Source organism: Pleurodeles waltl, chromosome 1_2, assembly GCF_031143425.1.
Source record: "Pleurodeles waltl isolate 20211129_DDA chromosome 1_2, aPleWal1.hap1.20221129, whole genome shotgun sequence".
In the NCBI taxonomy this organism is placed as follows: Eukaryota; Metazoa; Chordata; class Amphibia; order Caudata; family Salamandridae; genus Pleurodeles; species Pleurodeles waltl.
The window spans coordinates 675,849,022-675,993,200 of NC_090437.1; positions in this window are offsets into that span (position 1 = coordinate 675,849,022).

The following is a 144,179-nucleotide window of genomic DNA, read 5'->3' on the forward strand; positions in this document are numbered from 1 at the left end:
TTTAGGCCATTTCTGCCCCCCTTGGGGGCAGATTGGCCTATTTTTATGAGGCCGATCTGCCCCCAAGGGGGACAGAAACCACTAGACACCAGGGAGTTTTTTTTTCTTCATGAATTTCACGCAACGGGAGCGACCCCCTAGGCAAGGGTCGTTCCCCTGGGGGGCAAATTTATTTTAGGCCATTTCTGCCCCCCTGGGGGGAAGATCAGCCTATTTTAATTAGGCCGATCTGCCCCCAAGGGGGGCAGAAACCACTAGGCACCGGGGATTTTTTTTCTTTTTTTGTTTTACAGATGGTGAGCGACCCCTTAGGCAAGGGTCGCTCCCCTGGAGGGGCAAATTGTATTTAGGCCATTTCTGCCGCCTTTGGGGGCAGATTGGCCGATTTTAGGTCAATCTGCCCCCAAAGGGGGCAGAAACCACTAGGCACCGGGGATTTTTTTTTGCGCCAATGTCACGCAAGGGGAGCGACCCCGTAGGCAAGGGACGCTCCCGGGGGGGGGGGGGGGCTAGGGGAGTGAGGGGGGAAATTTATTTTAGGCCATTTCTGCCCCCCCTGGGGCCAGATCGGGCGATTTTAGGTCAATCTGCCCCCAAGGGGGGCAGAAACCACTAGGCACCGGGGATTTTTTTTCGCGCCAATGTTACGCAAGGGGAGCGACCCCGTAGGCAAGGGTCGCTCCCGGAGGGGCTTGGGGGGGTGGGGTCGGGCAAATTTATTTTAGGCCATTTCTATCAGCCTATAGTTATTAGGCCGATTTGCCTCCAGGGGGGCAGAAACCTCTAGGTGCCAGGGTAAATTCTTTTTTGTTTGTTTGTTTTTTTAGAGATGGAGAGCGACCCATTAGGCAAGGGTCGCTCCCCTAGGGGGCAAATTGTATTTAGACCATGGGGCAAATCGGACGATTTTAGGTCAATCTGCCCCCAAGTGGGGCAGAAACAACTAGGCACCGGGGATCTATTTTTTGGCGCCAATAGGCAAGGGTCGCTTCCCGGGGGTTGGGGGGCATATTTATTTTAGGCCATTTCTGCCCCTCCTGGGGCCGGCTGAGCTAGAGGCCAAAATCCACAGGTAGGCACTTTGTAAAAAACACCTCTGTTTTCTGTGAAAAAATGTGATATGCCCACGTTGTGTTTTGGGCCATTTCCTTTCGTGGGCGCTAGGCCTACCCACACAAGTGAGGTATCATTTTTATCGGGAGACTTGGGGGAACGCTGGGTGGAAGGAAATTTGTGGCTCATCTCAGATTCCAGAACTTTCTGTCACAGAAATATGAGGAAAAAGTGTTTTCTTAGCCAAATTTTGAGGTTTGCAAAGGATTCTGGGTAACAGAACCTGGTCAGAGCCCCACAAGTCACCCCATCTTGGATTCCCCTAGGTCTCTAGTTTTCAAAAATACACAGGTTTGGTAGGTTTCCCTAGGTGCCAGCTGAGCTAGAGGCCAAAATCTACAGGTAGGCACTTTGCAAAAAACACCTCTGTTTTCTGTCAAAAAATGTGATGTGTCCACGTTGTGTTTTGGGGCATTTCCTGTCGCGGGCGCTAGGCCTACCCACACAAGTGAGGTATCATTTTTATCGGGAGACTTGGGGGAACGCTGGGTGGAAGGAAATTTGTGGCTCCTCTCAGATTCCAGAACTTTCTGTCACCGAAATGTGAGGAAAATGTGTTTTTTAGCCAAATTTTGAGGTTTGCAAAGGATTCTGGGTAACAGAACCTGGTCAGAGCCCCACAAGTCACCCCATCTTGGATTCCCCAAGGTCTCTAGTTTTGATAAATGCACAGGTTTGGTAGGTTTCCCTAGGTGCCGGCTGAGCTAGAGGCCAAAATCTACAGACAGACACTTTGCAAAAAATACCTCTGTTTTCTGTCAAAAAATGTGATGTGTCCACGTTGTGTTTTGGGGCATTTCCTGTCGCGGGCGCTAGGCCTACCCACACAAGTGAGGTATCATTTTTATCGGGAGACTTGGGGGAACATAGAATAGCAAAACAAGTGTTATTGCCCCTTTTCTTTCTCTACATTTCTTCCTTCCAAATATAAGAGAGTGTGTAAAAAAGACGTCTATTTGAGAAATGCCCTGAAATTCACATGCTAGTATGGGCAAACCGGAATTCAGAGATGTGCAAATAACCACTGCTCCTCAACACCTTATCTTGTGCTCATTTTGGAAATACAAAGGTTTTCTTGATAGCTATTTTTCACTCTTTATATTTCAGCAAATGAATTGCTGTATGCCCGGTATAGAATGAAAACCCACTGCAGGGTCCAGCTCATTTATTGGCTCTGGGTACCTAGGGTTCTTGATGAACCTACAAGCCCTATATATCCCCGCAACCATAAGAGTCCAGCAGACGTAACAGTATATTGCTTTCAAAAATCTGACATTGCAGGAAAAAGTTACAGAGTAAAATGTAGAGAAAAATTGCTGTTCTTTTCACCTCAATTTCAATATTATTTTTTTTCAGTTATTATTTTCTGTAGGAAACCCTTGTAGGATCTACACAAATTACCCCTTGCTGAATTCAGAATTTTGTCTACTTATCACAAATGTTTCGGTTTCTGGGATCCAGCATTGGTTTCACGCCCATTTCTGTCACTGACTGGAAGGAGGGTGAAAGCACAAAAAATCGTAAAAATGGGATATGTCCCAGTAAAATGCCAAAATTGTGTTGAAAAATTGGGTTTTCTAATTCAAGTCTGCCTGTTCCTGAAAGCTGGGAAGCTGGTGATTTTAGCACCATAAATCCTTTGTTGATGCCATTTTCAGGGGAAAAACCACAAGCCTTCTTCTGCAGCCCCTTTTTCCCATTTCTTTGTAAAAAACAAAATTTTTACTGTATTTTGGCTAATTTCTTGGCCTCCTTCAGGGGAACCCACAAAGTCTGGGTACCTCTAGAATCCCTAGGATGTTGGAAAAAAAGGACGCAAATTTGGCTTGGCTAGCTTATGTGGACAAAAAGTTATGAGGGCCTAAGCGCGAACTGCCCCAAATAGCCAAAAAAAGGCCTGGCACAGGATGGGGAAAAGGCCTGGCAGCGAAGGGGTTAAAACACCTTGAGCTCAACATAAGACCTCAGGGTCTCAGAAGAGCTATAGGAAAATGATGAAGAAATAGAGGGAAACAACTATTATAAATAAAGGACAGCACCAAAATGATAAGATACATCAAACAAAAATACCAGGAAAAGGGAGATAAAGCAAATGAAATTCTGACTTATAAACTTAGACACAAACAAATAAGAAATCACATAATAGAAATGAAAGATCGAAACTGGGTGATACAAACACAAACAGGTGAAATTCTTCGCACTTTCTATAGTTTTCACTCGACTCACCACTAGCCATTATTAATGATTTACAATACTAGTTCCTATGTGATCTTTCCTTCCTGCACCACGGCTGTCTAATAATAATGGAATAAAAAAAAAAAAACATTAAACCTGAGTAAGTAGAAATCACAATAATCAGTGTCTTGAATAACAAATCCTTGTTCCAGATAGTTTTAGGTAGCCTTCTACAAAGCATATTATGACCTGTTGATTGGTTCACTTTCAAAAGTGTTTAATACATTTCCAACCTCACACATGAGAAAACCTGATCACAAACTGAATTATGAATCCACGGTGACCCTCCTACTCAAACTGGAAAAAAGACCCTTGGACTGAAAATCATATAGACTGATGGCATTTGTAAATGTTGATGTAAACAAATTCACATCTATGATAGGAGACAGATTAAAAAACATACAGCTTTCACGAGTGTCAGAATGTTTTTGTAAGAAACAAGCAAACAAGTGATACCATCAGATTTGTGGTCAGTTTGATAGACATAGCAGAACAAAAGAAGATTGAGACAGTCCTACCTTTGCTAGATACAGAAAAGGCATTTTATAGGGTTGATTGCCAGTACCTAGCTACAATTGTGGCCACAAGCAGCATGAATCCAAATATGGTTTCAGTTGTAATAGCAAATTACTCATCCACTACTGCTAGAATTAAGGTCACTGGTGAGTTAACTGCATTGATTACCCTGTTGAGGAGAACAGAACAATGCAATGATGTCTCTTAGCCACTTTGGTTTTCACTTTAACAATGGAGCCCCAACCCAATAAACTAAACTAGCACTTTTCTTGGGTTGCATGCTCTACTTTATAAAAGATCCCGATAGAGCAGTCCTGCCCTCATAAAGGAATTAGGCAGATTAAGGAGTTACAGGTGTCCAAATATATAAAGTGAAATCACAAGGAATGGGAGTATATAATTGGAAAATCCAATCCCTCATACAGCTGTAGAAGCGTTCTCATGAAGCACGGACTGATATAGACCAGTAAAATATTTAGGCTTTATCTGCTCAAATGTGGTAAAAGACCCATACAAATGCAACATTCTCCCCTTTATTGGACACCTTATATAAAGATCTCTGTAGATGGGGCAAATTAGAGATATTTTGGCTAGGAAGAATAGTAAGTGTGAAAATTACCTTTATGTCCAGGTTGTACTTTGTAGCACAGACTATACTTCTATAAGAGTGATATTACAAATACAACGCAAAATATTAAAATTAATTTGGACCAACAAAGCTCCAAGAGTTTCTAAGGTAACAATGTACAGCAGACCGAGTAAAGGAGAGATAGGCCTTCCAAACATGAAACATTACATTTATGCAACACAGACATCCCCCGCGCTAGACTGGCATTGTTTCACATACACCAAGCCGTGGGTGATCTTAGAACAGGATTGCTCTGGGTTCCTTAAATAATACAGTTTCCACCAAAAAACTAATTCCAAAAACCACTGTGCTCTATCCTACGATTATGAAACCACTGGCATGTTCTCACCAAGAAACTAAATACAAGTGCATTCCCTTCTTACATGACGTAAATCAACTTAAGGCCTGGAATGGAAGATCACGGCTTTGGAAGATGGTGATCCAGTGTTGGGAGATTTTTATGAAAGTGGTGAAACACTAGACAGGGTAGTTTCTGTTGAGTAATTTTAATTTGTCACATTGGGAAGGGCTCAGACATAATCAGCTTTTAGACTGGGCAAACTCACTTGGAACATAAGAAGGAGGAAGTCAAGATAAGACAGCACTAGAAGTGATGTTTGCCTGAACTATGAAAAAGAGGGTAATATTCTGCCTATACACAACTCTGTACAACAAATGACCAATCACTAAACACAGCTACATTACAAAGTCTGGGGGGGGGGGGGCTGGAGACTGAAATTCAAGAAGAAAAACAGATAAAAATATGGGCAACGACCACCACAATACAAAGTTAACTTGTAGCAAATTCACCTTTTTTGCATTGTCACAGCAGATTTTTTGTCTTTTTCTGAAGCCTATTATTGCTAGCTGTAGGAATCTGCACATTATCACTGCAAGTAAAATGCAAGAAATTCACTTCTAAATCATGTGCTGCACATTGGATCTTCACTTTTTAGTCTCTTTCACTTCCCCTAAGTCCACTGTAAATGGTGCACCTATGGCATAAAAAGTAAATGTCATATGTGGGCTGCAGTGTGTATTTACACCACCTCTAGCTGGGATGCAGTGTAAATGCACTGCATTTAAACATGGCAGGGAAAAATACATTTTCTATGTGGGACAAGCCTACTTTTATGTGTTCAAAGGTGACCCCTAAAAAGGTAACTTTTATGCCTACATGAAAGGTTGCTAATATATAAAGGTATGGCATACTACATACTTGAGATATTGTGCCCTGAAAGTGAAATAAAACTGAAAAGCTGTTTCACTTTGTAGGTCTGACCTGGCCTTTTCCTAATTGGCCTAGGTGGGTTTAGTAGAGGGCCCGAAAAATACTTCAAAGTTATTCCCTACCCAGCTTTTAAAATCTGACTTCAAGTTTTTGATAATTAAAGCAGAAAAGTAACTTTCTAAAAATGTCCTTTATGCTTCCTGAGCCATAACTGTCTCACAACCAGTTCTGCCAATAATTCTACCTCCAGAGCACGAATACACATCCTTGGTTGGGAGGCTTAATGACACTGGCTCGGAGAACAATGGATTGGCTTTGAGTCTAGGAAAGTCAAAGTGGTGTTAACTGCTGACAATTTAGCAGGGATTAGCTATCTGAGAGTGCACAGGAACATTCATGCACTATTAATTTCCACTTGCCGCCCTCAGGACAGTTTAGATATTTATTCAGTAATAAAGATGTTGAAGTCTTTATTGTGTTCATGTTACGGCGAGAATTGTTAAAACAGTTGTGTCCCAATAGACAACTTGAACAGAAATTCCCTTACTATGTATTCACATGTTTATTTATTTATTACTCTAGTCCTACAGTACTAGAGAAAAATTACATTAAATTAAATCCATAAACAAAAATCAAATTATAAATGAGTAAATTAAAGTAAAAATAATAATAATGAATAAATGTAAATAAAAATTATGATTAAAAATGTGTATATACATTTATAATTAAAATTATAAATACATAAAAATAATAGAAATTTACTTTCTTGTAGGCTTTACTTTGTCTACTCACTCTACTACTTTCATTTCCAAAATAAACTTGCCTAAGCTCTTCCCCCCCTTCCACATCTAGCTCACCCCAAACCTTGCTTTACTACCATCATCTCCCAAACAACCCTACTAAACTCTCCCTCATTTATCTCACCTTTGACTCATCCAGAACCCCTCCTGCTACTATGATCTCCCTAACTCTTTCCACAGACTCTTCCCTCCTCCATCTCTCCTTTACTCATCCCAAGTCTCATCCTATTACTATAAACTCCCAATTAACACTTCTGGATTCTTCCCTCCTCTATCCCTTCATTACTCTAGTCAATCCAACTAACAAACTTACATGTCCTCTGCTCAAATTAACTCATAATAATACTAAAACTGTACTCATATTTCCCTATACTAATCCACCAGTAATTCTTCTTGGGTTCCGGAGTAGCGTTCTACTCGACGAAAAGTGCTTCAATGCCTCATCAGGGGTAGTAAGTGCTATATAAATACTATTACAATTACAATTACAATTTGGTGGAAGAAAGGGCAGCTTTAGCACCACCTCTTTCGACTTGGAGTTGTCAAGGAGCTTCTCTTATATTCATCCCCAGGCTCTCGTAGACAGTTAGGCTCCAGCCACAGTAGGAGGGAAACCCAGTTTTGACCTTGTTTTGGCCATGTACTGGCACACCATCCTTGGCACCAAAGCACACTTTTTTTGCCAGATGTGTATGTGTTTGGGAAAAATGCTACACTAACAGCGCAAGGCAGCCATTGGAAGAATTGGGCTTTCCCATTAGTCCATGCTGTATGCTGCATCAGACAGAAGCAAAATATAAATGACTATTGAACAAGTGGATGAAAAGAGCTGGCCCAAAGCACCTCCATGAATGTGCATATTTGTGTTTTTTTATTTTTTTTATTCATGAATTGTTTTAATTATGTGGCAGTGGCAAATCAGCTAAAACTGTCTCTAGGTCACGTCTATTGATGGGTTTGAAAAAAAAAAAGTCACCTGTATGCTTTTCATGCCTCATAGTTGATCTTAAATGAAAACACGTTAAGAATGATAAGGAATAAATTGTCAGTAAAATTGTTATATTCAACATATGGACCTTATCGATTAATACAAGGGGCATGACCACTATTTCTTTTAATTTCTTGCCTGTCAATCTCCCTGTAATTTATCAATACATTTTCTCTTTGAGCGACACACTAGGCTTCAGTGACTTCAATTACTGTGCTGTCATCAAAATTAAGGTCATGAGACATCACTTCCTGGGATCCAGAGTCAAAGGTCAAATATCACGTTCTGTGATGTAACTGAGGTTAAACAGTGTGTGATGTCACTTCCACTACCCCAGGCATTTTGATGAATTGATGTCTATGGGGTTCAGAGAATGCGAACCCCACCCCAATTTGCAATGAGGTTATGCTACACCTAGTAATTTTTCCTATCCATTTAGCTTTCCCTGACTGTCCAGGAAAAGCAAGCGGAGTATCACCAGCCTTCAATCTGGCATGCCTGTGTGCTTTAGAAATGGGGTCTCTAGTTGGCAGACAGTTTACATCCTGTCCAAGTAGGGGCCCACACTCTAGTCAGGGTAAGGGAGCCATACTCCTAAAATAATCCCTGCTCACCCCCTTGGTAGCTTGAAATGAGCAGTCAGGCTTATCTCAGAGGCAATGTGTTAAGTATTTCTACACACACACACACACACACACAGTAACACAATGAAACACTACAAATGGACACCACACCAGTTTAGAAAAATAGCCACTATTTATCTAATCAAACAAGACCAAAATGACAAAAATCCAACATGCATAAGCAAAGAAATGTTTTCTTTTAAAAATTACATCCTAGTAAAGCGCTTAGAAACACAATAGCTCCAACTAGGGCTATCATGACGTCATTGACAGTCGTTCCCAAAAGTACAACACCACTCGCGGGGGAGTGCGGCACCGGTCACGGAGCCGCATGGACTCCAGGTACAGTACCTTTGAAATTGATGAAACAAAGACGATGTATGGAGTCAGGGAGGTGAGGCATTATTGGAGCCCGTGTGTCTTTGGTTCCTTACTGATACCGGGGAGGTGAGGCGTCAGTTCCTTACTGCAAGGCAGGGGAGGTGAGGCGTTAGTTCCTTACGGTTGCAGGGTAGGTGATGCGGCGTCATTGGTGTGGCGTTGGTTCATTACAATCCAATGGGTTCGATGAATCAATGGGGGGGACCGCTCTGAGTTGCAGTCAAACCATGGGATCACAGGCACCGTGGTGGAGTCAGGTGTCACAAACGTCAGTGACACGGCACTCGGGACTCATGATGTCGCAGGTCTTCGGGCCAGCAGCACCAGGTCTCCACCACCGTCATGGTTGTTGCACTTCAGTGGGGACCACAGCTTCGGATACAGGCAGCGACGCGGAGTCTGGCAGCGATGCCGGTTCTGGAGTTATCTGCAGTCGATGTCCCTGGTTCTTCTTGTTTCTCAGCCAGCTTTCACTCCCAAGGGCCCAGGAACTGGAGTGGGCATGACCTGGTGAGTCAGGGACCTCAGCGCGAGAACCCAGAGGCTGGTAAGGGAAGTCTTTGCTGTCCCTGAGACTTCTTAGCAGGATGCAAGCTCAGTCCAAGCCCTTGGTAAAACTTCACAAGCAGGATACACAGCAAAGTCCAGTCTTTGTTGTCTCCATAGCAGAAGCAGCAACTGCAAGCCAACCCAGCAAAGCACACACAGCAAAGGGGTAGTACTCCTCTTCATAGCTCTTCAGCTCTTCTTGATCCAGAAGTGTTCTAAAGTTGTGGGGTCAGCATTCCGATACTTATACTCATTTCTGCCTTTGACGTAGGCAAACTTCAAAGAAAAGTCTTTCCTGCCCTGCCCTGCCTTTCCTGCCCTGGTCCCAGACACACTCTGGGGGTTGTAAACTGCATTGTCTAAGGACAAGCACAGCCATAGTCAGGTGTAAGTGTCAGCTCCTTCCATCACTCTAGCCCAGGAAGACCCATCAGAATATGCAGGGCACAACTCAGCTCCTTTTGAGTTACTGTCTAGAGAGAATTCACAAACAGCCCAACTATCAGTCTTACCCAGACGTGTATTCCACAGCCAGGCAGAGGCATAGAATGGTTAAGCAAGAAAATGCCCACTTTCTAAAAGTGGCATTTTCAAACATACAATCCATAATCCAACTTTACCAAAATATGTGCTTTTAAATTGTGAGTTTAGAGACCCCAGACTCCATATCTCTATCTGCTTCCAATGGGAAATTACACTTAAAAGATATTGCAAGCCAATCCCTGTGTTAATCTGTGGGAGAGATAGGCCTTGCAATAGTGAAAAACAAATTTAGCAGTATTTCACTATTAGGACATGTAAATCAACCAGTACATGCCCTAGCTTTTAAATATACTGCACCCTGCACATGGGGCTACCTTGGGCCTACCTGAGGGGGACCTTACATGTTTTGGGCCTGGCAAGTGGGTGCACTTGCCAGGTCGATATGGCAGTTTAAAACTCAACCCACAGACACTGCAATGGCAGGTCTGAGACATGTTTACAGGCCTATTCATGTGGGTGGCACAATCAGAGCTCCTGGCCCACTAGTAGCATTTGAAATACAGACCCTGGGCAAACATGGTGCACTATACTAGGGACTTACTTATAAATCAATTATGGCAATCATGGATATACAATCATAATCACAATTTTACACAGGAAGCACTTGCACTTTAGCACTGATCAGCAGTGGCAAAGTGCCCAGAGTACCAAAACCAGCTAAAACTAAATCCAGCACACAGTCACAAATACAGGACGCAGGGGCAAAAAGACAGGGGAAACCAGCCAAGGATGCCAGGTCTAACTGTGTGTATGTGCGTGCGTGCATTTGTGGCGGGAAGACCTCCATATTCGACCTGGAGGAAACATAAGATATAAGTTAAGTACTCACCTTATAGACAGTTTCCACTCCTCTTCCCATCATGGAGTCCCTCTTCAAGGTCCTCCCTTTGCTGCAGACACTTGCTAAGAAAGAAAATCCACACAGTTGGCATCAACTCCTACGTTAAGCCACTCGTACATTTCTTCACTGTTACAATGGCAGTGGACCCATGGTGTTGTGCAAGGTATTTGTGTATTTTCAGACTTCCTTAGCAATGTGGAACAAAACCTACAAAAAGTGAATTTCCTAGCACAATGGTCCATATCCGTCAGAAGACCGTTGCCACAAGACCGCCAGCACAACAGAAACATCATAATATGGTGGGAAGAAGATCACTACCTCAGTGTTCTTCTCGGGACCACCGCCACAGCGGTACGGCGGTTAGGCCGCCAAACTCTTAATCAGGCTCCTAGTCATAAGATAGCCCGAGACAATACTTAGAATGTCGTGGGTGGAAACAGAAAATATTTTGAGAAATGATAGGCAATGTAACTTTGTCTGCTCAGATTTCCTCAAATGTCTGAAATACATCAATCTCTACACCATACGACTAGTGGCTATGTGGTTGAAAACTCCATTGCTCCAAAACCATTTTTTTTCAGTGTTTTCTGTAAGGGTTTTGGTGCTTTGCACCAAAGAAACTTAATAGACCGGCAAATAAAGAAAATCTTCACAAGACAGTATTCAAAGTAAAAACCATAAAGGCTTGTACAAAATTCAAGAATCAGCACGGAAAGCAAAATGATGAGTTAGTCAGGCAAATCAATAATTCATAGCAGGCAAGAGGAAACTTAAAGTCAACCTCCAACAAAATTCTAAGTAGAGCAAATGGCAATCCAACAAATAGACTGCCCAATATGGAAGCAAAAAGTCTGTAAAAAATCTGAATACAAAGGGCCTGATTTAGAGCGTACTCCATCACAAACGTGACGGATATCCTGTATGGCTTATTACAAGTACCTTATGATATAATGCACTTGTAATACAGCAGACCGGGTAACCATCATATTTGTGTGGAAGTATCCCATCCTCCAAACTCTAAATTAGGCCCAAAGTCAGCAAGAGGTTTGAAATGAAGTCTACATTTGAAGAATAGTGAAAACGTTCTAAGTATAATTCAAATAACAGACTGTCATAGAATCTGCCTCTTAGAAACAAGCAAAAGGTATGGCACATATTCTAAATAAGACACATTTTATAAGCATGTAGAAAATCATACATACATAGGGGGTCATTACAACATTGGCGGTAAAAGCCGCTTACCGCCGTGCAGAAGACCGCCAATACACCGCTGCGGCCGCGGAATTCCGCCACAGCTATTATGACACACATCTCGGAATCCGCCGAAATACAGACACCCACACAAGTCCGCCACACCAAAGGTCAGTGATAAACTGGCGAAAACAAATCCTCCACCGTCACGCCAACAGAAACACGCCCATGCTATCACGACACACGAATCCACACGGCGGTCTTTCAACCGCGGTATTCCATTGGCGGTACACACCGCCGCGCTCAAAATACACACACATCTCCAAAACACCGCCACATTGGACAATTACAAATACACACACCTGATACAAATACAAACACCACACACCCAACACAATATAAAACACACACCCACATCACCCACAAACCCCTACGACCAGAAATTTTGAGGAAGCCGAGAGACAAAGAGCACAGCAATTGAGAACCCCACCACACAGAGGCACACAACACCATCACCCATACAACAGTCCACGCACAAAACACCACACACCACTACACAGCACCACACACATCAACACATACACCACCCCACACATCACCCACATCACCCCATGTCACGCCAAAGACACCCCAGGTTTTCTGAGGAGGAGCTCAGGGTCATAGTGGAGGAAATCCTCCGGGTAGAGCCATAGCTATTTGGCGCACAGGTGCAGCACACCTCCATAGCCAGGAAGCTGGAGCTATGGCGCAGAATCGTGGACAGGGTCAACGCTGTGGGACAGCATCCAAGAAATCGGGAGGACATCAGGAAGAGGTGGAACGACCTACGGGGAAGGTGCGTTCTGTGGTCTCCAGGCACAACATCGCAGTACAGAGGACTGGCGGCGGACCCCCACCTCCTCCCCCACAACTAACAACATGGGAGGAGCAAGTCTTGACCATCATGCATCCAGAGGGCCTCGGAGGAGTCGGTGGAGGAATGGACACTGGTAAGTCAAATCTTAACTATCATATCCCCCACCCTACCTGCATGCTATCACACACCCCCTCCCCTATCACTCCAACTCCTCACTAATGTACTAATAACACAAACCACCCATCCCAACACCAAGCCCTGCATGACACAACTAAGCATGGTCACCCATCACTAAAGCATGCTCACTGCACATACCCATAACAACCACCTAACCATCATGACACAAACCCCCACACAGGAATGCTTGCACTGGGGTACACGCACACCCACCCATTGCACACCATGACACACACACATGCAATAATCATGCTCTTATACCCCTGCAGGACCACTACGGAACGTCACCACACAGGAGGGTCCAGACATCTCCACTCCACCCACAGAAGAGGCCCACAGTGACGACAGCAGCTCTGGCCAACTGGATCCAGATGACCAGCCCGGACCATCGTGGGCCTCGGGACAGTCGGTTCCAATCGCACAGGCACAGCCCAACATTGACCAACCACCCTCTGGTAACACCAGCACAGCACCAACCCAGCGGGCCCATCCCTCAGTACCCAGGACACGTCAATCAGCTGTGTGTACACCACTACAGGGAACCCAGGATAACCCACCACCCCAACAACAACAGGGACCTGGGGGCATTGGTAGTGGGCACACGGTCCAGGGGACGGAGGACCAGGAACACAGGGGAACTGGGAGGGCTGCTGTGCGACAGGGGGCGGACAGGCCAAGGGAACCCACCCTCCACGAGGCCCTCTCCTCCATCATGGAGACGATGGCGACAGTCCTGGCCAAGTTTCAGGAGACCCAGCGCATGCAGAAGGAGCAGTATTTGGGGTTCAGGGAGGAGCTCAGAACCATCAGCTCCACCCTGGGCACCATCGTAGGGGTGCTGAAGGACATACAAAAGACCATGAGGGACACCGTGGCACTCCAAGGGGCCCCTGACACTAGCATGGACGATGAACTGCCCACCACCTCCGCCGGCGCTAGTGGACAGGACGCCCCGCCACAGGACCACCACACCAGCACCCCACCCCCTGCAGACGGAGAACCACCCCGCAAGCGGTCCCTGAGATCCAGGAACAGGACAGAGCAAGATGGCAAGACCCCCGCCAGGAAATGAGACCACCCTGATTGTCCTCCCACTGCCCCACTTTGTTACCCTGTCCAGATTGGAACTGCCCCAGCTCCACTTCCTATGCCCATATGGGCAAAGCACCTGTGAGACGAATAGACTGGACTCTGCCATGGACATTCCTCCACCATCCCACATCACCATTTTACAACCCCCCTCCATTTTTGAGCCCTTAAATAAACACCCTTGAAGCACAAAACAATCTGGAGTGAGTCTGTGATTTGGTAAATTTGTATTATCAATGACAGTGTCAAAATGCGTTTTCTATTGTAATGCCAACATACCTATGTCACACATCACAAGTCCATGAAGGATGCAAGCAGATGACACACGTTGGTAACCACACCTGTGAAACCGTAATGGAAAGGTTCAACTCAGTTACCAAATACTGCTACTAAATGACAGACAGGGTAGAGGTAGAAGTGTGAAAGTGAATGTAATAGTGAAAAAAAAAATTCTCACCTGTGTGTCACTGGAAATATTGCTGTATGACTGACTCCCTGTTGTCTATGTCTTCTTCCTCAGCTTCCTCCTCATCACTGTCCACAGGCTCCACAGGCTCCACAGCTGCCACAACACCGCCATCTGGACCATCCTCCTGCAGAAAAGGCACCTGGCGTCGCAAAGCAAGATTGTGAAGCATTGAGCAGGCGATGATGATCTGGCACACCTTCTTTGGTGAGTAGAATAGGGAACCACCTGTCATATGGAGGCACCTGAACCTGGCCTTCAGGAGGCCGAAGGTGCGTTCGATCACCCTCCTAGTCCGCCCATGGGCCTCATTGTAGCGTTCCTCTGCCCTGGTCCTGGGATTCCTCACTGGGGTCAATAGCCATGACAGGTTGGGGTAACCAGAGTCCCCTAATAGCCACACCCGGTGCCTCTGGAGTTGACCCATCACATACGGGATACTGCTATTACGCAGGATGTAGGCGTCATGCACTGAGCCAGGGAACATAGCATTTACCTGGGAGATGTACTGGTCTGCCAAACATACCATCTGTACATTCATGGAATGATAACTCTTCCGGTTCCTGTACACCTGTTCACTCCTGTGGGAGGGGACCAGAGCTACATGGGTCCCATCAATAGCACCTATGATGTTGGGGATATGTCCCAGGGCATAGAAGTCACCTTTAACTGTAGCCAAATCCTCCACCTGAGGGAAAACGATGTAGCTCCTCACGTGTTTCAGCAGGGCAGACAACACTCTGGACAATACATTGGAAAACATAGGCTGGGACATCCCTGATGCCATGGCCACTGTTGTCTGAAAAGACCGACTTGCAAGGAAATGGAGCACTGATAGCACCTGCACTTGAGGGGGGATTCCTATGGGATGGGGGATTGGTGAGATCAGGTCTGGCTCCAACTGGGTACACAGTTCCTGGATAGTGGCACGGTCAAACCTGTAGGTGATGATTAAATGTTGCTCCTCCATTGTCAACAGGTCCACCAGCGGTCGGTACACCGGAGGATTCCGCCATCTCCTCACATGTCCCAGCTGACGGTGCCTAGGAAGGAAAACAGCGACTACAGAGTCAACAAATTCCCAGGTATGGACCCACAGCTACACAGAACACGACACCAAATACAAAACTCTTCCTGTATGTGTGTTGAGTGTAGGCCTAGGTATGTGTGACGCAGTAGTAAATGAAGCCATGTGGGCCCCTGAAATGGCGGCTGCCTGACCTCTAAACTGGGACAATGGGATGTGAGGTATCTGTGCTGGCGTTGTACACCATCACGGTAGGCTGTCGTAGACCGCGGCGCAATGCTGCATTGGTTAACATTGGACCCTATGGGTCCCAGGAGCCAATGATGAAGTGCGCTGGCGGTGATGAGACGCACTGCCGCGGACGTCACCGCAGCGGACGTGACCGCCATTTTCTATCTGTTAAGTCACTCGATACCTGATCTACGACAGGAGAGGACCTACACTGCAAGTGCTGCTGTGACCTCGGTCTGGAAGGGACAATGGCTGCTGCATCTGGGGAAAGAGCCCCTGCCTTCACTGCTCAGGAGTTGGAGAAGCTCGTGAAAGGGGTCCTCCCCCAGTACACGCTACTCTACGGTCCTCCAGACCAACAGGTAAGTACACAGGGAGCACGTTGTATGGGCTATGCCTGGGTGGAGAGGGCTGGATGTCAGTAGGAAGGGGGCAGAGGTCAGGGAACATGAAGGACTGTGAATGCATGTGCCACATGGCAAGGGTAGGGATGGGGGCCACCCACTTCGACGGTGCTGTTGTTAATTACTTCTCTTCTTCCCCTGTACATGTCATGTAGGTCAGCGCCCACCAGAAGAAGGACATTTGGCGTGCCATCGCCAAGGACGTCCGGACCCTGGGGGTCCACCAGAGACGGGGCACCCACTGCCGGAAAAGATGGGAGGACATTCGCCGCTGGATCAAGAAGACGGCGGAGGCTCAGCTGGGGATGGCCTCCCAACGTGGGAGGGGTGCCCGTCGAACCATGACCCCCCTGATGTTCCGGATCCTGGCGGTGGCCTACCCTGAGTTGGATGGGAGCTTGAGGGCATCACAGCAGACACAAGGGGGTGAGTACACACTCATTCTGCTGACTTTGCGTGCAGTGGAGGGGTCTGGGTGAGGGAGGATGGCTGTGGGTCTCCCTAGGCCAGGGCGAGTTCCGTAGGCTAGGCCCCTCCGTAATGCAGGCCATGTGGCACTCCACCCCACCTCTGTAGAGTGCCAAGTACAGGTATACATGCCCCTGTGTCATCTATGTGTGCAGATGACCACCATAGCCATGTAGGGCAGATCCCAGGAATTGCATCTGTAGAGGCCAAGAGCACGGTGTAGTGCAGGGGGCTGCTGTGTCTGTATTGTCCGCCAACGGTAGCGGTAAGCCATGCACTCAACCTGTTTTTCTTCTGTCGTTCCCCCCCCTTTTGTGCTCTCCCTGTTCTTGTGTCCATCAGCATCATCAGGCGGAGGTACAGTGGCACCGGAGCACGAGGGAGCTGCATCCCACATGGCCATGGAGGGCCACACCACAGACTCTGAATACACCAGTGGGACGGAGGGCGAGGGGAGCTTCACGTCGGTCACCGGATCACCAATCAGCGACACGGACTAGTCCACCGATGGGAGCTCCCTTGTGGTGGCGGTACCATCTGTGCCCCCCACTTCTACAGGTACAGCCGCCACCCCCCCTACCAGCACCGCCCTCCCAGCAGCCCCTCAGCCTTCGCTCCGTGCCCGCTCACCCAGGAGGGTGGGCATCACCTTCGCCCCAGGCACCTCAGCCCCTGCCCCTGTCACCCCTGCTGCCCTCAGTGAGGAGGCCATTGACCTCCTCAGGTCACTCACTGTTGGGCAGTCTACCATTGTGAATGCCATCCAGGGTGTAGAAAGGGAGTTGCAACACGGTAATGCATTCCTGGAGGGCATTTATTCTGGTCAGGCTGCCCTTCATCGAACCCTGCAATCTCTGGCCTCAGCACTGATGGCAGCCATTGTCCCTGTGTCTAGCCTCCCCCCTCCAACTCCCTCCACCCAGACCCAATCCCCTGTACCCCAGCCTATCCCAAGCACACCATCAGACAAGCATGCATACACCTCAACACACAAAAGTAGCTCAGGCAAACATAAGCACCACACAACCCACAGGCACTCAAACAAGCATCACCCACATACAGACACAACAACATCCACTGCCTCCACTGTGTCCCCCTCCTCGTCGTCTCCCTCCTCCCTCCTAGTGTCGCCTACACTCTCACCTGCATGCACTACATCTAGCACTAGGACTCGCACCAGAACACCCAGCACCACACCCCGCTCACCTGCACTCACCACCCCCACTACCATTTACACGTCCCCTGTGTCCACTCCCAGTGTGTCTGTGACGCCCCCTCCCAAAGTACACAAACGCGGTCACCCACACACCCAACATCCATCCACCTCACGACAGCCTCCAGTACCTGCACCCAAATCACCTAAAGTTACACCTCCTACAACCACCTCTTCTTCCTCCACTCCCAGACCCCCTCCAGCTACCCATCCCAGTCTTCGTCAGCAACTCTTCCTCAGCAACGTGGACCTCTTTGCCACCACCCCCACCCCTCCAATTTATAGGTCCTGTAGTAGCACCTCAGCCAAAAAAAGTCCAGTACCAGTGGTGCGTGTTCAAGGTGTGTGGAGTGCACCGGCCACCAGGGCAGCCAGTGTGACACGGAGCCAAAGCACTGCCAGTCCACCCCCTGTAAAGCACCTAAAGTTGGAAAGTGGCCGACGGGACAGGGTGAAGACTCCTGGCGGCAAAACTGCTCACAAGGCTCACAAGGGTCCCAGGGGGAGTGCCGAGTCAGCTGTGACTCCTCCAAAGGTGGTGAAGGGCCAGAAGAAGTCTGCACAGTCTGGGAAGAGCAGCACGCCGGACAAGGGCGCCATCCTCCCCGGCGGCCGGGACGCCACCGCCAGCACTGTCGTCACAGGTCCGGAGACCACAGCCAGAGTCATTGCCAAGGAGGGCAGCACTGTTGTCACAGGTCCGGAGACCACCGCCAGAGTCAGTGCCCAGGAGGGCAGCACTGTCGTCACTGGTCCGGAGACCACCGCCAGAGTCATTGCCCAGGAGGGCAGCACTGTCGTCACTGGTCCGGAGACCACCGTCAGAGTCAGTGCCCAGGAGGGCAGCACAGTCGTCACTGGTCCGGAGACCACCGCCAGAGTCAGTGCCCAGGAGGGCAGGACTGTCGTCACTGGTCCGGAGACCACCGCCAGAGTCAGTGCCCAGGAGGGCAGCACAATCGTCACTGGTCCGGAGACCACCGCCAGAGTCAGTGCCCAGGAGGGCAGCACTGTCGTCACTGGTCCGGAGACCACCGCCAGAGTCAGTGCCCAGGAGTGCAGCATAATCGTCTCTGGTCCGGAGACCACCGCCAGAGTCAGTGCCCAGGAGGGCAGCACTGTCGTCACTGGTCCGGAGACCACCGCCAGAGTCATTGCCCAGGAGGGCAGCACAATCGTCACTGGTCCGGAGAGCACCGCCTGCGTCAGTGCCCTGGAGGGCCCCGGCAGCCACAGCCTCGCTGGGCAATGAGGGACCGTCATGCCACACACCAATGCACAGGTCAGAAACTGCAAAGTAAAGCACCGCTGAACAGGTCAGAAACTGCAAAGTCAAGCACCGCTGAACAGGGCACAGACCGCCATGGCAAAGCACCGCTGAACAGGGAAAAGACCGCCATGGTGAAGACCGCTGAACAGGGCAAAGCACCGCTGAACAGGTCAGAAACTGCAAAGTCAAGCACCGCTGAACAGGGCACAGACCGCCATGGCAAAGCACCGCTGAACAGGGAAAAGACCGCCATGGTGAAGACCGCTGAACAGGGCAAAGCACCGCTGAACAGGTCAGAAACTGCAAAGTCAAGCACCGCTGAACAGGGCACAGACCGCCATGGCAAAGCACCACTGAACAGGGAAAAGACCGACATGGCAAAGCACCGCTGAACAGGGAAAAGACCGCCAAATCAAGCATCGTTAGCCCATGTGCAGCTGGGACAGTGACGGAACAGGAACTGTCACGGGGAGCCTGATGCAGTCTGGGCACCAGTCCCCCTCCAGAACCAGTGGAGACTGTTATCCACTTGAGAGACTGTGGCTTTGCACTCCCCAGGATGGAACAGTGGGCAACCCACCCACTGTAGAGACTTGAGAGACTGTGGCTTTGCACTCCCCAGGATGGTACAGTGGGCAAACCACCCACTGTAGAAACTTGAGAGACTGTGGCTTTGCACTCCCCAGGATAATGCAGTGGGCAAACCACCCACTGTATAGACTTGAGAGACTGTGGCTTTGCACTCCCCAGGATATGGCAGTGGGCAAACCACCCACTGTAGAGACTTGAGAGACTGTGGCTTTGCACTCCCCAGGATAATGCAGTGGGCAAACCACCCACTGTATAGACTTGAGAGACTGTGGCTTTCCACTCCCCAGGATGGTACAGTGGGCAAGCCACCCACTGTAGAGACTTGAGAGACTGTGGCTTTGCACTCCCCAGGATGGTACAGTGGGCAACCCACCCACTGTAGAGACTTGAGAGACTGTGGCTTTGCACTCCCCAGGATACATCAATGGGCATGGAGCCCCGTCGTGGATCTGGTGTGGTGCTGTAATCTGGCTGAGGTGCCCCCCCCTTCCCTTCCCCCTGAGGTGCCTGATGTATTTCTATCTGATGCCCCTGCAGTGTTCTCTCCGTTTGTGGACAGGTATCTAGTGTGGGTCTCGCCCTTGCATTTTGGGCCCAGTGGTGCACAGACATTGATATGTGCATACCTGCACTACTAATCGTAATGTATCAATTCTGGAATGTGTATATATATCTGTATATATTAGCTTACTGTATTTTGATACATTACAAAGTTTGAACTGATTTCCTTTTGTCTTTGCATTCTTCCGGGGGGGTTGGGGGTTGTTACTGTGCTGTTTGGACATGCATTGGTGTGTGTGTTGTAGTGGGTGAGGGTGGGGTTGGGGGTGGGGGTGTTGCGTGTGTGTCCCCCTGACTTTTGCCTCCCCCCTCCCCTATGTCATTGGTGCGGTACTCACCGTTGTCTTCGGCGCCTTCGTAGATGGTGATCGTAGAGGAGCAGAAAGACAAGCGCAGGGAGTATTTGTAATTCGGGCTCCATGGTGGCCTCCTTCCTCGTGGAGTGTGTTCAGGTGAGCGTTTTCCCATTGCAAAAGCTGTTTCTGCTGTGTTTTTATCCACGGTGAATCCGCCCCGGAAAAGGTGGCGGATTGGCGGGTTGTGATACTGTGGGCGGTACTTTGTCTCCTGCCTGTCTGTTGGCGGTGACCGCCGCGCTGCTTGTCTGTACCGCCGTGGCGGTCGGAGTGTTAAAGTGGCTGTCTATGTTGGCGGTTTCCACCACGGTTATAATTCCCTTATTTTTTCCGCCGGCCTGTTTGCGGTATTACCGCAGCTTTAACACCGTCCGCCAGGGTTGTAATGAACACCATAATGTGAGGTGGTAACATGGGGATTAACTAATGAGGTTACATGACTGTTTTACATACAGTAGGCTACTTTAAAGACCACTCATATATTAATACTCCTCAGTCTTCTTTAATCTACAGACGAGGGTGGTAGAAATTGGGTCTCTAATTGGAAGATGTATACTCCCTTGTCCAAGTAGGGACCACAATCCTAGTAAGGGTAAGTCACAAAACAACCCAAATTATCCTGTGCTCACCCTCTAGTAGCTTGGCACAGAGCAAGCAGGCTTAACTTTGAAGGCAATGTGTAAAGTATTTCTGCAATAACTCATAGATATAGTAATACTGTGGAAACACCACAAAAATACACCACACAGGTTTAGAAAAATAGATATTTATTTGAATAAAATGAGGTAAAAATGACAAAAAACAAATAAGCATAAATCGAAATATAACTTTTAAAGGTTTAAAAGAATCTCAACTTTTAGGAATCAATGGTTGCATCTTTGTATCACACAGTACCTGGCATGCATCAAAACTAATGACGCACAGGAGCCGCAGAGGGGATGCATGAAAAAATAAGGTGTTGCTTCAGATTTTCTGGTGTGGCACAAACAATGCGTTGTTTCTTTCGATGCTACAGGTGATACATCGAATTTCAGGAATGCAGCCATGGTTCCTTACTGCGACGCAGTGATATTTTGATGCCCCGGGACGATGTGTTGAAAATCCTTGACATACAGGTAGAAGGAGCAGGCCCTGCGTCCATCCCTCAGGTGATGCAGCAAAACGTCAGCCGCGAGGTGGGCACTGCTTTAATTTCCGGTTGTGGGTCTGCATCCTTCTGGTGAGCAGTGCGGTGATTTTTGCAGCCATGAGGCAGGCGTTGTCGATTTCTGCAGGCGTTGCGTTGCTTTTCCGACACACAAGGTTTTCCTGAAGGGGTGAAATCTTTGTTGGCCCTGATACTTCAGAAACAGGAGACAAGCTTAATCCAATCCATTGGAGAGCCCTTTAGGAGGAAGGCAGAATCCTTCCAGCAGAGTCAGGAGCACCAGGCAGCAGGACAACAAGCAGGAAAGCAGTCCTTCAGCAAAGCAGTCCAGATGAGTCCTTTGGGCAGCCAGGCGGTCTCTCTGACTGAGTCCAGGTGTAGGTCCAGAAGTGTCTGACTTGGTGAGGTTAGAGACCCAGTTTATAAACCCAAAAATGCCTTTTAAGTGGTGGAAGCTTCAAAGAGTGGTTTTAAAGTGCGCAAATTTCCCTTTGAGCTCAGTCCTGTCTGCCAGGGTCCCTGTGGTAGGTTATCAGTCCTTTATGTGAGAGTAGGCCACTGGCCTTTGAAATGTAAGAGAGCGCCTCTCCACCCTTCCTGCCCAGGGTGACCCATTCAATATGGAGATGAATGCAGATGTGACTGAGTGTCCTGTGTTTATGGTTGTCTGGGTGGAATGCACAAGGGGAGATCTCATCCAGCACAGACCAGACATGGATAGGAGTCAGGGCATCAGGAGCAGATTTCAGTAAGTGCTGAAAAAGGCCCACTTTCTAAAAGTGGCATTTCTAAAAGAGTAAATCCAACTTCACCAGTAAGCTGGATTTTCTATTACCCTTCTGGAAATACTAAACATGGCCGGGATACTCCTTCCAGATGGAAATCTACCACTTAAAAGTATATGAGGGCAGTTTGTCCTAATGCTAGTCTATGAGAGGAGCAGGTCTCAGAGTAGCATGTGAAAACGAATTTATGAGTTTTTCACTACCAGGACATGTAAAACACATATGTACATGTCCTGCCTTTTACTGACATTGCGCCCTGCCCTATGGGTTACCCAGGGCCTACCTTCGGGGTGACTTAACTGTGGAAAAAGGGGAGATTAAGGCTTGGCAAGTAGTTTTAAATGCCAAGTCAAAGTGGCAGTGAAAATGCACACACAGGCCTTGCAATGGCAGGCCTGAGACATGGTTAAGAGGCTACTTACGTGGGTGGCACAATCAGTGCTGCAGGTCCACTAGCAGCATTTAATTTAGAGGCCCTGGGCACCCCAGTGCACTTTACTGTGGACTTACAAGTAAATTAAATATGCTATCTGAGTAGGGACCAATGTTACAATTTTTAAGGGAGCACATGGACTTTAGCACTGGTCAGTAGTGATAAAGTGTGCAGAATCCTAAAACCAGCAAAAACGGGGTCAGAAAAATGGATGGACGCAGGCAAAATGTTGGGGGATGACCACTCTAAGGCTGTCAGGTCTAACAAAGGGGAAATGGAATAGTGCAATTGAAAAATAAACCATTTATAAATGTTGTGGCTGCGGGCAACAGCAGCCTTGATTATTTGGCTTCCTTCAAAGCACAACAGTTGCTACAATACGAGAAGCTTCACCGTAAACAGATTACATTTGATCTGTTTTATAAAAAAAGGAAAAACACAGAAAGAGAAAGAAATCGTATGTATAGTGCATCTTTTAATAGCCACGTTTCTTACCTGTCAGTGCAAACTTACAAAAAAGCACAATAAATTAGTTTTTTTCGGCCTATGTGCTAACTTAAACACATGTAAATAAACATTATTTTTATTAATAAATCTGCACTAACAATAGCGAGTCTTAAACATATTGGAATATTTGTTGAGTATTCCTTCAAAAACTTTATAACTTTATGTTTTTGCCACATTTTACCAAATTCTATTATAAAATGCACATTTTGCCATTTTGAAAATCAAGTTATCACGGAGAAACTTCTGGAACCTCTTAATGAAGGTAGGGCGGATTCACTTTGCTCTCTCACTTCTATTCCAACAAGGTTTTTAAGCTGACCACTTTCAAAGTGCATCTGACACCACCATTTTAATACACTTAAAGTACATGGAATCAGTACCTTGATTGCAAAAGCTAACGATTTCTCAAATACATTTTCTGGAATAGGAGCACCATGACTAACCATAGGCTTCGTTGCAGCCCACTGATGTTTTTTTTTCTTCATCGTAGCAAACGCACTACAACCATATATACTGGAAAGTGTTCCTTAATGCTTCCTTTATTGTATTTCTCAGTGGGTTTATGCATTGTGCTAAAAATCTAAGCGTGTGCCACGGGGCCTTTTTCCTGCATATAATAATGTTTATTTTACTAATAGGAAGAAACATCTCAATTACGGGCACTGTAGCCTGTTGAGTTAATCTATAGCCCACTTGTTGAGAAAATTTTGTTAAGACACGGAACTATTTTTTAAAAATCTTTCTCCACACTTTGATGTGTTGTTTTTTGTTTTCCTTGCGTCCCTATTGGGATAGCATCTGAATAATCCCGCACTATGGCATTATGAGGTTATCTTTGCATTTTAATAGTAGTCTGGAGATAGTCCCCCACTCCCCCCCCCCAGTGAAATATCAGTATTAATAACAGGATTGGAGGCAAATGCAATAAATCTGCTCTAAGAACATAGCGAGAAAGTCTCCGAGAGACTGATTAACACTGAGACACTACACAGGTTTCCTCAATAATTAGAGGATGTGCTTGCGTGAAACCATGACTGCTCTGGCCTTGATATCATGTCCCAGGATGGACAGCAATTATTACAGCCTACATTTCCGACATACTCTAGAAGATCTTCTCAGCGGGAAAGGCCGATTAATTTCACACACCCTTCTTATCAAGTTGGATTACGAACACGTACTGTGTGTGCTGCATCCATTTCTCAGTTGTATAAAAAAGATGCAAGAACTCTGTCTGGCACGCAGCATACTATATTTTAAGAACAGCCTAAGAATTTTTTTTTTTTAAATGCATAGGCCATTATTAGAAAAAGTTATTTGTAAGACCAAAAATTGCTAATTATCAGTTTCGGGTTACTCTTCATTACATATTTTTTTAATTGTGTACCCTTTTTGGGGACTACTTTGAGGCCAGCTTTGGTTCACCGGGGGTCATGTACAGCTATACAATCTAGCAGAACATTGGCAAAAAGAGGCCTGCAAACCACTACTCACAAAATGCTAACTCTATCACTGCACATGGACGTCAAATCACCCGAATGCTTGGGATAGTATAAGTGACATCGCGTAGCCTCTGACCACGATGACCTCACCAGAGTAATCCTTTATCCCACCTTTCGCCTCGCAAAAGCCTACTGTTTGCTGCTAGCTAGTCGAGGGATAGAAACAACAGAGGCGCAAAAGAGCTATAAAGCCGTGGTTATTACTTTGTGTTACTGCCACTACTGTCAACACCTCTAAGATCAAGGGATAATAAAGCCAGTGCCGGAAATACAGAACTGACTGCGAGATGTAGTAGTTGCTACACCTGGTTACCCCCAAATGATGTCCGAATTCTTCCCCAGTACGTTTGTAGTCGTGCACGGAGAGGTCCATTTGACCTTTAGTGCTTTGGACCTGCATCTGGAGATGTGTATCATCACCAACGTCAAAATATCACATGAAATTGGCTCAACATCTGGGCACCAAAGAAATAGTGCTGACACGTTGCACTCTCATTTTCAGTTCCCAGGGGTCTCAGGAAAGTGGGATACAATGCATCTCCGCTACGGCGAATTCTCTCTTTCCACATATACCTCAACTGCGTCATTATATTTTACACTTAAGAATCTGTAAAGAGTTTCCTGCTACCCTAATGGAGTGGTGGCTCATGAGTTTTCAATTAGGCAGAGTTTAAAAACTCGCCCTGCAACACACCAGTTGAGCATGCAAGCAAGAGCAGGTCTGAAATCTCTCGACAACCAGAGATTATGGAGGGCTCCCTACAGTAGTCCATTTACCAGCGCACTTTTCCAATAAAAATTTCTAAATCCCCATAAATTTTAAAGCAGTTTAAATAATCTAGGTATGCAGTTTGACATGGGCTTCTATTATTAGGTCTCAGTTACCCTAGCAGACTTATTGTTTCCAATGCATAACATATACTTAGAGTGGGCTTTGGGTTAGTGTCGGACTGATAATTGGATGGCTTGGCTGTCTAGCTCATGCCTTCTTTCCTATTCTTGTGTTTGTGCCACCCAGGATAATTTTGGTCTCACAGTGTTCCGAAGGGATGAGTTGCATCCTTCCAGTAGTGACTTGAAGGAACTATTTTTTCTTTGCTTTTGTGCATTCCATGGTAGTGCGTGTGTTTCTTGAATATCCCACCGCATGTTACTTCTAACGTTACAGCACCGTGGCCTCCGTGCTGTCTGTATTGACTCTATGCAACTCATTCAAGAGCGTGAGCGAAATCGCAGAGCGGGTCTGAACTTGCAAGATCAGATGAATGTCGAACACATCACTGAGCCCGAAAGTGGCTGGTTGCACATGTGCTTTCACTTGCAGCTGATCAGCGCTGCTCCTGTGTCCCACAGTGCCCTCCCTCTGCTGCTTACTACCTCCATGCAAAGCAGAGCAGGTTTGCTGAATCACTGGTGCCCAGTGCCTGCTAAACTCCGACCTTCAGTTGAGGTGACTTGTGAAAGTGAAAGACCACAGCAGTGCCACTGTGGGCGCTGATAAATGGCGGAAAAAACTTTGACCTGTGACGACTGTGAAGGGTTTGTGAGGGCCGGTGGGGGCATTGAGTATTAGTCGAAAGCTGGAGCTTCAGTCCAGCCTCAGCTTCAGTCCCACTGTAATTTCCATTCAATCAAGCTCTACCCTTATACTCATTCTACGCCTACCTCCCCTGGGAGCCTGTTAGCAATACTCCACAAAGGACCAACCACTTTCTTCACACTTGAGGTGTTGTGGGCAGAGGATTACTGGAGGTACAATACTGGAATATAAGGGGACATTGCTAGTTAAGCTGCATTTATTGGTAGTGTGGACTGCCAGGCTCAAGGCGATAGGCCCTAGCTTCCTAGCAACATCAGGAGACAGACCCTAGCTTCCCAGTCACATACCACCCACAAACCCATCCAGTTTTGTTACTCTATAGCTCTGGCAATCCTTTCAGGACCAGTAACATTGTCAGTATCAACAATAGCTACGAAGCAAGTGTTGTGTCGTCTGTGGGCAGGCAAGCGATACCCAGTTGTGAAAAGTGAATACCAAAGTACTCATCTAATCTCAGGAGAAATTATGTGTAACTACCCCAGCATAGCTGGCTTCAGTCAACAATAGCGCAAACCTCATTACAAGCCTAGCTCAGCTAAAGGAAAAGCACATACAAACATACAATCTAAAATATTTAGTGGTTTAAGAAGCATTGCATGACAAAAGAAAGGGTACCAAACTAGACGGTGTTGGACCTGGCATCCTTAGGGTTGTCTTTCCCCAGACGTTTTGCCTTTACCTCCAATTTTGCCGCTTTAACTTTTTGTTGGCCTTAGGACTCGGAGTACTTTACCACTCCTAACCAGTGCTAAAGTACATGTGCTTTTCCCCTAAACATGGTAACATTGGTGTATCCACAATTGGCATTTTTAATTTACCTGTAAGTCCCCTGTAACGTGGTCTACCCTTTAACCAGTGCCTGTAAATTAAATGCTACTAGTGGGCCTGCAGCACTGATTGTGCCACACACTTAGCCTGGTAAAACATGTCTTAGGCCTGCCACTGCTGAGCCTGTGTGTGCAGTCTCACTGCCACCACGACTTGGCATTTAGAACCTCTTGCCAAGCCTTAAACCCCCTTTCCTTGCACATAACTCACCTATAAAGTAGGCCTAGGTAGCCCACAGGGAAGGATACCATGTGTGTGAAAGGCACAACGTGTACGTAGATGTCTTTCATGTCCTGGTAATGAAAAACTCCCATAGGCCAGCATTGGGAATTCCTTATAATACTTATAAGCTGTAATTCCTGATCAGAGAGGAGTAGCTGTATCCTGTTTAGTGTCACTGGAATGGTAAGAATAAATCCTCTTTACTAGTAAAGTCGGATTATTATTACTATTTTAAAAATGCCACTTTTAGAAAGTGTCAATTTCTCTGCCTTCACTGTCCTGTGTGTCTACAGCTTATCTCCAATACATATCTGTCCTGGGATAAGTGACAGCTACACGTGTGCATTCCCTTCAGAAACCCACAACACAGGATACTCAGTTGCATCTGCAGTGATCTGCATGCTGATGGGTCTTCCTGGGGAGGCAGTTGGAAAGGGCTCCCACTTACACCACAAAGGGGCTGATTAGCCTCTACTGATCATCTGGAGCCAGGGCTGGACTGAAAGGGGGACCTGTGCACTTGCCAGAAGCCTTTTGAAGTCGTCCTCCACATCAAAGGCACTCTTTAGTATAAGTACAGGGCCTCTGATCCACTAAAAGTAATGCACTTCTGGACTCAAGGAAACGCTGCTGGATGGGATGGGGCTGTTGGAAGTTGTGCCCGTCGGTGAGGGCGAGGACCAGAGGACCGGAGCAAGGACCAGAGGCGGTAGGTGGGCGGGCGTAGTGGGAGCAGCAGGACACGGATCACAGTCACTGGCTGATGCAGTTTTACACAGTCTACGAGTGCCGTCTGCCCCGCCTGCCCAGCCACAAGTCAAGGACTACGGCTGCCCGCTCGCCAGCCTGCAGGTTGACGACAGCCAAGCCACAGCTGAGCCACCATGTCATGAATGAACACAAGGGGTGCTGACACTCAGTTTATGGTACTCAGCGGGCACAGCATACCAAGGATCACTGCGGACTATCCAGTATGGGTGAGTGATCTGCCTCATCTGCCTTACCTGCCTTTTTGCCTCATTCCTGCAGAACATTGTGGCAACAGTTTTTCTTTCCTTGCTTTCCTTCCACAATATCCCCATCCGCCTCCTAGACTACTCAGCTGCTGCCGCACCCACAGATACAGACAGATGGAGCCTCTGTGATTAGTGTGGATATTTGCTCTCTATCATCTCTCCCCTGCACTAATTTACTAACTTAACCTGCCATTACGGGTATGCAGTGGACTTCAGTAGCTAATTGTTAGCTGTACTTTGTAGACTCCGGCAGGCCTGGAAGGACTCAGCAGGCTTCTGCAAGCAGTAAATAGCAATCCTTCCCCTAGTAGCAGCCAGCTAAAACATAAAAAAGCTGCTAAGAAACGGACCTAGTAGCAGCAAGTTAAAATATTAAAATAAGGCTGCTAATAAACAGACCCAGTCTTGAAAGCTGCTTAAAAAATGCTCTAAACCACATGCTTGTGTCCCTCCATACCCCCTGAGAGGTGGCGCCGAAGACTGGACAAAGCAGATAAGAAGGCGCAAAGCAGAGACCTGAGGAAAATTATCTCACACTACAACAAAGGGACAACAAAGATGCACAAAGCAGACAACAATCCGGGAAAGGGAGCACCACCCGAGTAAGTAGGGGCATTAAACTTCTCCACCTACGGACCAAGCTCCAGGCTGCATGCTCCCCCATGCAATGAAATAGAACAGGCGGAGGCATGGCAAAGCAGGCAAGTAACAGGATTCAGCACACAGAATTAACACCAAATGAATTGAGTCACTTGGAAGTGCGCTTCAGCAGAGAGATGATGAAACCAAAATATGCCACATGCCAGAATGGTCTGGGAGGCAATTCGACCTCGCAAATTACACATGAGGAGGCATGCCCGCTATCGCTCTCAATAGCCAGTGCGGGCTACGGCCACAGTGAGACAAGTCAGAGTGGTGGTCTTTCATTCACACAGGATTCCCCTCAAGGAATAAACTCAATAGAACGGTTCTTTCGTAAACCCATAGAACTGCTTACAGTGAGTGTACAAGAAGGGATACAAGGTGTGGGTGCCTAAAAAATCGAACAGGCTTCTTAGCACCTAGCTTGTTTAACGATTCTGTGCACACCACACTTGAAGTGGCAGTCCCAGGGGTCCCTAGACCATTTTGTGTCCCAGCTGCATTGCAAGACATCATGAACCAGAGATAATCAGAGAGGTTACAACACAATCATGACTGACATCCCCCGTTCATTCTATTAGAGCTGATGGCACAATTGAAGACATAAATTAGCCAGTATTCCATCTCACTTGCAGCTCGTCCGCTCTCATCGGGGCTTGAAAATAGGAGAAATTTGACGATGATCACCGGCCAAGTGATTCGTGCATTGGAGTGGACCCCAGAGCTAAGGAATTCATCGCCAGAGAGCAAATATGCACAGCCACCTGATGGCCTGGCATTAGACACAGGAACCTTGCCCATCAATTCAAGAAGGGTGAGTTTCACTGACCAGGAGCTGGGGGTGTGGTCAGAACGCTTCCTTAACAAAATAGAGGCACAAATTGAGGAAACAGTGAGACCCTGACAGTAGGGAGGGGTAAAGAAGAAAAGGGAGCTGTGCAAGAGCTGGCTGTGATTAGAGCCTTGTAGAACACTATTGCAAGGGCTCTTCTTTGGAAGTCAAACAAAATGGAGCTGCAGCTTGATCTGATACAGTCACCTGCCACGCATTTAGCTGAACTTGGGTCAAAGCTAAATCATTTGAAGGGCCAGCTTAAAGCAACTGAGAGGATCATTCAGGTCCAGTGCACTCCAATTCTGGAAAAGATAAGCTCCCTACCTGAGATATTGGGCAAACTAGATGGTGAAGTCAAGGCAACAACAATGTGGGCAGAGACCTCCGCAGTGACAATGATCTCCCCCCTTCATGCGGGCCACGAGGGGCATGGCCCAACCATCGTAGATGGGGAGAGGCTGCAAACAACCATAGAAGAATCATCAGTAAAAGATGCTGGCAACCAGTTTTCCAAGGTCTCCCAAGCTGCAACAACTGGCCTATCTCAAAGAGTGAAGAAGCTAAAAAAATACCAAGAAGCAGAGACGCCTAAGCAGAGCGATTACAAGGTACACAATGACCAACACTCCAGAAGCACAGGAAGACAACAGCCCAGTTAAGCTATTTTCAATTTTCCTGCCCGAGCCAGTTAAAAAATCCCAGTCTCAAATTTGCACCGAGGGTCCATTGTTAGCCTCCCCAAGGGGGGCAGTGGCAGTCGAAGCCACTCATCAAGTATTACGACCTGATATTGATACATGGGACACAGTAACTGCAACAGAGACTTGGGACCTCAAAGAGTTCTTCTGAACCTGGGAACACAAGCTGAATGGAACCTTTCGGAAGCACAACATGTGACACAATGGAGCACTTAAGACCAGGCAGTGGTCATGTAGTTCAGCCCTCTGAACACAGTGATCCATGCAGTACGCGAATACAACAGCTTGCAGAAGCCCCAGGACTACACTTCAATATGAGCAGCAGAGAGGTGCCCAATGGGCTAGCAATGAGTCTAGAGCACACAGGACCCTCCAGGATGGATCCCCCACTTACATGTTAGAGCTCCCAGTAGAGACCCTCACACCAGCCTGCTAGGGACTCAGCAGGTCAGATCTCCTGGCAGAGGCTCCACCACTAGTCATCTAGGGGCCAGCTGACTTCGTCACCCATTAGCCATGAATCAACTGATACAGCCAGACAGGATGCCATGGATCTATTTTTTATACCATGATATACACCAAAAAGCCTCTTGAACACCTTAAACAGAGGGAACCTATTATGGCTCTTAAGTCATGTCCCAGCACTTAAGCATATATCCCCAAAAGACATTGATTGGGTCAGGTTTGAGTCGCCCTTTTCAAATTCAACTGGAGAAGTTACAAAAACAATCTGGAAAAGTGCCTCACAGACAGCTGCTGTATGGGCTGAAAGAGTGACCTTCACGGATTGGGGCAGTGATTTACGAATTCCTCCTCCTGTAAAATGCCCACACATTCTACTAAACATAAGTTCCAAGGAAACCCTTTGAAAGCGTTCTCAGGAGTTCAAGCGGGGGCAGCCATGGTTAAACCTCCAAACCAGCTGGCTCGCAAACCTTAACCATTGTTTGAGCACATAATGAGAGAGTGGTGCATTCGGACACACAAAAAGGTGCACATAGCCTGTGGAGGGAACACAAGTCTTACACATCCGAGGAACAGAGACATAGCTCCTATCCAGGCGAGGGGTTCTCCCTATCAGTTCCCGCAATCAACTAAATCACTGTCAATACTGTTGTGGAACATGGCAGGCCTTAGGAGCATCATAAAGTGCAGGGAAGCATGGGCCTACTTGGACTCAAATGACATTCTTTGTTTTCAGGAAGCCTGGAAACTTGCTCCTTCTTTGTTGCCAGGTTTTTATGAGATCTTCTTGCCAGCAACACACCCAAGCATTTTAGGCTGCTCATTTGGTGGACTATTTATCTTCATTAAGCACTCCACCAATTTAGTGACCACCAACCTCCCAAGTGACAGTGGAGTGGCCCAAGCATTCACTATCAGAGGCTTGAAAACTGATTGTACAAAAAGTAGATTTGCTACTGTTCAACTGCTACAAAAATGCTCCATAGAAATCAAAGCCTGCGATAATCCAGGGCTTGCTGGAGAGCCTGGAATCTCTTATGCTTGACCCCCTGGCTATGAAACTATAATGTTGGAAGATATTAATGTCAGTGGCCTATGGGGCTTATTGGATGTTGCCTCCCAAGATAGAGGGCGGCAGTTCATTCAGGACTTCCTGTCATTTTATAATTTAACCTCTGCACAACAGGAGACTTTGGTAAAACAGAAATTCCTTCCTACCTTTAAAGGAGGCTCAACTGTTGACTATATGTTTCTGTCAAGTAGTCTATCCATGTACCTGATTCATTTTGAAGTCACAGAAAGGATGGAGGGTGATCATAACCTGTTAAAATGAATCATGTTCAATCCCCTGAACAGAGCATTCCAGTGGTTGCTTCAACTGGTACAGAGAAGGTACATTTAGTCAGAAGAATCAAATGGAGACCAGAATATTCTTCTTGTATAGTATCCTGGCTAAACCACCAGTCCCTTGAAACAAGTTCGGTCTTTAAGTGGTGGGAGAAGATTGTAGATGATCTCACATCACTCCTACAAGGGAAAGTTCCCTGCCCTCACCCCACTAGAACTGGGTCGGACAGAAGAACTGTTTCATATTTTGACAAAGCAGTTATTAGGGCAAGACGGGCACTATGCACAGCGCAAGGTGAGCAAAAACCAACAACTTACACAGCGGCCCAGATAAAAAAATAACAGACGTACTCTTAAGAAAATTATTTTAGTTATTTTGCTGTTTTGTGGACTACAGTTTAGCATTTGACACAGTCGACCAAGCAATATTATGGTGGAATCTGGTGTCTGGGGAATCCCTGCACTGCTCCTAAGCCCAGTCATTTCACTGTACTCGGACACATCCGCTGAGTCGCTACAGGTGTGACGCTGCGCACTACTGCAGCCTCTATTTTTCGGGCTGCGGTCGGGCCGGCGGTCCGTGTTTCGGGTCGCCGGCACCGCCGCGGCCCTTTTCTCTGTCTACATATTTCTGTGATGCGGCCCAGGAGGCACATTTCGTGCTCTGGGTCGCGCCGCAGCCCCTGCCAGCCTTCCTGAATTTTTCTATACTTACCTCCTTGGGTTTTTCCCTCTTCTTTTCTCCTTTTCTGCTTCTTTTTTCTTCCATCTTCATTTCTTCTTTTTTCTTGGTGTCCATGTTGACTTCCTCCTTGGTGTTCTTCTTCCCAGCATGCCTTTTCCTTTTCTACTTGGACTTTTTTCCTATTCTTTTCTATATAGTCTTTCCCAATCCAAGACGTTGTTTCTTCCTGGTGTGTCACTTCCTGTTTTCTGATATATACGCACTTCAGTTCTTTTCTTCCTTGCTTTGCTAACACTTCCGCTCTGGTGGTGATCCTCGCTCCTGTTTTTCCGTGTTGTCAACGTTACTGTTTTTTCCTGCAAGATTTATTCTATTTTTTCCTTGTTTTCATTGTCTCCTTTTCCTCTTTTTCAGGAGTTCCTGTGATAGAGTTTGTTACCCAAATTTTGGGGTTTTTCCTCTGGGACTCCTTCTGGAGGGTACGGTCTGCCTTGGCGTCTTTTCCAGTCAGCAGCACCGTGGCTACTAGAAAGGGTCACCCCTATCTTGGCCAGTGCAGAACCAGTAGAAGACAGGGTGTTCCTTCAAGTTCTTCAGCCAACGGTGGTAAGAGACGTGCAGACCGTGACAACAGGTCTTGGTACGGCGACTTGAAGAATTGAAACCAACAGGGGAGAAAGCAAGAGTGCGTCCTAGCCCCTCTATTGTTCAACCCGTATACAGCCAATCTAGTAGAAAGCCTGGAGGCCAGCGGTCTGGTCCTGCTGAAGATTGGCTCCACTAAACTTCAAGTTACCCAGTATGCTGATGAAATTGTGATAATAGATTGTACAAGAATTGACTTACAGTGGGCATTAGATGCCCTGAATGCATTTAACATCGCCAATCAGCTTCAAGTGAACCAAGAAAAAACAAAGGTTCTCATATTTGAAAACATAAAAATAAAAAGTACACCTCCTGGTGACTGGGAAGGGTGCCTATTGGCACAGCCAGAAAGTACCACTATCTTGCGTGTGCTTCAGTGAAAACAACTTGGCAGGATCACAGACAAATGCAATTAAAAACAAAGCAGCTGCAATTACATATGGGATCGTACAAATAAACAAACAACTGAGAAGCGCATCGGCAGCCCCAATGCTGAGGGTAGTAAAGGTGACTCTCCTTCCTGCCTTGCAATATGGCCACTTGGAATATCCTGGATCTTTAGACGCAGCATTTGAACAAACGCACTACAGGGCGTACAAGAAAAGTTTACAACAACCAAGAAACGTCTGATACTCCAGTCTATGATTAGAGTTTGGTTTAGTTTCACAGAGACTAGACTACCAAGCATCCATATTGAAGTATTATATAGGGATTAGGAAGGCAGACACACCATCGTCAAATGATACCTGAAATTTATCTTTGACAATGCAGGCAACCCCGAGGAGAAAGTGCTCCTTATAACTCCTGGAAAAAATCAATTAACAGATGATTAAAGAAACCTTGAGAGAACAAGACTTATCGATCATCAAAATCTCATCTGTAGTGCAGCCTTTAAATGACTCCTATCTGGTTGGGATTCCATAGCCATATTTATTGGAGTCAACAAACGCAGAAACCCGTTGGCAGATTCTCTATATGCAAATACTGGCCCTGCCAATTAAGGACTTTAACCCTTCTTGGCCCACTCTCAGTGACAAAAGAGGATGCAGGGTCTGTTCTTATCAACATGGATCATAGCTACAGCTTCTTTGTGGCTGCCTCTCTATAGATTCTCAGAGGAGACAGTTAATCAAACCAGTAACCTTGGCCTTGGGGGTGTGTTGGTGCCTGGAAGCATCTAACATCTGCTTCTCTCATTCAGCTGCCTGGGTCCTGGCCATGTGCGTTAAACATGTCACCCCATTAAGGCGGCTGCTCTCCTTGTCCGCAGGAGTTGTTAGCTTGGAGAAAGGAGGGCCACTAGCTGATAATTTAGAAGGTGGGGTAGATTCTCTTTAATAGTGTCATGGTGGGTTTGGAAAGTATGGGCATCATACATTTTTGTATATAAGTTTTAATATCGTCCCTCCTGCTCGGCTACACATTAAATAACACCTAGAAGCAAAGTATTGCCTGATTGTCAACACCATTAAATTGCACTGGCCTCTCTGGCAAAGGGCTGAATTACTGACAAATCTTAATTGTACGTGTCTTACACAATCACTTTAGGCTCTTGCCTTAGAGGCCGTCTTAGTTTGGTATTTAAGTCTTTTTTAGATAGTGGTATTTATATTCTTCTCTTATAATGTATTGTTTTACTGTTGATACACATTTTCCTTTTAAAGTATATGTGCTTACTAAGAATTTTGTTCTAGACAATTGCTTATTGTTGATTTTTACATTGTAATGGTTTTAATTAACTAAGTAATTAAAAGTTGATTGATTGATTGATCGCTGCTGGAGTGAAGACTGCTGTGTGCCAGGATTGCCACTTTGCCTGGATTGACTGTTCCCAGCTGCCTGCTAACCCATGCCCAGTAGCCCAGGGTTCATCCACTACCCTCAAAGTGGCTCAGAGGGCTTGCTGACTTGCCTCTGGTTCTTTTCATGGTCAGGGACATCAAAGACCCACTTTGCTGTTCTTCACCGCCCGCTATCATCGACTACCCCAAGTGGCTTTGCTGTGCTTTGCCGCCCCTTCCATAAAAGACCGAGTGGCTTTGTTGCACTCTACTGCCTGCTTCAACCTTCACGGCCCGTGGCCACTGCAGTGTTTGCCCTTTGTTCTGCTGGACCCCATCTTGCAATTCACCCACAGTCCCACCAGGATCCTTGTGACCGTGCAGGGGTTAAACCTTAATCTCAAACTTAACACTCAGCCGCTTTCCAAGAAGAGCACACCCTGGACATTACCGTAGTCTGTGGAGACAACACGCATTCATGCGGGGGAGTGCCCAGCACCACCTCTTTATCCCATAATCTCTTGTCAGCCTTGTTATGCTTAACCCTAAAAATTGAATATCTAATAATTAACTAATTGGATTTTTGTCATATTGATCTTGGCTTATGCAAATAAACATGCTTTATTTTTCTACACCTGTGTGGAGTCCTTTTGTGGTGTACCTCCTGTGAATACTGCATAAATACTTTAAACATTGCCTTCTAACATAAGCCTGCATGATCTGCACCAAGCTACCAGACGGTAAGCACATGTTAATTTAGGTCTTGTATTTTACCTTGCCCTGATTCGGAATGTTGTTCCTCACATGGACAGGGTGCATACCGCTACCAACTAGAAACCCAATTTCTAACAAATGGTCAGCTGCAGGACAATTACGTCTGAAGACTTCAACATGGACAAAAGAATTTTCTTAAGTCATGTTGTAGGAATTGTGTTACTGGTTGAGGGGGGTTTGAGCAGAAACCACAATCCTTGTCAGGGTGAAGTCACAAGCAAACCTCATAATTAACCTGTGCTCAAACCTCTGGTAGCGTGGCACCATGCCGTCAGGTCTAACCTAGAGGCAACGTGTAAAGTCTTTATGCAGCACATCAAACACTAATGATTTACCTGAAACACAACACATGAAAAATACCTCAACAATTTAGAAGAATAGAGTAAAATTGAATACATAATTTAAGACCAAAATGACAAAAATCAATCAGTAGAACTGGAGATATACAATTTTGAAGATTTAAGGGAAAATAGCACCAAAAAACACAAAGCAGGGTTAGAATGGGACAAAGTCATTCCAACTGGATACAGGGACCCAGTTATGGACACTTAACATGAGTATCTTGAATCGTGGTAGCTAAGAGCTACGGAGTCCTGTGCCGAGGATGTGTTGTGCAGCCAAAGAGATGCAAAGTCCTGGTCACAGATGCATTCACAGTGTCGGTTCTGATGAGCTGCGAGGCTGAAATGTGAGGTCCAGCATTGTTGTTGAGGATGTTGTTTGATGAAGAGGCTTGCAAGGCGAAGTCCTTTGTATGAGGAAGCATTGCACACTGACTGGTTGCAAGGAGGCTTTAGGGCTTACAATGTGGAGTCCTGTGCCGTCGTCAAGAATGCCATAGTTGAGACGCGTATGATGCGAGGGCCTGTAGCAGGGATGTGTCATGCAACAGCAGTTCCGATGATGCTGCAAAGGTGATGCAAACCCTTGCATATGGAAAGTCCACACAGCAGAGGCGATGCATTGGTTCTGCTCAGGGTTGCACCATGAAGCAGAGGAGATGCATCGGTTTTGCTGGGTCCACTAATGAATGGGCTGACAGAGCACCTTCAGGCCCACTTCCAAGGGTCCAGACCTGAGGTTGCACAACTTGGCAGGGTAGGGCTCAAAGTTGTTGGAAGCCTGCTATGTCCCTGAGATATCTGATCAGTAGGTCAGTCAACTAGCCTTTGTAGTCATTCTGGGGTAACGGGCTTGGAAATAAAGGTCCAGTCCTTCTCACCCAGGCAAGAGGGCAGCAAAGCAGTAGGTCAGAATTGTAGGGCAGCAGTCCTTCAAAGCAACAGTCCAGCAGAGTGGCAATCCTTTCAGAATCACAACAGACATTCTTCCTGGCAGAGTCCACAGGTCCTGAAGTGTACTGAAGAGGTGGTGTCTGAGGTCCAATATCTATACCTGATGCCCAACTTGAAGTGGAAGAAGCTTCCAGAGGATTCCACTCCATCTCCAAGAGGTTCTTGGAGTATCCTGCCTCCTAGCCCTGGCACCAGAATGCCTGGGGTCTCAATAGACTTGTGACGTCATGAAGACTGGCGGCGCCTCACTTACAGGCCGCGGTCAGATAGGCTGTACGTGTTTCGGGTGGCCGTTTCTGCTGCAGTCTGCTTTTTGGCTAAACTTTCCCTTTGGGCACTGTTTACACTGCCCTCGCTCTTGCCCTCTTTAGTTGCTTACCTGTTCTTGCTGTTTTCCTCTTTTCTTCTTTTTCTTCCTTTTTTCTTTTCCTTGCCTTAGCCATGTTTCTTCTTCCCAAGAGTCTGTGTTCCTTTCCCTGCGTGCTTTGCTCACTGCCTTTCTATACTATGGCTATTTTTCCATTCACCTGAATGTGGTCTTTCCCAATCCAAGATGGGGTCTTCAATATTTCCTGTATGTCACTTCCTGTTTTTCAGTATATAAGCACAAGTTGGTTTTTCTGTTCCTTGCGTTGCAAACACTTCCTTCGTGGTTGTTCTCCTCGCACCCGTATCCTGTGATTTTGGATTTCCCCTGTTCTTTTTCCACCTTCTTTTTGTGCTTTTGTTCTTCTTTTTCCAGGAGTCCTTAATTCTGAGGTTTTTCCCATGTTGGGTTTTTTCCTCTGGGGCTCCTTCTGGAAGTTACGGCCTGCTTGGTGTTTTATTATCAGCAGAACCGTGGATACTGGAAAGGGTCGCCCCTACCTTGGTCAATCCAGAACAAGCAAGAAACCAAGTGGTGCCCAGAGACTGGCTGATTATAGCAGTAAGAAGCACTCAAGTTGTGACAAGACTAGTGTCAAACCCCTTTGTGGGAGTGCTCGGGCAGGGCTTTTGTGATGTGCAAGTGTGTAGGTTACAGATCCTCCCCCTTGTGAACTTAAACTGGTCCATCGTGCCACCACCAAGCTTCCCTTTCTTTTATTGTCTGGGAGCAATACACAAAGACCAGCTGTCAACTTCACCTAGTCATGTGACCCAGGAGACAGGCAGAGGTACCAAATGGTTGGGACAAGAAAGTGCAGTCTTTCTAAAAGGGACATTTTCAGGATTGTGATTACAAATCCATTAAAGAGGGATTTTAATTACAATTCTTTACACATCAAACTCAACCTGTAAGGTACCTTTAAGGTAACTCTAATGTTATCCTATGGAAACTGTGGGCCTTGCAATACTGAAAAAACAAATGTAGGATTTTTCCACTACCAGGACATGTAGAGCATAAAAGTAAATGTCCAACTCTTTAAATACACTGCACCCTGCCCACTAGGCTGTGTAAGGCTTACCTTTGATGTGACATATATTTTAAAAAGGAATGTTCATGCCTAGCTAGAGGGTTTATCTTGCAAGGTCGAAGTGGCAGTTTACAACTGCACATAGAGGTTGCAATGGAAAGCATGAGACATGTTTAGAAGGTCAATTAAATGGCAGGCACAATAAGTGCAGCTGGCCCTTGAGCAGCATTTAATTTACAGGCTGTGGATGCATGTGCTATCATCCTACTGAGGACTTAGAAGTAAATTAAATATGCCATTTGAGTGTAAGCCAATTTTATTATGTTTTAAGGAGAGAGCACAATCACTTTAACACTGGTTATCAACTGTAAATTGTGCAGAGTCCTGAGGCCAGCACAAATGAGATCAGCAAAAATAGGAAGGCTGAAGGCAAAATGTCTGAGGGAAGACCACTGTAAGGCTGACAGGTCAAACATATGTAAAATCACATTAGGCAAAATTAGATCAGGGAAAGTAGAAAGAAACCAGCAGAGAAACCAGAGGAGACGAAAGAAACAACTTGTGGTCAGTCCACCAGCATGTAAAACAAAACCAATGAAGGATGGCAAGAACTCTTCCTTCTCTCTTGTGCATGTGTTAAAAAAACACAGAGCCTGCTGAACTTTAAATTCTTTCCTGATCCTAGCTTGCATTGTTCTAAAAGGACAACTGAAGTCATGGGGCTGCAACCCTCAGAGTCCCCTTCAATAACTGGCAGCACCTGCAGAGATAATGAGGACATTAAAAACTGCTTGATAGGAAGCAATATCAACTTATGTCCACCAATGACCAGATTCTGGTCATCATTGGTAAGTCCATCCGATGTACACAATGCTCCAACTCCAATCCAGATAATGCAGGATTTTTCTGACCACCGAAGAAAGAATGCTTATGGACCTTGTGGATCATAGTATGATTGATGACTACCTCTCTGCAACATCTCATGAGTGTCCACTCACAACTACTGGACCAAAACATGTTGGAGAAAGGGGGAAACCTTGCTGATGATCTTGCAACCCTCAACATGCCACCCACTTAAGAGTCCACAGGAACACTCCTCCTACAAGTAACGGCAAAAGCGAGCAACATCTACCAGACGAGCCAAACAGCTAACAAACTCAAATGCACACTCACACTGCCATGTTTTGACAGCTGCTGGTACTGCTTTCATTACAAATGATCTGACTTTTCTGGCAGCCCCATAGCAATTCCAAACAATTGCAACTACTGTACACCAATGCCCCTGGTTATTATTTCTGGGGCACCTTTACACAAGCAGCCAACTCAGTACAGCGGATCATTTGGATTTGGAACAGTTTTAATAAGGATGCAGCAGAAATGATACATATTTGGATGGAATGTATGAAAATGAGGAAATAACTGGTAGATACGATCTGGTGGTGCCCTACAGATTCCATCGTCCAACCTAGAAAGGAGCAGCAACCTGCCAAAACATCCTCAGTTACAACAGCATAATAGATTAAGAAACCAATTGTCCTCTATCTGACACTTGGGCAATACTATTAAGAATCTTTCAGTCGACACATTGAATTACCGATGAAACAAACGTGAAACAACCATTACAACAGAGTTGTTTCCCCTACTAGCCTTTACCACGTATGCGTTACAATGCATGCATCCCTACCACAAATAGCCTTTACCACGCATGCCATTACAATAAATTATCTTGTAATGGTATGCATGATAAGGGCTATGCGTGGTAATGATTGTGAAGGCTATCATCGTTGTTAGAGGAAAGGGATCCTTCAGTTTCCTCAAAATGACCTCCGCCGCACCTCAGAGGAGCTGACTCTTTGTTTCATGAATGAGGTAAGGGGGATTGGGTGGGGGGGCCTGTTTTAGTTCTTGTGAGGTGGGGAATACTACTTTGGGTCGGGCGATGATTTCAGGGCTCAGGGCAGGGGGTAGGAGGGTACTGGTTTAGGGCTCAGGGTTCAATGTGGGGAGAGGGGGAGGTTTAGGGTTTGGAGCGGGAGGCTACTGTTTTGGGGCGGCAGATGGTTTTATGGCTTGGTGTGGAGGGCAGAGGGATGATTTTAGGTTTCAGGGGTACGGGGACCTGGTTTAGGGTTCAGGGCAAGGGATGGGTATTTTTTAGAAGGTTGGGTGCCGGTGGGGGGTTGCGTTGGGATCTGGTTTTAGGGATTAGGGCAGGGGTCCGGTAGTTTTTAGAAGGTTGGGGGCTGGGGGTCATGCTGGGGTCCAGTTTTAAGGCAGGGTTGGGTAGTTTTTAGATGGGTCGGGACCATGGGTCATGCTGGGGTCTGGTTTTAGGGCTTAAGGCAGGGATAGGATATTTCTAAAAGGGTGGGGGATTTGGGGGGGGGTCACGCTGGGGTCCGGTTTTAGGGCTTAGGGTTCAGGTTGTGTGGCTTTTAGAAGGGTGGGAGTGGGGGGATTGCACTGGGGTCCGGTATTAGGGCTTGGGGCAGGTGTAGGGTAGTTTCTAGAAGGGTGAGGGCCACGGGGGTTTGTGTCGGAACCTTATTTAGGAGTCAAGGCAGGGGTTGCGGGCAAGCGTTACCATGCATGTGTCTTTAACATGCATGCTTCTACAACGTAAAGGCATGCGCTATAAAGGTTATGCGTGGTAATGGCATTCTCGTTGTAACGCACATGTGGTAACGACATGCAACGGAATGCATTGTTCTGACGTACAACCAGAGAAAAATGTATATCCAGTTAGATATCATAAATATGTGTTGGAATTTATCTCCAGGATTGATACGAAAGTAGTTGACCTAAACAATCTTATAAAGCGGTCAGAGAAGGAGATCAAAATCCACACAAAACAGTGTTCATGCTCACCGATGATAAACAAGATAAAGATAAACAAGCTAAGTACTCTTCCAACTATTCTGAACTCACTAATCGCTGAAATAAAAACTAATTTGTATAACGTGCTTCAAGAGTACAGGAATCCTGACCCTAATAATGACCCTCCCAATGTTCCTTTGATAAACATCACAAACACCTAAATAGACGAGTCAAGCAAACTAAATAACACAAATCCATTAAATGAGCCAAAGGGAAATAATATAAATCGCATTATAACATCAAATCAGTCATTATATAAATTGGAACTTCATGCAGGGGAGGAAAGCCAAAACCTGCAATTGGAAATACACCAGCTAGGAAATGACTAAGCTCTCCTGGACTTGAAAACCCCATATAACACACTCAGTTACACTGAATCAGATGACATTTGCTCTTAAGTTCCAAATGTCATGACAAAAAGACAGAGAAACAAAAGGAAATGAAAGCCAGCAACAAGAAAGTCAACAAGGAAGTATCAATCTCAACACAACTTTTTGTACCTCTGGCCCTTAAATCTTTTACACCAGCACTACTGATACATCTTCCCTGCTGCTATATACTCTACCTGCACTCCCCAATCATCCAGGTCTGCAACCTTTAGACACCACAGGGCTATGAAGACCTCTCAAAGAAGGGGGAAGCCCAAGAGCCACTCTTCCATCTGATTTTTCCAAATTTTTGGTGGTTCTTTTGACCACATTTATAAGGGCTATAGCTTTGAAGAAAAAAAAAAAGGACCATCTAAGAAGGGGAATTCAGAAAGAAAAGTGTCCTCTCCTGCTTCTGAGTTGAAAAAGGCACCTGGGGTGGTGGTGTTTAAATGTCAGACTCTACTCCAGTCTTCTGCAAAATTAGGTATGTCAATTGGCACAAAGAACAATGAGGCCAGCTGATGTCACAACTCCACCCGGAGAGGGCCTGGCTTGTTGGTAAGAAACATCTGTCCTGATTTCATGTGTACAATGTCAGGTGCTATAATCATGAAATGTGTGACTCATTGTCACATTTATGTCTCATTACAAAACAGGAGACTCAGCATATCTCAACCGTCCTTAGTTGTTAACACCACAGAGGGAGCCAACTATGCCAGTGGAAGTCTGCATCAATGAGGCCCATGGAAAAACACGGCGGCCAGTGCAGAGGGCTTTTGGCTCCTGAAGGAAAGATTTTGCTGACTGGACAAGATTGGGGGAGCCCTCCTCTAATAAACCGGGAAGGTGTGTCAAATCACTGTGGCCTGCTGCATGCTCCATAATATTGTTCTGCGTAGGAACATCCCTTACATCACAGAGGAGGGAGAGCCTAAGGTGCCACCGGGTTAGAATCTTGAAATGTCAAATGATGATGATAGTGGTGAAGAGGAAGAAACTGACTTGCAACAAGACATCATCAACAGCTTCTTCTCATTAGTGTAAGTATGTCATGAGATATCCTGACTTTGACTGTACAATGAATTCTTGTGATGATGAGAGCAGTATATTTGTTGAAGCTTTTAGGAAGCAGAAGCTCTGGGAAAGGGTGTTTGAGCAAGCTTTTGACTTTCACATTTTGTTAATGTTGCTTTGTTTATGTCAGAGTTTTGTCATGGACTGAGTTCTCCAGACATTTGGTATGTGAATTGTCATATTTATAGTTTCATAACTATACTGTTTATTTTTGTGTTTGTTTAAATACCTTCATCATTAGAACATTTCAGAGTTGTGACATTGGTAGGTATATGATGCTGTTGGGACATACTAAGTGGACATGGATTGTCCCTGGGAATGTATGTCACAGACTTTGCGTGTACAAGACCTGTGCCAAGACAGCTTTCACAGTGATAGGATGGAAGTCAAGGAAACTCCATTGGACTTGTTCCTTGTTGTGTGGTGGCTATGATGCAGTATGTGTGACATCATGTGGTCAGAAAATATGTAGCTGTAGGCAGAATTCATGTTAGTTTAACTTCACATTGGCTAAACACTATTTTTGTATGAACTGTATGTAGCTGTTGAAGTGTTTCATCATTGTAGGCCAAAGCCCCTGTGGCACATCACTGACATTTGTTTGTTAAATACCAGCAGATGCAGAAGCACTGGATTGTAATGACCCTGTGATTAAGAACTGTTGTACTGCTGTTGGAGTGTAGTAATTATAATCGAAAATTAACATGAAATGTTTGCAAATTAATGTATAATGATGCCGCATAGAAATTGTATTAATATGCTTTTAACACCTGCGTATAAAATGTGCCCACGGGGAGTGGCCACCAATGTATACGATGATAAATGAAGTTGACTAATAATGAATTATTGATGTACTAATGTATGATTTTGTATTAGTGTTAAGAGTTATATGTTAAGATGTTGCTAAAATTAATAACTAGGCCTTAGTTAGCGTGAGTGGGGGCCTAGCTGCCAGTCTCATATTAAATGTGTTTTTCTAACGTGCAATGTGCTGACTTGCTGAAGGACATGTAGCCGTACTTTTCCAGAAGCTAGAAGATGTGTGTAACTGTAGTAAATTCTTTCTCATGAGACCCGACTTGCTCTAGGAGACATTCTTGATGAATGTAACAGTGTAAACTTGCAACAGGTACAAGGTCTCCTGAACTGGTAAAGACAATGGGACTTCTGACTGAGCCTGCGAGAATAAAAGTTTGTACCTGACATTCTACCCATTGGAGACGTCAATTACAGGAGCCAATGAACTACGTGAGAACTGTTTTAAAGTGAAAACCCTAATGAGGTGACAACCAAATTATTGGTTGGAGATAATGATACACCAAAATTTGCCCAATTGGAAATTAGGAGACTGTACAACAAGATTAATATAACCCTGTGTCACAAGGAAAAATCAGCCATTCCAAGCCATTGTTTTGCCATTGCCATTACGTGCCATTCTTTGCTAGCACCTAGCCACTTTGTCATTCTGTCTTAAAGACTTTGCTGTTCGACTTTCCAAACCATCCTTACCCTTGCCATACTTTTCCTCCTTATGAGGGAAGTGTTCTTTATTACCTGTCTTGCTGAACTTTGCTGAGTTTCCTGGCTGATGGCGAATCAACCGATGTCCTGAGGATGAAGACTGACTCTGTATGCTGACCCATAATGGAGGGTAACTATATGATAATGAAATTGTAATTGTCTGTTTGCCTTTTCTTTCTAGGTACCAACTGCTTCTTTTGATAGAGACCATAGATAGATGTTTTCTAAATTTGTGTTGCTAAATTGTTTTGCATGAAGCCCAACATGCTAATGCTAATTTGAGCTAGTTAAGGGGTTCACTAAACTGACGCAAATGGACAAATGACTGAATCGATGCTTTGCTGAATAATACACTAATAACACTCTGCTGAAGTAATCCATGTTGACGTTGTGCTTTGTTCTAATGTTTATGATCTTTGCTTTGATGAAATCTTATTCGAGTTCCTATATTGTGACAGTGCTAATGTGTTTTCTGGTATTGAGACTAATAAACTTGCTAGTAGAGTGTAATCAATAGGGAATAAATATCATAAATCTTACTAAATTATGTGTGGTTATTCATGACTGAAAGGTCATGGGGTGTCTTGTTTTTCATTAATGTCACTAACCAATTTGATTGATCTACTATTGTGAATAATTGATGAGGTTATCGATCTATTGATTGATATGCTGATTAGTTATCTCATCTTAAGGTGTCTCCAATCATGGTCAAAAGATTCATTGGCCTAAAACGAGTCCCAGACTAAGTAAATTATCTAGGGTGGGACGCGTTAACACTGCCATCTGTCTGAATCTTACATTATATGATGTCGGATTCCTTTTGTGAGGTTGGTGATATAGCTCCAGCTGATGACATCATTCAAATTCATTTTTGCATGTTCTACAGGACGATGTCTGATATACCCCTACCCTCCATGAGCTGGAGGTCTGTACCTGCAAATTTCATCACTTACACAGTATAATTCAAATACATATGATTTTCTATGTTTCTGACATATTGACAGCCTATGGTTTGAACAATGTAATAATAATCTCCTTAGGGTCTGATTACAAGTTTGGCGGTCGGAAAATTCGACCGCCAGACCCGTGGTGAGGAGACCGCCGGGGAAGTTGGTGGTCTCCCTCACCTGCCCTATTAGAGCTGCCCGGAGGGAACCAAGGTTTCTTCCACTGGGTTTCTGCCAGTCAGCCCAGTGAAAAATGTGCAGCGGCATTGGACTTGGATCTACATCGAGGCGAGTCTAATGACGTAGCAAAGAGGGCCTCCCTAGCACCCTCGGAATGTGCACGGACTGCTGAGCAGACAGTGCGCATTCCAATTGCGCTGGGGAGGGGGGGCTCCTGCACTGCCCATGGCATTGTTGTGGGCATTGCAGGGGCTCCTCTGTGGACCCCAGCACTTGTTCACTGCCAGCTTTTTCATGGTGATTGAACCACCATGAAAAGGTTTGTGGAGAACATGTTTGTAATCAGCAGAGCAGCTCAGACTTGAGCGCATCCCTGGCTGATCACAACCAAGATCGCCGTCAGCTCGTTGGAGATCAGAGACCCTGGCAGAGACAGTGGTCTTTTGGTGGTCCGACCATCAGGGTTGTAATGAGGCGGTCGTACCGCGACAGCCGCAGAAGTCCGATCACCATCGCAAGTTTGGCGATCTTGAGACCTCCAGACTTGTAATCTGGCCCTAAGACAAGACACTTGTATATATTTGTTGGTGTGGCATGGTTGTGATCCTGAGATAAACATTGTGTACATGCAACATAACCATGCTTACACAAGTAACATGTTTTGTCATTGTATAGTTCACATGGTATTACACATCTACATTACTAAATGTGAAATTTACTACTGCAGACTTGTGAATTTATTACAGTGGTAAAGGTGAAGACATACTTGGTGCAAAAACAAACATAAATGAAAAGTGAAGTAATGTTGAATGAAACCATAGATGTAGCGGCCAAATCATTTGAATTCCATAAATAGAATAGTCTCCAGAATCAGTCCATAGTGAATGTATGACACACAAAGGAAGACATTAAGGTTGAAGTTTCTTGCTGGCGGTGGTGGGTGTCTTGACACCTGTACTTCCTGGATATTTGCATGGATGTCCCCACTTGTGAGGGTGGAGTGGTTCAGCTGCTGCAGAGGCAGGGGTGTCTGATGGCATTTGGTCCTCAGGCAGGACCTCCCTTCCTGTGGCTGCCACAGATATAGATGGGCTTGATGTAGTTGCACCACAGGAAGGGGTAGATAGTGGTGGAAAGGTTATGGGTCTCCATCTGTTGGTGCATGTCCCTCTGTGGCTGCTTAATTTTCTGGAGGTCAGTAACTACCTGGCCCATCACACCTTGGGACTCCTGATAGACCCCCAAGACTTGGCTGATGGTGTCCTGGTCGTGGGTGACTCCAGTGGCCTCACTCTGCTGGCCCACAGCATCCCTCCCACTGACCCTTCTGCCATGAGCCTTTGGCCTTGGCCCACGGTGCCCTCTCCAACTTGGTCCTGTTTTCTCTGTGTCAGGGGTGGTGATTTACGCTTCAGGATCCAGGACTGGGGGGGGGCACAAGATTGTATTAACAGTGTTAGGGACATAGGTTGGGGGGTATGTTGTTGGCTGAGATGTTGTAGCAGCTGGGGTGGGAGATGTTGGTGTGGGCACAGTGAGACCTGCTGTTGCTGTCTGACCAGGCTGACCAGATGTGCCAGGTCAGTCATCCATGTCCAAGTGTCCAAGAGTGTTGTCATCCCTGAGTGCTTCATCTGAGGGTGGGTTGGAAGTTTGTTCAGTGGACAATCTCTGCCCAGGTGCTGTGCCAGTTTATCTGTTGTGAAATAGAGTACCTTGTTATTGGTTGAAGTGTAGAATCTACATCCAAATGTTTTATGTCACAGTAAGTAGAGATGTAGGAAAATGTTAATAGGTAGGGTTTCCTATTGTGATATATTTTCATGGTATTGATGTTGTTGACAAGACATTTTTGGAGATTACAAAAACTTTTAGAATTGTGCAGCTAATTAGATGAGCTAAAAAGTTGCATTTTAGTTAAAGAAATGAACATGACATCTAACAAACAGTTAAGCCAACACGTTGGATAAGTAGCATATTTATTTTACCATTCCAAGGCCTAGTTGTGTCAGATACAGCCGAACATGGTTGTAGATGTAGCAGTAGACATCATTTGAGCAGTGCAGAGTCATTGGATTACCTGCCACTTCCAATCGGCTGAAGCAGCTTAATGCCTTACAAATACTTGATGTACACACTTGGTAAGGTGTCATTCAACATCAATAGTTTCATTTGGGGATACCAGGACAACACCAAGTGAGGTAGACAGACATGTCTCTGAGTTAAGCATCATATGTAGATTGTTCAGTCCATGATGAGTGAACGTCAGTTGTGTCATGGCAAACATGGGCAAGAGAACAATGGCCTCTTGTTGTGAGTTACAGGGCCTCATGTTAGTTGTAGTTATGTCACTTTCTAACTCCCAAAACTAGACAAATGGTAAACTCCATGATGAGTGAACCTCAGTTGTGACATGGAAAAAAGGTGTATTTGGGCAATAGCACAATGGCCTCTTGTTTTGTGTTACAGAAACAGGGCCTCATGGTAGTTGTAGTCATGTCACTCTCTCTGCTTCCCAACACCTGACAAATGTTTAATCTTACATACCTGTTGCTCACTGCAGTTAGGTTGAACCTTACATTTACATATTAACTCATGGGGCTTAGGATGAACTTTTGATATAAAAAAACTCTTACAGACCCCTTTCCAACATATGGCATGTAATTGAGATTGATATATGTGATGATATGTACGCCGATACGCATTGACAATCTAACGTCTCTGATACTTTGGGTATTGCGGGTTAGGAAAGTAGATGAACAACACAGTGCCAAAAGCTGAGATGTGAGCATACAGGACATTGAAGGTTTGTGATAGTTTTTGTGATGTAACATACAAGACTCTGCTCCCCCAGCTGCTCCTGTCAAGCCCTCAGGATGCAGGATGGCCAAGACCTTCTCCTTCCAGGGAAAGAGCTGTAATGGGGTACTGAGAGGACAACCACACACCATCTGGGACTCCATGTGTTGCCTGGAGGCCAGGGAATGCACCTTCCCCCTCAGGCTGTTTCACCTCTTCCTAATATCCTTCTTTGTGCGCATGGTGGTGCCTAGAGAATTCACTGTGTTGACTATCATTTTCCACATTTTCATCTTCCTATTGAGAAGAATATATTGTACTTAGGCTCTAAATAATTGTGGCTCTACTCTATGATTTCATCCACCATGACTCTCAACTCATCCTCTGAAAAACATGGATTTTTGGAACGTGACTGTAAATTAAAGGGGTGACAAGGACTAACTAAACATGATAAGTGATATTGGGGGGAAAAATTAGAAGAACTGTGTGCCTAACTCACAATAATGAAAAAATTATGTGCGGTCTCTCTCTTGCTGTGCTGCAGTGGAGAGGCAAAGGATCATAGTCTAGGATGAGTTGTATTTTATAGTGTATTTGCAGGTGTGTCCACTTGGACAATGGATGTCAGTTGTGTTGTGTTTGAATCCACCCAATGGGCACTTTTCTGGTGTTTTGCTGAAAGCATACCACAATGGCCGACTGCAGTCAGCTAACCGCTGCAACAGGGCCACCATGTCAACAGTGCTTTTGTAATAGGCTTGGCGTTTGGCAGCTGCCATGACGGTGACGGAGTACACACCAACAACATTGCAGCCTGCCTCACCGCTGGCAGGCAGCAATATGTTTACGCGGTCGACGGATTATCATAATATAGTGGGCGCGAGACCGCCGGCGCAGCAGTCTTCTTGGGACTGCCACTGAGGTGGACTAGCGGTCTGACCGACAAACTCATAACCGCCCCCTCAGTCAAGGAAGAAGCATCATTGACCTATGCTGCTCAATTTGGTGTAGTGTGTATGAAAGAGCCCTGGGGCAAGAAGTTGCCCCATTTGTTAGGTTTTAGGGGGTGTTCTATTAATGTCATTATTGGGAAAGGCAGAAGCAGGCAAAATCAGGTTTGGTCATCTATGTGACAAATTTGCTTACAGCATCTGTTAAAGAAATTCCAACTTCTAATAGTTATGTACAGATAGTTCAGATTTCCAGGAAGATCACCAGGAACAATATCGGCGACTTCCTCACACAATGTATTTATCCTCAAGCTCTGTTATGATGCCACTTTCTGTATGATTGCAAAAGGCACTGTTACAAATTGATTTAATTGTCAGGACTGATTGCTCATTGTTAAATGATTTTAATGTAAATTTAGCCCATAATTTAGGGAAGAGGACAACAGGCTGGAGGAGTGCTTGGGTGTAGCATTCCAAGATTTTCCACGCCTGCACAAAAGTAGCTGCTAAATGGTGACAATTTTGAAAATGCTGCAGTGCATTAATTTATGTGGGCTTAAATGTCGGATTCATTTTTGTATGTCACTTAAATACTTAAGTGATAAATAATTATGTAAATTATTTGATTGATTCATTTGTATGTTAATTATTTCAGTGCAGTTTGTGATTTTTAATATTTAATTTAGATTTTCCACAGTTTAATTAACAATTTCTAATTTAGCAGTGGGGTATTGAGTTTGTTGGGAAATAGGATGTTAAGCTATTTCAATTCTAAATGATTGTTTTGATTTTCATTTGTTTTACTAATTTAATGTTTAAATGGCAATTGAACATGGCAACTACATAATTAGTTTATGGGTATTTTAATTATTACATTTATTGTGTGTTTTTTAATATGTAAATTACATTTTTAAAAGTTTGATTACTGATTTAGCAGTTAGCAGTGGGCTGTTGGGTTTGTAGTAGATAAGGTGGGGATTTATTGAAAATATGAATTATTGTTTGTTTTTTATTTGTAATGAGTTAGGTTTAGGTTAATTAAAAGATTACTTGATAATTAGGTCTGCAAATATTTAATTGATTATTTATGTCTATTATTTTTTTATTTTATTTAATTGTGACCTCATTGAGAAATGTATCTAGTAATCATTTTTTAAAGTGGATTTTAAAATGTATTATTTGTTGTCATTTTGTTTTATTTAATTATGATTTTCATGGTATTATTGCCTAATTTGTTTTATTGTTTTTATTTTAAATGTATTCATTTTGTTTTATATGTGGTAATTGTTTTTGTATCATTACATTGTATGATTTTGTATTATATATATAATTTTATGTATACAAAAATGCATTTATTTTTAATTTTTTAATTTTTTAATATTTTTATATTGTCAGGTGTTTGTATTTTGTTTTACATGATTACGAATGGGAATAGTATAATTATCCCCACAAATGGCCAACACTTTTCTTGCTTTTGCTTACATTGGAATAGGAATAGTAAATCTAACCCCTCCAAAGTCCAACACTTTCTCTACTTTTGCTGAAATTGAAACAAGACTACTAAAATCTAACTTCTTAAAAATCCAGGACTTCTGCTATTGTTGTTTGTTTCCGATTGTTGTTATTCACCTTAATATCCTGTATTATTTGTATAAAAGAATTGTATTTTGATTTACATTTTATTTTTTAATTATGTATGATGTAATATTTAATAAAATATTTGTATTAATTATTTTATTTCTAAGTTATGGTTAATATTTTTACGTATTTAAAAAACAAATTAAGTATTTTTTATAGTTTAGTGTATATGTTTATATAATTTATAAGTTTCACTCAAAATAATAACATAACATAAAATGTATATTACTTTAAAAAAATATATATTTTAGGATATATTTTTCCTATATCTATTTATATATATCACAAAAACAGAGTGCTCCTTCTGGGCTTGTGCGGCCTGTGAGGGGTAGTGCGTAAAATGGTAGAGCAGACCGGTATTAGAATTCAAACAGAAGTACAGAGTAAAACGCACACACGGTACGTCAAGGATAATGCATGAAAGTGGCAAGTTTAATCTGAAACACAACGCGTTTCAGCTGACACTGCAACCTTGATCATGTGCCAATCCAGATAACATAAATACTCCAAGGTTCAGTCGCATAGAAACAGGAGAGGGGAAAGAAACTATTATCGTAATTCAGTACAAAACAATGTTAATAATAATATAAATTCAGTTGACCGTGTCTGGATGATTCAAAACCAGGTAATTGGTCTCTACCTTAAAATTTCTCATAGGAAAAAACAGTAACTGATCTGGTACGAGTTATCTTTACCAGGCCAATAGAACATATATATTAATTTCACCATTTCCTAGTAAAATGTCAACTCGACACCGATAATTAGATCATACTACAAAATAACATTTGAATGTATAAATATACTTCAGTTAATAATACCAGCATTTTCCGTATATCATAAATATGAAAATAATGCCCAAGTGGGAAATAACATGCTTAACTATAAATAGTATAAGAATGCAACAGAAGGTAAGTGCGAAAAGTCCTTATCTGTGAATCACTACACCCATGCAGCACGTATCATATCAGAAAAGAAGGAGTTGTGACAAAGAAAATCCATATCATTATCCATCAGGCCCCCTTCTTCCTGTAAAAGACAAAATGCATATATATATATATATATATATATATATATATATATATATATATATATAAACAATCATATAAAGATGACAAAAGACTCTCAAATCACATTACAAATGTGTGGCAGATGCATTAAATTGTGAAAACTATCAATGACTCACCTCAAAGAGGTGAATATTTATTTCCTCATCTATATTTAACCCCTTTGGTATTTTAGTTTCTAAATCCAGTATACACTTGGATTCCTTTTTTCTTTATAGTAGCACTCTATCACCACCCCTCTGATTGGATGACACATGTTCTATTCCAAGATAGGAGAGCAAGGAGTTGTGTTTCTCCTGAAAATGTCTAGCTACCGGGTATGGGGATCCTTATATGTAATAGCTCTCATATGTTCTAAAATTTGCTTCTTGACCATGTGTTTTGTACTTCCCACATTTCATCGGTGACATGGACATTCTAGCACATAAATAGTGAATGGAGTACTACATGTGAGAAATTGTTTGATCTGTCTTAATTCACCTGGTTTGCATGTGAGGAATTCCTTTCACATAATACTATTATGGCAAGCTTTACAGTGCCCACATGGGAAAATCCCTGCAAATTATGTTTTTAGATTCAGCAAGCAGTGGTAATATCATTTAATCTCAAAATGTCATGTAAACTGCGCCCCCTTTTGTAAGTAATTTGAGAGTCTTCTTTAATTGTGGAGCCAATAATAGGATCACTTCTCACAATGTCCCAATTCTTAGAAATAACCTTCCTGATGTGTGCTGCACCTTCATTGTATGTCATAATGATTTTACTCTCATTTTCAACTGTCAACTGTTTTCTTCAAAACTTTATCAAAAAGGGTCTGTGTTCTCTCTATCCCTTTAACTTGATTGCTGTCGTTCTTAATGTCCCAATCAGGGTAACCGCTTTCTTTAAATCTGATATTCATATTCTTGTGTTCTTTCTCAAAGGCTGCCTTGGTATTGCAATTACACTTGGCCCTCTACAACTCACCATAGGAGATGCTCCACTTCAAATTATCAGGATGACCACTCAACGCGTGAAGAAAACTTTTCCCTGCAGTGGCTTCCTGAAATAGTTCCGTATTTCTCATATTATTATTGATCTGTATCTTAACATCTAGAAACTCAATAGAGGATTTGCTCATGTTAAATGTCAAAACAATGTTGTGGTTGTTATAACTAAGATTCTCAATAAATCTTTTAGCTTCTCATTCTGTATCTTTCCAGATGATAAACAAATCATCTATATATCGGAGCCACAATATAGCTTGTTCAACTTCAGGAAACCTCTCCTCATCCTTGAATATATCTTCCTCCTACCATCCTGGGAACAAAGTTAGCAAAACTTGGAGCAAAACTAGTTCCCATTGCAGTTCCAAGTATTTGTTTATACAAAATTCCTTCAAGTAGAAATTTTGTATTTGTCAAGCAATATCTGATCATTTCGATAATCATGTCAGTATGTGTCAAGTACTTGATCGGTCTTGCTCTTAAAAAATGTCTACATGTTTTAATACCCTTCTCATGATCATTGATCATCTATAGGGAGTTGACATCTAAAGTTGTCAGTATGAAATCATCTTCCCATGTGACACCTTCAGGTTTACCTAGAAAAGCCTTAGTGTCACGTACATAGGATGGCAAACTCTAAACAAACTCCCTAAGATAAAAATCAACATATTTGGATACATTTTCCAAAGCACTATCACATGAAGACACTATAGCTCGACCAGGAGGATGTTCTCTATCTTTATGGATCTTTGGAAGGAGAAAAAGTACCGGTAACCTGGGAAAATCTTTCTTAAGGAAACAATTTTCCTCCCATTCTGTAAGATATTGCCAGATTCCTATAATACTCCTCATATAGCTTTCATTTGTGACAATGGTGTAAAAATATCTATCATTTAGCTGACACATGGCTTCCTCAATATACATTTCTCTACCCACAAGCACAATATTACTACCTTAGTCAGCCAGGCAGATGATGATAGTATTTACATAATCCGTCAATGATCTTATAAATGTTCTTTGTTGAAGGGTAAAAATTTTATTTTGTCACGCTTTAGACCATGTCTTATGTCAAAATTGTATAAGATTCTGTACCACTACATTATGATAGGTGTCAAAATTATCATGATTCATATTAGTAAGGAATGTGGACACCGGCTGTAAGTGGACATGTGATACAGGGGTGATATAAAGTTTCAAAAAAATCTTTGGAACCTTCCTGATCACCTCATTATTTTCTAACTCAAAAAGGGTTACAAGGGTGTCCACATCACTGATACTTAACACAGACTGAGTCTCATGTTAACCTAGGCATCCACTACCAATAGTCCCCTGGTTTTTAAGTTTGTACCATTTCTTAAGTTTTAATTTTCTAATGAGTTTAAATAAGTCAATTGAAGTCTCTGCATAATTGAAATGTTCAGTAGGACAAACGGATAAACCTAGGCACAAGGTTGATTTATCATTATTTGTCAATATATGATTGGATAGGTTAATGATCGTTCTATTCAACATTTCTTTATCCATCATACTTCCACATTGGAGCTTCTTGTTGTTCTCTTATGTGTCCCTGATTTGTTGTTATTTTTACTCCTGTTTCTAAGTCTTTTTTGCCTCTTGTAACTCCTCTCTATCCTCTACCTATTCGGCCTGTTGCTCGACCTCTGTACTTCTGTACTTCTCCCTTTCAATTTTTGGCAATCTGCCTGCCTTTGCGAAGCAGGCGGTATTCGGCTAAAAAAAGTTGCCAACTTGCCACCCAGTTCAATACTTGATGTGTCATTATCCGTTGTATTTCAGGTATCAATCTCCCACTCACTTCCTTGTTCACTTTCTGAAGTTGATGGTTCAACACCTTTGTCTAAACTGGTATTCACTGATTTATGCAAATAATAATATTTTCTACTAAAGATCAGAGTTCTACCACTCTCATAATCTCCTATATCTCTGTGTAGTTTCTGTTGTTTTCTTGTCTTAATATCATCTTCATATTTTCTCAGCAGTATATTCATTGCCTAAAGAATTTGGTGATAATCTCTTTATCTGATCTCGAATTCAAAGCTTCTTTTAATTTCTTAATGTCTTGTAGCATTGCTTCCCTATCACTCCAAGCATACTTTATTAATATTTAAGGCATGCGTCTAGAGCTAGCAGCCAAGTTATCAGTCCATTCTTTCAGCATCTCAGGATTAGGCAATTCAGATGATGGAATGCTATAAATTTGTAAACCTCTCGGGACCATCTCTTGATCAACATAATTCTGTAGAGATGTTTCTTATCACCATTTCAAAGTCTCCGATTCCCGAATTTGAACAAGCTATATTGTATAGCTCTGATATATAGATGATTTGTTTATCATCTGGAAAGGTACAGAATGGGAAGCTAAAATATTTATTAAGAATCTCACTAATAACAACCACAACATTGTTTTGACATCTAACATGAGCAAATCCTCTATTGAGTTTCTAGAAGTTAAGATACAGATCAATAATAATATGATAAATACTGATCTATTTTGGAAAGCCACTGCAGGGAACAATTTACTTCACACGTTGAGTGGTCATCCTGATAATATGAAGTGCAACATCCCCTATGGTGAGTTGTTGAGGGCCAAACGTAATTGCAATACCGAGGCAGCATTTGAGAAAGAACAAAAGAATGTGAATATCAGATTTAAGGAAAGGGGTTACCCTGATTTGATCATTAAGAAAGCCAGCAATAAAGTTAAAGGGATATAGAGAGCACAGACCCTTTTTGATAAAGTATTGAAGAAAACAGTTGGTGAAAATGAGTAGAATCATTATGACATACAATGATGATTCAGCACACATCAGGAAGATTATTTCTAAGAATTGGGACATCGTGAGAAATGATCCTGTTATTGACTCCACAATTTAAAGAAGACCCCTAATTACTTACAAAAGGGGGTGGAATCTATGTGAAATCTTGAGATTAAATGACATTACCACTGCTCGCTGAATCTAAAAACATACTTTGCATGGATTTTTCCCATGTGGGTACTGTAAAGCTTACCGTAATATTATTATGTGAAAGGAATTCCCCACATGCAAACCAGGTGAATAAGACAGATCAAACCACTTCTCACATGAGGTACTCCATTCACTATTTTTGTGCTAGGATGTCCATGTCACCGATGGTATGTGGGAAGTACCAAACACATGGCCAAGAAGCGAATTTTAGAACATATGCGAGCTATTACATTGAAGGATCCCTATACCCGGTAGCTAGACATTTTCAGGAGAAACACAGCTCTGATAATTCCTTGCTCTCCTATTTTGGGATGGAACATGTGCCATCCAATCATAGGGGTGGTGCTAGAGTGCTATTATTAGGAAAAAAGGAATCCAAGTATATACTGGATTTAGAAACTGTTGGACCTGGCCCTTTTGGCAGGTTCATCCCCTGACTTTTTGCCTACTTCCTCCTATTTTTTCTGACCTCTCGCTGTTGGCTCTAGGACTCTGAGCACTTTATCACTACTGAAAGTTTGTATGATTGGCTTATACCTAATTGGCATATTTAACTTACCTATAAGTCCCTTGTACAGTGGTATCTCTATACCCAGAGCCTGTAAATTAAATGCTACAAGTGGACCTGCAGTGCTGCTTGCACCACCCACTGAAGTAGCCTTTCAAACCTATCTCCGGCCTGCTACGCAGGGCCTGCAAGCACAGTTTTCTGCCACAGGGACCTGGCATCTAAATTTACTTTACTTGCCAGGCCCAGAACTCCCCTTTCACTACATGCAAGTCACCCCTAATATAGGCCCTAGCTAGCCCTATGGGTAGGGTGCTATGTATATAGAAGGCAGTATATGTGCCTGGTTGTGTGGCCTGTCCTGGTGGATACCAACAGCCTATTTGATTTCTCACTGCTGTGAGTGCTGCCTTCTCATAGGATTGCATTGGAAGGGGGTATTGTCTGATTTATGAGGGGTAATGTAGGCATGTTTGGTATAGTTGTAATGGTAGTGAGCAATGCTGCTTACTGGTGTAAGTAGATTTTGTACTACTATTACAGAAATGCCACTTCTAGAAAGTGAGCATTTCTCTGTGCGTATGACTCTGGTGTTTTGCAGCTTGACTCTAATCCACCTCTTGGCAGAGTGATAATTGGGCCTTGTGTATACTTTTCACACAGCTGGTACATAGGGAGGGTGGAGGTGTCACAGAGGTGCATCTGCATTCTGAATAGTCTTCCTGAGCTGAGAGAAGGGAGAGTTGTGGCACACCTGCATTTGTAAAGGCCTCACACAAAAGGGTCGTTTACCCCCAGCTGCTGTTTTGAGCCTGTGCTGGAGGATAGATGGGGCTCTCCCACAACCAGTTGTAACTGGTTGGAACCTCCTCTCCCCTTTCTTTGTGAACACACTGTAAAACTGAGTATAAGTACAGGGGAGTTTTCCCCACAATTTGGTGACAATTTGGACCTGGACACAATGCTGCTGAAAAGACTCACCAGGAGCCACCATGGACTGCTGCTGCTGTGCTGACCTGTGACCTGCTTGGTCACTGTGGGGAACTGCCACTTGCCTGCATCCACTTTGTACTGCCCTGCTGCTGGGCCCTGCCACCCTGTGCTCCATGGACCTTTGTCCTTCAGTGGCATGGTGCCGTGGCCCCTAACCCCTGCAACTGAATAAGCACGAGGATATTGAGCGCTTTGAGAGCGCTTGGTGTAATTAGCCCCAGCTCTTTCCTCATGTATCTTTAGCGCTTTCCAAGTGCTCTGCCGCCATGGGAATCACCACCACAGTCCGAGTGAGTTGTTTCTGTCCAGCATGAATGAAACAGGCTGTCCGGTGCCCTTGAGGCACAAAGAAGAGGAAGTTGGAGCAAGTGTGCTCCTATCGGTGCCCTTGGGGCGAGGTATGCTCCGAGGATCGCCCCCAGGGCACCAGAAGGCCCTTACTTGGGCCCGATCACCGCTGCAGCCCGGGCGAACTCTATTTCTGCTCTGAAGGGAGACGGATGGGGAAGGAAGCCTCATTGGAGGCTCCCCGCCCCAGCGGGCCCCCTTTGCTGCTGCAGGACGGGCAGGGGGAAGGAAGCCTCATCAAGGCTCCCCCACCCACCCCACCGTAGCCCCTGATTTTGCCAAGGATGGGCAGGGGGGGAAGGAAGCCTCATCAGAGGCTCCTCCTGCCCCACTGGAGCCACTAGTTGATCTTGTGAGACCACAGGGGCAGAAACCTCACCAGTCGCCCTCTGCAATGCCGGTTCCTGTGGTTGCCACCCAATTGTTGTTCGCTTTGGGCCCCCCCGATGGCCAGTTGAGGCCCAGGGGGGGCCCTCTGAGATCACGGGCCCCTGGAGGGGCCTGATATTAAAGCAGGAGGGGGAGTGTGCTGGCCCCTCCCCACAGAATTACCAGAAGGCCCCCATTTGGTGCAGAGGAGCGCCGGGGGCCCCCTTTTTGTTCTCCTGGGCACTGGAAGTGTCTTTCATCATAAACCCATGTACTTTTTTTATGTTCCTGGTATGGACATTAATGACATATATGTTAACCTGCTTATGTTATGATCTGGTCCATATATGTGCAGATGTTCCTTTTATGGGCATGACATGCTTTGCTATGTTTTTATGACTTGCCATATGTTTTATAATGTCTTGGTATAGGCATTTATGATACTTTAATGACAAGTGCATTCCTTTTGTAATGCGATTCCTGATTACTGTTTATGTTGCAGAATAATAAGTAACCTGTGTGTTATGTGTGACTACTGCTGGTTCTGCTGAGTAACTATTGTATAATGTTTTGACAACTGCTTGGGTAGCAGGTTATTACTGACATATTGTGTTTGGTCTAATAATTGTGTTGTGTACAATACAGTTTATTTTTATATAGCTTGGAATTGTGTTTCCTTTGTGGTGGGGATAGTGTGTTGTGTGTGTTGTGCAATCACTTTACACATTGCCTCTGGGATAGGCCTGACTGCTCCTGCCAAGCTACCAAGGGGGTAAGCAGGGGTTATCTTGGATGTGTAACTCCCTTGCCCTGACTAGAGTGGGTGGGTTCTGCCTGGCTTAGGTGCATACCCTAGCCTGCCAGAAGTCCCAATTCTAACAGAAACTAAAATATCAAAGGGGTTAAATACAGATGATGAACTGAATATTCACCTCTATGAGGGTTGAGTCATTGATAGTTTTCGCAATTTAACATATCAGTCACACATTTTGTAATGTGATTTTGGAGTCTTTTGTCAGATTTTTATGTAAAAATGTTCATTCTTGGTGCTGAATTCTCTCTTAGGTATTATTTATTTTTTCGTTTTCTTTTGAGTGTATCTTTATATGATTGTTTATATATATATATTTGTGCATATATATATATACATATATATGTATATATATATATATATACATTTTGTCTCTTACAGGAAGAAGGAGGCCTGATGGATAATGATATGGATTTTCTTTGTCACTTCTTCTTTTCTGCACATTATGATATGTTCTGTACGGGTGTAGTGATTCACAGATAAGGACTTTTTGCACTTACCTCCCACTGCATGCTTATACTATTCATAGTTCAGCATGTTTCTGCCCACTTGGCCATTATTTTCATATTTATGATAACTTATGATATACAGAACAGGCTGGTATTTTTAATTGAAGTATATTTATACATTCTAATGTTATTTTGAAATATGATATAACAATCAGGTGTCGAGTTGACATTTTATTAGGAAATGGTGAAATTAATGTATATGTTCTATTGACCTGGTAAAGACACTTTGTGCTAGATCAGTTACTATTTTTTCCTATGAGAAATTTTAAGGTAGAGACGAATTACCTGCTTTTGAATCGTCCAGACACGGTCAACTGAATTTATATTATTATTAAATTTTTTTTGTATTTTTTGGATTGAATTACGATAATCATTTCTTTCCCCTATCCAGATTCTATGCGATTGAACCTTGGAGTATTTATGTAATCTGGATTGGCTATTAAGTGTACGTGATCAAGGCTGTCATGTCAGCCGAAACGCGTTATGTTTGGGATTAAACTTGCCCCTTTCATGCATTATCCTTGACGTACTGAGTGTGCGTTTTACTCTGTACTTGTGTTTGGATATATATATATATATATATATATATATATATATATATATATATATATATATATATATATGTAGATATATATATATATATATATGTAGATATATATATATATATATGTGTGTGTGTTTGTTAATCTTGACTATTTAGTTACTGTTAATATTACTAATGTAATTTATTTTAAATTGTTTGTTTTGCTTTTTCATTTTTTAAATATAAACATATATATTACATTTTCAATACTGATTAAAACTATTTGTTTTGCATATATTATTATTTTATATTTTAACATTTTAAATAAAGTAAATATAATGGTGTATATTTCAATGTACTTACCTTTTGTTTGACTATTTTTGATTCCACAATATTTTTTTTCGTAGTTTACACACAAAGGGCATCATTACGATCCTAACGGCATTGCCACAGAGACTGCCAATACGGCAGGCGGGAGGCTGCTGTCAAGCCGGCGGCCTCACCCCTGTAATATATCACGATGTTTCCACCAAGCTGACTGGCAGAAACATCAAATTATGACGTTTCTGCCAGTCAGCCCGGTGGAAACAGTTTGGTAGCATTGGCCTTGGCTTATGCCGTCACACACAAACACTCTTGAAATACGCACTGTCTGCAATAGCAAACAGTGTGCATTCCAGGGGTGCTGGCACCATCAGAATGCGTACCTTCTGCTTGCGGAAAAGGGGAGTTGTAGCTGACCACCACTCAGACTGCTGCCAACCCGCTGGTGGTGGTCTTTTGGCTGTCCGAATGCCAGGATCATAATCTGGGGTCGGGCCACCAGGTGGGGTCCCCGCTGGCAGAAAGAGGGGTTGTCGCACCTCCATGGCTGGTTAGAAGCCCAACCGTCGGCACCCTGTCAGGATCTTTTATTCTGGTGGGGATGGCAGTCTTTAGGAGGGTCTACCCGCCAATTTCATAATGTGGTGGTTGGACCACAACAGCAGGGCTGGCAGTCCTACTGTGGACCTCCAGCCTTGTAATGAAGCCAACAGTTTGTCTTATTTTTTCAAAAGGATTTTTTTTCTTTAAAAATATGTTCGGGTTCATCCTTCATACATATTTCACATGGCCAACTCGTGGTTTATAGTTAATTTTGTGGATTACTTATTCGAGTTGGTAAGACAAATAATTTCTATCCGTAATAATGTTAAGCCTGATGTGTTGTTGTGAGGGAATACATTTTATGTGTGTTACATAGGGCAGTGCTGGCAGTCTCCCCACCCGGCCCATTACAAGGTTTCCACTGGAGTGATCGTGGGGAGCCTCTGTATTAGTAAGTTCCCGCCAGTCAGCCCATTAGAAACTGTGCAGCGGCATTGGACTTGGCTCCAGCAGACAGTGCACATTTTAATGGTGCTGGGCAGGGAGATCCCTGCACTCCCCCTGCTCTGGGCATCGGCAGTGCAGGGGCTCCCGTGTGGCCCCAGGAGACCCTTACCACCAGCTAAAAGGTTGGCAGTACGGTGAGTTGTAATCAGCCAGGTGGCGCTGAGTTCGGCGCTGCCCTGGCTGAGTACTACATAGACTGCCGTCAGCCCATCTGGAACAATGTTCCTGGCAGGAATGGCGGTCTCCTGGATGGTCCGCCCGCCAGAGTTGTAATGTGGTGGTCAGATCACCACAGTTGTGGCGGTCCACCAGCCACTGCGATGCTGGTGGTCCGACTGCCACCGCAAGGCTCGCGGTCCTTGGACCACCAGCTTGTAAAGAGGCCCATAGTTAGTAATTTTAAAAGTATGCATTGTTTTCCAAGTAGTGTATTCCCCCAAACCTTCCAGATTGTTGCTTTATAAAGAGGAGTCATTCATTCATTTCTTTAGTTCTTTTAGTTAGTCGTGTTGTATGAATTTCCATGAAATTAAACAATGTGGGGGGGGATGTTCCAATAGAACTGGAAAAAGAGTTGTGCCATCCCTCAATGACAATGTTAGTTTTTGCATCTCCTTCTAAACAGGTCACACTATGGAAGTCATCTGCAACATGACCTGGTTAGATGGGCAATTCGTGTTTGTTTAAAACAATTTAGGAAAGGTGCCAATTTTTCTTCTTTTTGGGAAATATATGCAGGTTGTATAATTGCTGTATAGAAACTGTATATGTGTTCAGGGACTGCACAAGCTAATACTGTCAATTATTGAAGCTCAAGCTGGAGTTTACTGCTGGAAATGTAATGTGTTACTTTTATAAAGCTTGCATTTTCTTGTCTTAACTATTTGGTGCCTGCGACCAGTATCCTGGATCATGTGACGGTGAATAGCTCAGCTGTTGGGCTTCTGTTTTCCAACAGACAGTGAGACAAAAGGGGACTAGGGGCCTCATTACGAGTCTGGCGGTCTCAAAACCGTCAGCCTCGCAATGGCGGTCAGGACCGCCGCTGCTGTGGCGGTCAGACCACCACATTGAGTTCCTGGCAGTCAGACCGCCAGAGTTCCGCCATCTCCGCAGGGATCGTTGATCCCGAGGGTTGTCTGCGGGTGGAGGTTGCAATCCTCCAAGGCACCGCTGCATGCAGAGCTGCTCTGGAGATTACGACCTTGTTCTCCGCAGTTTCACCACCATGAAAAGGCTGGCGGATAACTGGAGTAGTGGACCACAGAGGGGCACATGCACTGCCCATGCACGTGACATGGGCATTGCATGGGTCCCCCTGCCCAGCACAATCGCAATGTTCACTGTGTCAATTTCGAGCTGGAGGTACTGCTGCTGCCTGTTTGCTATTGCTGCTGCCTTTTTGCTATTAGGCTGAAGGGGCGAAAACCTGGGTTTCCACCAGTCAGCTTAGCGGGAAACACCTAATAGGTCCGGTGGGGTGGTCTCCAAGACGGCAGCAGCCACCCTGTTGGGAGTTTGGCGGACGGGCTATCTCATCCGCCTAACTCAAAATGATGCACAAGGTGTTGGAAGAATGGGTCAACCTGCCGGGATGGCTGTTGGCGAATCTGTTTTGTGCCCCACTTAAACTTCAAAGGGCTACCTTCAGTACACAAATGAATAAACCTGGTGCTAGACCTTTGTCACTCCAAACCTCTTGGAATCTTGGTAGGGGAAGGTAAGAACTTTCCAGAAACAATAGTGGGGGGTAGCCTAAAGGATTTTTCCACTTCAAAGGCTGGCACCAGGTATAAACACTTGAACTTCAGTACACCTCTTCAGAACACTCCTGGAACTATGGCATACTTCAGAAGGACAAGCTGTGACCCCCAGAGGACTGCCCTGCTGCTTAAGGCTGACCCTGACCCACCCCCAGGACTGCCCTGTTGCCTGACTCCTGCCATGCATCTTGAACCCACGACTACCAGAGTGAGTCCAAGGGCTGTTTGTCTGGGCTCTTTTGTAAGCTACAGTGGAGTACCAAGCTAGAACCCTACACCTGGGCCTCTCCTGGAGTGAGTCCTAACCCCCCAAGTCACTTGGGGGTTAGGGGTTGGTTGTGGTCTTAAAGAAGGTGCTGCTCCTACCTAACCCGAAATCTGATACTTAGGGGAAATTTCACTAAAAAGTGATCAGAGCCAATTACCAGCACCTAATTTCTCACCATTTCACCCAATGTGCATCACCAGTCGACTTGACTCCACAGGAGCTCCCATTACATTCTTCTCTGCAGCAGCCAATCCCATCAAGTGGCTTCCCGATGACGATGCCTCCTGCCAGCTGCCTTGTCCCACTGAACTTTACCTTCTCAGGAACTTTTCTTCAAAATGTCTTCTTTAGGCATGCAGAGACAGGCCCAATCAACTTTGTGTATCTGATTAGCACTCCAATGTGACCAGTCTTAACTTTTGAGTTTGCTCTGGTCTTGTGCGACCAAATACCCACAGCTGGCACTTGGATCTTTTAGGTGCTATTTTACACAAACAACTTATAAAAATAATAACTCTGGTTCTACTGGTTGGATTTAGTCAGCTTGGATGTCATTTTATTCGTTAAAATTTGTCTTATTTTGCTCAATTGATTAGAGATTTTTTTGTGATGTGTTTTCACTTTATGACTGTGTGCTGCAAAAATACTTTACACACTGCTTATAAGTTAAGCTTGACTGTTTTTGTGGCCAGTTACCAGAAGGTTGCAAACAGGTTCACTTAGTGATTTTTGTGTTTCACCCTGACAAGGATTGTCGTTGTTGCTTGAGTAGGGTATACCAAGATTACATCAAAAATATACACAACAAGAAGGACAAACAAATTAAACTTGTAACACAAAAAACACACATTCAGTCATTGAAAACCACATTTTGTAATATTTATTTGATGGAACATTTTTCTTTTAAACATTTTAAAACCTTAAAAATAATCTGTTTAGAGACATCCAACATTTTGTGACTGCTTCTGAGTAGTGTACCCAACATTATGGTACCTCACATAATAGTGTCATTTACAATCTAAAAAAATGTAAGAAAACCAGTGTGTACTACGAGAAAAAACATTGTATATTATAAAAGGTGTCCTACATTGTAGGTAATAATCCAATTTAGAAAATACTTACACTTTCTGTTTAATCTTTCTAGAGATTTAAATCCACACATTCATCCTTAAATGGATTTTTTTAACATACTTCATTCGCGATATTGAACAAAACTGTTACTTGACTGCTGATGTTATACTAATAATAAACAAACATAAGCCATGTTCCCCATCTATCACTAAAATTAAAAAGCATTAACATACATAAACATACATTTCAACATATTCAACATATTCTCAAACATACTTTACTGAAGAAAACATCATACAGCCATTTTGTGGTAAGGAGACTACCACATGCATTTCAAAAACAACAATACAACCTTGAACTAAAGGTGAATATTCAAAGCATTCCTTCACCATTAACCAACACAAATTTGTTTCCCCTGACAGTATTAAAAACTTAACTATGTGTTTCTTCCACATGTATGATAACCAAACAAAGTAATAACAATCATGTACAGAGCAATATTGAAATTTTTTAATTGGCTGACATTAAACCATTTTAAAATACACATGACTAATTCTTTGCTTTTTTCCCGCAATTCATAACAATACAAACCCTCTTGTGTATGGATTACTATCAGACAAAAAATCTCCTAGATACTATGAGTTTCTATCAGTAACTAAAAACAAAACAATAAAAAAGTGAAAACTATAGCTGACTTTGAAATTGTAATAATATGCTATAGTAAAACAATAATCTGGCTTAGTATTTGAAGGATGTTTTTCATAGCCTATATCACACAAAATACAAAAAACATCCCTAGATGGACATTACATTTCACTGTGCCACTGGATTCAAGCTAGCCTGGCTAATGAAGGGTAATACCCTGAAACCGGTCCCAGGATGCTTGTTTCTGGTTCAGGGAGAACCTTGTCTGGAAGTCAGGCTGGACCGTTCCCATAGGGAACAGGGTCAAGACTGATTTGCATATGGCTGGGTCCAAACTGGATCGGCATGGCAAACAAATAAAATGATGGTTTAAACCCAGATCTGTGACTGGGGGTGAATGTTTGATTTGCTCTGCATTCCGTCCATCTTCTGTTGTTTTAGATTTATAAAAGTTGCATTTTAACAATTATGACTTAAAATCTGACTTTACTATTAAAGAGGATTTTAAATTGCAATTCATTTGAGTCCAAACGTGAAATATCCCTCTGTTTCCAATCAAGTGTTAGCACAGGTTAGCACTTATTAAATGTAAAGGGGTAACCCAATGTTATCCAGTGGGAGGGATAGGCCTTAAAATAGTGAAAAACAAATGTAGGAGTTTTTCACTTCCAGCACATTTAAAACATGTCCTCCTTTTCAAATCCAATGCACCCTGCTGTATGGGCTATTTAAGGCCTACCTTGGGGGTGTCCCTTCTGCATTAAAATGGAAGGTTTGAGTCTGGCAAAAAGTTTTTTTTGACAGGTCAAATTGGCAGTTCAGAGCTACACTACCAGCTGCAGTGGCAGGCATGAGACATGTTTTAAGTTGCTACTTGTTGAGTGGCTCAATGAGTCATGCAGGCCCACTAGTAGCATTTAAGTTATAGGCTCTGGGTGCATGTAGTACAAAATGCTAGGGACTGAGTAGCAAATTAACTGTGCCATTCAGGTGTAGGCCACTTTTACCACGTTTTAGGGAGAGACTTTAGCACAGGTTAGCATTAGAAAAGTGCAGAGTCTGTCTTAAAAGTCACCACAAACACATTCAGCAGTGTAAGGGAGTGAAGACAAAAGGTTTTTGGTGACCCTGCAGAAAGGGCCACATCCAAAAGCTGACAAGAAAGTGACAATGCGCTGCAGTGCACAACATTGCACTTGATGGATTTTTTAATCAAGGTTTTGGCCTTTACATGACATAGAGAGATTTTTTCCATCTGAGAGTAATTGGTATCATGCATGGAAAGGGAGTCACTTAGCACACTGACCTTGTTACATTTGCCAATGTGAGAAGGAACGCACCAGACCTACCTATAAGCTACTCTACCCCTACCATTGTTTCCTATGTGTATGACCCAAAATATTGTGACCAAGTTATAGCCTGACAGAAATATTGTGAAATAAATATTCTTATCCAAAATATGACAGCTTTAAGTTAATAAATCATAATCTAAAGCCAGTGGGAGGATAGGTTTGCAAATTATACTTACAGCACCATATTTGTGCTAGACAATATGTTTGCAACAATATTATTGCAATCTTTTTTGTCTCAAAGTCCCCTGTATTTCTCCTTCGCAGGCTGAGTTTAAAAGGCTTCTATTCCCAAATGTGAATGATATTCCTTGGTGTACCCTAGCACAGAGCAGAAATTAAACTAGTATTCCAACCCTAGGTATAACTCAACTATATCACATGACAAAAATATTATTTCCACTACACTGACTGAACCACTATATCAGAAGGTAATTCTAAAAATGGAGATGTGGAGGTAAGAATAGTAATTATAAAATTAACTTTGACACTTTTTTGTTGGGCAGTGGTGTGGATGTGATATTTTTGTTGATCAATATTATTGACCCTGCTTATGTTATACAATCCTACTACCTAGTCTTCGGGTGTACCCCTGTCCAACCTGCTACCAATGTGGTAGAGTTTTTGTGGTGTTTGGGTGCAGTAACTGCACCTAGGTATAATGCCTACAGGCACCTCTGTGCCAATGCAGTCCATTGGAGCTTGGTAAATGGGACCTATTTGGGGTTTTGTTGTTTAGTAAAGGTTAATTTTCAAGATCATTTTACAGGTTCTGTTTTAAAAAATCACTACAAACACTTGAACGATTACAGACAGCAGAGTGATCCTACTCACTAACATTTATATATTGAAGGTGAATGGAAAGCAGAGAATGGCTGCAGCTCACAGAGGAAAATCAAGGCCAACTCATCCACCACTTTTTTCTCCTCTCACTTATGACTTTGTTTACAAAACCCATTTGTAGGTATTGCTAACAGTTTCCCATCACAGCTGATCCCTGAAGATGGTACATGCCTGAAGGAATTAAAGTACCAGCTCTCACAATACATTCTGGGAGCAGGATTTACTCAATCAAGCATTCCTCCTGAAAAGAGGGAAATCTGCCCCAAACTAACAGGCTGGATATTTGAATACTTAGAATAGTGACCAGAGATGCAGACATGCTGCATCAAGAAGCATTCTCCGCCAATCACCAAATACTGGAGAAGGGCTGGCCAAGATAAGCCTAGAAATGCCAGTCATCTCAGTAATGACTCCGAGGGTCATACAGGGATCTCACATATATGCACTGTGCTGTACTTGTTGTAACCTGACATATGGCCAGGTAGAATTGTTACTCCTAATCTGGTGGCCAGGTCAGTGTCCACATGACATTGTGCAGCTGTCTGTGGACTCAATAGTGAAGTACTTCTAACTGAGAGGTACCATTAAACAAATAAAGCTACACAGCTGCCAAGTTTTGAATCAATGAAAAGACATCCAACTGCCAAGATACTCTGATATCCTGTAGCAGGGTGACTTAAATAGGAATTGCTTTTCCCCTATATATCAAGTCTCCATTATTGAAAGTAGGTGTTACTGTCATATGAGGGGATCAAGCAAAGCCAATCTATACATGACCCAAAGCATATCTAACTGTCAAATTTTATACCACTTGTTACAAGACAATCTGTGTCTGTCTGTTCCACATCTTTAACAGGTCTACTTGTCACTGGGACCATGGAGAGCATACCTGAGACAGCCACATCCCCCCTAGATGAAGCCCTCAGTGATGAGAACACTCCAGGATGTGTGGACAATGAGGACGGTATCGCCCATCAGGGCTACCCGGTCAGACCACAACTGTCAGCCTCACCCTGCCTCACAGCCCTGTTGCATCATCTACATCCTGGGCAACTATTCGCCCTAAACCTGTGTTCCAAGGACAGTTACAACCATCATGAGCCCCACAGTATAGGCACCGGAGTCAAAACTCAAAAACAATGACAATGAAGGATCTGGGGGGGCAGAGTTTGCCCGGCCAATATGTTGGCTGCTTAGTGCTGGAGCTCAAGGCCGGCCCGCAGATAATCCTGTCTTTTTCAACTGACAAGGGGGGGACCCTAGTGGCACAGAAGTGAGACTAGGGCTCGCCCGAACAGTGTCCTCCAGGCAAGGAGGTATGGAGGTGCCAGATGACGCTGGCAGCCTCTTTGAGCTGCTGAATGAACCGGCTGGTCAAAGGGGAGAGGCCTGTCCCCACCTGCTGCGCCGGCCGTCAGCACTGAGAGCAGCTGGTGTGGGAGAGGCACCTACTGCGAGGGTGCAAGGTCAGAGGCCCAGCAGCCAGTAGATTGCCTGGGATGTGTGCGGGAGTGTGCTGAGACCACCTATGCGATCGGCCGGTGTGGGCCAGTGCTCTGGAAAGAAGCGCGGCCCAGCCTAGAGGAGGACAGGAGGTGGGCAGATGCCTAGCCCTGCCCGCTGCTCCGAGTGGCAAAGTTGAGGAGCCCCAGCTGAGGAGTGATTTCACTGATCTGAGAGAGGGGATCGGGGAGACCGAAGAACTAACCAGCGGTGGAAAGGCGAGAGGTGCTGGGAGGCGGACTGGACCCCCTCTGGATTGGCGTAGGGGACCCTGGCTCGGTGGTGACTTGCCAGGGCCTCCTGGGAGGGGCAGCCCTGTGAGGGGGCCTGCACAGAAGAGCGAGTAGTGGATTGTACCCTCTTGCCCCACCCCTGGCATTGACTGGGAGTGCCATTGTGGGGGTGCCTGAGCTGGATTCCTGCGCTGCGGGTGCCCAATAACCCCCTGCTCGGATAGTCAGGGAAAGTGAGCAGTGACAGGGGGTGGACTTTGCTGGACGAATTGGAGTCTGATGCCGCCTCAGTGAGAGTGGTGTAATTGAGGGCTCCCTCGCATTTTGGTCTCATTGGTGGAACATTGGACCATGGTTGACTCCTGAATGGTGGACCTGCAGGTTGTACTTGGAGTGATTGTGGAGATGGAACAGTGCTAGAGACCTGATGGGGCCTCATAGAGCATAGGATGTGACATTGCGACAGCATGGGCTTGGAGGCTAGCATAAACACAAGATTGGCTCCCTTCCACTGAGCCTAATTGGAGAGCTCTCTCACTGCACCGGAGGCCCACAGGACAGGCACCTGCTGGAGCCCTGCGCTGGGGGGTCACCCCACCCAGTTGGTCGCTAGACGTGGGGGCGATACCTGCGAGCTCCAACTATTTACTGATATACGCTGATTATGGGGAAACCCAGACCTAAATCGCAGAGGGTGCCCCTGACAGCTCTGGCGTCTGATCGCCATTGACAAACAATGATGCTGGGAAGAAATTGATGCCTACCACTGTGCAAGGTACCCTGAACAGGATCCTCGGGTTGATTGAGGATACTAAATTGACTTTGAGCCAAGAGATTGGAAAGGTTTCTTCTGAACTAAGTCACCTGCGTACAGACCATCACAAACTGGCTGATAGGGTGAAAGTTACTGAAACGACCCTTGAGGATCTGCAACCTGGGCACCAGGCCATTAGGACCAAGGTTACCCACCTCTCTGAACGGATCCAGAGACTCAAGCGTCGTGCTGAGGATGCAGAGGGCTGCAGTCAGCGCAATAATGTGCGAATAGTTGAATTGCCGGAGAGCACAAAGGGCCCTGATGCGGTGACCTATCTGGAGTCTTGGCTGCACACCCTTATGGGCGAGTGACACTTCACTGTGTTCTTTGCATTGGAAAGAGCACATCGAGTCCCAGCTCGTAGACCAGCCGGGAAGGCCGCCCCGACCAATAGCAGCAAAACTCCTATATTACTGGGACCGAGATCTGCTGTTGCAAAGAGCCCGCAAAGCGGGCCCATTCCAGGTGGAGGGCAGCCGGGACACCATATTTTCAATCTTCATGATAGCGGTCCAATCTAGACAAGCCACCTTCGTGGGGGTAAAATGAGATCTGTGGAAGGAGTGGCTCAGGTACTCTCTGTTGGTCCCCTCTAGAATGAAGATTATGCTAGATGACACCACCCACTTTTTTCTGGAACCTGATGAAACATGGACCTGGCTCGAAACGTACAGCGTAGGTAGATTGGGTGGCAAGCACACAGAACACAGACCACCCCGACAATGTGACACGAGAAGACATACACGAGATTCCACAAGCAGCTAACAAGTGACAAAGCCCACATGGCAACAGGGTCACCAAGGGAAGAAGGCAGCACTCCAAGCAGCGGCCTCCCTGATGGAGGCACGAAGCTCAGATGGAGACCAAGGGTCAGGACCTGAACCCTTGGATAGAGAGGACTTCTCAGATGTAGATTCTGCAGTCAGTGTAATGGAGGAGCTCCCCCACGTGACACCCCAGATGTCGGATGACATTGTTTGAGTCCACAGGGCCCTACCTTCAGCTGTGATCGGTTTATGAACTGTTGATACGAGCTGACCAGGGCTCTGACAATTTGCCCTTATGCTCTTGGTGTTGGCCCACAGATCAACCACTGGATAATCCAGTTGGATGATGATACAACATGTTTATAAAATGGTTTCTATGGTTTGGGCAGTCAGCGGTTGCTTGTCTGCTCTTGGGATGGGGAGTTCGGGGTTGTTTGGATTACTTGTTTTAGCCCGTGGTCACTTAGGAATACATAATGCACTCTTGGAGTGCCCTGTGGGGAATTGTAGAGGAGTGAGGACCATGTTCCCTGATAATTTTCCTCCCTTTTAAAATAATGTCTTGGAATATTCGGGGCATGAAACGCAGGGGGATACATATTGTCATGTTGCAGGAATCACACCTCACTCAGGTAGAAGCAGACCGGCTCCTCAGGCGTTGGCGAGGACAATTGTTTGCAACTTCATATTCAGTCTTTGCAAGGGGGGGCAGCAATATGGATAAAAGGGGGGTACTCTTTGAGGCTTCTGCCATTGACGTGGATAAGGAGGGCTGCTGTGTATTAGTAGAGGGACTTCTGTATGGAAAACCATTGGTTCTGGGAAGTGTTTATGCCCCAATCGCATTTGGAAGATGACCTGCACTGACATGATAAAGACCTTAATGGTGCCACAGAAACACAAGCAAAATTACTGGAGACCAGAGAGAAATATAAGGTTGCGCTAGATTGTCTTAGATGTCATGACTACAAGACATATATAGCCAAAGTACATGAGGAAGAAGGAAAGGCAGGGAGGCTACTGGCATGGCTGGTTCACCCAAAGGCTGGGGGTACACTGACCACTCGGCTGACGACAAGGGAGGGTGATACCAGATATACACCTATCCATATAAACGATGTGTTCACAGCCTATTATAAGTCTTTGTACGGTCCCCTACAGGTGGACACGTCCGACAAAAGGGAGGAATTTTTGTCTGTACTACCTCAGAGTGCTCTCCCTGATATGGGCAGAGATGCACTAGATGCCCGAATATCAATGAAAGAGGTCAAGGAAGCTATTAAAATGTTAGCAACGGGTAACACCTCGGGCGCTGACGGCTCTCAATCAGAGTTCTATAAATTGGGCTGCGGAGTCCTGGCACCGAGGCTGGTGGAGATGTACACCGAAGCCTATGAAACCATGATGTTGCCGGCCACGACCAGGGAAGCCATGATGATCCCCTTACCTAAATCTAAGCAAGTCGACAGGAGGGTTACCGATTTCCAGCCCTTGTTCATATTTAACACAAATTTTAAAATTCTCAGCAAGACACTCACCATGAGATTGCTACCACATATGAATAACCTCATACACGAAGATCAGAATTGGTTAATTCCCACCAGTAGCACCTCCAACAACATCCGTAAATAGTAGTACCTGCTTTACGATGATTTTCACCCTCCAGATCCGGCAGCAATGATTGTGTCGGTGGATCTTGAGAAAGCCTTCAACACTGAGCTTGGATTTCCTAGGGGCTACCATGTCAAGGATGGGAATGGGCAATGCCTGGGGCGATTGGGTTAGGTTACTTTACACAAACCTCACTGCACGTGTTGAGACAGGATGGATGACCTCTTGTAGCTATAACATATATAGAGGGACCCGGCAGGGGTGCCCTTTGTCGCAGTTGTTGTTTGCCATCGCCATAGAACCACTAGCGGCGAGACTCAAGGACATGGCCCAAGAATGGGGACTGTGCAGGCGCAGGCAGTTTCCCATAATCTCCCTATACGCTGATGACCTCCTTATTTATCTTAAAAATGGTCCAGCAATGCTGCCACAGGTGTTTAAATTGCTGGACGAATTTGGTGTCTGCTCCGGTCTCCGGTAAAAAAGAAGAAAGACTTGTGCCTTCCCGATGATTCGTGGGGTGAATCGCCCAGATTCTTGCCCCGAAGAGGTGACGTGGGATTCACTTACATTCGGCTATCTGGGTATCCAGATCCATCATAAATTGCAGGATATCAGGAAGGGCAACCTGGGGAGAGCGCTGCAAACATTGCGATCCACTGTCACTTTCTGGCGCTCCCTCTGTTTGCTTACTATGGCGCGCGTCTCTCTAGGTAAAATGGTGATGCTTCCCAGGCTGCTTTATACCTTTACTAACCTACCCATTACACTGCCAGCCTCTTGGTTTCTTTCATTAGACGCTCTACTCAGGGAATTACTGTGGGATGGTGGATGTCAGCGGGCGGCCCTTGCCATTCTTCGCGTACCTCCTGAGGCTGCAGGGCTTGGAGTCCCGGATTTCAAGCTTTATTTCTTAGCAGCTTAGTTACAATGGCCTGCGCATTGGCTCGGGGGGGTACTTATGGAATTAACTGCTTATGGGGGGGGACCCCAGTCGCAGTAGACTCTTAGCCGGGATGCTTACTTCTAAATCGCGGGGTTTCAGGTGGGGTGTATTACTAGCAACAGCCCTGACCAATTGGCAGAGAGTTCTTAGGAAAACAAAAACTGAGGTACCCTTTGTGCCAGCTACACCACTGGTGTTGATCTCTCACAGTGATCCACCATCCTGCTTTAGAAAAAGACAGCTTAACTGCTGGACAGCTGTAGAAATACATACACTAGGCGCGATGTATTGCCAAGACATGCTGATCCTGTTTGAGGACCTCGTGGACAAGACTGGACTGCCTTGGGAGCAGTTTCTGACTTAGGAGGTGGTGGTGGGGCTATCAGAGACCTCTGGAGCGAAGTGGAGGGTTAGCCACCAAAATACGGAGTTCTACAAACTATGCTGTCCATTGGAGAGGGGTCACATTTGGTCTCCTTACTACTATATACTACTATATAAGGCGCTACTTGGAATGGTCGATAGGCCACTGGACGCTCTCCGGGCCAAGTGTGCGGTAGACTTAAACTGTCCCCTCACCAATGCAGATTGGAGTAGAGTTTTGAAGTATGCACCCTCGATCTCCAGAAACACCTGCCTAAAATACAGACAGTATATACACACACAGGACTTACCTTACCCCACATCGACTAAGGCTCATATATGAGGGGGATGAGATAGGTTGCCCACAATGCCTTTTGCCTTATGTAAGATTCGACCATATGACATGGGGATGTCCACAGCTGCAAGAATTCTGGGAGGGGGTTATACAAAAAATTACCCACATGCTGAGTAGACGACTGGAGAACACAACAGAGACATGCCTGCTAGGGTTGTATACCAGACCACGCCCCAAGAATATTGGTAGCAGATTTGTGGACCTGGCTCTGATACTGGCTAAGCATAGAGTGTTGATGGCATGGAAACAGAATAAGAGGCCCAGCTCGCTAGCCTTGACATTGGATGTAACGAGATGGGGTAGAGCAGAGGAGAGAGTTCTGAGAAGAGAAGAAAGTAGAGGGATGAGGTGCATGCTGATATCCCCGCTGTGGACAGAGGTCATTGATAGTTGGGAAAACACTACCAAAAGAGTAGAATCAGATTCTGTGAGTGACATAGGGAGTACTGTGACAACTCGATAGGAGTGATCAGATAGAAGAGTGCTCTTAGAACAGCTAAAAGAATTAGAGGAGATTGGAGCATGGCCGGACCAACATCTCCCCCACACTCTCTTAGGGAAACATCCCCATGGAACACTTAAACAATGCTACATAAATGATGTAACATAATTTTGATGCTGTCAACCTGGATGTCTGCACAAATGTATATACCACGGGCAAGTTACAAGTTTCTTATTTCTTTCGTTTCTTCTGTGGTTTCTTTTGTCTAAAACGGAGAAGTTGATAAGTAATCCTTGGATGCCATATATTAACCAGATGAAAAACTGTACACTGGTCATGTACTACATTCTCACTTATATCTTAATCCTCTTCCAACCATAGTTTCTAACTTGTTCTCCTGAATATCTTACCTACACCAAATACCTTATTGGAGGAGTGGTACTATAAAAAGATAATGTGAATGCAATAAGCAATACATTTTGTAAAAAAAATTCTAAGTCATGCATGTAATTGCTTACATTAATGTCAAATATGTTTGTTGGTTAAATAAGATAAATTATACTCTGCTCGCATAAGGTGAAATGGCAATAAAATAAAAGTGTTATTAAAAAAAAAGACAATGAAGGACCTGGCACTAGTTGCAGTGGCAAACTGTGCCAAGGGCGCAGGCACGTGGGGGTAGGGTGCGTGGGAAGGATGGTGTGGGCCAGCGGCTTGAGGCTGCCAGGGATACTTCTGGCCAGGACACTATCTCCCAAGTCTTGGGAGCCTACCAACAATCCCAAGTACTTGCCATGATGGGGGAGATCAACCAGGTGCAGAGGGACAACCACCAGGAAATCATACAACAGTAGGAGGCCCTCAGTGAAAACATGGTCTCCCTAACAGGGGTGCTGAGAGACATCAACACCACCCTGAGCAGGGTTTGTCCACAACACCAGACCCCTTCCATTGGCCAAGTAACACCAGTCTCTTCAACATCAGTGACAGCCAGTGGAATGAAGGCTCTGCCAGGGGAAGGACTTGCTTCAGACATTCCTGCCTCTGTAGCTGAAGAGCCCCCCGCAAGTGTGGATGTCCACCCAAACAACCAGGAGGTGCAGATGTAAAGCCAGCAACCACTGCCAGGAAGTGATCCTCAAATGATTGCTTCCCTTTTTTGCCACAGATGCACCCTCTTGACTCTTCTACAACCACTGTCCAATTTACAAGGATAGTAGGACACTGGACTTGGGAATTCTAATGATGTGGCAGCTACCCTAATGAGAACATCTACCATGACCGAAACCTTCACTGTTTGACCCTTATTTCTTTGCCCATATCCATCCTAATGTCCTGTGCATGTGTAAATAAACACAACTAAAACACAAAGGGCCTCATTCTGACCCTGGCGGTCTATGACCGCCAGGGTGGAGGCCGGCTGAAGCACCGCCAACAGGCTGGCGGGGCTTCATTTAGTATTCCGACCGCGGCTTTGAAGCTGCGGTCGCCCAGACGGGTCCGGCGGTTTCCGCCGGATTTCCCCCGGCTGGGGGAATCCTCCATGGCGGTGCTGCTTGCAGCGCCGCCATGGGGATTCCGACCCCCTTCCCGCCAGCCTGTTTCTGGCGGTTTTCACCGCCAGAAACAGGATGGCGGGAACGGGTGTCGTGGGGCCCCTGGGGGCCCCTGCACTGCCCATGCCACTGGCATGGGCAGTACAGGGGCCCCCTAACAGGGCCCCATAAAGATTTTCACTGTCTGCTTAGCAGACAGTGAAAATCGCGTCGGGTGCAACTGCACCCGTCGCACCCCTGCAATTCCGCCGGCTCCATTCGGAGCCGGCTTCGTTGTTGCAGGGCCTTTCCCGCTGGGCCGGCGGGCGCTCTTTTGGCGGTCACCCGCCGGCCCAGCGGGAAAGCCAGAATGGCATCCGCGTTCTTCTGACCGCGGAGCGGCCATTTGGCGGTTCCGGTCAGAATGACCCTCAAAATATGTTTGAGAGTCATTTGTCATCTATGTTGAACAGTTAACTCCTAAATATTTTGCATGCACATGAATGACTCATATGAAGGAAATGTGAGAAGGGACATGTCACAGATACTGTCATGCCTGGGTTCAATACAAACACTATGACACAAGTGGATAATTTTCAAACACCATTTATTGCACCGTGCTGCACATAGGCTGCGCAAATATCAGGGATCTCATAGTAAAGTAAGTCTTTAAACTTTTTTGCATCTGCATAGGTGTCAGTAACTAACATCCCATAGACCATTGAAGTAAGGGACATGTCAGACTTTGTCCATCCGAAGAGGCAAAAAGATTGGTGGGAATTGTCATCAACTAATCCCTTATCACATACCTATACCAAGCCTACCAAATGAACATGCCTAATAATACAGAAATAGGTCAGTACAACTGTGCATAGACAGGGAACCTTCCGCTTACTATGGTCAGGTATCTGTAGGCATGCTACTCACCCATGTCAGTCTTGACACACATGCATAGTGGCCTGCAGTGACAGCTACATAGCAGTCAAATAGTATCATTATCAAAACAATGAGAAGGTTGAGTGAATGGATTGCACAGGAAGACATGTTTCAAAGACACATGATCACACACATGACACCATTGGATCCAGATAACATGGCAAACAGGTCTATTGTGTACAACTCAACCTTGCCATCCCACTATCCTGACAGCCTGAGCATGGGGCTCATATACCACAGGAACTATGTTTATTATCCTTCTATGGTGAATCTGGGCAGAGCATTGAGGGTGACGAGCAGTGAGGGGAGTGCCCTAAGCACTCTCCTCAGAGTGCATGTGTGTGTGGCCAGCCGTCCCTGTTTGGCCAAACACACATGCACAGTGTGCTCTCTCACTGTGTTGCCGGGCTGGAGAGAGCCTGCACTGGCTCCCAGTCTGCCTGGGAGCACCTAGGCTAGGTGCTCCCAGCCAATCCTAACGCTGCTTTGAGCAGCATCAGGATTGGCCGCAGGGCAGGCTGGGAGCCTGGGCCTGCAGCCTGGAGCAACGACGAGGTAAAGTGGAGCGGTACGGCGGCAACAGAATTTTTTATTACATAGATATTTTTTAATTAAATGTTACCCCAAACCCCACAAGCCGCACCCACCCTGCCCCTTTAGTGGTCAGTGAGCCGCGACTGTCCACTTCACATGTCAGACCAGTTAAACCTACCTGCCAGTGACATAATTAAAATATTTCCACATGAGGAAGAGATCTGGAATAAATAGTGATGAACAAGGGGTTTAGGCAGATAAAGGCAAAAATGACCTAGAAATACAATGGTTTCCCAGAATGTGCATTTTGACTGACCCTAACAAAGGAGATTATCACGAGAGTCCATATCCTAATTTGCCTCAAAACATGAGATATATACTGCTAATCAACAAATAACCTGTCTGATGGTCACACAAAGACACTTCTCAAACATTCCTGACCCCCACACCACCCCCACTGAGCCAGTCACATAACAGACCATCATATACTTACAGTCAGATAAAGTACTGATTGATGAGATCTCTCTGCATGTCTCCACCTTCATCCTCATCATTGTCATCCTCACTTGGCATTTCTGCATTCTCACTCAGTGGAAATGCTGGCTCCCCCTCATCTGAGATGTAAGGAATCTGATGCCTCCGGGTGAGGCTATGGAGCATGCAGCAGGCCACAATGATCTCACACACTTTGACGGGTGAGTAGAGGAGGGCCTCACCAGTCTTATCAATGCTGTGGAATCTTGCCTTCAGAAGCCCAAAAGTCAGCTCCACGACATGCTGTGTCCTTCCATGGACCTTGTTGAAGCGGACTTGTTGATGTGTCCTCAACTACTGTGAGATAGTGCTGTTCCACATGATGAAGGCATCTTGGGCTGAACCTGGGAACCATGCACATACTTGGTAAATGTAGAGGTCCGTCAAACTGACTACTTGGACACTTATGGAGTGGAAGGTCTTCCTGTTCTGATAGACCTGTTCATTGTCATGAGGGGGAACCAAGACTACATGGGTACCATCAATGGCTCCCACTACATGTGAGATGTGTGCAAAACCATGAAAATCTGCCTTCTCATGGCCCAAATCCTCACATTGTGGAAATCGTATGTAGCTGTCCAGTACAGCCTTCAAGATCTGACTGAACATAGGCAGGACATCCCTGCAGTTAAGGCCACTGTATTTTGGAAGAAGACTGTGGCCAGGAATGTCCAAACTGACATGACTTATACAATGGGTGGTATGACATTAGGATAAGGAATGGCAGCATCAGATCTGGCTCCAACTGATGACAGAGATTCATGATTGTCTGCCTATCCAGGCGGTAGATCTGAATCACATGTCCATCCTCCATGGTCAGCAGGTCTGCTAGTGGAGGGTACACTGGATTTTGTCTGACCATTCTCATTCCAGGGTAACTATGTGAGAGAAAATAAGAAGGTATTTCTATCACTCATTGTGGCCCTTGTAAGCGTCAATACATAATTTAATGATGACATGCCATATGATACCGCTGAAACACGTACACAGCACATACCAAAGGTAATAATTGCATATCAGTGATATGTCATCCCCATGCCTCAATTATGACATGGAAATGTAAACGGGTGCTTCAGCGAGTCTCTGTGATACCGACATCTATCTAGGCATTTCATTACAAAGCCACAAAAACTATCTTGCCCATTGCCAAGAGGCACTGACTGTGCCACCAAAGACTCCTGAATTTTAGCTAGACAACATAGCAACATGTCCCTTCATTCTGGACAATCATACACGTTTGGTCAATGCCAGCACTGGATATAATGCGATAGATATTTTTCCCAACTTGTGGTGCATCACGAAATTTACTTTTCCAACCATCTAAGGGCTTTAAAATGGCGACTGCCTGACCTACCACTGGACAATAGGAAACTACAGCGAGGGTTGGTGGAAGTCGGCATGGCGGTAGGCAGATGCTACCATGCAGACATTGCCATTGGAACACATTGCTGCCTGTGGCAGTCTTTACCCACTGGTAGTGTCCGCCGGCGGTGACGGTCATGTACGTGGTGGACGTGACCACCATCTGTAGATTAATCTCTCACTTGACTCCTGACGCTGCTGTCAGCAAGACCTCCACAACTTGAGCTGCTGTGTTGCCTCTGGGAGCAATCATGCCACATCCTAGAGGTGACAGGGCACCTGCCTTCTCACCAGAATAGCTAGAGAAGCTTGTGGAGGAGGTCCTATCCCTGTATGGACAGCTCTATGGTGCACAAAAAGAGCAGGTAAGAGTACCATTTACACATATGCTGCTGTAGCTTAACTAAGCTTTGATTTGTTTAGCCTAGGCTAACGGGCAATATGTGAGAATGAGTCCTTAAAGCCCTTTAGGTACTTTCCGTGTGCTAAAATGATTGAGTTCCTAGGCATCTCCATATTTGAAGTGACAAGTGTAGAGTTCTGAGACATTGTAGAGAGTGTGCACTGAGTATTCCCTGGCCCACTTTGTGACTGTTGCACATGTTAGCTGAGGTGTAGTGCCAGCCATCACCAGGTAAATCCCTTCATCAGATGTGCTTGATGTGTGGACATATGTGCTAAAATGATAGCAGGAGGTGTTGATGCATGTTGGTTGCTGGTTTCTCACCATACTTGTGCCCTCACTGTGTCTGCACATACATCTGTGGCCATATCTGACATTGTTGTAGTGTTGTACAGAAGCCAATTGATGACACACTATGGTCCTAAGCTCTGCACAGTGACAGCCCTTGCCAATTGGCTATGGGATACATTAAGTATTTGGATGCATCTAACTTTTTGGGACATGGTAGTTTGTGTTGATTTGTGTGCTCGGCCTGCATAGAAAGTTGGCTTTCAATTGCCACTTTCTGGAAATATTGCCATGTGGACTACTTCAGCACTGCAAGTGTGAGCCTGTAGCCACACCCTGTGTCCATATACAGCCTGTGATGGTTAACAATCATGCCTCACTAGAGAGGTTCCTCGACTTCACCCTATGCTCAGTGTTTACCATTGGTGTGGCATTGGGGGCATGGTGGAGAAATGTGACAGGTGTGCTCATAAAAACCCTGACCATTTGTGTTACATATCCTTGACAGGTCTCATGACACTGCCATGTTGGCTCCTTAATCCAAGCTTCATGTGTACTGTGCATGCTCCTAGTTTATTGGGCATTGAACTCCTGTAAACAGTGTGTTGTGTGCTGATGTACCATGACGTCTGACCCTTTGTTTTGGACATGATGTGGTACATGTCAAATGCAAGGCTCCGTGTATCTTTCTTAGACATATTTTTTATGTGCTCACATGTTTTGGAAGTCTACTGCAAATTGTTTGAAATGCCACAAAGACTCCCACTTCCTGAAGTAGCATGTGGGTACATGTGTATGTGCATAGGTGCACACATGTAGAGGTTTGCATGTTTGTGTGCACAACATGTAACTCCCTTGTATGTTGCCCTGGCAATATGGTTCTTTATGCAACCTGGCTGCGTCATGTGGGGACCATATGCAGCTTGGGGTTATCAGGGTCTATGGATGTATGTGTGCAATGTTTGCTATTTTGTGTAGCTGTCACCTGCCAGTTTCTATCATATGGTATATCGTGTTCTGGTCTATGTCATGTGAATTGGTCATGTCATACAAAACACACTGGTCTCGTACCTGCTCAGTGCAGGGGCTGAACTGGTGGTTGTGATGGGTACCCTTGTGGGGAGTGTTGGCAGTAGTGTCCTCCTATCCAATGTCTGTTATGTGCCATAGGTGGGCAGGATGGGCAAGACAGTTTGTCATTGATTTGTTGGACTGACTTGTAGTTATCTCTGCCTGTTCTTCTGTGGCACTTGTGAACATGATATACATTCTTCTATTTTGCATCCATGCAGGCCAACGCTTATCAGAAGAAGGGGATTTTGTGTTCCATCGCCAAGAAGATGTGGACCATGGGGGTCCACAGCTGGAGAAGCGCCCACTGTTGGAAGAAGTGGGAGGACCTGAGACGCTGGGCCTGGAAGACCTGGGGATGTCCTCCCAATGAGGACGCGGTGCCCGTCAGACCATGACCCCCTAATGGCCCGCATTTTGGTGGTGGTTTACCCTGAGTTGGATGGGCGTTTGAGGGCAGCACAGCAGCCACAAGGGTGTAAGTACATACCAAATACATGTTTGCCTCTTTAACAGGTGATTGAGTGAGAGACAGGATGTTAACTCTGTCAATGTGGTAAATGTTAGCTCTGACAATGTGGTAAGTGTAATGTGCTCCGGAAGGTCTGTGATCACATTGATGTACACAAATCATGTATTGGCAACAGGGGTGCACATTCATTTTCTTTTGAGACATGGTACTCAACTATGGGTGGGGCTCAGTCCTATAGCACAGACTGGAGTACATATGACAGTGTTGTTTGGGTTCCAGTGATCAGCTTTTACTACCCTAGTGTGTGTTAGTTCCCACCAACTGATCACTCCTCCCTAATGCTATGGTAGAAAGCTGGATCCGTTCTTGCTCTCTGTCCTCTGCTATGTATCAGAGGGGTATGTCTGTGTGTGAAATTAAGTCAGGTAGGGACAAGGCATCTCCATTGTGTAATGTTTTCTGGTGTGTCACAGCAATGTGTGATGCAGTGGTGTCCATCAGGCATGTCACATGACATACACATCTAAGATCTTCACACCTGTTGCAAGGTGCTTCCCCTTGGTGAGGAATGTACTATGACATGTGTGATGTCCCATCAGAGTTGACAATATGCATGTTGGCTATCAGTGTGCATATGCTACATTTCCACACAGACATATATGTTAGTATCAGGTGTGAGAATGTGATTGCCATACTGATGTCCTGATAGCAGACACTTGACACATAGCTTGTCCATGATATACTTGTGTAGATTTGATACATTGGCAATGGTTGTCCACTCATAGCAATGGCCCAGACAGTACTGTGTCAACATCAAGTGTAATTTTGTAGACAAATGTCATGCCTCACTGTTGCATATTATCATGTGTACTTGCTGTAGCTATGTATATATAACAAATGAGGCCAGGATGTTTGGGAACATCCTGTTTGACAAGAAACATATGTGGTGCAGTTGTGGTATTTGTGATACATGTGTGAATGTTGGTAAGTGTGACCTGACTGTTGGTTTGCATCATGGTTGTTGTACCAGTTATGCTAGCCTCACTTATGCTTTTCTCTGGGAATCCACCACAGACAGATTGCCATGTCTGAAATGTGGGTAGTGATGTTGCTTGCTTCTCATTCTGTAACAAAATGGTTTACTCATATTGTTGTTAGCATGGTCTGTTTACCTCCTTCCTGTACAGCACAGTAGTCTATTTGAGACATACACAATATAGTAAACTGTTAATTGTGTGTGAGACATTGGTGTGCGCTTACTTGGTCCTTACATGACCATTATTGTTTGTCTCCTGGAGACATTTGTTATACACTGCTTGGGCCTGAGCCCATTGTCATTCCGTGCTACGCCACGATTGGTGTATGTGTGTGTAAGACATGTGTACTACCTCTTTGACCAACATTTGGCAGGTGTGACATACTGATATGTCATATGATGGTATGCGTCCATTGTGATTTGGTTGAATCTATGTCACTTGATATAGGTATGGTTTATATGAACCAGACTTGCCTGTCTTTACTTGTCAACATATGTTATTGCCTAGTACATGACAACTGGGCAATGTATTTGTGTAGTAAGGAGTGGGTCTGTATAATTGGTAAGCTACCTTACAGTGGGAATTCATTGCTTGTCTACTGGTTGAGTATGTTGTTGTGATTAGGGCACTTGTATTAAGGAAATATTCACCTAGTCATGGTATGGTCAATGTGATTTTTCTACTTCATTCATGGTATTGTAGCTTTCAGTTACCTTGCTTTGCTGGTGTGTGACAGTTGAGAAATTGAGGAAGATGCATAGTATTGTCTTGTTACATAATGTTGGCACTTTACTGGAACTTCCTGCGGGGGTTCAGTGGACATAATGATATGCAATTTCAGCCTGATTTGTAATGTGAGTGTTACCATGTGTATGTGATGACCCTACTTTACCATCTATTTTTAGCATCAGCACTGCCAGGCAAAGAAGACGGGGCACAGCCGAGTGGGGAATCTTCTGGCCATGGGACCTCCAGTCACGACGCCACAGATACCAAGGGACCCAGTGGCCTGGATGGTGAGGGCAATGCCACGGGGAAGACCGGATCTGCAACATCTTCATCTGAGTACTCCTTTGGTGGCCACTCCCTGTTGGTAGTGGACCCAATAAGAATCACTCCTGTACCATCTCGGTCTGCCACCCCCAGTTCTATCACCATGCTCCCTGTAGCTCCCCACCCAGTTGGCTGTGCCTGCTCATCCAAGAGGGTGAGCATCTCCTTTGCTACAGGCACCTCTGCCCCAGCCCCTGTTCCCCCTGCTGCCCTCAGTGAGGAAGCTATTGACCTCCTTAAGTCTAACTCAGACAGCCATCGTAAACGCCATCCAGGGACTGGCAAGCCAGAACCAACAGAGCAATGTGTTCCTGGAGGGCATTCATGGTGCAATTTCTGGCCCACAGAGATCATTTCAGGCTCTGGCCTCCACACTGACGACATCCAATCATCCTTTGTCTTTTGTTCCCCCCTCCACCTTCCTCCACCCCCCTTCCTCGACCCAGCCAAAGCACACAAACAGACAGGCATGGATCCACCTCAACATCCAAGGGTAGCGCAGACAAACATAAGCACCACAAGACACACCACCAGCACCACACACCAACATCCACCTGCAGACACAGGAATAGTCACAATTTGCCCTGACACCCCCACTATCCCCAGCCTCACAGATACAACACCTGGCACACCTGCAGACACCACAACAATATTCACTGATCCAGCCACCACACCTATCCAAGCCACAGACAGCACTCCAGTAGAACCTCACACATCCACCCCAGTCACCACACCCACAGACACCACAACCACTGACATGCTTACATGCAGCACATCCACCATACCTGCAGTCCACCACCCCAACAGACAGGCACCGATCCATCATGGCATCCCCTGCACCTCTACTTCCCCTTAGCCCAAGACACATAAATGTCCTCACTCACCCACCCAACAGACACCCACCACACACAAACACACCTCCCACAAACATGCATCCAAGACATCCACTCTTAAATGTCATACAACCACTCCCTCACCGTCCAAACCCAAACCCCCTTCTAATGACCGTCCCCCTGTGTCAAAAAAGTGTTCCTTTTCAACCTTGACCTTTTCCCTACTCTTCACCCACACCCCCTAAATAACTGTTTCCCTCCCCAAGGCCATCCCGTCCACCTCCAAGACCTCCCCTAACCCCCTACCAGCTCAAATGACCCTCCCCCAGCCAAGAAGTCCACCCCTCCGAAGAAGGTGTACCCCCTCCCAATCCAAAGCCAACCCCCCCTGCCAAGCTCAAGACCAACACCCCCTTTCACCCACCACCACCAACAATCCCTGAGGTGCCTGCCTTCCCCCTTGATGCCCATACCTGTGGAGGTTACATGGCAGTCAGAAGTCAAGTTGGGGCACCGTTTTGTGCCTTTGGTGCAAATATTGTATATATTGTAAATATGGACTGGCCAATGGCCTTGGACTTCTTTTAAAAAAAAATAATATATCATAACCAACCAGATGTTGGTTTTCTGGTTACATTGTTGTCCTGCATTTCCTTTCCTAGGTTTGAGTTGTTCGTGCCTGACAATGGTTGTGTGGCAGTAGTTTGTTGTGTATGCAGCTTGATGCTTTAAGTATCATTTGAGCAGTATGTGAGGTTGTGTGCAGTACTGTTGTCCACCAGGGGTAGAGTGTGTGTTGTGTGATAGGTATGTGTATTTAGCTGAAATGTTAGAGCCATGGCACTGTGCTGTGGTTGTCATGATATGTGTTGTTGTGCTGTGTTGCTTTGTGTGTGTTTGACTGTCTGTATCTGCGTGTATTGTGCATGGCATGATAGGTTTGATGTACTGTGTGTGTGATGTGTGTATCAATTGCTAGGTTGTATGATGGTGTTGTGTGTGTTCCATCACTCATGTTTGTACATTGTGTTGTACGTGTGTCGAGTCCCTGGCCAGTGTTGGTGGTGAGTGTGTGACATGTGTTTTTATTTGTGCAGTTGTGTCGTTGTTACGAGTTAGCATGTTGAATGGGGATCTGTGAGGCTGGACCTGTGTTGTGTTGGTGTGGGTAAGTGTGTGGTATTGATGTGTGATGTATGTGCATGCTGCAGTGTGCGTGATATGTATGTGTGGGTGTCCTTGATGAAGTATGTGAGTGTGTGCCACTATGCTGTTACGTCTGAGTGCAGCCCTTTTCAACCCCCTCCCTATGGTATGTAATGTAACTGAACAAATTTGAACATTTCACATATGTAACAGGTGAGTGTGTATACTCACGGTTGTTATCGTCCTCGTCAGCAATGTCTACATTGTCTTTCGGCGAGCAGGAGCATCGGGATGATGTCTTGTTGTGGTTCCATGCCGGCTCTGGACTTGCGTGACTTCCTGGAGGTCAGGGTCTCCTTTTATACTGCTCTTTTCTGCCTGGTGCTCCGTGGTAGTTCAACCGCGGAGGTCACATTGGCGGTGCGCAACCTCCTAATAGGTCCGGTGGAAACATGGTCTGTGCTAGACTGTTTGTGCCTCCATTCGACAACAGCGGTCTGTCCTGCCTGGCGGTGCCGAGGGACAGTTGGAGGTCTTCTGTTTGCACTACTGTCAAACTCATAATTTGGAGGTCCGCACCACCAGCCCGTTGGAGGTCGGACCACCAACATGGCAGTCAAGGGACCGCCAAACTCGTAATGAGGCCCACTGTCTGGAGCGGAGACCCCCCTCCCTGTACCAAAGTGACTTTGGTTATTCTCCTTTGTGGGTCCCCCCATTCCATGCCCTGTGCCTGATATAGTATTAAAGCATTGCTCACATTGCCTACTTTCCAGATTAAATTGCTTCAGTCTGCACTTGGATGTGCTATTGCTAGATGCTGAAGCTTCAAGAGATCCTGAATACTTCTTGTGAATGGTGTTTGTGCCTATGGCCTCTAATCCCAATTTCTCTCAATGATTCAAGGATCTCTCAATGAGCAGCCATTGACTCAGTGCTTCTAATAGATATTTAACTTTAAAGTTATTGACCAATCCTAAGCCTTAACAAGAAGACAAAGAAGGGGTTAATACCCTTTTTTTTATTTCAGGAACTGAGACATTTGCTTTTCCTGTCTAACAACCTTGTTTCCTTTCCCCCACATGCTGCATATCTGTATGTTGAGTAGATGTTTTTATCGGGTAGTCATAAACCTCATAGCAGTAAATGTAGTTTTGATATGTAATCTGTATATCAACACTCTACTGTTTTCCATCAAACAGTGATCGTGAACAGTATACATATATTGAGAGTAATGTGGAAACCCACTGTTAGAATTCGATTTGAACTGTGATTTTATGTGATTTCCATTGTTTTGTTTCCGTATTACTGACCATTCAGCTATATATTGAAGGTGTTATATATTTCTTTTAATGCAAACTAACAACTCTGGATGTACATAACTTAACATAATGTACATTTGTAAAGCCCATGTTCACCCAAAAAGTTATGTATCTTGGCTCTGAAATAACAGTGTTAGGAAAAACTGTTGAGGAAAAAATATTATGTGGACCAAATAGTATGTCAAGAACATCAAGGACAAAAATATTGTGATGGCATGTTTCTATGGGAAAGCAAATTTTTACCATACTTAACACCACATCTACGTACCTTAAAGATATATAGAGCTCCTGGGTTTATGGCATTTATTTTTTACATTTCCATCTGAATTCATCCACATTTATTTTTTAGCCATTTTATCGGTATTTATCCATATTTAATTTATGTTTTGTGAATAAATGGAGTGATAAAATGGTATATTTCCACATTAATTTAATTGGTAAATATGCGCAAATAATTTGATGCCTGTTGTGTTTTTTTAGCATATTAAGCAGCCGAATGTAATAAAACACTTCACCAGCAGGTACATATTAGCATTATATACAAACATATATTAACAAATGCTTGTATTTAAGGGAATGTCATCCTGTTTTTTTGTGCAGTTGGTCTGGAATTCATGAAGGACAACAAGGAGAGTCACTCATGAGAATCACACTTTTCTGTGTTTTTCTGCTTTTTTTAAATAAATGGGTTGTTTTCTGTCTATATTTATCTGTAAAAATCAGTAGAAATGGAAAACTGAAAGCCTCAAAGATATATACATCTTCAAAGTACGCAGATGTGGAGTTAAGAATAGTTAATATATACTTATTTGCACTTACCTTCTCAATATTTTGGTCCTCAATATTTTTGCAATTGATATTCTATCAGAAATCTAAAATAACTGACATTTATTTCTTAACCAATTCAATGATACTTATTTTATTGACCTCAGAAGGATGAAAGGATGGTTGGACCTACATAGATACACTGGAACAGATGCATTAGTCCACTGAGCCACCAACTCAACACTAAGGGCCTGATTACAAGGCTGACGGGGTTACATCTCGGAACCACAAGTGCCTACACCCGTGACTCAACAAGGAGGTCGGAACAACGACCTCATTCTAACCACTAATGCCTTTACCACAAATGCGTTTACAACGATTTGACCATTGTAAACGCATTCCTGGTAAAGGCATTAGCAATCAGCATGCACGACCCAGCATGCTTCCACCCCAGGCCCCCACCCCACTCCTTAAACCTAAACTGTGACCTCCCTCTTGCCCCCCCAAACCCTAATCACCTCCAGCTCCCCACCCCACCCCAAAAAACTAAAAATACCCTGAGTCCCCACCCCGCCCCTAAAACCCTAAACCCTAAAACCTAAACACCCTAATCACCCCGAGCCCCCCCAAAAACAGCCCCAGTCCCAGCCTAACTTACCTCCTCCTTCACCTTGTCCACTCCGTCTCCCTTCTTCTGTACCTTAACCACACATGTACATTGTTCAGACATGCGTGGTTAAGGTACCAAAACCAGAAAGTCGTGGAAAACAAAAGCGTTGTTTTGCTTTCGTTTTTCACAATCTCGTGGTTCCAGACTTGTTCTTACGGGTGTTTCCCGGCTGATGGTCCTAGGACTGCCAGACTTGCGGCAGTGGACAGACCACAGTGGCTTTTGGGTCCGACCGACAAATTGCGATGTTAGCAGGCAGATCCGCCAACCTACTGCTGTCATGGCCAGGATCTAAAAACCCAAGAGCATGACAGTGGTCCTGGTTGAAATCAGTCAGGGCAGCGCTGAACTCAGCACCGCCCTACTGATTACAACCTTGTTCTCCACCAGCCTTTTCATGGCGGTCCCACTACCATGAAAATGCTGGTGGAGAACAAGTGCAGAGGTACACGGGGGCCCCTGCACTGCCCATGCCCATGGCATCCTTGAAATGCACCCCTGCTCAGCTCCCTTGACATGCCCGCTGTCTGCTGTGTAGACAGTGTGCATTTCAAGGGTGCTGGTGCACCCTGCGTGCAGCAGCATTGCCACCTGCTCAATTATTAAAAAATTGAGCCAAGAACAATGCTACTGCAAATTTTCCACTAGGCTGACTGGACAAAACCTTAGTTTTAGCCAGTCAGCCCAGTGGGAACGTTGTAATGAGGCCCGTGGGGAGACCACCAGCACCGCAGTGGTGTCCTCGTCTGCAGTTTGGCGGATGGATGTTTCCCTCCGCCAGACTCCTAATGACCCCCTAAAAGTATTTCTCTAGTTGAACTGTGATAACAATTTGAGATTGTATCAAATCTCAACCTTCACATCACCTCCTCTGAATTGGGTGTGTCACGGGAAGTCAAGCAGGCATGAGAAGCCAACTTTTCGTCACAGAGTAAGAGCACAGAAAGCTATACCTTAAGCATTGGTTGATAACTTGTATTTTAAATAGTGAGTTCAGGAGGGAGAAGCAGTGGCGGCTGGTGAAATTTGAAAGTGGTGGGGTGTAAAAGTCTAGGTATGACTTTTATGTAGCGAGTGAAGCGAGCAAGTTCAATGGAGAGACATGGGGACCAGGGTGGGTCCTCTTCCCAAGAAACAATTGAAAATAGATTGACAAATGGTGCATGTGGAAAGAAATAAATTTGGTAACAAAGCAAGTTTTATAAAGCAATGGGAACATATAGCCTTGAAATATTAAACACAATAAAAACTGCCCCATATCTTACTGCATTATGTTCACCCTTGACTGTAAATTGTACACTGCAATAATTTCAGGCCCTTTAAAGTGTGTGCTCACCCAGTGTCTTGCACTGCATGTGGCATCAACTTTGGAAGAAAAATGCTCTAACCAGGCATCAGAAAGCACCCACAGCTGCTGGCTGCAATGAGTCATACTGAAATATGTGCAGACAGGTCTTTGAGTAGGATGAAAAAAGTGGGGGCTCTCTAAAAGGGAACATGCAAAATAAATTTCTGTGATTCTTATAGTGTGCCACCTGGCCTGTATTTTGGTTTCTCTCAGAGACGTTATTGCATCCAGAAATGTAACACAACAACTGACATACACCTAAAACATGTCAGTACTGTTGGCTTTGTCAGTAGATGTTAGCTCTTTAAGATAAATTACTAACAAAAATGATTAATTTTAAATATTTAACATTAGAAATGTTTCAAATTTGAAATTGTGAGACTGTAAATTAAATAATATTGAGGCCTGTGGAAGGAGTAGGGCTTTCAATTATGTGTACTTTATATCAGATATGTTTGCCCTTTTTTCTCTTCACAGCTCAGTCATCTGCACATTTTCAAACTCCTCTTTCCTCTTCAGCGCCCTCTTTTCACTCCCTCCTGCATGCACTTCCTCGCATCTCCCTCATTTTACCACCCCAAAGATACACTGCACTCATTCACATTTAAGCATGTTATTTCCTTTTGCTTTTGCCCTCTAAATATTTTGATCTCTGTGCACCCTCTTCACACACACTTACACTGAATTTCAATTGTAACTTGCATCCATGACCATTGCTCTGTGTGCTCTGCAGCGGCACCAACACACTGACAGGCACTTTGCTTTACCTTCAGGCTCAGCGCTCTCAATCAAGGCCCCTCATAAACACCTGGCACGAGCCAAGGTGTGCACTATGCAAGAGTAATACAATGCACAAAAAATACAGAAACCAAGCATGTCTTGGAGAATGCAACATTAAGTAAAATGTGAAATAAGAGAGGAACTAAATCACTTTTTAACCTTCATTGTTTGCATATCAATACGTGTTTTTGGCATTACTGCTAAGGGCATGACGATCGGGCCAGTTTTGAAGCCAAACAGCAGATAAGTGCATTTTATGTTAGCACATATTCCTCCCTTTGCGCTTGAGTCTGATATTTAGATCAGTTTCACCAGGGAACAAGAACCCTGATTGTCTTTTGGATCAATTTTGTGAAGGAACAAATACAGCAGCTCCACTTCTAAAGGAGCCAGCGATCTGCAGCTAGAGCCTGGGGTGTCACTGTGGGGTAGGTTAGCATGACAAGTGGTCTCTTTACAATAAAAGTAACTCAAGATCAGCATTATAACTGTAACTGAAGCTAAGGCACTAAAACACAAATGCTTGCATCCACTCCTACTGCGTGATGAGTGGGGAAAGCGTGGGATCTATGCCTGTGAATAGGTGGCTGCCCTCATGCAGGGATGAAGACTCCAACGCCCTAAAGTATGATGCTAAAAGCGTCACTGGCCTATGGTGGACACTGCCATAGACCACAATGGAAAAGAAGGGCTTTGGAGCAGTCAGCCCTGTGTTATGTGTTACAGTGTAGAAAGTTCATTTACTGCCTGACTTGCATCTCCTCTTTTAAGGCAAGGCGGGCCAGGCAGCATGGGACAGACAGCCCAGATTTAAATGCATTGATTTGTTTGGAGTTACAATCACATCTCTGAACAAATCCATCTATTTATTATTTTTTGCTATAAATGTGTAGGAAGTTCAGAGGGGCACAGCCCCTCAGCCCTAAAGGAGAGACCGCCCCAGGGCAGAAGGGGATTAAATGGGTTTGTCAGTGGTGGTCAAGTTAAATACTTTATTGTGTCAGTTTTATCCAGTATGACAAATGTGTTGAAATGATCCAGATGTACGGATCTTTTGCAATTGCAATCAGTGAACATTTTTAAGAACAGGCCTGTGTTCTGAAACATGGCTCCTAAAATCCAAATTATAGTGGGTCACAATCCAACCTGCATCATGAATATTAAAGAGGTAGGTTGCATACTGCGGCTCCTTCTGATTGGAGGCCATCACAAGTATGGAGGCCTGCTGGGTGCCAGCAGGCCACCATGTCTGTGGATGCATTTCAATAAAATATTTTTTTCACATGCACATTGTTTTCCTTAATGGAATCAGGACTGTGTTTAAAAATAATAGTTTCCTTTTTTGTTTAAGAGTTGCCTGTGGTCCTGTTGGCCACTGTCTACTCAACAACAAACTTTTTTTTTCACATTCACAAAGGGGAGCAGGTCCCAAGGGGGCCCCTTCTCTTTTGCGAATGCATTACCGCCTCCTTTGAGGTGTTGGTAAAATATAAATTTTTTGCATTACATACTGATTGGGTACATGGAAGGGACGCCTACATCACATCCCTTCCAGATACCAAATCTGTACGGATTTGTAATCCCATTTCAGGTGTCAGAAAAGCATATTGAGATATACAATGTTATAACTTTTATTCTGGAAGGCATATTTTAACAAAAGTCATGCCTTTTGGGGCTAAAGAAAAATCCATATCCTTGTAGGGATTTAAGGCCTCATTAAGAGTTTGGCGGTCAGGCCGCCAGACGATCATGGTGGCAGTGTTTCAAACTGCGCCAGGCAGACAGTCCCAAAACCGCCGGATTACAAGTTTACCACAGGGCTGGATTGCTGGCGCGGTGAGACAGTATAATGGAGCTACTGCAGGGCATGCATTCCTACCCTTCGGCACCACAGGCGGACTGTGCCCATGCACCACGTCGTGCATGTGACATATTGCGCTCCGGAGCCCCACATTTTTTTGGGTGCCCACATTGGCCCCCACCTCCCCCTCCAATTCAATGTGATTTGAATAAAATGTGCACTCTTAGTTAGAGCATCAACAACAACCAAAAGGCCTGAGATAGCCTTCTAAGGAGGCACGTCTATAATAAAGTCTATAGAGATTTAGGACAGAGGCTGTTGAGGTGGGGCAAAGGGTGTAATAAGCCCACATTTTTCATTTGGGCATTTTAGCTTGGGCACATACTGCACACTGTTTTACATATTGATCTATGTCTTTTCTCATTTGTGGCCATTTTTCCATGTTCATATCCATGTCGTTAAGTAGCCTGGTGATGGAACCTGGAGAAACAAAAGACCATCTAATGTGTCTGGGGTTCATACATTTCATGGAGTTCAAATATCTCAAGTTCTTATGATCCATCCTGACGCTGATAACATGTTTGGCCCCACTCAAATAAGCTATACAATATATCAAAGCCTCTTTGTATTCCTACAACTCTTTGTAAAAGATGGAATAATTTATATAAAGAGGACAGTGTCCATGAATAATAGGCAACTGAAGGGATGCTGGTAGTCTTTGGATCTTTTTTTTAATAACATGGCCCTGATAGCAAATAAAGAGGTATCTGTTTCCACAATGGAGAGAAAAGTGCAATCCGGATGTTTTAAAATATGTGTAGTACTTAGGGCATTTTTTTTTAACTTTGAAAGGGTGCTTCCTGTGTCCAAGTCCCGTAAAACTAGATGCCTTTTTATTTCTAAGTTGAACAATGTATAAAGCACATGGTCAGTGTAAGGTCTCATGGCGCATGGAGCCTGTTAGGCAGCAGCCATCTCATAAAACCGAAAGGTTTCCACTTTTTTAAATCCATGTTTAAAGTGACCGATCTAAGAAACAAAGGAAGGGAATCCAATGCGTTCACAGCCCTTTAGGAGAAGGATTAGCCTCCCATCATATCTTTTTTCGAATTCACAGGAGTGAAGTCGATCTAATAGACAATGAGGGTGAGAATTGTAATATTTTGAAGTACTAAGCTTAGGATTTTAAATTGAATTCTTTATTTTATAGGACGGCAATGAAGACAATGTAATGGAGCTATTGCTCTTAGAAAGCAGGAAGCATGAAGGTCTAATGAGGAAACCTGGTTTTAGACACAGTGCAAGCTATGAATTAAGGAACTATTTATATTAGTATGAAGTGAACTACAATAATCAAGTTTCTTCACAGTTAAAATAGAATGCAGTATGACGGGCATCAATGGAGAGAAGAGGCATCAGCTTACGTAGTCTCAATAGATAAGTACAGACAGTACCAACTGCAGATACTTGTTGACTCATCTCAAGTTTATTATCTAGTTTGACTTCTAGGTTTTTCACTTTTGAGCAGCCACTAGGACAGGGACCAGCTCTATTGGCCAGAGAATCCTTGTTCTTAGAGAGAATATATTATCTGTTGTCAGAACCTCTGTTTTGTCAGCATTCAGAATGAAAAAGATTTTACTCATCCAGTGTTTTATGGGAGGAAGCATTGTCTACATTTCTCAGCCGGCCTTGGCAGGCTATTTGGATTTAAGATTGGGCGAGTATTATCTACATAAGTGTAAAATTACAGACCAGCTATTTAAATCAGGGTAACCAAGGGTTGAACAATGTAGATGTTTAACATGTATGGTAATAAAGAAGATCCCTGAGGGACCCCACAAAAGCCTTAGATGAGAAATTATCCTCTGAAACTTTATATAAGCGTTGTTCCAAGGTGAAGGCAAACTATTTCAGCACCTGGCCAGATACGTTATATTATGTGTTGTGTTATGTCATGTTGTGCTGTGCAGTGTGGAGCTGTGCTGTGTTGTGTTGTGTTGTGCTGTGCTGTGCTGGGTTGTGTTGTGTTGTGTTATGGTATAGTATGTTATTCAGATTTGCAGACTGCACTATCACCTAAGAGGGTATCCTGGCACTGAGCAGGTGTGAGTCTAGCCAAACCTAGTGCCTAGTGAGACTACTTGAAAAGCTAGGTCTTCATCCTCATGTGGAACTCAAGAAGTGAGGCGGAATCTCTTATGTGTAGCAGTAGGTTGTTACACATATTAGGAGCAATGTAGGAGAAAGCTAGACTGCTAAATCTGTTTTTCCGCATGCGCGAGACGTGTGCAAGTGGGATACCAGATTAACAGAGATGTCTGGAATGTTCGTAAAAGCAGATGCGATTGTTGAGGTGTGCTGGGGCATTGTTTGCAGTACCTTAAAAGTGTAGTTGAGGATGTGCTTGTTTGTGTATGGGGAGCCAGTGAAGCTCTTTCAGGTGTGGTATGATGTGAGTGTGGCATGGAACATTGAGAGTGATTCTGACTGTTGAGTTCTGAATGGTCTGCAGCTTTCTGGTGAGTTGTTTGTTGATCCTAGCATATAGGGTGCTCCTGTGATCCAGCTTGCTTGTGACAAGGGTGTGCGTGATGGTTCTCCAGGTGCTGATTGGGAGCCATTTAAAAACCTTCCCCAGTGTTGGGTTTATGTTGGAATGTTGTGGATGTAATGTTGCTTGGCAACGTAGTGGGATGGAAGGGAATGTTAAGGGGCTGTTCCCTGGCAGTGGTCGTTGGTATCTGCCAGGGTTGGTAGTACTTTACTTGTCTGGAATAAAATCGAGAAAAAGAAGATTTGAGTGGCGTCTTTTCAGTGGCGACGAGGATGGGATGCCACGAGTGACCAACCCTGGTGGAGCGACATCCCTACATCACGAAGAACAGGGCATCCAGGTGTGGCTGGTGAGAAACTTGCATAACGTCAGGTGATATTCGACCTGAAAAGATTCTAGAAGATGATCGGCGATTCGGGATGGAGAAGTGTGCGCTGATGTCAAGGTTTGCCGTATAATTGAGGTACGGCTAATTGGCATCGTGTTTGTGCAACCTATCGAATTGAGCGTTGTACGGAGATTGTGCTCGTCATTCATCTGCCGAAGTTACTCACCTATGTGAGCACCTCACGCTGGATTGTTATTTTTGGAGGCTGGATTGTTATTTTTGGAGGCCTGTTGTTGGGTGCTGGTGCGCGCTGGAGTGAATCTGCTCGCGCTTACAGAGGAGCGACGATGGCGCAGCAACGGTGCTAGCGCGCGCAGAGACTTGTGTGTTTTCAAAGGCTGCTACCGCTCGTGCCAGCGCGAGCCGAGGTGGGTGTGGTCGCGCTCTGGTGTCTTCGCGTGTGTGTTGCCATTGGCGTTTCCTAGGCGACACGTTCCACGTTCGATAACAAGGAGAAGGGAAAAAAAAAAAAAAAAGTCGATGCTCAGGTTGCTGTTGTGTAGTCCTTCGATAAGAGGAGGACTTTTGCCTGGACCAAAAAGGGTTTGAAAGTGAAAAGGAACATTCAGACTACAGAAGAAGAAGAGCAGTAGTCTAATAAAAATAGTAAAAGAAAAGCGTGTGTTTTGGTGAGTCAGCTGAAAGGAAAAGAATCTAAGGCGAAATACATCATATACTATGCAGTCCATAGCGCCACCACCTGCATTTTTACCGCTCCCTGGTGACCCCCTTGTGCCATGGGAAGATTGGCAGGAGACCTTTGAAACATATTTGGAGGCATTAGGAGGAGCTATTTTCACAGCAAAAAGGAAATTAGCCTTGTTGAAACATAATTTAGGTATTGAAGGCAGGAAAGTATTGAAAACTTTGCCATACAATGCTGTTGTTGTGAATGATGAAGGATCCGATGAAGAAGGGGAAGGTGACGATGTATACGTGAGAGCTATACAAGCGTTAGAAGGTCATTTTAGCAGGAAAGTGAGTATCGTGGTGGAACGCCACAAGTTTTTTTCCAGGGCACAAGCGCATGGTGAATCGATTGACCAATTTGTAAGTGCATTAAGAACTTTGGCTGGTAGCTGCAAATTTAGGGACCTGCATGAGGAAATAATCAGAGACCAATTAATTAATCGCACGAGGAATTTGAAAATCCAGGAAAAACTTTTAAGTTTAAAGGATCCATCCTTGGATGAAGCAATACTTATTGCACGGCGTATCGAAGACACGTCACGTTATATAAAAGAATTGAGTAAAAACACGGCAGAGAATGTGACTGTGCGAGAAGTTGACAGAGTTAAAAGCACCAGTAATGACAATAAGTTGGAAGAGAAAAAGAAAAAGTGTTATAGATGTGGTAGTATGAAACATCTAGCATTTTCTGGGATTTGTCCAGCAACTAATGTTAAATGTTTTAATTGTAACAGAATTGGTCATTTTGCTAAAGTGTGTAACCAAAAGAAAGGTGTAACGGCAATGAAAAAAAAAAGTGTGAATTGTTTACAAGGCGACTGTAAAAAGGTGGAGAGAACGTCTTCTGATGATGAAGAAGACCACATACAAATATTGATGTTAAGAGATGCCCTTACGGGAGAAACGACAGTTGCGGACAGGGTGATGCAAATAGGGAGTGAGTGTTACAAGCCTCCAAAATGTAGTGTGAGCTTGAATGGTGTGGTAATAGATATGTGGGCAGATTCGTGTTCTCCTCATACACTTATTGACAGTGACACGTGGCACAAGATAGGAAAATTGGAGTTATTTAAATCTAAGATTGATCTAGTGGGTTATGGCGGTACCAAAATACCTGTGGTCGGATGTTTTCAAGGGAAGATTGTTTTCAAACGGAGAGAGACTATTGGGTGTGTGTACGTTGTGGAAAAAGGAAGATGCTTGTTGGGTTGGAGTGAGCAGAGAGCATTAGGTATAGTGTTGAACCCAAATTCAGAGGAACAGGTGCTGACTGTGGTACATGAGGATCCTATGATAGAGAAGTGGAGATCCAAGTTTCCGTTGTTGTTTGGGGAAAAGTTGGGTTGTCTTAAGAAATTTCAACATAGGATCATTTTAAGGGACGGTGCGATACCCAAAGTGCACAAAGTGAGGGCAGTACCATTAGCATTAAGGGATGCATTAAAGGTGGAATTAGCAAGGTTGTTGCAATTGGGCGTAATAGAAGAAGTAGAGTCTTCGGAGTGGTTGAGCCCAGTGGTGTTGGCTCGGAAGTCTAATGGTAAAATTAGAATGTGCATAGACTTGAGAGACTTAAACGAGAATATATGGATAGACAGACATCCCATACCGAATATAAATGAGTTGCTGGCCAGTATTCATGGGGGAAAGGTGTTTTCCACTCTTGATTTGTCTAATGCATATCACCAGATTTTATTACACCCGGACTCTAAACATCTCACCTCGTTTATCACGCCTGAGGGTGCGTATAGATTTGTGCGAATGCCATTTGGCCTGGCATCTGCTTCTGCAGTTTTCCAAAGAGTGATGCAGTGCTTGTTGGGCAAGGTTAAGAATGTAACGTGTTTCCAGGATGATGTGTTGGTGTGGGCAGAAAATAGTGTGGAACATGATAAGGTGCTGAATAGGGTGTGTTCGATTTTGGAAAGGGCAGGTTTGAGTGTTGAGATGAAAAGTGCAAATTTGAATGCCAGAGTGTGGAATATTTGGGTCATACGGTGTCTGGGAATGGAATAAAACCCAGGGTAGGATTGATGGAAGCGATTGAGAAAGCGCCTAATCCACGGGATAAGGATCAACTAAGATCATTCTTGGGTTTAGCGGAGTACTATGCGAAATTTGTGAGAAATTTTGCGGACATAGCTCATCCTCTACGCGCATTAATGAAGAAAAAGCAGGCGTTTGAGTGGTCGGAGGCATGCCAACAAGCATTTATTGAACTAAAAAAGAACATTATAAATGCTGTGGAACTTAAGCCTTTTGTGACAAGTGATCATACCGTTATTTATACTGATGCTAGCATGTACTGTTTGGGGGCGGTTTTGGTACAAGTGAGGAAGGGCAAGGAAAATGTAATTGCCTTTTCCTCAAGAACACTTAGGGGGGCGGAAACGACCTACTCGGCTATTGAGAAAGAAGCTCTTGCTTGTTGGTGGGGGGTGCAACATTTAAGGAATTATGTATGGGGGAGAAAATTTGACTTGCGGACGGACCACAAGCCATTGGTGGATATTTTTACAACCAAGGGAGCCAGCCGTGCATCACCTCGGATAGCAAAATGGTTGTATAGACTTCAGGAATATAATTTTGCTGTTGAATATGTTCCGGGTGTGGCAAACGTGAACGCTGATTGTTTGTCGAGATTACCAATGGAGGGTGTAAAATATGAAGAGGATGGAGATTGGGTTGTAGCTGATATTCACGCAATTGAGACAAAGGCTATAAAGGAGGAGGTGTGGAAGACAGAAATGTTGGAGGATGTAGTGATGCAAACGATATTAACCAATTTGAATAAACATTGGGGGGAATTGGGAGACGATGTGCTGGAGATGTTATCGAATTTTAAATGTGTGTGGTCGGAGTTATCTGAGCAGGGAGGAGTGTTAAGAAGGGGCAACAAAGTGCTTGTGCCGCACAAGCTGAGAGAAAATATTTTGGGAATGCTGCATGAGGGCCATGGGGGTATGTCAGGTATGAAAAGGAAGGCGAGGGAGGATTTTTGGTGGCCGGGTATGGATCGGGATGTGGAGAAGTTTGTTAGAAACTGTTTGTGTTGTGCATGCAGTGATAAAACGCATATTGGCAAGAGTACTTCTGTAGTTCCCATTCCTTTTCCACATAAACCATGGGAAAGGGTAGGTATGGATGTGTGTGGTCCATTTAATTTGGAGGGTGAAGGGAAAACTTTTGCCATTGTGATGATGGATTATCACTCGAAATGGCCTGAGGTCAGTTTAGTCCGTGACGTCAGATCAAGTGTGATCATTGAGTTGTGTGAAGAAATATGGAGGCGTGAAGGTTATCCTGAGGTTTTAGTAACTGACAATGGTCCACAATTCACGTCTAGCGAGTTTGAAAATTATTTAGAGTGTTGTGGGGTTAAACATATTAAGACGGCTATTGCACATCCCAGGGAGAATGGATTGGTAGAGAGATTTAACAGAGTGTTAGGAGAAAATATTCAGTTAGCATTGCAAAGTGGGTTGAATTGGAGAAATAAGATCAAAGATATGTTGTGGAGCTACCGCACCACCCCACATTCCCTTACGATGGAGACCCCTTTCATGTTGTTAAAAGGTAGGAAACCTTGTACCAGAGCAGTTCCAGGTTGGATGGGCAAGGCAGGTTGGAAAAGAGTGGATGAGGGAGGCTTAATTGGTTGTGTGATGGATATGCAGGGAAAGTACGAAGGTAAGGCTATGGGACGTGTGATGGAGCGAGAGTTAGCAGTTGGTGATTGGGTGCGAACGAAGGTGTGGGACAAAACTAAGAAAGGCGGTTCCAAGTGGTCTATCCCTAAACGTATTGTGAAAGTGAGGAGATATAGTGTGGAACTGGAGGATGGAAGGAGGTGGAATGTGGAAAGTGTGGTAAACTGCAATGAGTTAGAGTTGAGGAAATGGAAAAGTGAAATAGAGGATGGTGGTCGGGAAGAGAGCCATGTGGGATTGAGGGGAAGAGAAAAAAGAGTAGTGAAGAGTCCAGAGTATCTTAAAGATTATGTAATTTAAGTGACAATGTGTGATCTGGATTTAGGTATTTACTGAATAGTGTGTAATAGTATCTTAATCTTTACATGGTATAAATGTAGATGTTGTAGTTTATATTTAGGTAAGTTATTAAGTTGTTGTTGGTTATTTTGCAATGTTCATGCTAGAAACTTTTTGTTAGTTTGGGAGGGAGATATGTTGGGTTTATGTTGAAATGTTGTGGATGTAATGTTGCTTGGCAACGTAGTGGGATGGAAGGGAATGTTAAGGGGCTGTTGCCCTGGCAGTGGTCGTTGGTATCTGCCAGGGTTGGTAGTACTTTACTTGTCTGGAATAAAATCGAGAAAAAGAAGATTTGAGTGGCGTCTTTTCACCCAGCATCCTCAGCATGTTGAAGCATGAGGCGTTGACGGCGTTGACTTGGGCGGTCATGTTGAGTTTGCTAGTGATGATGATCCTGAGGTTCTTGTCTTGGGTGGTGGTGCCAGGTGTTAGTTGGAGCAATGTTGGATACCAGGTGAAGTGCTCTTCCTGAAGATCAGCATTTTGGTCTTGTTGGTGCCCAGCTTCAAACAGATGATTTTCATCCAGTGGGTAATTTCAGTCAAGAAAGCATTAAACTTGATCCAGGCACTGAGGCCCTCATTCCAACCCTGGCGGTCATACACCGCCAGGGTGGCTGTCAACGGAAGCACCGCCAACAGGCTGGCGGTGCTCCGCGGCCGCCCAGCCGGGTCCGGCGGTTTCCCGCCGCATTAGCCCCGGCTGGGAGAATCCTCCATGGAGGCGCTGCAAGCAGCGCCGCCATGGGGATTCCGACCCCCTTCCCGCCAGCCTGTTTCTGGCAGTTTTCACCGCCAGAAACAGGATGGTGGGAACGGGTGTCCTGGGGCCCCTGGGGGCCCCTGCACTGCCCATGCCACTGGCATGGGCAGTGCAGGGGCCCCCTAACAGGGCCCCAGCATGATTTTCACTGTCTGCAGACAGTGAAAATCGCGACGGGTGCAACTGCACCCGTCGCACCCCTGCAACACCGCCGGCTCCATTCGGAGCCGGCTTCTGTGTTGCAGGGCCTTTCCCGCTGGGCCGGCGGGCGCTCCCTTGGCGGGCACCCGCCAGCCCAGTGGGAAAGTCTGAATGGCCCCCGCGGTCTTTTGACCGCAGAGCGGTCATTCGGCGGCGTAAGTCGCCGCCCGCCAAACTTAGAATGACCCCCTGAGTGTCTTGTCGGTAAGTCAAGAATGAGTCAGGTATTTGTGTAGGAGAGGACATTGATGAGTGGATGATACTAGCTAGAGGGATCATGTATGCATTCAAAAGAGTCAGGCTTAGGGAGGATCCTTGGGAACTCCAAAGATGAGGTTGATGGCATCTGAGGTGTACAATGCTAGGCTGACTGGCTTGGTCTTTCCAGTCAGGAAGGAGCAAATGTATCAGAGTGCCTGTCCTGGAATTCTGATGTTGTGTTTCAGTTGATGAAGATGGGGTGGGAGACTGTGCAAAACTCTGTGGAGAGAGCCACTGTGTCTCCTCTGTCCAGAGTTATATGGATATCATCCGTGGTGGCGATATGGGGAGTTTCCATGCTGTGATTGTGTCTGAAACCAGACTGAGTGGGGTTGAGAAACTGGTGGTTGTTGAGGTGTTCGGTTGAGGCATCTGTTTATAGATTTTCTCTAAGACCCTGGCCGGGAATGGTAGCAGGGAGATTGGTCCATTATTGGTGAGCACTGAAGGCTCTTCAGGGGGTTTCTTCAGCAATGGAAGGGCAGTTGTGTGTTTCCAAGCATCTGGGAAGGTCATGAAAGAGATGGAAGCATTCAGAATCAGTGTGAGCATGGAGCTGATGGGTGACCATCCTCTGGAGCAGGCATGGTTAAGTCCATTGGGGCCCCTAAGTGGATAGACTTCATGCTGGCAATGGTTTTTTTGTGGTGATAATGGCCCATGTGGCGAGCATTGGTTCTTTGAATGAGATCAAGAGGTCCTTGGCGAGGTCTTTCGGTTCCGGTTGCGGGTTGAAATTGCTGTACATTACAGTGATTTTGTTGCTGAAGAATGGAGAGGGATTGTTGCAGATGTCCTGCAATCGAGTGATCAAGTTAAAGGCCTGTCTTGTGAGGACAGTCTTGTCAATAGAGTAGGATGATCAGCAGTATTAAATATTGCTGATAGGTCTAATAATATCAGTGCATGCACTGAAACACCATCAGCAGCAATATGCAAATATATGTGGTAGCCATCTCTGCCAGTTCAGTGCCCTGGCCAGGGAGGAAGCCCATCTGAGCTTTGCCTAGGATGTTGTTCTTCTCGGTATGTTATGTTGATGAGTCCATCATTTTCTGGCAAAGATGGGTCAAGGTTTGATTTTTTAAGGAGCAATTTAACAATTCCTTCTTTAAGAGCATGTGAACCCGGGGCTTGAGCCAATGATGTATTAATAACAGAAGAAAGAGTATTAGCAAGTAACAGTGCAGCTAGCAGAAAAATTGTTTTAGGAAGCAGAGGGGGGTAGCCGGATTTACTTTGCATCGTAAGATGTGCTGTCAGAGACAGGGATACATTAGTCCCAGCTCTTGATAGCGGGTTTAGACTAAAGGTCAAAGTGTGCTGTGAAAAGTTCATATGTTTCATTGTTGTGATTTTGTCTTCCTAAAAATAGGCAATTTTAGGCATTGTTTTGGCGTTTTGTCCTGCTGCTTAGGTGCAGTTACCAATTGCTGTTCAATGATACTCTTTTGGAAATTGGTTTACCCTTATGGGTTCCACTAATAAGTTGGTGTGGGAGCCCCTCACCACACTCATCAACACAGTGGCCTCTATCCCCCATTGCCTGGAAGTTGCATTGCCTACAATGAGTCTTCCGTATTCTGAGACAGATTTGTGTGCAAAACCCTCCCAAACCTGGTTTCTCCCTGGGAGCGTAGAGATAGGGAAATCTGCCTCTTTGAAAAATTCTTTAGATTTTCCTCACGTCACCAACTTGTTTACCGACCAATCGTTATTCCACCCTGTGGGCATCAGACAATAGTTTTGCCTTTGAGGTTTTCATGAACTCTGCTCAGGTAACCATCTAAATTTTATGTAAGTATGTATGCAGACATGTATATTCCTAAAAGGCAAACACAGTTTTAAAGCAACATAGTTCTCAACGTATTTACTCAATTAATGTGATAAATTCGATTTTCCCTTTTGTTGTAAGTATACTGTTAACTCATACCCACCTGGCTAACGCTTCATTATGCAGCAATATAAACACTGTTCACCAAACATTAATATAAATGGCATGATACGCATGGCAATAATCAGCTCTATAATACGACAGTAACAAAAGTACATCTTGTGTACATCTACACTGCACTGTATTGCAATGGCAACTGAGCTACTGACCCTTCATCTGCACTTATATTACATAAGTGCAAGACGACGTGCAAGAAAATGGGCAGCTACAGGAGCCCTGCTGTAAAACCCAATGGATATGCTCTCTGCTTGCAAGTATGACACCCAAAGATACGTGCATTATGTGTCGGACTATTGCAAGCCAGGTCCATGTGGAGAGGCAAAGAAGAACCCTATATACTTATCAGCCCAGCAAAACCAATCGTGGATGGCGTGTGTAAAAACAAGTAGGATACCAGGAGAAATCACAGTAATGCACATTATTTTCGCTAGCAAAAGATGTAGAATGCTAGATTTAATGAGCTGCGTTCAGTAAACTCTTAAATTAAACTTGTCTCTGGATGGAGCTGTGTATGTGTATATGTATATGTTTTTGTGTGCGTGCCTGTGCGTGTTTATACGTATAAAACAAGAAACATCTAAAATACTAGCATGTCACTGAATGCATAATTGTTTCACAAAAGACAAACTGCAGGCTTTCGATATCATCTACTATAATAGATTTATACTGTAGATGTTTGCTATTGCGCTGAATCGTAAACTGCGGTGTCGTGATGATCATGATAATGTGCAACATCTGTATTTCCAAACACAGGAATGCACTCTAATTATATTTATCACTAAAACATGTGCAACAAATCTCAATCTATGAATTCGTTCCGGGTCAGTCAATCGCCCAGATTTGTTTGTTGAGCAAATTGTTTTGAAATTAGTCCAATAAAATGAGGTGGAATGGTAGGCTATAGCCACATTTGCAGACAGAATACCATGTCATCAACTTCACTCCAGCACGAAAAGCGTGGCATGCCACAATACATGTCAGAATATAACAAGAACAATGCATATTTTTCTCCTTTATAGCGACACTTGGAGTCTCTCTGCTTTTTAAAATATGTCAATCACTCAAGCATTTATTATTTGGCCCTACATAAATACTGACAGCCTGGCTGTCTGTCTATTCTATGAAGGGAGACACTCTTCGTGAGAGTGAAGTTACATATACAACATGCAGAGAATATCCTGTAGTAAATTTAAGGTCCCAAAGTAACCACTAGCGGTTTCCACATGGGAACTATAGATGGAACCCCCCCCCCCACTTTATTTGTTGATAAGGGTTTACTTGGTATGAACAAACACATACCAGTTTCCTGTTGAAGTGTCATCTCGGGATAGCTAAATCCAGTAATGAAGTAGTTGGACTTCCAGGGCCAATGCACATTTCCTGACAGTACAAAGATCTGTCCCACCCTTTGCAATGGATATGTGGACTTTGGTACTCGATCCAATAAAGAAATGTACTATTTCCCTAGCATAGTGCGCGCTGAAGTTATTACTAATAAACATTTAATGTATTCTGTATTTTAAATCTGCATAGAAAATGAATTAACATAGGAAATAATGTGCAACTCAAAAATGTGCCCAATTGAATGGCCGTCACCTAATATGTAATGTTTTACTAAAAAGCATATTAATGTTTATTCAGAACATATATGAATGTAAAATTTGAAGTAGTGTGTTATACTTACGATTAAATGCTATGTATCTGTTTAAATTAACTGTAGGTCTCAAGTTAGCAGGGTCTAGGCCTTAGTAATGCACTGCCTTACATTAGAAATGCAATGTCAGAATAAAATATGATCTCATGTTTCATGACTAGTAAAGATGTATTGTTCTAACTGAAGGTTGACCAAATCATAGTAGTAGCAAAATGTTTTTTCGTGAGGAAATGTGTGTAGGAAACCTGAATGTTCTAAACTGTTACAAATGTTAACTCTGTGAGAAAGCGATGTTCCCAGGAACTAACAATTGATGTATTGACGGAAGGATATTAAAATTGGTTCTTGACGAGTCGAACGATGTGCGCAGAACTACAGGAGCCAATCATCAAAGTGTGAAAGACTGTTTAGTTATATCTTAGATTTTAAATACTCATTTTATTGGACCAATGGCTATCACATGATTCTTTGACCAATGGCAATGTGGAACCATTTTAACCTAACCACACTGCACTAAGGGTTCTTGTTTTTTTTTTCCTGCTCTCAATGCTCAATGCTGGTAGTCACCTTTGCACTTGTTGCACCTTTAAATCTCTTATTAAGAGCATTTTGATCTTTAAATCTAATTTGCTTAGACTTCCGATGATGCTAAATGCTGCCTACCTTAGACATTTCTTTCTAATGGTTTGGAGAGCTTAGAGTTCCTAGTTCTGAACCATTACCCTTTCACATGTCCCGTTGCCGATGCTGATTGAACTGATGTCCGCCTAACAAAGATTATCACAGCTTGCTGATCCATAGGGAAAGGTATAATCAAATTACTAATGTCTTTATTGTTGATTTGTCTCTTGTTTCTAGGTACCAACTGCTGCTTTTGATAGAGCCACAGTTAGATGTTTTCCAAATTCATGTTGACTAAATCTTTTTGCATGAAGCCCAAACATGTTGATGTCAATCTGAAGTTAGTGAGGTTTCCTCCATCCAACTAAATTGCTACTTGATGTTACTGAATTGCTGAATTCAAATGTATATCATCTCCAATGCGCAATTACTTGTGTTCTTGGTTTGTACTTTGGCTTTAGAGGGATTAGTTATCAATGCTTTAGTCAAGTTGAAATTCTTTAGAAGATTTGGTCAACCAGCATCGTTTTTATACTTATATTATGTGGTTTTTAGATTAATTTACGTGATAGTAGCATTGTTAATCCAGGGAAATAAACATCCTAACTTATATAAAAGGTGTGGTTATTCGTGACCTAATGGGTCATGGTGTGTGAAAGTTACTGACTCCAAAGAATTTTATTGTTGGGATTGATGATATTTATGACATGCATGGACTTAGGGTGTGAACATCTTAAACGACTCAAAAGGTCTATCAAACCTCTAACGCGTCCCCTTATCAACTAACATTAGAAAAAAATAAGGTCTTACGCACCAGCAGCATAACATCACCCCTTATTCCATTGTGCCCTAGGAATACCTGGATAACTAAGGAATAAAAATCCATAGGCAGCTTCAAGAAAGTTATTGGAACAACCCAGGACATAGGTGGATTTGCAGAAGATGAAATCCCTAAACCCTTTGAAACATATCAGTGTATTAATTGTTAGATTTTGATATGTAATGTGAATGTCAGTTCACAAGTATATCCTTCCATGGGCAAATCATTTATCTGGGCGTTTATATAACATTTGGTGAGCTGCCATGTGGTGTATTGATTTGCTTTTAACTAGTTAGTGGTATGAATGTTATTTATATACAATGTCTGAGGCACGCAGGGTTTTTTGTTTTGTGACATTGTTCAGATCACTGATTTTCTACAAATGGAACAGGTGGGTTACTCTTGCTGCACTTCGGCATATAATTGAGCCCTAGACTGCAAAGCATAACCGATTCTGACTGATAGAGAGTACCATCCGAGCCATAGCATACTTTAGTTATTCTGTAGCATGTTTTGTAGTGTAAAGGAGTCCTAAATCATTGATTCAAACAGTTGCAGGCCCTTGGTTGGGTAATGACTCCTTCATTCATAGGCAGGAATATTGTTCCTACTGCTGATGTGATTGAGCATAGTGCAAGCATTATGCATATACACATGCTACGTGCTCACTAGCTTTTCACCCCCATTGCTGTATCTGTTCTACAAGTCTTACAAACATGCATCCCTGATGCAGATAAATACATTATTTACATGTGTGTTTTTGGCCTTTGTGTGAGGTGGCACAGATCACAATGACACACAGCATGCCTGGGCCTTGTCTATTTATAGGGGGCACTGCCCTTGTTTGCACCATGGTCAATTTGAGCAGGTGTGCCAGGCACAAGCAGGGGCAGTGCATCCTATTACAGTGAGTTCACAGCTTTCAGGGCAGCTGCAAGCTTGGAAATGGAGCGACTGCTTCAAAAGCACTCTGTTGCTCTGTACTGGAGGCAACCTATCTGCACTTTAAAGAAGGGTTAGAGATCCCATTGCAGTTGGATGCAGTGAGTGACTCCCCCACCACAGTGAGATTCCTGGGGATGCCCTTCACCCTCAAGAGTGCTGCCTTCACAGGTGCAATGACAGTGCATCACCTTTTTGTTGTGCAAGGGCAATGTGACTCATAAGAGCACATTTGCCTCTGCGTCTGTGTTGTTAGTCTGGCTGTGGTACAGAGGCAAAGTGAGTTCCTTATTTGCATGGTCCCACACCTCCATGCAAATGAGGGAATTCCCTACAAGGATAGAGCTGGCGCTACATGTATGCCAATGCAATCACTATTACAGATGCTTACAGCACAAGCATCTGCTGCCTCTTCTGTACTACCATTGTGGCCCACGGGCACAAAAAGCGGGCACACATGCCCATTGCTCCCCCAGAGTACTATGTGTAATACTGCCACTGGTGTTTCAATGATAACATTCACTTTCATAGTACACTGGGTTGCAGACATGCAGCCCGACACAGCAGAGTGAGTCCTTCCATTGCCAGTACCCAGTTCTCCATTTGGTCTTCTGAACTGTCGTACAGATGTTTTAGAGCTGTTAACACTCTACAGCTCACATGTGAGTATGCACTGATTAGTATACAGCTGCAGGTATGCCAGGAGATGCACAGACAGAGTCCCAAGACTTGCAAGGTCCGCAAGAACAGAGAAAGACCTGCCCTTATTTGCCACATGTAATAATGTCATACAAGAAGAAGTGTAGCGCAAGACCTGTACTGGGTTGGAGAACGTGGCAGGTGGCGCTGTGTAGGCTGGGCTGAGAAGGAGGGATTAGCAGTAAAACAAGGGTCAGAGAATCAAAGAGAAACACTGTCTCCATAAACACGACAGGGTAGGTACTTCCAGGTGTCTTTAATAACCATCAGCAGGAAATAGTGTCTATCTCACCACTTGCTATGTTGTATGGTTCCTGCTCCGCTCCGTTCACTCACTGTTAGTATTTGCTGCAAGTTTTTTTTTTTTTCACTCTCTCCATGTGTTTCCATGCTTTAAAATTGTGACATTAATTATTTCCCAAAAATATCTGTCATTACCATTTTACCATGCACTGTGCTGGCTTCTGTGCTGTAGAACTCCGATAGGGTCTCCTGGTACTTGTTTTTTGTCATCTGCCTGTTACCTAGAGCATAGGATAACTTTGTTCACTATATTATGTCAATGATCGGTGACTGCTTTGATTAACATATATGTATGTATTCTTTGTTTTCTCAAATATTTAAAACCTTTCCGTGCATTGTTACATCGATAATGGGTTACTCAGCTACACAATGAATCCAGTTAGCAGAGTCCAGTTGCAGTGTTTTGTCTTCTTTCTATCTCAAATCACTTACCCCCTTTCGCCTTTGGCAAGGTCTGGGTAGTAAGACCCTATATCAATGCTCATTTACCAGCCCTCATAATGAGGAGGTTGGTGGAATGTCATCATAACATGCCTTGATTTTTGTCACTTAGCCAAGTCCTGACAAGGTAGCCATTTCATACATTTTGAATAATGCTTAAACAAGGCCCTTTGCAGTGGGCACTGGCAGTGGTTCACAAAGAGACCATGTATCATGGAGACAAGACAATTGTGATAATGTTCACTAATCATGAACAAAACAGGGCTCTACCAATTATGCAGACAAAATAACCAACGAGAGGCCGTAGCAGAAGCATCCACCCCTACAAAACCTATTTAAAAAAATAAATGCAGAATAAATCAAGAGGCACAGCTTCCTGAGCAAAACCTCCATCATTATCCATCCCACTTCAGTCCTGAAGAAGACCCCTAGAATTACTTATCAAGGTAAACATTATGATACAGACGAACCATAAAACAAATCCTAAATGACAATAAGCAGAGAAAAGGGGACAAAACAGACTTGGTTTAGACAACGCATCCTCTCTCCACCTTCAAAGAAGGAGACAGAGTCTCACTGACTATTCACAATAACTATCTGCCGCAGGACTATCTTTAGGAACGTTCCAAATAAAACCACTCAAACTGCTGGTTCATTACCACACAGCACCAACAGTGTTGGTAACAGAATTACTGAGTGATATGTAACATTGGTTTTCATTCCAAATGTACTAATTTCTCATTGATACTCATCTTTGGTGGTCCTCCCTCGCTCTGGTCTAACCTCTGGTTGCCCATTGAACTAGGTTCCACCCAATTCCATTCAGATCTGCCAGAAATCTTAGAGTGAATTTTGATCATTCGCTCTCCCTCCAGGACCAAATGTATCCTCTCACCTCCTTGTGTTGTTTTTACATGAGGATGCTTCATAAGGTGCTTCCACCTCTCCCTTTGGGCTCTCAGAAGACTGTAGTTCAAGCAATCTTACAGCCTTGCATTGATTAAGGAAATTATCTTTAATTATGCCTTCTCAAACACTACACCACACAGTTAATCCAAATTATCCAAAATCTACAGGCTCCTCTTCTCCTGGGATGCCCCTTATGTGCCATCTCTGGTCACCATAAAAGGCTTCACTGATGTCTCATGTCTAAATGATCAGTTTTAACCCCTTAGCTTCAGAGGCTTTTGCACCTTGAGTGCTGAGCCCTTTTTCTGATATTTGTGCACTTTGAGCTTAGGGCTTCATAACGATGTTCCACAAAAGGTATCCGGGCATACATATGTCATTTTTCCCATATCTTTGGGATTCCAAGGGTTTGTGGATTGCACTGAAAATAGCTGAGAAATTTATATAGCAAAATCTTAGTTTCTGATGGAAAATTAGGAAAACATGCTTTGCAGAAAGGGTATGTTATGTCACCTAAAATGGCATCTAAATGCTGTGCTATGAACACCGCCTTCCCAGCTTTTGCATTTTTCCTATTTTTTGTGATTTCAACCTACTTGCAGTTTTACAGTAGAAACCGGTTTGAACCCCCTGCAAAGCTCTATATTTCTGTAACACAGACAAAATGCAAAAACAGCAACGGGTCATTTTTGTAGATTGCTTGTAGTCTGCTTTCTAAAAGAAACTTATTAATGAATTTAAAAAGTAATGGAAAGAAGAAGGAAAAAATAACATGTGGTGACAACCTTTTCATCTGCTGGTTTTTGCTCATATTGCCAATTTATAAATAAAAATAACATATCTTTGCATTTATCAAACCCTTCTAGTCACACAGATATATAGTGTTTGCTTGTTGATCATCCAAAATCACGTGATGCCCACTGCCAACAAATGAACTACAGCTTGTAATAATTTGTCATTGTGTAAGGACCATGCAGCAATTTATATAGTAAAATCAAATGAATGAAAAATGGATATGAAGGAAATCTACATATTTTTGAAATATGCACAAAATACAGAGTATAGGAATAGAAGGTATTTGTATAACTCTGAATTTAGGGATACCCATACTATCAAGTCAATCAGAGCACAATTAGAAAATATGTACTTTCATGCATACTGGATTACATTTGGAAGATAATAATGGAGAACAATTCAATTAATAATAACAAATATTATACTATTCTGTGTTCTCACACTTCCCCTGATAAAAATACTACTCTACAAAATCTCAAATTTCTCCTACAATCATGGTTTTTCCTCACATTTTGCTGACAGAACCTTTCAGAATCTGTGAGAATCCACACAATGTCTATGTGAATGCCTGAATAAATGACCAGTAGCTAAAGTCAGGCTTCCCAGTTGCCCCATGATCTATGCTGTGTTAGGTGGAAGTAAAATGTGAATGGCACAATAACTTATCTGTGGCTGAAGTTGGTTGACATATTGCTGTCTGGGGTGGGGGACCTGAAGGGCCTTGGGCAGTAGCAGGTAAATATGGCCACCAAATTGTCTCTTCCCTGAGAGAGGGGATCCGATCGCGCCCCTCCCTGGGATCTGATAATCTGCGCCACAGAAAAGGAAAAATCTCAAAATTATTTTACGCCCCCCCCGGGGTTGGCCCATTCCTGGGGTGCCAACCCCCATGACATCCAAGGCATCTCTGGTGTCTAGTGGGACTAGTTTGAAAGGTGCATCGCTGGAAATGGAGAACTCTCTTTTATACCAGAGCCAACCTCAAACTTAGGACAGTCCACTCAAGCAGCAATCCCACCAGACTCATGTGGAGCTGTTCTTAACTTCTCCTTGTGGTGCTGTCTGGTAAGATTTATCATGTCAGCGCACCGTATGGCACACCATTGACATCAATGATGGGAGGGAGGAGGTATGGGGCTGGTGCAGAAACTAATCTGTCAGCCCCACAGGTAGGCACATGGGTGGAAGCCTCTGGTAAGAACACTGGAGGCTTCCAACATGCCACTTTCAGGAAAACCCACTAAACATTGTGGGAAGAATCTGGTCTGAACACTGGAGGTACCCGATGATACCCGCCTAAGTGAATCCATCAACATCCTCTGCAGTGCAGAGGTACCTCGGAGGTTGTTTACTGTTTATTCTCTGCATTTGAGGCGTGTGCATCTGTCATCACGCTCTTCATCTGGAGCCAGTTAGTTATGTGGAATAAAACTTTAGTAAGTCTCCTCAGATTAAACAAACCTGATTGTGAGTTGCTTCTTTTCTTTTTTAGTAGCCTCCAGTGAAATACCCTCCACTGCAGCTTTGTGCGGAACCCCACCATCCTTCATTAATAAAGAATCTTAAAATCTGGCTTTTCTCTTAATTTCATTCCTCATTTCAAGGTTGCTGTATTGCCAGAGCACTCCCTTAGGGATAGCCCTGTGCTTGGTAAATTATTTATTTATTCTTTTTTTTAATGTATTAATGTATTTATTTGTGCTTGTAAAACTTTCAACTGTTGTAACAAACATGCATGAGGAAATATAAACGCTGTCAGAACCCCTTTCAGAGAGCCACGGAGCATGCAGTGGTTACTGGGCCTGACGGTGGACATCAAGGCCTTTTACTCCTGAAGTCCAGGTGCGTGTCCTACTATGAAATCTGAGCAACTGGGTCACAAGCTCCTTCACCACTTGCTTCTCAGGGTTAGCATGGTCCAAGCACACCACCGGTCTCTCAGGCAGGAGCTGTTGATATGAGGAATGAATGCAGGCCCCAGAAATCAAAATGTGTGCAGCAGTAGCAATAAATCATTGCCCAGCAAAATACTCACTTTTGTGGAAAAGGAGAAGCATTTTATTTCTACTGCTACCCACACAAAGGAAGAGTGTGAAATTCACAAACAACTACTGATTCCTTATGAAGTAGGGGCTCTACTGTTTGGCTAATGGGTTACCTGAGTCCCACCCATCGTTTCTTAAAGGGGTAATGGTTATACCCTGTTCACTAAAGGCAACATCAGGGTAAGCCCCACTAGTCGTCCGAGTCTCAAGAGTGCACTATGGCTCTATTTTTAAAGTCAACAGTGTTCCAGCACCACAGAGATCATTTGCAGCAAGTTTCTCTGGCACCAACTGGCCAGAAATCAGCCTTACCGGCACCCAGTAGGATCAGATTGATGGGCGCTCCTGAGTGCGTCCTTTTCTTAGGTGCTAAAGCAGCAGTAGCCGATTCAGATGAGTTTAGTGCACGCAAACCTAGCAAGTTGTACTCAGCTCCCAGAAAGTCTTCACATGCAGTTGTGCCTCTGTAGTGACCGGAGGTTCTCTCTAGCTCCCCCAATGATGGGTAGAGGCGGGTGATGAAACAACACTGCTGAAGTGAATCCTTTGTTCCAGGCACGTGCACTTCCCTGTTTGTGTCCACTCCTTAAAATCAGATTGAAATAGATATAGCCCCACCTCCAATGGTGGGCTAAAAAGATCATCCTGTGAAGCATCGTATTGCTGCTGCCAGGCAGGAGTTCCCGTGGGCAACTGACTTATTTAACTCAGAAATGTAATGTGTCTGGATGGTTATTTGCACAATGTTGTGATTATAGCAAAAATGCCAAAGTCTATTGCAATGCTGCCTATTGCCTTCAAACAGCACTGCTGTACATGTGTCATGTAATTGATAGCTGACATATCGTGCATTCAGAGCAGGATGCCTTACATATCTGGAGCCAAGCTTGCCATAGAATGTGACCTTAGTTGGTGCTCCTGGGGATTTATGTGCATGAACTTCATTTCGGAGTTTCATTTCCTCCTGAAGGCACCCTAGCCATCTTGAGGTGTGTCCGCCTTGATGAAGAAATCCAGAGAAATCCCATAGACTGCTCACCTATTTCAGCCTTATCAGTGTAAAAGTAATGAAATAGTTTGTGAGAGAAATGTCTAGGGGAGTTTTGTCAAAGGAGAGAAGGATTTACATACTGAAACCCTGGAAGCAAAGAGGGCCCTCAAATATAGCCTGTATAGAAGATGAAAACAGGCCCACAATCAGAGCCACAGAAAATATCCTTGTGAAATTTGGGAATTTCAAATTAGGGAGGCTTAGCTGAGAAGGGCAAGGGTTTTCCAAAAGGTCCAAGAACCTAATCTCCCATAAGGATGTGAAATCCTGCAACTAATCCCAGTCACTGTAAAAAAAAAAACCTACAAGAGCACTGCATTGCACAAGTGTGAAGTGATTATAAGCCATGATGAGATTATCGTGTATATCGAAGATCAGCTGCATATATCATGCAAGAGCACAATGCATGAGCTTGGTAATTAACCTAAAGACTACTGGGAAAACCTTCAGTGAGTTATTTCTTGTCCAGAAGATCCAGTAGCTCTGGTCCTCTAAGAGTGTTTGATCAAGAGTAAAAAATGCAGTAGGGAGAGTTTTGCCTGTACTTCTGGATTCTCTAGAGGAAGAACTCTTTCATGCTCCCCTAGATTTGTTAATAAATGGAGTATAACAAGTTGGACTGATGGCTGGCAAGTCTGCCTTTCTGTGCCCTCATCCCAGAAGAAAACATATTCCAGTGCCTTTGCGCTGGCCTCAGAAAAAACAAAAACCTTTCCAGAAATATTCTATTCTTGTTGCATTTCACTGTTTGAATGGAAGTGAAGACCTCCATGAATTTGGACCATTTTAAAGGGTAAATATTCCCAAATAATATTTTAATATTCATTTGGCATTGGAGAATTTCAAGATGGAAAGCCAGTTTGGGATTGATGTTAATGAGCACCCTCTTTTACTTTTCCATAGTGAAGGCCAGGTTGGCCTTGTCCTAAAGGGTAGTACTTATCTGGAGCTAGTCCATGGCTTTAGTTTGCAGCCTGAAGCTTGATACGTGTTGAAGAGATCAATTAATCATTTGTTCTTAAAACTAGAAAACACCTGAACAACTACTGTTACATCAATACAATGTATTTGTACAAGAGACCATTGACAGGGAAAAAAGTGCATACCATTCAATTGCTTCTTTTCGTTTCTGAGTTTCGTTTCTGAATTAACTTCTGTGTCAATTAAAGACACTTGCAACAATGGGAAGGTTGGTAAATACAAACGTTTCTCTTCACAAGCCTTACATATCAACCGGTACATTGGGGGTAATCCTTGTGGCTACAGTTGGAAGGTATGAATTAACAGGTCTATTTAAATGTTGATATCTAGAATAGAGAACGAATCTTTTTTTAAAAAATGGGTCGTTCTTCTGTAAAGCACTTTTCAAACCTTCCCAAGGCCTCAATCTAGACATAATTTCTCACATTAATACTTTGAGTAAGCTGAACAAGTGGAATATTCATCTTTCATACCTGGTAAGTTTAATGAAAACACGTTTTTCCTAATAGAGTCAAATGAATCTCCATTAATAGCTAATGTAGTTTTTAAAATGTTTCATTTTCCTATTTCGTACTGGGTTAGATTTGGGGGCATTGAAGAACGGTGGTGGCGGCATAGCACATGCAGTACTCATTATTAAAACAAAGACTTTTGGTCGAGTTGTAGGTGAATGAAAAAATCAAAGTCATTGTTTTATTGTCTGGCATGGAATGCCATGCGCAAGGCAACTCCTCTTTATGGGGTTCCACACCAACAGGTGAGGATGTGCAGGGAGATGGTTGGTAGAGGAGGTGGCATTGGCGTGGAAAGAGAAGTATAAATAAACAGCGCAACTTACCTGCCATTGTGAAGTTATTCTTTAAAACATTCATTTTGCTGCTGTACCTGCACAATGTTGTGATTATAAATGAAGTAAACTGCACTTACCCTTAATTGAGGGTAATAAAGATCACAATATAGTGTTCCCAAATTGACAACAAAACATAAGCAAATTGCAATTTTTAAAGAGCAAATTCGGGTCCACTTTTACAAATGATGTGTATCGTAATGCCTCACTCATTGAAAGGCAGCATCTTTGGCTGTTAGTACTCTGATATACAAATTAAGATTGTGGCACTTATTAACGTTAGAATTAGGTGAATCTCACCACAAAGAAAATGTTTAGCAGAGCAAGGACACGGGCACCTGCTACACCGGATGTACAACTAAACCTGGCGGCACGTATTGACCTTAGCGCTGGGTGGTGCACAAAGAAGCTGTTTACCACTCCAAAGTCATGAGCATCTGCCCACATTTTCACTGATGCTGGAATGCTCAAGGAAACGAACCGTTGCTCAAAGATTCCTTCGAGCAGCTTCTTAAACTCTAGACTCTGCCTAAACAAACCTTGCTCTTGCATTCAATACTTCTAGAATGATGGCAGCACAGCAGAAGAATTCAAGAGCCATCTACACCACAAAAATAGCTTTCGAACTTTGATTTTACACCTAGAATAGACTGTATGCCACAGGGGTCCTGTAAAGATGAGGAGATGGAATGTGAGGTAAACATCTCCTTCTTTATTGACTTCCTCAAATGAATGCCCCCAACCGTCGTTCTCCCCATCTCCCTCACCCCAACATTCCAAAACCGCCGCGCGCAGCATCAGCCACGCGCACAGACACATGAGGGAAAGCCGAGGGAAGAAATAAAAGACACATCACATGGGGTCAAATGACAACACCACTGTACTTCTATGGAACATTACATCTTTTCCCTTTTATCAACGCTTAATTCAATATGTAATCTTTGAATCTGACAGATGGTACAATAGCTCTTTTGGTTGTTACAGTGCCCTTTGGACTAGTTATAACTGTAGTTGAAGAAATGTTGGAAGGGTTACTTTTTGCAGCAATATTCATGGCTTGTTCTACACTGTTCACTGTGGTTTGCAGGTTGGCTGTGTTCAGGCAAACTATTATGAACAACTTCATGGTCCCTGCCTGGTTCTCGTAACTTAACGCTGACCACATTCAATCCATTCCACCATTGACCACTATCCAACAAGACAGCTGTGCCCTTAGTTTTAACCACCCGCCTTGGCTCACTGTATTTGCTCATATTAACTCCTTTCGTCCGATATCTCACTCTCACCAAATCACCAGCACACACATTCATTTCCTTGACTGCATTTCTAGCATTATAGTTGTTACGCATGCGTTTTTTGACGTTGGTCAACTAGCTTCCTCATCTCTATCTCCTTTTCCTTTAAGCTCTTTGTCTCCCATTTCTTCCATGCCACTGACAAGTACAGCTGCAATTGTGTGATAGCCACTCTACCCATGAGCAACTCAAAGGGTGCTCTGCCTGTGGTGTTGTGTGGAGTGGTGTGATACGACCATAGTCTAGTTCTAAGAGCTGCTTCAATAGGAATGTGAGACCTTAATGCCATTTGAATAGTTTCTTTGACTAAACGATTGGCCCGCTCAACTTGCCCATTGCTTTGGGGGTTGTATAAGGATGACCGTATATGTTCTCTAATATTTACTTTCAGGAACATGGTAATTTCTTGCGACAGGAATTGCACTCCGTTGTCTGAGACCAGCTGACGTGGAAAGCCCTCCTTACAAAACACCTCCTTCAGGAACGTCGTCACCTCAGATGTGGTGGGTTGTGATACAAACTTTACTTCAATCCATTTACTAAAGTGGTTAATAATAACAATGGCATAACGCATGTTTAGGGGAGGAACATTCATTGGCCCGATAAAATCGATTACGATTTTTATCCACAGGGCTTCGGGTAACTCAACAGATAAACATTGGATAACGGTGAGCAGACATGGTTTTGTCCGCTTTAGCACATACGGAACATTGGCTGACAAATATGTCAACGTCACGACTCATTGCTGGCCAACAATATCTTTCCCTAAGTTTTTGTTTAGTTACTGTCATTCCTACATGATCTTCATGTGCTAGGGCCACCAACCTCCCTCTCAATGACATTGGTGCAATAAGGGTTTCACCTCTGAGGAGGACCTCATCAACAATGGTAATGTCATCTTTAATTTTCCAATATGGTTGCAATGTTTCATTCAATCGCTTTTCACGCGGCCAGCCTTCCATTATGTACTTTTTCATTTCTGTAAACACATTGTCATTTGTTGTGGCCTCTTCCCATTCTTGTTTTGTAATAGCACTATGGGGCTCTTCACTATTAAACAAACATGCAACCAGAACATCATCATCATACTCGTTTTCTTCAAAATCAGTTTCACTAATACACAGTGCATGTGACAAGTAGTCAGCAGTAACATTCGCTTTGCCACTAATATGCTCTGTTCTGAATTAGTACTCTTGTAATTTACACACAAGCTTTGCTATTCTTGGAGTAGGTTTACTCGAACCTTTTTCATCTAGGATGCTGACTAATGGTTTGTGATCAGTACGCAAAATTAACCCTTTTCCCCAAAGAAAACTTTTAAACTTTGTAACAGCCCAGACACAGGCTAAAAGCTCACGTTCAATAACTGAATATTTTGACTCAGCTCCTCTCAGTTTTCGTGAAGCAAAAGCAATACTTTTTTCCTCTTTAGCCACTCTCTGCCTTAGCACCCCCCCCCCAGCCCAACCTGACTAGCATCAGTGGTTACTATGCTCTGTAGTTTTTCACTGAAAGACTGCAAGGAAGGTGCTAGCTGAAGTTATTTTTTTATGTTTTTCATGCTTTCTTCACATATCGCATCCCATATGAACTCTGCATCCTTCTTTGTTAGCTTCCGAAGTGGTTCCACTTTTGTAGCATAATTCTGTATGAATTTAGAGTTAAATTCACACATTCCTAAAAATGATGCAAGTTCTTCCTTGTTACTTGGGGTTGGTGAGCTTGAAATTGCAGATAGTAGGGATGGCTTTGGTCGAACACCCTGTTCATCAATTAGGTGCCCAAGGTACTCTACTGTTCCTTTGAAAAATGTACATTTGTCTTTTCATAGCTTTAGACCACAGTCTTGAATTCTCTGTAATACTTTTTTTTAAATAGACAGGTGTTCTTCCTCTGTTTTACTGTAGACTAGTATGTCATCCTGAAATGATCTTACACCTTCCATATCTGCAAAAAGTTGATTCATTACTCGTTGGAAGACCGCCGATGCCGAACACAGCCCTAAAGGTAATCTACAGAACTGGTAAGCTCCTTCAGGAGTGATGAACGCTGTGTAACTCTTTGAACCTTCCTCTAACTGAACTTGATGGTAAACTGCACTGAAGTCCAGAGTAGTGAAGAACTTTTCTTGATCCAAAGTCATCACCATCTCATTTTTTCAGAGGTAATGGTTGACAATCAGCTACCACGTGATTGTTGAGTTGGCGAAGATCAATGCATAAACGGATTGAACCATTCCTTTTCTTAGCCAGGATAACGGGCGACAGCCACTCAGATGCATTGATGGGTTCTATTATTCCCTCATCACACCAATTCTTTAAAATAACCTTGACCTCTGAGCGGGCAGACAAAGGTATGTTTCTTACACATTGTTTCATGGGTTGCACGTCTTCCTTCAAAATTACTTTATGTTTGAAATTCTTTAGGCATCCCAGTTTTCCACTGAATACTTCCTTGTATTCCTCAAGAATGTTTTCCAAACTGTCTTTTTGAATACTGAACACGTAGGGCGGTTGACATGGGTTGATCAACATCCTCAGGCTCTGTTGCTCCAACCAACCAAGGATGTTGACATTGTAGTCAACCACGAACACCTTTGAGGATGTACTTTTGTCCTTGAACTTCAGATCAGTGTTAAATACTCCTTCTAGCTTTATTTTGTGACCTCCATAGGCTCCTGGAATAACCTTGCTAACCTGTAGCGGTGCTTTACATCCTAAGGCCTCATAAGTGTTCTTTGACAAGATAGTAATTCTGGATCCAGTATCAACTAGCATTTCCACACTCTCCCCATTTACATGGATGTTGCATTTGGGTTGATTATGTAAGTCTTCCTTACTGATGATGGCCACAAGCAACACTTATAATGTTAATTTTCTGGGGTATTATTTATAATTTATAGGTAATGATCTATCAAATTGTTTAACTCCTCAAGTTTAGATTGTACAATGCCTTCGTTTAACTATAAATATCACTTTTTGGGATCTGGCTCCCTCCTGTGGCAGTTTCAGGTATAGTACATTAGTTAATTCAGGGCATGTAAAGGGTTAATCACTCATAGTTCAGCTCACAAAGTCATCTCAGAAGCCAGAAAATCAGGGTCAAGAGGTCATAACTTGCTGGCAAGAATTCAGATGCCTGAGTGGATAAGAGCTGACACACCTTGGGCTCTTCACATGACTTAAGCTCGAAGAATGCACTGGATAAGCCTGTCCAGAATGGTGAACACAGCCTGCTCCTCTTTGAATGGATTTTGCTACTTGATCCCGTCGCTCGTTGCCAAAATTTCCTTGTGTAATGAGGAGGAGACGGAAAGTGAGGTAAACATCTCCTTCTTTATTGACTTCCTCAAATGAATGCCCCTAACCGTCGTTCTCCCCCCTCCTTCCTCCCAACATTCCAAAACCCCCGCACGCAGCGTCAGCCTCACGCACAAACACATGAGGGAAAGCCGAGGGAAGAAATAAAAGACACAGCACACGGGGGGAAAATGACAACAACAATCTACTTCTATGGAACATTACAGTCCTGAATGATATCACAATGGTTTGGTGATCACTCACTTGTAGAATGTGGCAGTGGATGCTCAGCTCATTGCCAACACGTGGTAAGTGAAGCAGAAGTACAATAATATAAGAATATTCTTTATTGACTACACCCACACACTGCAGCTTAACCGCCTCAAGGCAGGAAAATAACAGAAAGGAACTTGAAACATAAATTGAATAACAGCAATTGAATGAGCCAACTGAAATGCAGGAACATTGGTAATACAACATTCTGAAAATAAACATTTACTTGTATTACATGTAAATTTAAAGCAGGTTAGACTCATGAAAAGGTTACTTCACATGGGCCCACAAATCCAGATCTCTATATTCTCATGCACAGGGGGAACAAGTGAATGCTGAGTCACTAAGAGGGTCATTCCGATCCCGGCGGGCAGCGGGCGGAAACCTCCAAAAGACCGCACCGCGGTCATATGACCGCGGCGGCCATTCCAACTTTCCCGCTGGGCCGGCGGGCGCCCTCCAAAAGAGCGCCCGCCGGCCCAGCGGGAAAGCTCCTGCAACAATGAAGCCGGCTCCGAATGGAGCCGGCGGAGTTGCAGGGGTGCGACGGGTGCAGTGGCACCGTCGCGATTTTCACTGTCTGCTAAGCAGACAGTGAAAATCTTTGTGGGGCCCTGTTAGGGGGCCCCTGCACTGCCCATGCCAGTGGCATGGGCAGTGCAGGGGCCCCCAGGGGCCCCACGACACCCGTTCCCGCCAGCCTGGTTCTGGTGGTAAAAACCGCCAGGAACAGGCTGGCGGGAAGGGGGTCGGAATCCCCATGGCGGCGCTGCAAGCAGCGCCGCCATGGAGGATTCCCTGGGCCAGGGGAAAACCGGCGGGAAACCGTGGTTCCCCTTTTCTGACCGCAGCTTTACCGCCGCGGTCAGAATGGCCCGGGAAGCACCGCCAGCCTGTTGGCGGTGCTTCCTCTGCCCTCCACCCTGGCGGTTTGAAACCGCCAGGGTCGGAATGAGGGCCTAAGTGACAAAACATAGTGTCACCACTCCATCTGTCACAATCACCAGATGGTAGGGAGCAAGACTATTCACCACAGATTTGAAAAAGTCTATTTATGATTGGGCACAAAGGACTCCATATCAGAGACTCTAAACCCTGAAGGGTAACAAAAACACATACCTGCATTGCTAGATGAGTCATGACAGAGTATCACTGCCCAAACAAAATAAGCACTTGCTGCATATTTGCAAGTAGTGGAACCACCAAGGTGCTAAGAATAGGAGATGGTATGCCTCAAAGCAGGGTCGCCTTCCCTTGCCCTTATGTAAAGGATGCCATTTCATTAAGAGAGTTCCTTGTAGAGGGTGCTGCCCTGAATGGAAAGGAAGGATGTTTAAGGATCACACCAATAAAGGCTTCCAAAGCACTCCTGAGCCCCTGGATGGAACCCTGCTGGCCCGTGTCGGCCTCACCACTAGCACCTCCCATTTACTCCCCCACCCCTCTCAAATCACAATTTCCCCATCAAGACCTCCCTCCCTCTAAGCATTCCCCATCCTCCATGACATCCTTGCAACACATCTCCCTCTCATAAACACCCCACCAGACTGATCATGCCCCTAGCATCTCCTTCTGAAAAGTGGAAGTGTTAAGACGTAAAGGAGGGGCTACAAGCACAGAAGAAAGAATGCTCAGGGTACCTGGTAGGTAAATGAGGCAAATAAGGGAGTAGGCTCAGAAACTGGTGCAAGAGCATTTTAAATATTGAGAGAAAAAGCAATAATGTACAGAATTAACATGTAGACGTTAATACAAAAATGTATGCTTTTAAATACAGAAATTGTAGTAGGCAACCATATTTTACTCATACTAGGCCTGAATAGCTGAAGCAACATTTTCTGACAAGCTTACCTGGTTTAGGAATGTGAAATGTTTATTTTCCTGACCTTCCCATGGACATATTTTCCATAATGAATAATAGTCTCCTAAAATGTGTTTAATTATGCAAATGTCTCTACTTACACAAAGAACACTGTTAAATAATGAATTAAAACTTGTAATTTAGTGAGGTACTGTAGAAGCATATACTTTAAGATGCAGCTTTCTTAAAGTCAATGAATGGTCTAAACCACCAGGAGGATAAACTTTGTATTTGATAAAAAATGTTACACTCGACATTGATGTCCATGGACTATTGTATTTCGGGTGAGAAAACAAACAAGCAATCCTGCTCCCATTAGGGCACTGAAGGTTGATTGGCTGACTGAAGAAAAAAGAAGCAACATGGCGCAAAAGCTTAGATTATGTTGTCTATAATAGCTTGTGTTCCCAGAGTAGGTTAGTTCATTATTTTTCCTACAGCCATTTACCCACATCAATGTTGCTCATGCTGAAACTCTACTGAGTTTTTGAACCCCTTTTTATGGGAGGTTCTGCTTTGATTAATTACTGAGTTGATATTTGATGCAGAAGCTTTATGCTTTTTGATCAATTTCTAATCTGATATCTTTCTGGGTTACTGAGACTGACACCATTTTTACTCCCAATACCTAGAAAAGGGATTATTTTTTTTATGCAACATGCTTTATGCATTGATTATGATTTTGTATTGCTCTTTTTGATCTTTGACAAAAAAGAATGATTGATATTGATGAATTTAGATATTCACTCAATAAAGGTAAAATACAAAAAAGATTTGATCAATAAAACCCTTAAAACTTACATCAACTCTGATTATTGACTGAAATTACAATTGAGTTTGTGATGGCAATTTAACTGTCTCAACTAACAACAAAGATCCATCGGGCGAGTAAAACAGCAGGTATTTCCCTTAGAATGAATGGTAAGCCCTTCTCATAAACCAATAACGTAGCTGAGATCCCCGTGTCAGGAACGTTGGAACAGCGAGGACAGCTTAAGTTATGAGAAAGAGGAACAGTAATTAATTGTCCAGCCTTAGAGAGATGCCCATGTCCTATTGCCCAAGGACTGAATTTTGAAGACTGACGGACTGCGGTTTCGAAGGTGGTTGCAGAATTGGAGGTATGGGTATTTATAAGGTCATGCATCACAATTGTTTTGGTTTTTGATGTTTTAAATATTTGTTCATGTGTGGTGAAAAGTCTAAGATCCTGGGATAGATAAATAAAACTTGATTTATGGTTTTCATGTCGGCTAAGGTTTTGTGGTGCAGGTCGCGAGGTACCGTTGATTGCACAATTGAGATTGGGGCTATAACGATGTGTTATGAATGTACTATCATTGATTGGTGTTAGCAGAACCTATTGCGCAAGGTGAAACTGTATTCATTAGGGTGATTTTCCACTGGTTGAGATTTCCTTTGCACGTGTGAAAATCTTTTTTGAGTGAGAAAATTCAGAAGGTGTGAAATCCTAAACATTCTGGTTGTTTATTTGCCTTTTTGTTTTGTTTAGAGGAGCAGACATAGATTGTTAATTTTGTGTTCACTTAGAGTTGTAGTATTGTGTATATGTGAAAATCGTAAAGGAGGGCGAACTGCTGCAAGAAGTGAGTAGTTGCTTCATATGTGCTGAGATTGGTTGCGTGGTGTGAAATGCCAGTGATTAGATGATTTGTGTGCAGAAACAGGCTATGATTGGAAGACAGGCTTGCTAAGAACTGACATATAGGGAACATAATCAAAACATTGAAGATTTGAATTGTGTTGTTTTCCATTTGTTGAATTAATCTGAAATCATGAAATATTTGAAAGCTCTTGAAGTATTTGTGAGAGGTGATATGACAAACCCAGTACAGGAAGGTAAAGAGGCAGCTCCTGAGGGTACACCAGCACCTTATGATGATGAGTACAGGGTTGCATACATGCTTGTGGCTTTGTAAGTGGTTAAGGAACACTGAAAATGAGGGTCCCTTGAGTTTCTCAAGATTTGGTACATTTGAATTAAGAATCATTGAAAGAGATACGCTATATGAAATAAAGTTACCTCCTATATCTACATGGTATGAAGCATTAAATGTTTGGGAGAAAGCAGCACATGCTAAAGAGAGAGAAAAATATTTGAACAGGCAAAAAGAGCAGTACGTAATTATGTAGATGCTCAATGGGATGAGCAACAGCAAAGGTGGAAGAAAGATATAGTTGAAGGGGCTAGAATGTACCCAGCAATTAGTACTGAAAAACCTGAAAGGTCGTAAAAGAATAAAGCTCAGGGGAATAAGGACGAAAAAGATGGCAAGAAACCCCGACACCTATAATGATTCAGGGAATATCATTCAGAACGCATTATCTGCTGCGAATCCACCACCTAATGTGGCTTCTTCTATGAATACTGATGGTGCTTTAACATCTAATGCGACAATGGCTACAGTCCCTGCTGACCCAAATGCGATTCAAATTGAAAGACTATTACAAATGACACAGCTTGTTGTGACACAGCTAGTTGTACAATCTGTTATACTAAATGCAGTGCCTGCATGAGTTGAGACTGTTTCTACAGTGATGCCTCCAGGTGTGACTGCTTCTTTTGTGAATGTACCAGTCTCTGTTGTTAAAGTTATAACAGCACAACCATTAGAGATTTGCATAGCAACTGCTCCGATTAATATTGTCCCAAACACTGTAGTTCAAGGAGCTGTTGGAGGAGCAGCCACGACAGGGTTCATCCAGTCATTACAGAAAACACAAATTGCTGCTTGGGCACTGTAATGATATGTGTGTTTTGACCACTGACTCCATGTTGCACTTAGCCTAGCAGCACACAATCCCATTAGTGACCACCAGCTTAATTTTGCCTATTGACTTTATTTTAGCATTAGCCACCACTACGTCAAAATCTGCAAGTAATTTTCCACGTTGTACAATGTGCTCATGTTTTTATTTTTTATGTTCTTTCCCACCAAGGGCTTAGGCTGATAAGAATGTACTAAGACGGCAGGGAATGGTCTTGTTTTGAAGTGGCACCTTTGGATTGTGGCCTAGTCCCAACATGTTATTTTCAAAGCTGGCCTAAAGCAATCCACATTTTTTAAATAAATAAACTTTTGCAGTGAGAGGGAGGTTCTAGAATTTTCCTCTCTTGTTTGTGCAAAGTATAAGAGGCCTAGACCAGATGGACCGGAGACTTAGAGTGTTTCAGATTTCAGGCATGCCCAGGACACTGGGGTGTGTCATCCTTCACCTGAGGATAATTGATCTCTCTCTCCTCGATCGATTCTGGGATCTGGCGATCTGATGCTGAATAGGAGGGAGATGAAGCAGTTGTGCCCTTGCCTGATGGTGAGGCATATTTTTTAATTCTTTATTTGCTTTGCATTATAATATAGATACATATATTTGCTGTGTATATTGCAGTGGAGAATCATTTGTATATGTTTTCATTTCATTGCTGTGACCATTCCTAAACGTGTGCTTTCAGCATGCTGACCTTCCTTTACGAACCATGCAAAGTGAAGTAATAAATGTCTTCTTTAGACTAAGAAGCGCATTCCAGAGATTTTTGTCAGTGCATGAGTGTTTCAGCTCGGTCATTAGTGAAGCAAAACAGACACCACCATAAAATGTTCAGCCATTGAGAGAAGGGAAAAGGATTGTCTTTATGACACCAATAGCACAAGGCTTGACAATTTATTTGAAAATTGGATTTTACCCCATGGTTTACAGAAACCACAGAGATTAAAAAGAGAGGAAAGTCAGAGAATCAGGTTGTCTTTACACAGGAGACATAGAAGAAAAGACCGTTGAATGTCTCAAAATTAAAAATACAGATAGAAGAAATAAGGAGAGAACAATTAAATCTTGAACAAGTAAATCAATACCAAGAAAAAGAGCTGATTTACTTATGAAAAAAGATTACTAGGCAGGCAGCAGCTAAACATGAAAATTTAACTGAATTAGCCCCATATTATGAACTTGATCATTCAAAAATTGCCTCATTACAGAGAAGTTTCACGGCACAATTGGATGATGAAGCTATTGAGACAATCCATTCTTCAGGAATGTGATTACACATTACTGAGTTAGTAATTTGAAAGTAGACAATTTTGAGAAATTAGAGAACAAATGGGCAATGAATCATGAAAAAAAAGGAACAATCAGAGGAGGTTGAAGTAACTGGTAAACCACTGCCAGGTCCCGCAGATGAAACAAAGGCTTCAGCTTTTCCAATAAGAGACATCTCAGGTAGAGGGTATGCTCATGCACTTTGGAGTAGAGGTGGTCTTGCAGTATTTATGAATACGTTTCTAAAATTGAGAGAGAACCCTGTAACATGGAATACACAAGTTGACAGATTTGTGAAGATTTCAAAGGTGCTGCGGACTAATTTGAATGTATTCTTTGACACTGTAGGGCCAAGTGATTTGTGGGACGAGTGTAAAATTGCTGTGCAATGGTTGCATACAGAGCCACAGAGAAATACCCACACTAATGCCCTATCTCCTACAGTAATGCTTAAATATGACGAATTTATAACTTTTCTGTTCCTCCGAAAGATATTGATTGAATGAAAATAAAAAGAACATAACAAGAGCAAAAAACTCAGTGCATGACTACTATAAGGCATTGCTGCAAGAGTTTCAGCAACACTGGGGGCAGGAACATATTTTTTTTGTTTTTAATATTTTTATTGGAGGATCAAGATGATACAGGAGGGAAAAAAAAGCTAAGTAACTGCACATAATTAGAACGTCCTAATATATACCACAGTGGTGTTTTTGAATGACAAATGCGATCAACTGCTTTTCTAATCATTGTAAGAGGGCAGTAGTAAAGGCTGAGAGAGAAGGAGAAGAGGGAAGAGAAAGGGAAAAGAAAAAAGGAGGGCTATAGAAAAAAAGAGAGGAGGAAGGGAACTGTGTGGTGAGGGGTAGCGCGTCACTTTTGGTGGATAGTATCCTGGGGTGAACATGCCGTATGGGTCTATATTGTCCTGGTGTACTGTCTCCCCTCACGCCAACAAACAGAATATCTGATGATGTACCTGCAAATCTAACGTCGGTGTATGGGCAGGGTCTGCCGACTGTCGATTCTACTGCTAGATGCTGAGGGTCAGGTTAACATTTTAGAGAGGGTATGGGGGGGTGAAGGACGACAACCGTCATCAGGACATATCCTTGGGTCCTGTTCCCTGGTGTACAGGATAGGTAACCCTCTGAAGAAGGGGAGGAGCAGTAGGCATGCAGGGCTTCTGATGGAAAGAAGATAAGAGCGGTGGGTAGATAGGGAAGGAAGACTCATTCAGGGAAGACAACCTAGAAATGGGTATTGTGCTGCAGGTTAAGACAGTGGTTAGTGTAGTAGAGCTGAGGCTCTGTGATGCAGTGCAGTAGATGGGTATGGAGGGGTACAAGGGTAGCAGAGCAGAATAGTCTGACGTACTAGAGGGGGATTGTTTGGGGAGGAAAAGAAAGGAAGAGGCGTGAGAGAAAAGGGAGGGTCCATATTCACAGAGAAGGTGAGAGATAGGTATAGGAAACATCAGGGAAGGGGGAGTTCACAAGGATAAGGGGATGTTAGTAGGTAGGCGACAAATAACAGGTGACGGGAGGGGAGACGGGAGGGTGGGAAAGGTAAGGAGAAAAAGTACAGTATCATTATGTTTGTGCCGTCTGAGTGGCAGGCGTTCTGGCTATAAGGTGAGTGGGAACGAGGGGAGAGGAAGGGGGGAGGGTAGGAGGAAAAAGGGAAGGGAGAGGAGGAGAGGGGTTGGGGAGGGGGAGATGGTGGCAAGTGTTTGAAAGGGATGGGAGTAAGGGGAAGGGTCGGGTGTCTCTGCTATGATAATGGTAGCGGAAATGGGCAAAAAGCAGGGTTCGTCAATGGTGGGCATGCTATGGTGGTGTCTCTGTGAGGAAGGGAGCCTGTACCTGTTTAAATACGGTGGTCTGATCCTGTAGGTTGTAAATGACGCGTTCATGTGTGGCTATCCGAATCATTGCTACAATCCATTCTTCTGGGGTTGTAGAAACAGTCGATCTCCAGGGGCGGAGAATACATATCGTTGCTGATGCTAATGCCGTGTGTAGTAGCCTTTGTTACGGTCATGACAGGGCTGGGAGAAGTATTATGCAGTATTATGAGAGAGGGGGAAAGTGGTGGTCGGAGCGATACGGAGTCAGCTAGGGTGAGTCCCACTGCTTCCCACAAGGGCTGGTCCGATGGGCAATCACAAATGATGTGGAGCAAGTCACATCGAGTCTCCGGGCAGCGCTAACAATTCGCATGTGAAAGAAGTCCAGCTCTGTGTAGTTTTGCCGGCGTCCAGTACCAGTCAAGGATTACCTTAAAGAGACAGAATTTCAATTGGGCTTCTCGGATGCCTCTGTCCAGGGCATCCAGAATGTCCGTCCAGTCTTCCGGGTCATAGACCCTCTGTAGGCTGGTCTGCCATTGAGAGGGTAGTGTTTCGAGAAGGGGCTGTGAGAATAGGGGTTGCATAATGACCTCATAGAGGCCTGCCATTACACCTATGTGTCGTCCCCAAGTCTTAAGATAAGTAACCACTGGCGAGGTCGGATGTCCCCATCTAGTGGTTCCAATCTTCTGTTTAAGACAGTGCTTGAGTTGTAGGTATCACCATTCCTGCTTTGGATGGAGATTATACTCCTCTTGTAATTTATCAAATGATTTGGGTGCCCCATCCTCAAGAACTTGGTCTAAAGTATTGATACCAGCCGTGCTCCATAGTGGCCAGTTGAGAACCGCTCTCCCTATTTGTAGGTTATCATTGCTCCGAATGGGGGCTTGGGCGTGTAAGAAAGGGTGTATCCCAAGTAGGTGGTGAGCTCTGCACCATGCTGCGTGCATCGCCTTGAGGATCAGGTTAGCTGGACTGGTCGAAGAGTGGTCACTAAAGTATAGTCCGCCGAGACCCCCTCGATGGGAGAGTAGTGTTTTCTCTGTAATCACCCATTGCGGTGGCTCCGGAAATCCGGGTAACATGTATGCCAATTGTGACAGGTGTAGGGCAAGGGCATAGTGTTCCACCGAGGGAAGTCCCAGCCTCAGCGCAAGAGCGGCGTGACAGTAGTTTAGCCGATGCCAATCGTGGATGTGTGCTACCCCACACAAAGGTTCTGATCACTGCATCTATTGGCTGTAAGGTCGAGAGTGGTACCTGAAGAGGAAGCATACCCAAAACATAGGTAAATCATGGGAGCATGACAATTCTCACTGCCTGAACTCTGCCCCCTATGGAAAGGCCCAAGTGTGACCATTTCTCGAACTTTAACTTCATACGCACAGTAAGGGGGTCCAAATTATCTGCCACTATATGTTCCAAGCCTCACTTGATGAGCACTCCCAGGTATTTGCGGTACATCGGAATGGGAAGCCATGTATAGCTGCTTTGTTGGTCACCAGCAAGAGGGGCAGTGCTTCGTTCTTGTCCCAGTTCACCTGGTAGCTGGACAGGATCACAAATCCATAAATTATCTCTAGTAAGGCTGGTAGAGATTGCTCCAAGTCAGTTAGGGTGAGCAAAACATCATCAGCATAGAGGAAGATTTTTTAGGCTCCTCCCGGCAGGGGCATTCCTGTAAGCAACGGAGAGTGATGGAGTGTGGCCGCCAGTGGCTCCATCGCTAACAGAAACAAAAGTGGTGAGAGAGGACAGCCCTGTCTTGTCCCCTGCCGAATGGGGAAAGGGTCTGATAAAAAAAAAAACACAGTTGACCTGCGCCATGGGTGGTCATACAGCAGACAAACCTTTCGGATAAATTGTTCTCCTAAACCAAATTTTTCCAGAGTCGCAAACAAATAGGGCCATTCTATGTGATCAAATGCTTTTTCAGTGATAAGGGTAGTGCTGCGTCTGGTTTGTTCTTGGATTCTCACATAGTGTAGCAAAGAGTGCGCAGGGGACTTCCCGGAGGTACGTCCCAGTACATACCCCACCTGAGTATGGTGAATCAAGTATGGGATAACTTTGTGCAAGTGGGTCGCTAGAATACTGGCCAGTATCTTAATATCTTCATTTATGAGGGATATGGGCCGGTAGCTGCTGCAGGGGAGAGGGTTTCGTCCCAGTTTCTGTATGTCCGCTAGCGTTGCTCTGATGGATATTGCACCAAGAGAGCCCTCTCAACAGGCCTCACCCAACGCCTCGTGTATGCCGTACATCGCCTTCTCACCATCCCAAATAAAATTCCGCAGGGAAACTATCTTCCCCAGGTGACTTATGGTAGGGGAGGTTGGAGATGGCATGTGCTATTTCCATCCTGCTTATCTCTCCGTCAAGAAGGGCGCGACCGTCAGCAAAGAGACGAGATAGATTAATGTTAGTCAAAAAGATCTCTATTTGGGCGGGGCTAGACACCGACTCCGGGGTATAGAGATGTTGGTAGTAGGTCACAAATTCATTAACAATTTCCTGTGGGTGTGTGAGTATCTCCCTGTTAGAGGTAGTGATAGAAGGAACGGCTTGGGCAGCCGTTCTCCGGTGGAGCTGTGCTGTGAGAAGTCGCCCGGCCTTCTCCCCTTGCTAGTAATGCCGTCCTTGTAGGCGCTGCAGGGCAAATTCAGCCTGGGACGTGTAGAGTTCATTGAGGGCCATTCGGGCACATTCCAGGTGTCGTTGTGTAGGGAGAGATGGGTGGGTTGTGTATTGCCACGCAAAACAGCTGTTGTCAGCCTACAGGGTCTTTTGACGGATCTTTCTGTCCTTATTGGCTATCGCAGTGTCTCGCATGATTTGCCCTCGTAGGGTCGCCTTAGCCGCTGCCCAGAGAACCCTCTTGGAGTCTACAGTGCCTGCATTGTCATGCATGTAGGTGGATATATGGACCTATAGTTGTACCTTACCTCTGGGAGAACGACAGCGGTGAACGGCAAAACGCCAGGGTTTGCGGCCCGTGGATACTAGGCCAGTGTGGACAGATATGTGGATTGGGGAGTGGTCTGAAAGGCCACATTCCAATATTCGGGTATCATGGGTCTGGATCACTATGCTGTGTGATATGAGGAAATAATCCAGTCGAGATTGGGTACCATGTACAGGTGAAAGGAAAGTGTATTCCCTGTCAGTCGGGTGTGTCGGCCTCCAGTGGTCCACTAAACCATTATCTTTCATCACATCTGTCTGAAGGGCTCTGTTGTTGTTGTTGCTAGCATTCAGGGATCCGGTCCTATCTAACACCGTGTCCCAGGCCAGGTTCCAGTCTCCCCCAATCACGTAACAGGATGCCCCTATTTCAGCCAGGAGGCGGGTGGTTTGTAAAAGGAACAATCGTTTAGGACTTAATGGTGAATATATGGACCCCACACAAATCGAGGAGCCTCCCAGCCTTAATTTAGCAAACACATATCTCCCTCTGGGTCAGTCCATGATTTTATGACCATAATGAGCATATTCTTACTGTTCAAGATCGCAACTCCACATTTCCTTGAAACGCCACTCCCCAGCTCCCGTAGAGTAGGACTGCAACTAAATAGCGCTTTTCCCATCCAATCACAATGCAACTTCCCGGATTCCACACTATCGAGATGCGTCTCCTGGAGAAGGGCTATGTCAGCTCATTTGGATTGGAGGTAGGAGAGAATTTTCTTCCGATTCATGAAATGCATTAGGCCTTTGACGTTCCAGGATATAATTTATGGTGGAGTGGCTGTACAGGGGGCAGGAATAGCCATGATGGAACCGAAACAGGAGGGCAGATGACGAGTGGGGGAGGTAGTTTATATGAATAGGGAGGGGAATATTCCATATGATGTAATGGTGGTATGGACTCGGTAGTATTGATGGGGGGTGCTGTGGGGTGGTAGACGGTCACCTGCGTCGGGGAGAGGGGTGGGGGCAGGAGGGAGTTAATACGGAAGGTGATGAAGAGAAGAGGGGGGGCTAGAGACACCAAGAGGGAAGGAGGGAAGTAAGAAGGGGGGAGGTAGGGTGGGTAAGGTAGAAGTAGAAGGAGGAAAGAGAGGAAAGAAGAAAAAAGAGAAAAGAAGAGAAAAAAAGAAGGGATGAGTGACTTTGGGTCAGGGAATCAGAGGATCTGGGGAGCAGGGGATCAGAAGATCAGAGGGAAGGGCAAAGGAGCGAAGCCCCACGAGTCCTTAACTGTAGACTGTGGCTCTAAGCCTGTGGAGCCTGCACGCTCGGCTAGGCGGGTCCCAACCAGGAGGGGGAGCTGGGCATTTCTATCCTGCCAATGGATTTGCTGCACTTGAGGATCATAAGGATATGATATAATATAACATAATATAACACAATGTAATAATACTATAATATAATATAATATAATATAATATAATATAATATACGGGGCAGAGCGCATTGGTGGAGGATGCAAGATGGGGCAGCGCGCCGTCCGGGGGAGAGGTCATGGGCCAGGACGCACCCTTCTGCACCAGATTTCGCCAGGATATGAGCATAGGGGGGAGGGGGAGAGGAGGGCAAGAAGAGCAGCAATGGTATCCCCACGGTCTTGGATGTCGTTAGTATCTCCAGTAAACATTGGCGATAATGATGATAACGAGCCATAGCGTGCCGCGGGCGGGGGGAAGGGCGGGTGAGGGGGCCCGGTCCTCTCAGGGTCAGAGGCAATATGCACAGGTGGTATATCAAAGCGGATGCATCGTGTTATAGTATTAAGGCCCGTATTTATACTTTTTTTGCGCCGCATTTGCGTCGTTTTTTGACGCAAAAACGGCGCAAACTTGCAAAATGCCATTGTGTTTTGTAGGTTTGCGCCGTTTTGCGCCAAAAAGCGGCGCAAATGCGGCGCTAAAAAAAGTATAAATACGGGCCTAAACTCCAAAGCCTAGTACTAGTCATACATCACTAGTGCTGAGGCCCTATCTCCATCCATTGCTCATGTTCCCAGGCATCGTGTACAAGTCTGGTTGCAACAAATACAGGGGGTTGGGTTGCATATTCAGTAAGGCAGCAAGCTCAGTGTATCCGGCTACTGTGGAGGGGAAGAGAGGGCAAAGGCAGGGGAGGGGAGGGGGCGAAGAAGACTGGTCTAGAGAAAGCGAGAATAGAGCAGTATTAATTTCTTTGGGCAACAAACAGTGACATGTTAGATATGGCTAACAAATAGGTCCGAAAGGCTCTAAAGGCTCAGTCGGGACCTGGTTATCAGATTTTTAAAACATAATTGAGAACATCACAACTGCAAAACATCAACGTCAACATGCAAGCAGATACTCATCCGTCCATTCGTTGGGCGGGAGGTTCTCTGATCTCCGATCAGTACTCCAGGCTCTCAGGCTGCCTGAAGTACATATTACGTGTTACAGTCACAGTTTCAAGTGTGGGCCGAGGTGGATTTCAGGGGGGAGCGAGAATTGTCTCTGTCCGATAGCTGGGTGTGTAGCACCAACCCATGTAATACTTGGCCCCTGTCGTCATGGGTCTTTGTGAGTCTCTCTAAATCTCTTCCTCTGAGATGATCGTCTGCTTCATGACAGCCTGTTCCTCTGAGGGTGGCTCTCGGGGGTGACGGACACTGAACATCACCAGATTGTTTCTTGGGTCGAGCTGGAGTGGCTGAATTCATGAACTAGGGCTGTAGATCTTCCAAAAAGGCACAGGTCCTCTGGGTCGTAGAAGTCCTTAGATATGCTGTTTTTGGTGATCCACATTCTTGCTGGCTGAAACAATCCATACTTCACCTCCAGCTGGCGCAGCCGAGGTATGAGGGCCAAAAATGCTTTTCGACAGTCACTGGTCTCCTTTGAGAAATCAGTTGTTATCAGGACCTTGTATCCTTCTGCATGAAATGTCCTGTGTTCTCGGGCCGCTAGGAGGAGTTGGTGGGTCTGAGTATGTCGTAGGAGGTAGGCAATGATCGGGCGGGCCTAGAGGCTTCATCCCATCATTTTGGGACCAGTCTGTGCACTCTCTGAAACTCCAAGGGCGGGTCGATGATCAGGTCAGTTAGCTTGGGAAGGACCATCCTTAGGAAGGATTGGGTGTCTGTTCCCTTAATGCTTTCCTGGAATCCGAAAAAGCAAACATTGTCCTTGTGACTCCTATCTTCTAGGTCTATCAGCTTACTGTGGAGGCACAGGAGCTCCTGATCCCTGTCTTGGGTAGTGATGAGATGACCTTCCATAGTCGACAAGCGTTGCTCCAGTCCTGTCACTCGCGACTGGAAGTCCACAATGTCCAAGCGCATGGATTTGGACTCCAATGTTATAGCATTGTCCATTCCCTCTAGTCTACGACCTACCACCGAGCTCTCCCGTAGAATTCGTTCCATGGTTTCTTCCTGTACCGGGTCTACCATGGTGTGGGGTTGAGTGGGTGGGTGCGATCCTGTGGTGGAGGGAGGAGGTTGCAAATGTTCGAGGACTTCAGAAAAAAGTAGTTGTCTTGCTGTATTGCCTGGGTGTTTGCATGTCGTCTTGCCACCTGGCATCGCAGAGCTCATAGCGCAGATAGAGCCCGCAGGTCTGGGGTCCCGGAAGCCTCTCCACTAATGTTGTCTTTTGGTACAGGATCGATGTGGAGGGGATAGGAGGATGAGGATAGGAAGGAGGGGGGCAGTCCTTGTGCCCCTCTCAGCAGAGAGTCCTACGCTGACTATGATCTGAAACTATCCAGAGCGATGGTAGCGCTCAGTGGGGGTCAGGTTCTTTTCTTGCAGGTTGGGTGTTTCCATTGGTATAAATATGTTGAGCACACGGAGTCTCCAGTGTCCCAGCAATGCCATTGATTCCCTGGGTAGGGCAGGTACCCCGATCGCTAGATGACTCTGGGGAAGGTGTAGATGGGGGGAGTCATGTAGTCCCCACCACTGTAATCCATGAATAGTGTGTTGCCTCCCCGAGTGGGGTCACTCCTCGTGCAGCAGTCTGTGTCCCAGCTGATCTGTACCTGTGGTGACAGTGGTGTCCCCCCCTGAATCTTCCCCGTGGCAGTCTTCCTGTGCAGGGGAAAATCAGGAGACCCCTAGTAAGGGAAACAGCAAGGAGGGCATCCAGTGCAGGGCGTGAGACAGAGAGCAAGACTGGTTGGGGCACCGTGAAATGATGAAGGGAATATCCGATACTCGTTTTCGGATGTGTCACTGTCCCTTCTTCAAGTATGCGCAGGGGCGTCGTTGGAGGACCGAGGGATCTTAGGAGGAGGAGGGGGTTGAAGAGGATCCTCCACCAACCTCACCGGCAGTCCTGTGGTGTTGTCAGTACACTGTTGCACGGTAGCGATCACTTCGTCGAGTGGGGGGATCCATGGAGACAGAAAAGCAGTTGGAGGACTCCACCTCTGTTGTCACACTAATTTGATGTCAGTGCGCGTAGGGGGGTGCCAAGATCGTCTTGTTGTTGGAATCGCCTTAAGTTGTTACAGTCCTAGGGTGCCACCTTGCTCCTGTGGGTATACATTTGGTGGTAGACCACCTCGTCCCTCCGCTCCCCGGGTGCCACGCGTCGCAGCCCCGTCCGTCACCCCGGACACACTGTCGTGCTGTCCACCACTCGACTCTTCTGGGCTTCAGTCAGGGGGAAGGGCCCCCAGTCTCTGTGGTGCTTCTGCCCTTGATCAGGGCCCGATTAAGGTGGGGGAGGAGGAGTAGGAGGAAGGGCACCAAGACCTGCTCACCGCCAATGTCGTCCCCCGCCACCTCCTACTGGCAGCACAGTCCCGACTTCGCAGCCCCTCACCGCTGCCATGGCAGCCCGCGGCTCAGCACAGAGTAGTAGGCCACATCTTTGCTCTCAAGCGCGGCTCACCATCTCCCCAGCGACACTGGCCTCGTTCCTCGCCCAGCACTCCGACCACGCTATTGCACAACCCCTCTTGATGTTAGTTAGAGGGGGTGTTCAGCCCCCGTGGCGCCCCCACTACCTGATCAGGGCCCGCCACCTTGAGGCGCTCCTCTATCAGGCGGCTATCTATGTTCATGGCCAGACCATGGCCCCCGGCAGGAAAATCTTGACAAAAACGATATGGGGTCTTTTGTGTCACAGTTTGTTCTAAGGTAAAGACCAGAGATCAGTATAGATATTCAACAGAGTGTGGTTTGCTGGCAGGCAAAGCTATTGGAATGGATCCTGAAATATGAGTATATAGTGATGAACAGAAAATGAAACAGGAGATATTCAAAGAGAAGTTTATATTGGTGCTAACGAAGTTAGTGCAGAAAGGATTTCAGAGTCAGTTGATTGTAGAGAATTATGAAGGAATGCAAGGGGTTGGTTTCCAAGCTGGAGTCCAAGGTGTACAAGAAGATATGATGGTTCCACAGAGTAAAGGTTGAGGAGTTTTATTTAGATGGATGTTGCAATGCTGAAGAAAACAACTCATTGTCATATTTGTAACAAAGTTCGGTATGGAAGAGGAAGTGTATGCATAGATAGAATGAGTGCAAATAACCAAATGCAAGGAGGAAAGTCAATGTAGATACAGAATGTACAGAACGTACCCATTCAGCAAATGCAAGTGTCAATGCCTACACAGGTTCCAAGGGTACAGGTCCCAAAAAGCCCTAATGGTCTCACAAAATATGGGAAACCCTAGAGTTAATATGAATCAGATGTCCAGAGCTAATCTAAATCCATTCCAGACTCAAAATGAGAACCAATATGAATAGTTCCCTGTTCTGTACAGTGAGAGTTTTGGTTCTGAAAATTCACAATGACTGTGCCTGAGGAGTGAGTAGGACTGCATAGTTGGAGCAGCCTTAGAGGTAGACCAGAGTAGACCATTTGTACAAGGTGAGGTAAATGACCACCAAGTGTTATTTTTTATCGACACTGGAGCCACCCATTCCACTGTTAAATCAACAGAAGTCCCAGACCTAACCCTCTTAGGAAAGAAGATCCAAGTTGTAGGAGTTACAAATAAACAGATAACAAATCCAGTTTCATAAGACATCCCAGTATAAATAGGTTCATTTGAAGAGAAACATCAGTCGTGGAGTGTGTTTCAAGTCCTGAAAATTTGCTAGGAAGATATTTGTTGTGCAAGTTAAATTGTACTATTCACTGTACACCGGAGAGTGTCAAGTTTCAATCTCATGATGAAGATGTTAAATTTAAAATGGTCTAACAAGAAGCAGCTGTAGGTATGTATCCAGTGAGGACAGTAGTTATCCCCTGATTTGAGAGAAACTGTGAACCCAGAAGTATGGGATTTTACAGGGTAAGACTTCAGACTAATCAAAGGGGTAGAACTAGTCTGGTTTACAGTAAAGCCCAATGCAATCTTTGTGAAAACACACCCATGCAATTTGCCCCTGGAGACAGTAGTAGGTATAATACCAATAATTGAAGACATGTTGAACTTGCAATTTGCCTATCAAGGTCTTGCAGAAGCCCATTGGGAAATATCAAATTGTCTAAGACCTTCAAAAGATTAACAATATTGTTGCTCCATGTTGTCCATTGGTGCTGAATCCGGCCACCATCCTTTTCCAAATTCTATGCATGGCAGAATGATTTACACTTGTGGATCTCTTCCAAGCCTTCTCCTCTATCCCATTTCATGAGGGCAGTCAATTCTTGTTCTCTTTCGTGTTTTGAGCGAGAGTTTTGGCGTGGTGCCAAGTTCCACAAGGGTATACTCAGAGCCCTTCTATTTTTAATCAGAGCTAGAAGAAAATCTTGAGTATGCAGATCCCTTGTGATTCAGTTCTGATGCAATATATTAATGACTTACTTGTGCCATCAAGGACTAGAGAAGTTCGCAGACAGGATACCACTGCTCTGTTGAATTACCTAGCTGAAAATGGACATGGTGTCTTCAAGTAAACTACAATACTGTCAGAAAAAAGTCCAATACTTGGGACATAGCATTGAAAAAGGAATGAGAAAGATGTCACAAGAGAGAGTAGAAATGATTTCAACATTGAATCCAGTCAAAACACAGAGAGAAGACAGCATGTTTTTGGGAATGGTTGGATACTGTAGACAGTGGGCACCAGAATGTTCCCTAGTGGCTAAGCCTTTTCTGAGGCTGATACACAAACATGTGCCTGATCCACTTCCATGGGACAGAGAATACTTGAATGCTTTCCTAGAGCTGAGAAAAAATCTCTGTTGTGCCCCAGCATTAGGAATGCCTAATTACAACAAGATGTTTATATTGTTTTGTAGTAAGAGGTAGGGCTGTGCTCTCTCAGTGCTTACTCAGATACTCAGATACAAGGAGATTCTCAAGAAACTGTGGCATTTTGTTATTACCCTTGACTCTGTTGCCGTAGGAATGCTTGACTGCCTTAAAGCAGTCGCCACAATTGATGTCAGTATAGAGAGATGTGAAAACATGAAAAGACAATGATGGGAAATCTTTTAACTGTTATGGTCTCTCACTCTGTTGAAAATCCACTTACCAGAAAAGATAGTAGTAGTCTGATAAAGTATGAGCAGCAAATGTTTGCTGCAGGTAATATTGTCCATAAGGAATTCAGCAACACTACTATCCCTACCTGAAAATGATTTGAATAATGGGGAGAATGAGTATGAGTGTCTAGATGTCACAGATTTATGCACCAAGCCAAGGCCATACATAAAAGATGAACCTTTGCTTGAGCTTCATTATGCAATCTTTGTGGATCGCTCATGTCTCAGAACCAATGAAGTTGTCTTGAGAGCAGCTTACACTGCCTGTACAATTCAAGATGCTGCCGAAGCTTCATGCCTTTGATCTGTTACCTCAGCACAAGTTGCAGAACTGATTGCCCTTACAAGAGCTTGCAGTCTATCAGCTCAATTGAGTGTGACCATATTTAGAGATAGTCAGTATGGCTTTGGTGTGGTCTATGACTTTGGACAGTTATGGTCACAGAAAGGTTTCATAACGTCGTCTGGCACTCCAATTGGAAATGGGTAACATGTGAGCAGGCTGATTGATATACTGCAGATGTTAATTGAAGTTGCAGTTGTTAAGTGTGCAGCTCACAGAAGTGGTGCACTTGTGGCCTGCACATTGACAAAAAGAATCTGTAGAGGACCCTGCTTTTTCAATGCTGTTATCAGTAGTTGATACATGGGAACAGCTCAAGCAATTACAGGAGGATGTTTCAGAAGCAGAACAGCAAGGTTGGATCAGAGCAGGATGTGGGAAATACATAAATGACATTTGAGTTTCAGCAGATGGAAGACCAGTGTTAGACAGTTTATTGTTTCCTATGACACAATATTTCCATGGCCCAATATGTCAAGGGAGAGATGCAATGGTGAGCTTGTTCAGACAGAATTGGTTTAACCCCAGATGATTCAGGATGCTTGCAGAAGTCTTATGCCATCGATGTGTAACATGTCAACAGATGAAAGTGCAAACATAGGGAAAAGAACATTAGTTACATTAGGCCACAGAGGAGGATCAGGTTGTCCCTTCAATAGAATGCAGATGAACTTCATCAAAAAGCCTCTTTGTAATGGGCTGAGGTATGTCCTAGTTATAGTATGCATTGTCTCCCAATGGGTGGAATCCTCTCCAGCATGGAGAAATGAGTCTCACTGTAGATAAACTGCAGATGAGAGAGCAAACACTACGGTACGGAATGCTGATCTATTTGGAGTCAGATAGTAGGACTACTTTTAACAATGAAGTCCTGAGGATGTTGTGTGCAGTTTTACATGTGGGCAGAGATTACATTGTAGTTATTGTCCGAAGAATCTGGAATTCTAGAACAGCTCAGTGGAATCATAAAGTCCCAGTTAGTGAAAGTCTGTGCATCCACTTCACTGAAATGGGCTGATGCTTGCCTTTGGTATTGATGATACCTTGAAGTACACCTAACAGAAAGACAGGATTATCACTGCATGAAATCCTCATGGGGTGTGCAATGAGATTGCCTGCTTTACCTGCGAATGCACTTGTGCACTGCTTTCCTACTAGGCTACCTTTTGCCTCTCTTCTCCTTTTGCTTTGCTTTGCTCTCTGCTGCACTACTGTCCCTTAGTGCTCCTTTTCCTTATTTCTCTCTCACTCCACTCTCTCTCTCTCACTTTCACTCTCCCTCACTCTCTCCCCCGCCCCCGCAGCGCCACCCCCTTTTCGGCTCTGCCCCCTTTTTCACGCCATTTTTTGTCCCCCTCCTGTCTCCCAGCTGTCCTCTCCTCCCCCCACCTCCCTACTTAATGGGGGCCGCTGCATGGCTGCACAGCAGATGCACGCAGCGGGCGTGCCGCTGGCATGCCAAAGGCACGCAAAGGAAAGCCCATCTTCGCCCATCTGCTCCGTGACCGCTCCCAGTGCCAGAACCCCTGGCTCCTATCCCCCCGCCGCCGCCACTCACATCTTCACTACGACGCTGCCACCCTCCACGCCTTCAACACCGGCCGCTCTCCCGCCTGCTTTCAAGCCTCACACGTGGACCCTTCTCCTGCCGGAACTGCACTTTCACCTTCACCGGCCTCCATGACAACGACACACCCAACAAGGCAGGACTAACAATCTCAGATGTATGCTTCTCAATACCTGCTCCATCCACAAGCACACAGTAGAGCTATGGAATCTACTCGACTCAACCTCCCCAGAAGTCGCCTTCCTGACCGAGACCTGGATGAACCCTTCCTCATCGCCTGACATCGCCATAGCCCTCCCGGACGGCTACAAGATCACCTGCAGGGACTGCTCCAACAAACCAGGAGGAGGCATCGCCATCATCCACAAGAACACCCTCAGGATCACAACCAAAACTGAAGACACCCTCAGCACTGCTGAACTCCTGCACTTGAAAATCCACACTGACCCAAACACCACCCTTCGAGGGACCCTTGTATGCAGGCCCCCGGCCCACAACAGCAGTTCAGCGACTCCATTACCGACATCATCAGCACGCACTCTCTCACGTCCACTGACTACATACTCCTCGGAGACTTAAACTTCCACCTCGAGAACACCAACAACAACAACACTGCCACCCTGCTCGACAACCTCTCCAACCTCAGCCTCAAACAGGTCATCACGACACCAACCCACTTCGCAGGACACACACTCAACCCTATTTTCTCCGCCAGCAATCACGTCTCTTTCAGCCAGGCCACCAAACTCCACTAGACAGACCACCACTGCATCCACTTCTCCTTCAAGAAACCCACAACACACCACCACCCACAACGGATCCCCCACCGCAGTTGGAATAAGGTCACCGAAGACCAACTTATCGTGACCCTCTCCCAGAACCCACCCATCAACACCCCGACACTGATGCAGCTTCCCACAACTTCAGGCAATGGGTCAATACCTGTGCCAATACTCTCGCCCCAATCAAGAATCCCTCCAATAGATGCACCGACAGAAAGGCCTTCTGGTTTACCGCCGACCTCCACGAATCTAAGCAAAGCTGCCGAAGACTCAAAAGAAAGTGGCGTCACGATCAGACTCTGGACAACCACACAGCCTTTAAAAATGCCATCCGCAGACAACACCAACTCATCCAGGCCGCCAAAAGAACCGCCTTCAAAGACCGAATCCACAACAACGCACACAGCCAAAAGGAGCTCTTCAACGTAGTGAAGGATCTCTCCAACCCCAGATCCAACGTCAACGCCATCCCGCCATCCCAAGACCTCTGCGACTCCCTAGCCTCCTACTTCCATCGCAAGATTGCAGGCATCCACAACAGCTTCAGCACCCAGACCCCCCCGGCAACCACCAACACCACAGATTCACCTCTGACCAACCTCCTGCTCTCCTGGACCCCTGTCAACAACGATACCATCCAAATCATGAACACCATCCACTCCGGCTCTCCATCTGACCCCTGCCCTCACCACATCCTCACCAAAGCAAGCTCCGTCATCGCACCCCAACTACAGAAGATCAACAGCTCCTTCGAGTCCGCCACCTTCCCGGAGAGCTGGATACACGCTGAGATCAACGCCCTCCTCAAAAAACCCAAGGCGGAGCCAAAGGACCTCAACAACTTCCAGCCTATCTCCTTGCTCCCCTTCCCAGCAGAAGTCATCGAGAAGGCTGTCAACAGACAATTAAGCCGCTTCCTAGAGGAGAACCACACCCTGGACCCTTCCAAATCCAGATTCTGCAGCAACCACAGCACAGAAACCACCCTCACTGCCGCCACCGACGACATCAGAACCATACTGGGCAGCGGCGAAACCGCAGGCCTCATCCTCCTGGACCTCTCGGCCGCGTTCAACACTATCTGACACTACATCCTACGCTCATGCCTCAGCAATGCTGGAATCCATGACAGAGCGCTGGACTGGGTCACCTGCTTTATCACCGGCAGAACCCAGAGAGTCCGCCCCCCCCCATTCCGCTCGGAGGCCACCGAAATCATCTGCAGCGTACCCCAGGGTTGGTCCTTCAGCCCGACCCTCTTCAACGTGCACATGGCCCCGCTTGCTAACATCGCCCTATCACATAACCTCAACATCATCTCATATGCCGACGACACCCAGCTGATCCTCTCCCTCACCAAGGACTCTGCCAAGACCTACCTCCACGAAGGAATGAAGGCCATCACCAAATGGATGAAGAGCAACTGCCTCAAACTCAATTCAGACAAGACGGAAGTCCTTATCTTCGGCTTCAACCCCTCCGCATGGGATGACTCCTAGTGGCCTGCCACTCTCGGACCCGCTCCGACTCCCACCACCACGCATGCAACCTAGGATTAACTTGGACCACACAGTATCCATGACCCAGCAAGTCAATGCCATTTCCTCCTCCTGTTTCAACACCCTCCGCATGCTCCGAAAGATTTACAAATGGATACTCACTGAAACCAGAACAGTCACCCAAGCCCTAGTAAGCAGCAAACTGGCAATGCCCTCTACGCAGGAACCACAGCCAAACTCCAGAAGAGGCTGCAACGCATCCAGAACGCCTCTGCACGCCTCATCCTGGACATCCTCCACCACTGTCACATCACAGACCACCTGAAAAACCTGCACTGGCTCCCAGTCAACAAGAGAATCACCTTCAAACTCCTCACCCACGCTCACAAAGCACTGCACAACACCAGACAAGAATACCTCAACAAACGACTCTCCTTCTACACCCCGACCCGGCATCTCCGCTCCGCTGACCTCGCCCTCGCAATCGTCCCACACGTCTGCAGAACTACAACCGGCGGTAGATCATTTTCACACCTCGCCGTCAAAATGTGGAACACTCTTCCAACTCACCTGCGCCAGAACAAAGACCTCCGTACCTTCAGGAAACTTCTGAAGACCTGGCTATTCGAGCAGTAGCAGCACCTTGAGACCCTCACGGTGAGTAGTGTGCTTTACAAATCCCTGATTGATTGATTGATTGATTGAACATCACAGTTGACATGATACTCAATTACTGCAAAGGATTGGCTAATGTGGTGTGTTCTGTTGAAGCTGTCACTGCAAATCCATATCAAGTCCATTGCCACAACCTCAGACCCGGCGACTGAGTGTTGATCAAGAAATACATAAGGAAGTCTTGTTTGGAAATCAGATGGAAAGGCCTCTACCAGGTGATTCTTATCAAGAATACTGCTGTTAAGTCTGCCAAAGTAGCAAACTGGGTGCATGCATCCCATACCCAGAGGACAAAAAATAAAGAAAGTGTTCTTTGAGTCAGAACCAAGAGCACTTGTGACAGTACCACCTCAAGCTGTACAATTACGAGGGGCAATACAGCAAGAGACACAACAACAGGGAAGAACAAGTGGTGAAGAACCACCGACAGTCGCACCAGTCCAAATTCCTGTGATTTCACAAAGTGGTTTTGAAGTTTCTGGTAAAGGAGAAGAAGTAACAAGAACTCAACTGATGGTGACAGGTGAGACACCACCAGAACAATCAGAAGATCCAGGTGAAGGGACAAGTACTGGCTCAAGAAGAGTACCATACAAGGCTAAATGGCTATAAAGCTATGGT